Source organism: Rhinopithecus roxellana, chromosome 6 (genome assembly GCF_007565055.1).
Source record: "Rhinopithecus roxellana isolate Shanxi Qingling chromosome 6, ASM756505v1, whole genome shotgun sequence".
In the NCBI taxonomy this organism is placed as follows: domain Eukaryota; kingdom Metazoa; phylum Chordata; class Mammalia; order Primates; family Cercopithecidae; genus Rhinopithecus; species Rhinopithecus roxellana.
Window position 1 is genome coordinate 49941031 of NC_044554.1, and position 142391 is coordinate 50083421.

Below are 142391 nucleotides of genomic sequence, written 5' to 3' on the forward strand. Positions count from 1 at the left end.
ATACACCCCTAGCTAGACTAATAAGGAAGAAAAAAGAGAAGATTCAAATAAACACAAATAGAAATGACAAAGAGGATATTACACTGACCCCACGGAAATACAAACACCATCAGAGAATATTATGAACACTGCTATGCAAATAAACTAGAACATCTAGAAGAAATGGATAAATTCCTGGAGACATACAACCCCCCAAGACTGAACCAAGAAGAAATAGAATCCCTGAACAGACCAATGATGAACTCTGAAATTGAGTCAGTAATAAATAGCCTACTCAAACAAACAAACAAACAAACAAAAACAAGCCCAGGACCAGACAGATTTACAGTTGAATTCTACCAGATATACAAAAGAGAGCTGGTACCATTCTTGTTGGAACTATTTTTAAAAATTGAGGAGAAAGGACTCCTCCCTAACTCATCTACAAGGCTAGCATCATCCTGATACCAAAACCTGGAAGAGGTACAACAACAGAAAAGAAAACTTCAGGCCAATATTCTTGATGAACATCAGTGCAAAGATCCTCAACAAAATACTAGCAAACCAAATCCAGCAGCCCATTGAAAAGCTTATTCACCATGATCAAGTAGGCTTTATCCCTGGGATACAGGGTTGGTTAAACATATGCAAATCAATAAATGTGATTCATCACATAAACAGAACTAAAGACAAAAAACACATGATTATCTCAATAGAGGCAGAAAAGTCTTTTGATACAATTCAACATCCCTTCATGTTAGAAACTCTCAATAAAATAGACATTGAAGGAACATACTTCGAAATAATAAAAGCCATCTATGGGAAACCCACAGCCAACATCATAGTGAATGGGCAAAAACTGGAAGCAGTCTCTTTGAAAATCACCACAAGAAAAGGATGTCCTCTCTCACTACTCTTATTCAACGTAGTATTGGATGTCCTGACCAGGACAATCAGGCGAGAGAAAGAAGTGAAGGACATCCAAATAGGAAGACAGGAGGTCAAACTATCTCTATTTGTTGATGACATGATCCTATATCTAGAAAAGTCTATAGTCTCAGTCCAAAAACTTTTTAAGCTGATAAACAACTTCAGCAAAGGCTCAGGATACAAAATCAATGTGCAAAAATCACTAACATTCTTTTCCACCAATAACAGTCAATCTGAGAGCCAAATCAGGAACACAATCCCATTTACAACTATCACAAAGAGCATAAAATATGTAGGAATACAGCTAACCAGGGAAATGAAAGGTCTCTGCAAGGAGAGCTACAAAACACTGCTCAAAGAAGCCACAGATGACACTAGCAAATGAAAAATCATTGCATGCTCATGGATAGGAATAAGCAATATCATGAAAATGGCCACACTGCCCAAAACAATTTATAGATTCAGTGCTATTCCTATTAAACTACCATTGAGATTTTTCACAAAACTGGAAAAACTATTTTAAAATTCATATGGAACTGAAAAAGAGCTGAATAGCCAAGGCAATGCTAAGCAAAAAGAACAAAGCTGGAGGCATCATGCTACCTGACTTCAAACTATACTATAGGGCTACAGTAACCAGAACAGCATGGCACTGGCACAAAAACAGACACATAGACCAATGGAATAGGATAGAGAGGCCAGAAATAAGACTGCACACCTACAGCCATCTGATTGTCAATAAATCTGACCATAACAAGCAATAGGGAAAGGATTCCCTATTGAATAAATGGTGCTGAGGTAACTGGCTAGCAATATGCAGAAGATTGAAACTGAACTGGTTCCTTATGCCATATACAAAATTAACTCAAGATAGATTAAAGACATAAATGTAAAACCCAAAACTATAAAAACCCTGGAAGGCAACCTAGACAATACCATTCAGGAGATATAAATGCGCAATGATTTCATGTAAAAGACACAAAAGTAATTGCAACAGAAGTAAAAATTGACAAACCGGATCTAATTAAACTAAAAAGCTTCTACACAGCAAAGGAAACTATCAACAGAGTGAACAGAGAATCCACAGAATGGGAGAAAGTTTTTGCAAACTATGCATCTGACAAAGGTCTAATATCCAGCATCTATAGGAACTTGTAAACAAATTTACAAAAAAAAAGGTCCATTAAAAAAAAGTGGGCAAAGGACATGAACAGATATTTTTCAAAAGAAGACATACATGTGGCCAAGAATCAAATGACAAAAAGCTCAATATCACTGATAGTTAGAGAAATGCAAATTAAAACCACGATGAGATACCATCTCACATCAATCAGAATGGCTATTATTAAAAGACAAAAAATTACAGAGGCTGGCAAGGTTGCAGAGAAAAAGGAATGCTTATACATTGTTGGTGGGAGTGTAAATTAGTTCATCCACTGTGGAAGACAGTGTGGTAATTCCTTAAAGACCTAAGAACACAAATACCATTCAACTCAGCAATCCCATTCCTGAGTATATACCCAAGGGAATATAAATCATTCTATTTTAAAGACACATGCACACATATGTTCATTGCAACACTATGCACAATAGCAAAGTCATGGAATCAAACTAAATGCCAATCAACGATAGACTGGATAAAGAAAATATGGTACATATACACCATGGAATACTATGCAGCCATGAAAAAGAATGATACCATCCATGTCCTTTGCAGGAACATGTATGGAGCTGGTAGCTATTATCCTTAGTAAACTAATGCAGGAACAGAAAACCAAATAATGCACATTCTCACTTATAAGTGGGAGCTAAGTGATGAGAACACATGGACACATAGAAAGAACAACACACACTGGGGCCTATCAGAGGGTAGAGGGTGGGAGAAAGGAGAGGATTTGGAAAAATAATGAATGGGTACTAGGTTTAATACTTCAGTGATGAAATAATTTGTAGAATACACGTTCATGACACAAGTTTACCTATATAACAAACCTGCACATGTACTCCTGAACTTAAAAGTTTAAAAAAGTTTACTCCTTTTTACTGCTGAGTAATATTCCATGGTATAAATTACTACAGTTTGTTTAACCATTCACTCATTGAAGGACATCAGAATGTGACCAGATTGTTTATTATGAATAAAGTTACCATAAACATTTGCGTACAGATTTTATGTGAACGTAACATTTTATGTCTCTACAAAACTATATGATTTTACTTACAGTTTCACCACCAATGTCAGAGTGATCCAGTTTTCCCACATACTCTCTAGTATTTGGTTGTCATAATTTGTTTTAGCCATTCTGATAGATAAGCAGTGATATCTCACTGCCATTTAAAGTACATTTTCCTGATGGTTAATAATTTTAAACATTTTTCAATGTGCTTATTTGCCAATTTTTATATTATCTTTGATGAAATATCTCTTCATGTCTATTGCCCATTTCAAATGGAATTTTTTGTTTTTTAAATGTTGAGTTGTGGAATATTTTTATATATTCTAGATACGAGTCTTTTGTCAGATACATGATTGCAAGTATATTTTCTCCAATCTGTAGCCTATCTTTTAATCCTCTTATTATAGTTGATTACAGAGCAAAATTGATAATTTTGACAAAGTCCTACTTATTCTTCGTTTTGTGGATTGTGCTTTTGGTGTCAAGTCTTAAAAATCTTTGTCTAGCCCTGTGTTGCAAAGATTTTCTCCTATGCCTTTTCCTGTAAATTTTATATTTTTATGTTTTATACTTAAGTCCATCATCTATTTGGGGTTATTTTCTGTACAAGGTGGGAGATTGAGGTCAAGGCTCATTTATTTGCCTATGAATGTCCAGTTGTTTTAGCAACATTTGTTGAAAAGGATTTCTTCCAATGAATTGCTTTTGCACTTCATCAAAAATCAGCTTGATATGTTTATGTGGGCCTATTTATGGGTTCTCTCTTCTGTTCTGTTTCATTGATCTCTATGTCCCTCCAGCACCACCATTGTTAATTACTGTAACTATGTAATCACTCCTGATACCAGGTAAATGGATTTCTCTTACTTCATTCTTACTTTACAAAATTGCTTTATATATTCTTTTTCCTTTTCCTGTTCATATAAATTATAGGATAACTTTGTCTATACCGACAAAAAATCTTACATACATGTACAGTCACGCACCGTACAATGACGTTTTGGTCAATGACAGACCACATATACAACAGTGGTCTCCTAAGATTATAAGGGAGCTGAAAAAATCCTTTTCCATGGATGCGTTTAGATGCACATATACTTACCGTTGTGTTACAATTGCCTGCACCATTCAGTATAGTAACATGCTGTACAGGTTTATAGCCGAGGCGCAATACACTATACCACATAGCCTACGTGTACAGTAGGCTATAATATGTAGGTTTGTGTAAATGCATTCTATGATGTTCTCATGATGAGATTGCATAGTCACGTTTCTCAGCATATCCCCATTGTTAGGCAATGCATGACTAGATATACACATCCTGTTGGGTCTACTTCTTTGAAGAACCTTGACTATTACACGTTTTGTTTGCTAAGTATTTTTTGAGTGACTATAAACATCATTGTATTTTTAATTTGAGGGTCTATGTGTTCATGGCCAGCAAATAAAAACACAACTGTTTTTGGTATGTTTATCTTTCATGCTGTGACCTTAATGAACTCACATTTGCGTTTTAAAATTTTTTTGTATATTCTTTGGAATTTTCTGTGTAGGCAATCATGTTATCTTCAAATAGAAACCATTTTAATTCTTCTTTTTTCTTATCTGTATTGCCTCTATTTCTTTTTCTTTTTTTTTTTTTCCAGTTGGAATCATTTTAAATATTTAAATACAAAAAGTGAGCACTGACTTCTGTTTTTTTTAAACACACACACAGGTCTAACAACCAAACTGTGCAGGGGAAATGAACTCCTGATCTGTCTTCCACAGTCCCCATTCTGTGGCTGAAGCTGCAGCCAGCCTCCCTCCTCTCATACATAGGGATTCATAGTGGCTGCTTTACACTACAGGTGTAATGCATTTTGTCTTTCACATTGCGTGCATGTCCCTCCCCAACAGCTCCATTCTTTAAAAAAAATAAAAATAAAAAAGGCAGTCGTTAATGGTCAGGGGCACATCCCTCCCACTGGCATCGGTTCCTACACACAAGGGGAAAGTGACATCTTCTAGTTAGGAGCCATTTGGTGAAAGGAGTGGGGTGGCCAGAGCAGGAATAACCGCCTGCATGGCTGCACTCTGGTATCAGAGTGAAGACAGAAGTAAGGATAGTGTGGAGGGCACAGTGGCAAGTTGAGTCTTTCCATGAGACAATGTGAGGAGAATTCTCCCCACCAGGTTTAGATAGATGAATGTGCCAAAGTTAAAAAAAAAAAAAAAATCCAAATAATCAGCAGTTCAAACACTTGAATTTCAAACTTATCCCACCGAGACAGCTCAAACAGCAGTAACAATCTAGATCTTTCCAGGAAGTGAGGGTAGAGTCCCTGGCATTCCTCCTGAGAGCCCTGTGTTAGGCCCTAGAAGTATCTGCCGCTGCTGCAGTTGCTGCTGTTGCTCCATTTGCAACTTCTCGGTCTCAAAGACAACGGGAAGAACCAGGATCATAAAGGAAGTGGTCCCAATCCACAAGGCTGCCCTGGAAAAGCTGTACATTTTTTGAGCCACAAAGAGGGAAAGATCAAAAGTGGCTCCGGCCGCGGACCGGACCCTCTCCGGAAACATCTCCGTCAGGCCCATAGTCTCTCCGACAGGGTCTCATCTAGCTCCTCATCGTCGTCCTCCTCCAGCTCCTCCTCAGGCTTCTCCGCGTCGCCTTTCGGGAGCAATTCGTCCGGGGACTGGGGTTCCCCGGCACCGGCAGCAGCAACGGCGGCAGCCATGACTGTCGCCTCTATTTCTTTTTCTTTCTTTGTTGTAGTTATTACAGCTTCTAGCACTACATTGAATAATAGTGATTGGAGTGGATTAGGCATGCTTACCTTTACTTGATCTTATGGGGAAAACATTCAGTCTCTTATCACATATCGTGTTAGCTATAGGATTTTTTTTTTTTTTTGAGACGGAGGCCAGGCTGGAGTGCAGTGGTGCGATCTTGGCTGACTGCAATCTCCACCTCCTGGGTTCAATCAATTCTCCTGTCTCAGCCTCTTGAGTAGCTGGGACTACAGGCACATGCCACCACACCAGGCTAATTTTTGTATTTTTAGTACAGAGTTTCACCATATTGGTCAGGCTGGTCTCAAACTCCTGACCTCAGGTGATCCACCTGCCTCGGCCTCCCAAAGTGCTGGGATTACAGGCATCAGCCACTGCGCCTAGCCAGCTATAGGATTTTTGTAGATGCACTGTGTCAAATCTAGTCCTATTTTTCTGAGAGTTGTTATCATGAATAGGTGTTGAATTTTGTCTAATTTTTTTTCTGAATTAACTGATACAATTATATGATTTTTCTTCTTTACCCCATTAATATGGTGGATTACATTGATTAATTTTCAAATGTTAAACCTATGTTGCATCCCTAGAATAAATTCTACTTGGCCGTGGAGAATAATATTTACATATTACTGAATTCTATTTTATAATATTTTATTAAGAAATTTTAATCTATGTGAGGATTATTGGTCTGCAGGGATTTTGTGGGTGTGCATGTGTGTGTGTGTGTGTGTTTTTTTTTTTTTTTGGTCTGGTTTTGGCATTAGGGTGAAAGTGGCTTCATAAAATGAATTGGAAAGTATTTCTTCCTCTCATATTTTCTGGAAGAGATTGTATATAGTATTAGTGTTAATTCTTCTGTAAATGTTTATTAGTTTTCCCCATAAAATCACTAGAGGCTGGCAATATCTCATTTGAGAGTTCTCAATTACAAGTTAAATTTCCTTTTAAGGCTATTCAAATTCTCTACTTTATCTTAAATGCACTGTAAGAGTTTGTATTTTTTTAATAAATCAATTGATTTTTATTGAGGTTGTCAAATTATGCATGTAGAGTTGTTCATGAAATTTTGATATTTGCAGGGACTGTAGTGTTATCCCCTGCTTCATTTCTGATATTGATGATGTGGTGATTTGTGTCTTCTCTTTCTCACTCTCTCTTTTTGTCAGACTTGCCAGAGATTTGTCCGTTTTAATCATTATCTTTTTAAAGATCCAGCTCTTTTTCATTAGTTTTCTCTTCTGTTTTTTAATTGTATTGATTTCTATTCTCATATTTATTATTTTCTTCTTTCTGATTGCTTTGGGTTTATTTGATTCCTTTTTGGCTGGTCAGTTCTTTTTTTTTTTTTTTTTCTTTGAGACAGAGTCTTGCTCTGTGGCCCAGGCTGGAGCGCAGCTCATGGGAACCTCCACCTCCCGAGTTCAAGTGATTCTCCTGCCTCCGCCTCCCAAGTAGGCTGCCTGGACTACAGGCAGCCGTGCCATCTCACCCAACTAGTTTTTCTATATTTTGTAGAGACAAGGTTTTGGTGTGTTGGCCAGGCTAGTCTCAAACTCCTGACCTCAAGTGATCTGCCCACCTCAACCCCGCAAAGTACTGGGATTACAGGTGTGAGCACTGTGCCCAGCCTCTGACTCAGTTCTTAAAGTGGGAACTTACACTGTTGATCTGACACTATTCTTCTTTTCTAATGTGTGCATTTGGCACTATAAGTTTCCCTCTCAATCCTTCTGTGTGGCACAAATTTTGATGTATTGTGTTTTCATTTTCATTCAATTCACTGTACTAAAAAAATCCCTCGAGACTTCCTTTTTGACCTACAGATTAAGAGGTACGTTGCTTGATTTACAAGTGTTCAGAAACTTTCCTGTTATCTTTCTGGTCTTTGATTTCCACTGACTGGAGAACACAGTCTGTATGATTTCGATTCTCTTAAAATTTTTGAGTTTTACAAAAGGATATCGTCTACTTTGGTACATGTTTTGTGGGCTTGAAGAGAATGTCTATTCTGCTGTTAGGTGCAGCATGCTATACATGTTAATTAGAACATTGACTTCTTTTATATCCTTGAGGATTTTTTGTCTACATAGTTTATAATTTGTTGAGAAGGGGTGTTAAAATCTCCAACTGTAAGTGTGACTTTATCTATTTCTCTTCCCATTCTATCAGTTTTTGTTTCACATATCTTTCAGTTCTGTTATTTGGTGCACATAATTTTAGGACTGCTATGTCTTTTTGGTGGATTAATCTTGTATAATATCTCTGTCTCTGATGATTTTCTTTGCTGTGAAGTCTATTACATATGGTATTAATAAAACTACTCCTCCTTTTTTTTTTTGAGATGGAGTCTTGCACTGTCACCCAGGCTGGAGTGCAGTGGCACAATCTCAGCTCACTGCAAGCTCTGCCTCCTGGGTTCACACCATTCTCCTGCCTCAGCCTCCCAAGTAGCTGGGACTACAGGCGCCCGCCACTACACCCGGCTAATTTTATTTGTATTTTTAGTAGAGACAGGGTTTCACCGTGTTAGCCAGGATGGTCTCCATCTCCTGACCTCGTGATCCACCCGCCTCGGCCTCCCAAAGTGCTGGGATTACAGGAATGAGCCACCGTGCCCAGTCCCCTCCTTTCTTTTGATTAATGTTTGCATGATATACCATTTTCCAGTATTTTACTTTTAAGCTGTCTATATCATTGTATTTTAAGTGAATTCTTTGCAGCAAGCATATAATGGGGAGATGTTTGTAACCTACTCTGCCAGTCTCTGTCTTTAACTTGGTTTATCAGACTACTTACATGTAATGTAATTATTGGTGCATTAAAGTGTAACATTTATTTAATTTTTTGTTTTACCGCTTCTCAGCCTTTTAGCTAAGATCGAGTGTAATTTTTTGTTTTATGTTTAGTCTCTCTTTTATTTTTGTATTTTTGCATGGCTTTCTGTGGGTTACTTGAACATTTTTCAAACTATTTTGATTTATTTATAATCTTTTTGGGTGTATTTCTTGCATATATATATACATATACATATGTATGTATTTTTTTTGACACAGAGTCTTGCTGTGTCTCCCAGGCTGGAGTATAGTGGCATGATCTCAGCTCACTGCAACCTCTGCCTCCCGGGTTCAAGCGATTCTCCTGCCTCAGCCTTCCAAGCAGCTGGAATTACAGGCACACGCCACCACGCCTGGCTAATTTTGTATTTTTAGTAGAGATGGGGTTTCACCATGTTGGCCAGGATGGTGTTGAACCCCTGACCTCAAGTAATCCACCCACCTCAGCCTCTCAAAGTGCTGGGATTATATAGGTGTGAGCGCCATGCATGGCCCTTGCTCTGATAAATTTAGTGGTTGCTTTAGTATTATGTTACATGTACATAATTAATCATAGTCATCTTATTTTCTCCCATGGTTATAATGTAATGGTCTTTCTCTACATTTATATCAGGTACATTATAATTTTTACTTCAATCATCAAACACAATTTCCAAGTCTCCACAAAAATGAAGGTCTATTGTATTTACCTATATACTGGTTTACTATGTTTTTTTCTGATATTCCAAGTTTCCTTTTTTTTTTTTTTTTTAGGACAGAGTTTCGCTCTTTTTGCCCAGGCTGGGGTGCAACGACATGATCTTGGCTCACTGCAAGCTCTGCCTCCCGGGTTCAAGTGATCTCCTGCCTCAGCCTCCCAAGTAGCTGGGATTACAGGTATGCAACACCACACCTGGCTAATTTTTGTATTTTTAGTAGAGATGGAATTTCACCATGTTGGCCAGGGTGGTCTCGAACTCCTGACCTCAGGTGATCTGCCCATATCTGCCTCTCAGAGTGCTGGCATTAGAGGCATGAGCCACTGCACCCAGTCCCAAGTTTCCTTCTTTCTTTTGTAATTTCCTTCCTGTTTAGAGAACTTTCTTCAGTCATTCATTTAGGATGGTTCTGCTAATGGTAACCTCTCTTAGTTTTCCTTTGTCTGAGATGTCTTGACTTCCTCTTCGTTCCTGAAATATATTTTTTCTAAGTATAGGATTCTGGGCTGGCAGTCCTCTTTTCTCAGCACTCGGAAAACATTATGTCACTTCCTTTTGGCCTCCATGGTTTCTGATGAGAAATCGACTGTCCTTTGAATTGTTTTTCCAACATAGACTTTATTTTTTTCTTGATGCTTTTAATATCTTTCTGTGTGTCTAGTTTTCAGAAGTTTAACAAAGATGCGTCTCAGTGTGGATTTTTTTGGGTTGATCTTGTTTGGGATTTGCTCAGCTTCTTGAATCTGTAGGTGTTTGTCTCTTGCCAAATTTGGGAAGTTTTCAGTTATCGTTTATTTGAGTACATTTTTAGCCCTGCTTTTTCTGATGAAATGTACGTTAGATCTTTTTTTATTTTTTATTTTTTGAGACGGAGTCTCACTCTGTCACCAAGCTGGAGTGCAGTGGTGCAATCTTGGCTCACTGCAACCTCTTCTTCTCGGGTTCAAGTGATTCCCCTGCCTCAGCCTCCCGAGTAGCTGGTACTACAGGTGTGCGCCACCATGCCCGGCTAATTTTTTTGTATTTTAGTAGAGACGGGAGTTTCACCACGTTGGCCAGGATGGTCTCCATCTCCTGACCTCATGATTCACCCACTTCAGCCTCCCAAAGTGCTGGGATTACAGGTGTGAGCCACTATGCCTGGTCTAGATCTTTTATTATAGTCTCACAGATCTCTGAGGCTCTGATCAAATTTTTCCCAGTCCATTTTCTCTCTGTTGTTCAGAATGGGCAATTTATGTTGTTTTATCTTCTAGTACATTGCTTTTTTTCCCCATCTGTTCCCTGTTGAGTCCATTCCCTGTTGAGTCCATCCACTGAGTTTTAACTTTGGGTTATTTATTTATTTTGGGGTTCTAATTTTGCATTTTTGAGTTCCAAAATTTCTGTTTGGCTCTTCTTTACATCCTCTGTGTCTTAGCTGAAACTCCTTTTTTTTTTTTAAATTTGTTTCAGCTCACTTAACCAATTGTATTATGATTGCTTTAAAATCATTATCAGATAATTCTAATATTTCTATCAACTCTATGCCAGTATCTTTTTTTTTTTTTTTGAGATGGAGTTTCTCTCTTGTCGCTCAGGCTAGTGTGCAATGATGTGATTTCGGCTCACTGCAACGTCTACCTCCCAGGTTCAAGCGCCTCCACCTCCTGAGTAGCCAGGATTACAGGTGCACACCACCAAACCTGGCTAATTTTTGTATTTGTAGTAGAGACAGGGTTTCATCGTGTTGGCCAAGCTGGTCTCAAACTCCTAACCTCAGCTGATTCGCTGGCCTGGGCGTCCCAAAGTGCTGGGATTACATGTGTGAGCCACCGTGCCCGGCCTCTATGCTAATATCTATTGATTATCTTTTTCTTTTTCTTTCAGTTTCGGATCTCTAGGGTTGTTGGTATAATGAGTGATTTTCATGGAAACCTGGGCATCTTTGTACTATGTTATGAGGACCTAGATCTTATTTAAACCTTCTATTTTAGCTGGCTTTTTCAGGCACTTCTCCAGCAGAGTGGTGGCAGTAGGGAGCACCCTTTTGGTGAGAGTAGAAATTTGGGGTTCCTCAATTGACCTCTGTTGACAACCCAGTTTAGGACTCTTCATTATTGTTGGGCAAGGTTAGGATTTCAAGCCCTCATTTGGTGTCTATTGATACCTTTCTGTGTGAAGGGGTAGGACTTTCTGTCTGGAGGGATAGGAGTGACTCCCCACATGGCCTCCAATGACACTATGGCTGGGGAGTGTTTTGCTCTTCTTACTACTGACTGATGGTGAAAGTTGTGACTCTCCCTCCACCAGCATCTCTGACAGGAGGGGATGGGGGCCTCTTTATTGTCCAGTGAGGATGAAATTTCTGGCTCCTTACTTGGTCTTCTCTGATACCACGTGTGTGTGTGTGTGTGTGTGTGTGTGTGTGTGTGGTGGGAGGTTGTTTGCATGACTCACTATGCCTTTCAAAGGTGGAAATCTAGGCTTTCCCGTCAGCCTTTGCTGGCATGGATGGGAGAGCAGCCACCATTTTTTCTGTGGTAATAGGCTTGAATAGAATGACTATTACAAGTTTTCTGTCTTGATAGGCTGCCCTTTTCCTGCTTCTTTCACTGGAGAGAGCAGGCTTCCCTTGGGGCTCTTATTGTCTGCATCTATTTCATTTCTGGGTTTCTGAATTCTTCAGCTCCATGACTGGGATATACGAGGCTAAATGAAAACCCAGGGGAAGTCATCTCATTCTGCAAGTCACAAAGTCACCGCCTTCATAGCTCACTGCAGCCTTGAACTCTTGTGCTCAAGTCATCCTCCCACCTCAGCCTCAGCCTTCTGAGTAACTAGGACTAATTTTTTAAATTTTTCATAGAGATGTTGCCCAGGCTATAAAAATGACATTTTTAAAAAGAAAAACCATAGACCATGCTTGCTTATTAATACAGATTACACTCTGGAAGTAAATGTTCATAGAATTCAAATGATGCCTGATCCATTCATCTGGGGATATACGTGATGTCATATGAACATCAGCAACCCAAATATCCTGTTCTTGCCTCTCTCAAAAAGTTCACTTCAAGTGTTGTTGGAATTCCCTGAGGGTTAGATTTTCACAGGAATTAAATCATACAGTCAGCTTTCTGAACACACAATAGCTAAGATCCAAGCTGGGATTAGATACCCCACTATGCTTAGCCCTAAACCTTCAGCTGTGGTTACTATGCAGCATCCACTGTGTTTTTTTCTTTTTCTCTTATTTCTCTGAGTTAATGTTTGTTATCTGCAGAGGTATTTGAAGGAGGCTTACCTTTATTACTGCTGTTGCAGACTATCATAAGAATAGCAATGTCTATTTCAAGGATGCTGTTTCCAGATAATAAAAACATCTAATTTTCAAGATACTGAGGAGTTCTGCATAAAAGAAGCATTTTCTGCTCAGCTTTGAGCCACCCATGGTAACTTGGGCTATGAAGCAGTACTGCGTGTTCCCAGTGCCTTTATGCATGAATCAAATACTCCTACAAATACTCTGTGCCAGTCACTTGCCTGTTTGCAGGTCAGTTTCCTGGCTTCCTCTGTTCTGCTCTGTATCACGAGGAACTATGTTTCCCAAGGCTCTTTTCTTTCTGACTTCTGCAAAGATTCAGCCAAGGGGAAGAGGGAGGAAGTAGAGATGAAACCAGGATGTTTCTTCTTTTCTCTCTCTGCTTCAGGGGGCACCTCCACGGGCAGGCATATGTCCACAGTGGCTCCATCTCCCACCAAATAGTTCTTTCTTCTAAGATCCCAGCTTACTGAGAAGGTCCAGAATGGTCTATCTTCTGTAGGTGGTACAGCTCCTGGGCTCTGGTAACACCCCTTCTCCTCTTTGTTCCTCTAAACTAAAGAGTTGTAGTAGCTTTCTTCTGTTGATAATTTTAGGACTGCCTCATTTTCCCTCCCATTTAACTTCTCAATTTTTCTATTACCTACGTATCTAGTTAGATGTATTAAGTTTTCTCTGAAATACCTAGAGCTGTTTCTGTTTTCTTGGGAGGATTCCAACTGTTATAGACTTCTAAAAGTCACCAGGTGCAGGGGCTCATACCTGTAATCTCAGCACTTTGGGAAGCCGAGGTAGGTGGATCACTTGAGCCCGGGAGTTCAAGATCAGCCTGGGCAACATAGTGAGACCTCACCTCTACAAAGTAAAAAAAACTTTAGCCAGGTATGGTGTTGTGTACCTGTAGTCTCAACTGCTTGGTGGGGCTGAAGTTGAAGGATTGCTTGAGCCCGGGAGAGGATGCAGTGAGCTGTGATCATGCCATTGCACTGTAGCCTGAGTGACAGAGTGAGACCCCATCTCAAAAAAAGGTGTACAATTCAAACTTGTACAGCTGGGAGGTTGAGGCTGCAGTGAGTCAAGATTATAACACTGCACTCCAGCCTGGGTGACAGAACAAGACCCTGTGTATAAAGAAAAAAAAAAAGAGAGAAAGAAAAAAGATAAAACACAAGTCGAACAACTTGAGCAAGAATACTGAGGTCTCTGAGTGAACCAACAAGAAGTATAGGAACAACACATTAGTATGAGATGAACTTCCTCTTTCCATATCGTACTAGTTGTTAGGTACAAGGTTGTCGTGTGGCTCAACCCTGTAGAAAACCATTCACATTTTAGTTCATGTAATTGTCAGTCCTTAAAGTTGTGCAGTTCACAACATGGTCATCTGTGTCTAAAAACACTGAGTAGGTAGACATTGTCAAACCTCAATTATCTTAGGTATTAATATTTATCTATTAGTAGGATTAAAGTTAGTCTTCAGTAATAGAAAGAAACAACAGTAGCCTAAAGAAAACAGTAATTTTCTCACATGTAAAAGTTTGTAGAGATGCAGTCTAGAGCCGATATGGCCACTTTTCTCCACGACGTTCACAGCACCCAGATGCTGGGTTCCTTTCAGCTCAAGAGCTCAATACTTCCCTCAAGTGCGAACCTCATTCCTGTCATCCTTATCTTCCTAGAAGGAAACATCCTCCTTCCAGGCAGCAGAATAGAAGAAAGGACAAACAAAACAACAGCGACAACAAATCATGCCAAGGCAATGGAAATACACCAAGTATCTCCTAAGGAAGAGTCCCAGTAACTGCTATATGACATCTCCTTGGCCAGCACTTTCAGGACTAGGTTAGTGGGTTTAGATAGTTCCTTCTTTCATCTATGATAATCTTTAAGGGGGAGAGAATCAGTTACCATACATTGATCTAATGCTTTGACCTTAAACTTAAGAGACTTTAGAAGATTTGGGTCCTTAAAGCCCCCTCACAAGAAATAGAGACCAAACTTGAAACCTAGAAACATAGGTTTTCAGTGCTAGATTTTACTGAGGTGAAAAAAATTAGGTAAAAATTACCCAGCTACTTTAAAACTGATGTAGGGACTGAAAACCGGGTTTTCCAACTCCTGGTTCAGCGATCTCTTCATGATAGGTTGCTTCACAGGAAAACTGTCTTCCTCCTGTGGCATATTAAACATGACTGCAAATTATTTGCAAATCCTTCCCTCAAGTGGTGGAATTTATTTTAATCTCAGCTGGCCTTGGGACTTGCATTGACAAACAGAGTATGACGGAAGTGATATTGTATAACTTCCAAGCCTAGGTCTCCAGAGCCTTGCAGCATTTACTCTTGCTCTCTTAGAATCTAGTTGCCACGGGAACTAGCCCAAGCTAACCTGCTAGAGGGGCCTCGTGGGAAGAGCTCTGAGGCACCTTGGCCAACAGCCACAGCCAACCAAGAACCATGTGAGTGAGACCATCCTGGACTAGGTAGCCCTGAACTGGCCTGCTACGTGAAACCAAACACACAAATGAGCTCAGAGGATACTTCAGCTGTTCCTAATTTGCCAATCCATAGAATGGAGAGCCAATAATTTTTTTAAGGCACCGAATAAGGGGTTGTTTATTATGGAGTAATAAGTAACTGGTACGTTTGCTAAGAGGGAGACCACACATCTTGTCGCATTCTTTTGTTTCTCATTGTTCCAAGTGAGACATTTAAACATAAGAATAAATGCTTGTTCCTCTAACCATTGAGTTTTGGGTGGTTTGTAACAAAGCATTATTATGGTAGTAGTTGACTAAGACCTTGGTTTTAGCAAGAGCTTATGTAAATTTTCTTGAGGAAACATACATTGAATTGACACAACTTACTAGAGTCTCTGTGTTCAGAGTACTACCTTCAACACCTGTTAGATTGGGAATAAAATGTGGTGGCATGTAGAAAATACCAAAAAGAAAAGAAAAAAGGACCAAGATTCTCCTTTTGAGCTATTTCTACCTGTATATAATTAAAACTCCAGTCTTCTGAGCATTTTCTTCGTTTTTGACATATGCGAGTACCAATACAGCTATTACTTGTTTAATATATTTTAGTTGATTTAATAATTAAACAGAGGCTATGTATTTTAGTCTTCTTAGAGTCATATATCTATAAAAGAAAAAATGTATATAAAAATTAGAATATTGGGCCGGGTGCGGTGGCTCACGCCTGTAATCCCAGCACTTTGGGAGGCTGAGGTGGGTGTACCAGAAGGTCAAGAGATTGAGACCATCCTAGCTAACATGGTGAAACCCAGTCTCTACTAAAAATACAAAAATTAGCTGGATGTGGTGGCATGGGCCTGTAGTCCCAGCTACTCGGGAGGCTGAGGCAGGAGAATCGCTTGAACCCAGGAGGCGGAGGTTGCAGTGAGCCAAGATCATGGCACGGCACTCCAGCATGGTGACAGGGCAAGACTCAGTCTATATATATATATATATATACACATACACACACACACACACACATATTGAAAGAGGTCCATCTACTTATCACTTAAATTATTTCAAAAGCCAATTTGTGGTATACTGAACTTAGAAGTTACTCTTCCCCAAAGGAGCTCCCCAATTCTCAAGTGTTGCTTCCTTTGAAAGAACAATCAGAACACCCCAAAGCCTGCCCCCCATGGTATGTTTCTCCATCATCTTCTGGGCAAAGTCCATAACATTGCTTGTGACATCAAGGCTTACTTCGGTTCACTCAGAACTGGGTTTATTGTTCTTTAGGGGGTAACTTCTTAGTTGCTATCACTGCAATCAAGTGATCTTAGAAGCAAATTGCCATTCATGTGCACACTTGAGAGTGTCACAATAGATATATTAATGTCCTGTCCTTGATTTTGATACCATATCCACTGTGGATGGCAGCTGATTCTGGATAGAACATTGTGGCAAAGGCTGTGATCTTCAGATGATGAAACTGAATGTTGGAGAGTCTAAGAATACCAGCCCCCAAAACTATCACTTCACAAGGCCAAGCAATGAAAAATAAAGAAGATAAGAAAAATAAATAAACTCTTTTAAAAAGAAGAGTTTAGATGAAGGAAGATGTTTACTATGAAGACACTTTCAAAAAACAGAAACTTAGTGACTGAGAGGCTCAATGGTTAAGGTTTTGGTTCAATTCTCAGTTCTGATAATTATTAATTTTGTAACTTTGAGTAAGTTCACTGTACTTTCATATCGCTCTGACTGCTGATCTATAAAATGGGGAAAATAATAGCTGTTATCTCCCTCACAAAGTTGCTGTGAAGACTGAAGGAAAACATACAAGCAAAACATTTAGCACATTCCTAGCACAAAGGAGGTGCTCCGTAAAAAGTCGTTATTTTTATTATTACCAATATTTTATTTTGATACTATTATGACATCAAACAAAAGCTCCTGGAATTGGAATAAACAGATAGGACAATTAAGGCAAGCAGGAGGCAGCATCCACAAAGATAAATGTGGTCCATGTGCCTCAGCTGTTAACACACCTCTTCTCTGTGTTTAGATCTGAGTGAAGGCTGCTGCACGGCCATGACTGGGTATGGCCGTGCTGGTGACGACTCACCACGGAGTAGGATATGGGTGATAAGAGGAAGTCATGCTCCTGAGACAGCTCCCAGGACGGAGGTTGCTTGGGTTTCAGGAGGCAGCTGAGTAGGAACGGTGGACCTGGCAGCTGTGCTGTCCTATCTCTGTGGCTGGCTCAGCTTCTCTGACATGGAGAGAACCTAAGTCTACACTGTGGTGGCTGTCCATAGGGGAATGTCACAGAGCACACTCTTTCTTCAACTTTCTCTTATCTAATCTAAGTGGTGTCCGTTATCATTTTCCCAGGGAAACATCAGCTCAGGGGATTTGATTGATAGAAAAGGAGTGAGGAATAGCATATGTGTGAAGGAAGCTAAAAGCCCATGGGGAGAGTACTGGACTTTCTGTGGAAGGGAAGTTTGAAGACGAGGCACCATCAGGATGTACCCACACAGACCAAACACCTCTAGAATCCTGAGTCAGCATCTTCCCCTCATGCTGATTCCTACTCCCCGCCTTAACCAAAATTCCATTGCTCGCTGGCATCACTATTCCCCTAGTCATGCAGAAATGCAACTTGGAGCTCCTCTGTGGCTCTATTATAAACCCCTCCTCCATTCAATCCATTACCATGACTTTATTCCATACAGTTTTTCTTTCTACGCACTTCCCTCCCCTCTGCCATCCCGCTGCCTTCATCACTCCTGCAACGCCAACCACTCTGTTTCTTGTCTGTATCCAATCCATCCAGATCCCCAATACCACACCAGCGTTTCTTAGATATTATTGTGTCTTGCCACACCTTTCCTCAAAAGCCTTATTTTCCCCAATGCTTTCTTTTCTAATGTATGAGGTTCTGACTTTTCATTATTACTTTCATGATTCCCCACCAGCTGGCCCCAGGGGGCACAATGGCTTTACTCCACTTCTCCACACCCACCCTCATCCCAGCAAGTGCACCATGGCCCTGGCACAGTGCTGATGGAATCTGAAAATATCACCAGGGAATCATTTGCAAGACTATCCTAATAAATTGCATTTTTTTTTTTTCCTGGGATGGGGAAACAAGGGACAGAGGGTGAAACACTTTCTTCAAAAAATGTGCTTGCCTCACTGAGACCACAGGTAAGCTTAATATGATGTGAGAAAGAGGATTTCTAACTTGGAATGTAATTCATTTCTATGAATATTTAGAAAGCATCTTGGATGGGAAGGAATGAAAACCAGACACTGTACCTGCCGTGACATAGTTTTCAATCAATAAGGAGATGAAGAGACAAGCTACCAGTGTAACAGAAAGCAGAATGAAAGAAAGAGGGACTCAGTAAAGCCTTGTTCTTTTGTTGAAGACATGAGAGCCTATGAGGTAGGCATGGGCAAGTATTACCTTCATTTTCCAGATAACAAAACTTGCTTACCTGCCTCAGAGTTTAAGTGGCTTGCTTATTGTCACAGAGCTAATAATTAGCAGATTAGGGTCTCTTAGCTGGGTGATCTTTTGAAGGCATGACTCTGCCAGCAGCCAGCAGAGCTATGAAACACCAAAAGAAACAATTAAGCATGCTTGGGAACAGTGTGAACGGGCATGGAGCTGGGAGGTCTCCTGGGAAAGGTGGCATTTGACCTGGGGATTGATGAATCCCAGAAAAGCCAGTCAGAGAGGTGTGAAAACAAAACTAAAATGGAGACTGGGCCTGAAAAATTCCCAGGCAGACAAAGCCAAAGACCTTAAAAATAGCCATATTCTTGCTAAAACTACAAACATAAGTGAAACTTTACTTGGGTCAATTTCTGATAAATGCTTATGACAGAAATAAAAATTTAACCCCAGCCAATGATAAGTAGTCAACTAACATATGATCATGTGACTAGGGACTTTCCAAAAAGTTACTTAAAAAAGGCAATTATGTAACTGCAAACCAATCAAATAATGTTTTATTTTGCTTCTATAACTTCCCAGTAAATGCTTGCCTCTGACACTTTGTCATCGCAACACTAAACTTTTGTCGGTCTGGTGCTCCCCAATTCATGAATTGCTTCTTAAATAAACTCTTTAAAATTTTACTGTGCCTCATATTTTTTTATAGAGAAGAAAGGAGAGAAGGAAGAATATTTTAGAAATAAAGGAACTTCATGGGCAGAGTCACAGTGCAAGACAAGAGGAGCAGACCAAGGGCAAGATTGCTCGGGGAGTGAGGACTCCCTCCCTCTTCTCCCCTGAGAAGCTGAGATAAAGGGGGAGGAGAAACCTGGGTGCCCCCCAGTGATAAGCAGGCTCCACCCAGAGGCCAGTCCTGTGTGTCTGGGGACAAGGGGAAAGAGCAAGAGAAGTGTCCCTTCTCCAAGATCAAGGAACTGGGGTGAGGGCAAGAAGGGGGACCATTTCCTGGACCCCAGTCCTTCGAATCAGCACCTAGAGTGGAACCAGGAAGGATTCTGGAGCCATAGAGGATAGACAGATGGTAAGTCCCCTTTTGGAGTCAGAGGCCTTGGGTGGGGAGTGAGGATGGCTGTGTGCAAATGTCCTGCCCCCACTGGAGGGGAGGGAACCTGAGGCTTACAGAGTAGAAACGGGGAGAGAGAGGGAGGTAATGGGAGAGGAAGTGACAAATGGCACATTCAGGGGACAGGTTCATTCTGAAGCCCATCTGGGAAGACTGCCCTGAGATAAAAATATGTGTGTGGGGGCAGGGCAGGCAGCGAGGGTAACAAAATGGCCTGAGAAAACTCTCTTCAATGCATGGTTTCCTGCACCAGCTTCTCTCTCCTCCTTCTCCCTCCACTCACTTCAGGAAGGTGGGGACCAAAGTGAGGAAGAGCCGAGGGAACCCAGCCAGGCAGGTGGAATGGGGACTCTCTGGAGCCAAGAAGTATGTGGCCTTCTCTCCTAGGGCTGGAATACACTGATGTTGTCACTCTGGGCTCTAAAATCCCACAAACATTCATCCCCTAACTGTCTGCTTCATCCTCACCCAAAACAGTTGACATTCCTTGTTTTCTCATCTCCCAGGAGTTAAAGTAGGACTGGGTTTAGGAAGAATTGGGATAATTGTTTCTGTATAAAGTGACTATAGCACTAACAGATGCATTCTCTCTCCCCTCTCCTCCTCTTCTTCCCATCCCTGTCTCTCAACCCCCTCCACCTTGTATCTTTCACCTCTTGGTTCCTTCCACAGAGCACTCCAGAAGAGAGGCTGCCCGTGGAAGGGAGCAGGCCATGGGCAGTGGCCAGGCGGTTGCTGACAGCTATCCAGGTTTTGGGCCTGCTCCTTTGTTTTTCTGTGCTTTTGTTCTACATCTTCCAGAACTGTGGCCCTGGTAAGCAAGATCCCAGACACCCTAACCTAGTCAGCCCTCCCCCAGCCCTGGCATCTGGGCCCAGTCCCTGCTCCTGGGGCTTCTGCCCTCCCTGACCCTTGGGGTCCCCATGGTTCTTCTTCCTCCCTGCATCCTAACCATTTCTTTTTCATCAGCTCCCCTCTTAGTTACTCACCTGATGTTCTTTGCCTAGCCCCTTGGGAGAGCCCTGGTCTTTTTGCCTCTTCTTTCCCAGCTCTGAGCTTTTCCCCGCAGGCCCCTGTGAGACACCTGTGTGTTTGGATCTCCGGGATCATTACCTGGCCTCTGGGAACACAAGTGTGGCCCCCTGCACTGACTTCTTTGGCTTTGCCTGTGGAAGGATCAAAGGGACCAATAATTCTTTTCAGGAGCTTGCCACAAAGAACAAAAACCGACTTCGGAGAATACTGGGTGAGGAAAGCAGGGTGGAAGATGCTCTGTGCAAGTGGGTGCCTAGAATGACCATGACTACTCCAAACCCTACGTAGTTGTGGAACACCTGGTTTGTGCCATCCCAGGTGGGATTATATGGATGGATGATTGGAGATGATGTGGGAGTAAAAGAGGTAGGATGGCGGGAGCTGCCTGGATTTGCTCCTCTCTCACTGTTTCCTATTGCCTTACCTTGGGTATCCTTCTTCCATTTCTCTTGGTCCCTCTCTGCATTTTTTTCTTTATCTAATTTCCATCTTCTTTGCTTCTCCATGTATTCATAATTACTCCATTCTCTCCAACTTGTCCCTTTTAGCAAGCTCCATCTTTGTTGCTTCCTCCAAATGTTCAGTTTCTATCCTATGCATGGTGCCTTCCTCCACAAGCATCTCCTCAGCTCCTCCCGCATTCCAATTCTCTTGTCTGTCACTCTTATTCTCTAACCTCCGAAACCTCTAGTCTCCCAATGCCTCCTTTTCAACGTTATCCTCTCCCTCTCACCATGCCAGAGCTCCCCTCTCTCAAAATGATCTCTTGCTTCTTGCTTCTCCTTTGAAACTTTGGACCATGGCAAGCAAGTTGACCTGGAACAAGTGGGATGATAGAGATGGATGACTGGAGATGATGGATGATGGTGGAATGAAAGGGATAGGACGGTGGGGTGAGAAGTGAGAGAGGGCTTCATCACTGTGCATAAGAGAAAAGGTGGGTAAGTACTAAGGATATGTTGGAAGAATAGGAAAGCTGAGTTAATTGGCAGTGGAAGTAAAGTTCCTGCAGATGGGGGCTGGAGAGGAAAACTGCCAGGACTGAGAGGAAAACCAGAAGGATGAACTGTAACTGTGTAGGAGGTTGGAAGTGCTTCCCAGGAAGTTGGTGGATGGTGAGGATTTGGGAATAAGAACATGTAAGATAGGCATGCGTTTCCAGTGCAAGGGAGCCTAAAGAATGTGTTGACACTATCAGTTAGAATCTGGGAAAAATAATGCACCCCTCTGCCCTCCTTTTTTGATGGGGAAAGAGTGGGAGGTGGACTCTCTTTGGGTAGATGGATACTTTCAGGGAAGGCTCAGAGATAAAAAGAAAAAATATGCTCAGGATAAATTCTATTGCCTACAATGGGATGGATGAATAGATTTCAGGGGGACTGAGGGTGGAAAGAGTGTTAGATATTAGAGGGTGGATGATTCAGAGAGACTTGCATTTGATTATAGTGTGTTTGTTTGTTTCCTGGGATCAATGGATGAGAAGTCTGGACTAGGAGAGTCCTCTCCTGTTTCTTCTCTTTGCTAAACCTTTCCTTATGAGTTTTCTTCTCTCCAATTCCTTAAAGTTCTCTAGTTCCCTGAATTTGTCTAATTTCTTCAGTCATTTCTTTCTTTCCTGTCTTTCATTTCTCTCTTTTATCCTTTGCCCATATCCCACTTATTGCTACCTTTCTCTTTTCTTCCCTGTCTTTTCCTTCTTGATTTCTTTCCCACATTTCTTTTATTTTCCATATTGTCTTCTTCTCCTCATTCTCTTTCCCTGCTTTCATCATTTCATCAAGTTGATCCATCCCAAACTGGGCAGTGCTCTCATCCTTCTTATTTTCCTCATCTCTATTCCTCCCCCTCCTTCCATCTTCTGTGGGAGTCTTTCTTTCCTGTAAGCTCCCTGTCTCCAACCCTCCCTCTTTGCCTCTATACCAGTTGCCACTCCTTTAATTATCCTGCCAACACAAAGAGTCAAACTCTGTAAAATATTTGAAAATATTTATTTTGAGCCAAATATGAGTGACCATGGCCTGTGATATAGCCCTCAGGAGATCCTGAGAACATGTGCCCAAGGTGGCCGGGGCACAGCTTGGTTTTATACATTTTAGAGAGGCACGAGACATCAATCAAATACTTTTAAGAAATACGTTGGTTTGGCCGGGCGCGGTGGCTCAAGCCTGTAATCCCAGCACTTTGGGAGGCCGAGACGGGCGGATCACGAGGTCAGGAGATCGAGACCATCCTGGCTAACACAGTGAAACCCCGTCTCTACTAAAAATACAAAAACTAGCCGGGCGAGGTGGCGGGCGCCTGTAGTCCCAGCTACTCGGGAGGCTGAGGCGGGAGAATGGCGCAAACCCGGGAGGCGGAGCTTGCAGTGAGCTGAGATCGGGCCACTGCACTCCAGTCCGGGCGACAGAGCGAGACTCCGCCTCAAAAAAAAAAAAAAAAAAAAAAAAAAAAAAAAGAAATACGTTGGTTTGGTCCAGAAAGGTGGAACAACTCAAAGGGGTGGGGGTGGCTTACAGGTTATGGGTGAATTTAAACATTTCCGGGTTAACAGTTGGTTGAGTTTGTCTAAAGATCTGGGATAGATAGAAAGGAAATATTCAGGGTAAGATAAAGATTGTGGAGACCAAAGTTCTTTCGAAGTCTTATAGTGGCTGCCCTTAGAGACAATAGGTGATAAGTGTTTCCTGTTCGGATCTTAGTTAATCAAAAGATCTAGCTATGTTAACAGAGATATGTTAATAGCTAATAGAGAGTCTTTATAGATGCAAATTTTCCTCCACAAAGAACAGCTTTGTAGGGTCATTTCAAAATATGGCAAAGAAACATGTTTTGGGGTAAAATATTTTTATTTTCTTCCTTGTCTCGTAATGTTATGCCAGAATCAGGTTAGAAAGTAAATCATGTTACATGGGGTTAAATAAAACCCATCTGATGAGAACTTATGATATAGGGCATGACTGCTCAGACCCCTTTGATAGGAATTTGGGCAAGATAAAAATAAAATCAGAGTTTAGTCCTCACTCCCATGCTTCCTTTCTAGAGGCCCAGAATTCCTGGCACCCAGGCTCTGGGGAGGAAAAAGCTTTCCAGTTCTACAACTCCTGCATGGATACACGTGCCATTGAAGCTGCAGGGACTGGTCCCCTCAGACAAGTTATTGAGGAGGTGAGAAAAGCTGGGATACTAACTTTTCTGGACACATAATATATGGCACCAATGCATGCTTAGGGCTGCCATTTTTTTTCCTAGAGGGTGGGTCTTCTTCCTAGGGCCCCCCAAGTTCTGGGAGGGAGATGGAGATGGAAATGGTTATGCCCTGTGAAACTATCAGGACCTTGGGAGAAGGCAGATAAAAAAGGACAGATATGGCGCCCTAGAGGAATCAAGGCGCCCAGGGCAGAGGTCAGGCGGTAGCAGCTGTGTAAGAGACGACCAAGACAATGAGGGATGGACTCCACAGATCCTATGCTCAGCCTCTTCTCTCTCCTTTAAAGCTTGGAGGCTGGCGCATCTCTGGTAACTGGACTTCCTTAAACTTTAACCGAACGCTGAGACTTCTCATGAGTCAGTATGGCCATTTCCCTTTCTTCAGAGCCTACCTGGGACCTCATCCTGCCTCTCCACACACACCAGTCATCCAGGTGAGGGATGCACTGGCAAAGATACAGTTGGACCTGGCCTGGCTCCATCTCTAGTCAATCATCCCTTAGAGGAAGGTTGCAGGTTGGGAAGAGAGGACACCTGTGTGATATAGGAAACAACCCAACCTTAAGGGAAAATTATTGATATGAAAGTCAGGGACATTAGCTGGGGGTGGGAAATGGAGCAGCAGAGCCAGTGCTGGGAAGACAGAAGTAGGCCTGGTCTTTCTTACTGTTAATCTGGATTAATCTCAGAGCCCCTTAACTAGTCCTATCTCTAGGCTTGCTCTCATTTTATTTACTCTTTATTTTTACTAGAGGGAACTTTTCTAAACCAAGGGCTAACTACACTACTGTCTGTATTTAAATGCTTGTCAGTGACCCAGTGGCTTGCCAGGTCATCAGAATCTAGTCCCTAATCTTTAGTAAAGCTTTGCAAGCACCTTGTGATCTGACCCCTACACACTTCTCCAGCCTTATCTCCTGTACATTCCTTCTTTCCCTTACCCCCAAGCCATGCTGACTCACTGCTACTTCCAGGAATATTTCTCAGTTCTTTGCCTATGCTGCTCCCTGTGCCTGCAACCATCCCCCACACTGAACCTGGAAAACTTACATGTTTTTCAAATGTTGGCTTTATTATCTCTTCCAGGAAGTCTTCACCGACACCCTGGTTATGAGTTAGATGAAGCCTTTTTCTCGCTCTTCTCATTTCCTCATGCTCTCAGCATTTATCACTCTGTGTTGAACATTGTGAGCCTCCTTAGAAAAGGACCATGCTTTATTTGCCTTTGTTCCTTAGGACCTAGCACAGGGCCAGGCAGCTAGAGGCTTTTGCCAGGTATTTGTTGAGAGAGTAACTAAATAAAAACATGGAGCTGTCACTATTGTGGTTAATGTAATGCTATCTGTATATTTGGACCCTACTGTCAAAAGAGCCACAAAATTACTACAGGATAAGTACAAAAGAATTGATTATCATTATGAGGTGTTCTAAAATTTAGTTCTAAACAGTGTGCTCAGGAGTTTAACTGATGTAGCCTTTGGGGGCCAGTTAAGATCTGGTTAAGGAGAGGCTCAGAGAGGAGAGAATGAGAGAAGGTGAGCTAAGCCAACCTTGAAACATGGTTAATTCACACAAGTGGAGGTGAAGCTATGGGGTGTTGGAAATCCTGAGCCAGGGGGAGGACCTGGAATGATGTGATTCCTCTGTGGGGTCAGTGAGGAGGCTGGTCTATTAACTGAGGATTTGGGAGGCAGGGTGGGGTGCAGTGGGAGGTAAAAGTGAGACTGAAGACATAAGGTTGAGCCTGATTGTTTCTAAGAAGTCAGGCAGAGGTGAAACATTTGACATAATAGAAAAAAAAAAAAAAAAAAAAAAAGAGCTACTGAGGCCATCCAACTGTTAGGACAATTGTGCATAGAGCAAATATTTTGATGGCTATGCATAGTCAGCAGTTTTGAATGTCAGTCTGGGGTTGTCGAGGAAACTAAATGAGCATTTTTTGAGGCCCTGAGATAGAGGTAAAAATGGAAAGGAAGAGCCAGGCACAAGGATTTAGGCAACTTCACCAAAGTAATGATAGTCCATGCTGTTTCTAGAGGATTTGGTGACTGATTGGATATAAATAAAGAAAGTGGGGGATTACACAATGATCCCATTGTTTTGATTTAGTGTGAATGGGAGGAGGGTGGTTATCATCAGTGTGAGCCTAGATAGTCTTTTGGGTTAAAAGCAGGTAGGAAGGATGGACTACAGAAGAAGAACTCCAAAGACTGAGGGCAGAAGGGAGCCAGGGAAAAGTGAGTACAGTTGGAGAGATGGGAGCTAGACCAGTGTGGTGGGCCACAAAGGAAAGGAGCTTCAGGAAGGAGGGGTCAGCTCAGAGAACAAGGAATGAGAAGACACCCTTGGATACCTGAAGATACTTTCCAAACAGTTATGGCAGTGGACACAGACTGTACGGAGCTTAGGAGGAAGGTAAGAAAGTGGAAACTGTGGGCATAGATGCTTTTTTGTTCCTTGACCTGTGGACATACAATGTAGCAAAAGGGTCAAGTGAAAGTTTTTTTCCAGACAAAAGGAAAAGTATATGGCTCAAGATAAGAGTGGGATATTGAAATTGGAGAAGAAAAGGGAAAAGGTAGAAGCAAAGATCTTCAGAATAGAATCAAGGATTCATCAGGGCCAGACTAAGGTGAAATATACATGGTGCTTTCCTGGGGTGCTAATTTAAGAAGGTCCCCAAACCTCAGTATCACAATAAACAGTATTTTAATACACATTCCTAAAAAATCAAAATCAATGCAACAATACACGATGAACCAAAATATCAAACTTTTCTTCATTATGAATTTTTTGACAAAAGATTATGCTTTTTTACCCAAAATGGAACAAAATTCTATGTGAATCATTTTGAAAATACTAATGATTTTTCTTTTCAAAATGAATCAAAAATACACTGAGGACTTTTCTTGAACACAACATGATTCTTTTCAAAATTGACTAAAAGTATTTTTTTGGGGGAAAAAAATCCATGATAAGCAAAGTTTTGAGAATTTATTTATCATACATTTTTGGTAGTAATTTTGATTTTTTAAAATGATAATTAAGTATTCATCTTGATTACTGAGTTTTTTTAAAAAGAGTTTATTTGAGCAAAGATTGATTTGTGAATTGGAAAGCATCCTGAAGCAGTAGAGGTTCAGAGAGCTCCACCCAACAATGTAGGCAGGCAGTATTTACAGAAAGAGGAAGTGACACCCAGAAACAACTTGATTGGTTACAGCTTAGCAATTGTCTTTAATGGGCATGGTCTGATCACTTGACAGCCTATGGTTGCCTGAAGATCAGCTGCTATGGCTGGCTGAGATGGAGCTACCTATTGCAAGAATATACTCCTAAGTTAGGTTGCAGTTTGATTACTGAGTTTTTGGTGCGTCTTAGATTTTGTACCTGGGACAAGTTCCTCACCTCACTCACCCTGGTCTTGTTCCTGAGACAAAGAATAGCTCCTTTTAGGATGCTGATTATTATGCTTCTGCCTTGCTTGGCACACCCACATTGGTTGTAATACTCACCATCTCTTCCCATTCTCACATCTGGACTCTTCTTCTCATGCCCCTCAACCCCAATCTCTTCCTTTCTTTGTACTCTTGTTTCTCTTCTGTCCAATCTTTATGTCCGTCTCCCAAGGCTGTCTCCCATGGTATGTTCCCCAACTCCCCACGCCTGCCCTCTCCATCTGCCATGCTCCCCGCTTCTCTCCAGTCTCTCTTGTGTCCAGATAGACCAGCCAGAGTTTGATGTTCCCCTCAAGCAAGATCAGGAACAGAAGACCTATGCCCAGGTAAGATGGCACATGGACAAAGACCCTTCCCTCTGAGGCCAGGAGAAAGGTAGGCACGTCTGGCACCTGTGACTGACATTTCCTTCCTCCAGATCTTTCGGGAATACCTGACCTACTTAAATCAGCTGGGAACCTTGCTGGGAGGAGACCCAAACAAGGTGCAAGAACACGCTTCCTTGTCCATCTCCATCACTTCACGGCTGTTCCAGTTTCTGAGGCCCCTGGAGCAGCGGCGGGCACAGGGCAAGCTCTTTCAGATGGTCACTATCGACCAGCTCAAGGTGCCTGGAACTGGGGGCCAGAAGACTGTGGGCACGGGAACCTTCCTCCCAAACATTACTTCATTTCCTTCTTCCTCCTAGTGCCCTTAATTCCTTTTCATTCTGTCTCTGGCTCCATCTCCTCCTCCAATTAGCCTCTTTTCTTCTTTTTCTCACACCCAAGGGGAAGCCCTTTCCCCTTCCTTCTCTTTTCCTTCTCCCCCTCAGCTTTGTGTCCCTCCTCTAAGGAAATTGCCCCTGCCATCGACTGGTTGTCCTGCTTGCAAGCAACATTCACACCGATGTCCCTGAGCCCCTCTCAGTCCCTCGTGGTCCATGACGTGGAATATTTGAAAAACATGTCACAACTGGTGGAGGAGATGCTGCTAAAGCAGAGGTTCGCCCCAGGTGGGATTGGGGAGATCATGGAAATGGAGAAGAGCCTGTGCACCATAGATCTTGGGGGCAGAGGAAACCTTGGGGAAGGCAGGCTGGTAAGGGCCTCCCAGGAAGATAAGAGGAACTTGCTACCTGTGGTGGCAGAGAAGCATGGGGTGGGTGGCACAGAGAGGATGGGGGGATGTGTCTTGGGAGCACGAGTAAGGGAGGATACACACGACATGAAGAATGGAGGGTCAGCCAAGACACAGTGTCTGCTGAGAGTAGAACACCAGCCAGTCAAGAGCCTCTGAGCTGTAGAAGATGCTGGAAGACCCAGATACAGAGGACAGTTGAGTGCATGTATGTCTTTTTAGCAGCTGAGGACTGTGGGCTGGAGGAGGAGGCACATGAGATGAGGAGATGAAGATGGTGAAGGCTGGGGGTACTTAGGGGAAGAAAGTAAGAGGAGGGGCCATTCCTCAGGTGTGGTGTGAGGATTCTGGAGCTCTTATGGGAAACAATGTCTAAGAGCATTTCTGCTAGTATCAGGAAGTCAAGGGGGTGTTGGGGTTGGGGACATGAGAGAGTGGCTCTTTGTTAGGGTCTCTGCCTCCCCTGATCCCTGGGTGGCTACCACCTGAAAGCAGTAGATTTCTTCCAAGGGCTTGGGCCTAAGGGCCTTCTTCATGGTGGCAGCAGCATCTAGAAATTCTTTTTGAGGGAGGTAGCTGCCCGTTCACATGGGAGTGAGCCGGCTTACATAAGGGTGCAATGCAGTCCTGGCAGGAGCATTGCTGGTGGAGCAGAGAGGAGTCACAGAGACCAGCTTACTTCTGCTTGTGAGATACATCTGAGGACAACCTGAGATACTTTGACTGTGGAAGTAGAATCTGTTTCATGACATGAGTCCAGATGCCATCTAGCCCAGAACTTTCTTTCCCTGTGACTTTGAAGGTTGCTTCTTCATCTAGTTTTTTTTTTTTTACTAAGGAGCTAGATCCTACCCCAACCTATACCACGAAAAGCTCTTTTTGACTTGGGTGCATGTTAAAACAGTTATTAATACAGAGGAGAAGGGTCTGCCTTCTGGAGGATCAAGGTGACTTATACAAGGGGAGGCTCTTCTTGAGGCATCCCCAGATTCCTGGGGTATATGTGTGGGTCTCTTTTGTCTCCATAGGGACTTTCTGCAGAGCCACATGATCTTAGGGCTGGTGGGGACCCTTTCTCCAGCCCTAGACAGTCAATTCCAGAAGGCACGCAGAAAGCTCAGCCAGAAACTGCGGGAACTGACAGAGCAACCACCCACGGTGAGGAGAGGAGCGGGTGTATTTGCCCAGATACTCGAAAGGAGTATCTACTCTTTTGAGGGGTAAATGTTGGCATCTGTCTCTCAGGGAGGGGGCCATGATGGTAGATGCCCCTCCATGTCTTGGCTTTCCACAGAAGCAGGCAAGTTGTCCAGACAAAATTTAACTTGAAAACCAAGATACCATGTGCCAGACCTTCAGGCACACATCTCCCAGCCTGATTACCTCTCTGGCTTCTTATTGGGTGTTTGAGCTCAAATATAAAACTCTGAAATTATCAAGGACTGCCCTTTCTTTGTCATTACGCTTATACTGTTTGCTCAGGATAACTTGGACTTAGAGCTTACGATTTATTAGGATGAGAGAGATGTTAAGCAGTGGCCTTCCTTAATGTCTAGTTGATTTTATGTTCAAACATGCTTCACAAAGAGTTTATCTCTGATATCCAGTGGGATCCATTGGGCCACATGTAGGCTTTGTGGCACAGATGTGGATATAGCTGAGGAGGGGCCTGGGTAGAAAATGCACTTCACTCACCAGAGTCTACTTATTACATAAGATGCAGAGATGCTCCTTTGCTGAGAATCTTGAAATCCCAAGTTGGATATATCCAAAAGCTAGCAGAAGAGTCTAGTACATTGGATATGTCCCAACCTCAGTGAAGGCCTCAGTTTAGTCTTAAAAATCACTGGATTTTTTTTTTCTTAGTAATTTGTGGGCCATTTCCCTGCCTTGGAGAAACTCTCTGCTTTGGCAACCTAAAATTGCTGTGGAATTCAGAGAAGGAAAAGACATTCACTGGGACTGGAATGTAGTTATTGCTTATCAAGAGCTAATGATGCACTAGACACTCTTTGAAAGCCTTTAGATCTATTAGCTGATTTAATCTTTACAATTCCATGAGGTACCATGGGTGCCATTTTGTTCCTGTTTTAAAGATGAGGAAACAGAGGCAGGAAAGTTAAGGAAGTTGCTCAGTTATGACAGTAAGTCAGTGGAGTGAGGATTTGAACCCTGGCAGCCTGGCTCCAGGGTCTGTGTTGTTTGCTCATTGTGCTAAAAAAGCAGTCTTCCTGAGGAGTATCACTTGGGTTGGAGAGTCGTCAAGAAGCTTCTGCCCAGCTTTTCTCTTGATTCAGATGAAGCAGACCAGAGCCCCAAGTTATCTTAATTGGGGTTGCTACAAAATCCCAAAAACAGCTACCTATAAACGCCAGCACCATAGCCTCATGGCACTTCTTGGAGGTTGTAAGAGTGCTAATGTTGAGGCTCAGGCTTAAAGAATGCAGAAGGCTTAGATGTCCTGAAGCCATTATCTTTTCCATTAGGACACATAATTGTCCTTGGGCTTAAAAGCTGAATTAATCTCTGCCAACAAATAGTTGTGTGACCTTGGGGAAGCCACTTCCCCTTTCTGAGACAATAGTATAAAAGATGACACTTAATGATAATAGCTGATATACATAGAGTAGTCATTGTCTGTTAGCACTTAGGACAGGTTATTTCGTTTATATCTTCCAGAAACACTTGGAGGTTTTTAATCCCTGTTTCTCAGATGCAAAAATAGGCTTAGAAAGGTCAAGAAACTTTCCCAAGACCACACAGCTCACAAGTAAATGAACAGACTCCAAAACAGATGTTTTGGTTCATAAAGTCATGTTTTTAACCACACCCTGTATAAGATTGAGAAATAAGTAGATGCTACAAACAAAGGTTAGAAAACTTTTTTATAAAGGGCAAGACAGTAAATATTGACTTTGTGATCCATAAATGGTTGGTGTTACAACTGCTCAACTCTGTCCCTGCAGTGCAAAAACAGCTGTACACTAAGTAAATGGATAGGTATGGCTGTGTTCGCAGGGGATCCTGATTTAGACAGCAGATATGGGGATCCTGATTTAGACAGCAGATATTCTTGGAGTTCCCGAGAGGGAGAGATCAGGGAGCATTTGAAGGATCAATGGGATCTCTGTGCAGGAGGTGGAACTGACAAAAAGTTTAGAGAGAGGAAGAAGTTTTCTGGTGAAGAAAGGGGTATCATCTCATTGGGATAGGGCAGGAGGTAGTCTGGCTAAAACTTGGTGCAGAGTGAAGGATCCTCCTGGTGGCTCCGGCTGAGAGGAGAAGACTAGGCTTGCATGGCAGGCTGTGTCCACTGATGCCCCTGGAGCGTGCTCCGGGTGTTTGAGAATCAGCAAGGAAGCCAGGGCACCTGGATCAGAGTGACTAGGACAATAGTGGGGAGGGAATCAGAGCAGGAAGGAGAGAACCATACAAGGTCTGGTAGGTCACTGAAGGACTTTTGCTTCTCTCTGTATGAAATAGAGACATGCAGAGGGATTTATCTCATTTGTATTTTAAAAGAACATATTTTAAGGTTAGCAATGGGATGTCGTGATGATGAGTGATGTGAGAGGAAGAATGGAATCAAAGACATGACCTAGAGTTTGGCCTTGGTATGATCAAAATGTTTGGTTTGATTCAGTGGCCATTAATTACCGACTTCTGATCATATTCTTTTGAATGAATTATAGTCTATAGTGCCCTTATACAGAAGATTTCTAAATCTCATTATTGGACCATCTTTGGATGATTAGTTTTGAATAGAGTTATAGTCAATGAAAATGCCTGTTAAGTCAGGTTTTCTTTTATGAAACTTGGGAAGGTGGCTTTTGAGAAGTAAAAGCAGAGCTTCACATTTGTAATGATTAAATGTGAATGATTTATATTCAGCCCAACATCTCAATTTATTCAGGTCTTCCAGCTTTGGATCATTTGCAATTTTATTCAGTGCATCTTCATCCAGATTACTGCTAAGATCCTGAAGGGAGAAGGGCATCGGGTCAGGTTATTGAAGACCTAGCTATAGATTTATGCATTAGTTTTTGTAACAAACATTTGTTGAGAACCTAGTGTACTTCAGGTACTTCTCCAGGCACTTGGAATGCAGCAATGAACAAAACAGACAAATAAATAACCCTGCCTTCATCGCATATCCTGGTGAAGGAAGAAAGGCAATAAACAAACTAATAAAATAATAAAATATGTTAGGTTGTATTATGAAGGAAAGCAAAACAGGAAATGAGGAAAGGAAATGCTAAGTGAGTGGTAGTTAGGATTCTTAGTAGGAATGTCAGGGGAGGTCAAGTTAACTTGAAATCGTTCACCATTGATGTTTACTTATGATTTGGCCAGATGAGACTCCACTCAAATTGCACTATCATTCAACATCAGTTTCTCTATCTAATTCACTAGGACTCAATCTGTGTTTTCCAAGAATGGCTAAATCAAGATAATGCCAACAGAGTGGGGTAGTGCCTTAGAGTACTTGAAAGGTATTATTTCACCTGATCCCCAAACTTGTGAGGAAGGTAGACTAGATATTGTTTTCATTTTGACAACTGGTATTACTGAATCACAGGGGTTTAAGTTAATAACTCAAACTTAGTAAGTGCTAATACTCTATTCAGTGGTAGGATGGTCGTGGTGCTTGAGGATGTATTTCATCTATAGATGGGTTTTGTTAGCCTGTAGAATCTTTTGCAAACTTTGAATTAATCACCAACATTCAAAAATTAAGATATGGCATGCTAGCATTCAGGTTTCCACCCTGTGTGTGTGTGTGTGTGTGTGTGTGTGTGTGTGTGCGCGCGCGCGCGCGCCAGGTTTCCAGCCTGTGTGTATGCACGCGCGCGCCAGGTTTCCAGCGTGTGTGTGTGTGTGTGTGTGTGCGCGCGCGCGCGCCAGGTTTCCAGCCTGTGTGTGTGCACGCGCGCGCCAGGTTTCCAGCGTGTGTGTGTGTGTGCGCGCGCGCGTGCACGTCTGTGAAGCTTGGGAAACACTAGGCTAGCCTTCTCCTGTGGCGACAACTGACTGTCGCTACATGGCGCAGCTCGGGGCTGGGTGCGCTCTCTGTAGCCCCACCAGGCCCTGTGGCTCTGATGTTGCACTGCTGTTCTCTGTTATGCCTCTACATGGCCCCTATTGGAGTTTGCGGCTTCTGGTCTTTCATATGCCTCAGTTACACAAGACTTTTAGCCAGAGGAATTTTTATTATTTTGGCATTATTTTTCTTCAGTGATCCTATCATAGCCCTTAGTAGTTACACATTATTTTCCAAGTGTTCAAAAACTATCTAACGATTTGTTCTACAATTTTGCTTAGAAATGAACATTAAAGATTTCTGGTTGGCCTGTAATCCCTAAAATTTCCTTTCATTGTATAGAAGATTGGTCAAATTTTTGCTTCCCTCCGAACTCATAGAATTTGTCCTGATTTCTATCATTTCTCAAATAGTATTTGTGGTTCTGAGGTTATATGTGCAACTTTTTTTTTTTTGGTGCCCTAAAATTAGTCCACTGAGTTTCATTACCTTAGGTTTGAAATATTTCTTCTATGGTTTATATTTTGGAGACTTTTTTCTATAATTCTATTTCTCTCCTTCTCTCTCTCTGTAACTCTCCCTTTGCAGTCAATGTGGTATACACTACCATTCCACATCTTGAGAGACAGCTGTAGCAGTGGTCTGCAGTGGCGATTGTATTCTCCAGCAGTCAGGTCCCATGGCAAAGCCTGTTGGAGAAATGATCAGGCTCCAGCAAAGGGCATCAGGAAACAAATCAAGAACAGGAGGGGTGAGAAGGGTAGGCAGATCCACACTTCCAAGCTCAAGTGAGCTCTCTGCTGATGCTGGTTGCTGCTCCAGGTGTAGCAACTGTCTGATAAGAGGTATTCCTGGAGCCAAGCTTGTCCAGCAGAATGTGGCTGGCAGATTCTCAACTTGGCCCTATAATTGCTTTCAGACCCGGATTTCCTTTTAGTTCCTGTTGTTTCAGAGCTCCAACTCATGCAGCATGAGAAGAATCTGAGCCTCTTCTCTTTATCAGAGACAAGGTTGGCCAGGTGCGGCGGCTCATCCCTGTAATCCCAGCACTTTGGGAGGCCAAGGCAGGTGGATCACTTGAGCCCAGGAGTTTGAGACCAGCCTGGCCAACATGGCAAAACTCCATCTCTGGTGGTAGCCACCTGTAATCCCAGCTACTTGGGAGACTGAAGCAGAAGACTCCCTTGAACCCAGGAGGTGAAGATTGCAGTAAGCCGAGATCGCACCACTGTTCTCCAGCCTGGGTCACAGAGTGAGACTCTGTTACAAAATAAAAATAAAAATAGACAAGGTTAGCAGACCTCAAGGTGCAACAGAATACAGATGTGGGCAGCCAGGTCTGCAGCAACCTCCAAAATGATAACCTCTTTAACTGGTGGGTTCAGGAGTTTCTTCTTCAGTGACTACCAGACTGGCCTCTTTGGTCTGTTTCCTCTAGTGGGATGCACATAAACCCCCTCCATTCCCAGGACCAGCCTAGCTCCTGCAGAGAGAGTATTAGTGGCACCCTTCCTACCTTCCCTGTGGACAGGTCTTTGGGAAGTAAAAGAATCACAGGAATAAAGTTTTGAGGCTTCATCTTGCCTAACCCAAATTAGCATATTAGCTGGTATTTATCAGTTCCAGCTCAGCTTTCCCTCAGGCCAGTTACCTCCTCCTGCCCCTGGTTTCCCTGAGTGTGTGTCTCCATTTACCCTGTGTCATCTCTGGGTTTACACTTTGGTCAAGTTTTCAAAGCCATTCAAGCCCACCGCCAAGACCTTCTCAGCGTCTGTCTCTTATGTTTCTCATTCTCGAGGTCCTCAGCTGGCACTGCCTTCTTGGGTGTTTGTCCATGGCCTCCTGCCTCTGCAGTGAAAGCCCTCCACCTTCCTGTTCTATTCTCTCCTCTCTGACTTGGCTGGAAGTCTTCCAGCTCCATGAATTTATACAATGAGTCTTGTCTTGTGTCCTCTTTTCCTAGCAAACAATATGGCATCTAAAACCCAGTTCTACTCTGATAATTTTCTTCTTTATAAGATGCTACAGTATAATACACCATGCCCACCTGGAGAGAGGATAAGGGTGATGGTGGTAGAACAGAATTTCCATCTGCAATCTCCGTTTTGAGCAAAGAAGCATGGAGGATGGGAATCATTGCTGGGACCCCGGAGTAGAGTGGTTGGGAGGGGTGGGGGGGAACAGGGGGAACATCAGATCGCCGAGGTATGAGGTTTGGGTTCTCATCTTCTTCCCAGGAGCCTCTTGGTCCCCTAGAATGATGCCTCCTAGAGGCCTTGCTGTCAAATTCAATAGGTAATAACATGAAGGATTTGCTCAGCCAGGCTCATGAGACCAGCTCTGAGGAAGATGTGCTTATTTTGTACTGAGTGGTGATGTGCGTCACCCTAAGGGGTAGTAAACTGAGATGAATCCCAGAAAGTCCAGTCAAAAGAGCACCCTCTGGGAATGAAGATCTAGTGAAGACTGGGGAGACAGATGAGGAAAGAGCCCTGAACAGGAGCCACTCATTCCAGCTTTGTCTCCATAGCCCGCCCGCCCGCGATGGATGAAGTGCGTGGAGGAGACAGGCACGTTCTTCGAGCCCACGCTGGCGGCTTTGTTTGTTCGTGAGGCCTTTGACCTGAGCACCCGAAGTGCTGTATGTGAGAGCTCTTCCCAGCCCACATCCCTCCACCCCTTCCCACCCAACCCAGCCTTCCCTCATTCTATTAACTTTGACTTTCTCAGTGGTGTATGTGATTGGGGAATCAGGCAGTCAGAGAGAGAAGGGCCACTGAGAGATGGAACCCAAAGGCCTGCTCCATCCCTGGGGTGGAAACAGTTCAGCTTTAGGCCACGGAGTCTCCATGACATGCTCTCACTTGGACAAATCACCCAACTTTCCTGGTCTTGTGTTTCTTCAACCATCAAATGAGAAAACCGAGCCAGGCGCGGTGGCTCATGCCTGTAATCCGAGCACTTTGGGAGGCTGAAGTGGGTGGATTACCTGAGGTCAGGAGTTCGAGACCAGCATGACCAACATGGAGAACCCCATCTCTACTAAAAATACAAAATTAGCTGGGTGTGGTGGTGCATGCCTGTAATCCCAGCTACTCGGGAGGCTGAGGCAGGAGAATTGCTTGAACCCAGGAGGCGGATGTTGCGGTGAGCCGAGATCACGCCATTGCACTCCAGCCTGGGTGACAAGAGTGAAACTCCATCTCAAAAACAAAAACAAAGACAAAACAACAACAACAACTAAAAAAAAAGGAAAATTGAACACTATCATCTCTAAGGCTCCTCCCTGTTATATCTAAGATTTTTTTTAACAACACATGACATGACGTCAGAATGGATGACATAATCTTGAAGAGGGCAAATAAGTCAAATAAATCACCACTGAGTACTTTCTGAGTACCTACCACAGGCCTGGGACTCCTTCAAGCACTTTGCATGAACTATGTCATTTAGTTCCTGTTATTATCCTGATTTTATGCAAGAGGGAACTGAAGCAAAGAGAGGTTAAGTGACTTGCCCAAGGTCACACAGTTACCGAAAAGCAGAGACAGGGTTTGAACTCAGGCATTCTGATGCCAGAGCCCAGCCTCTTGATATTGCCTTTCATTTCCCTCCAAGAAAGGATTTACTTGAGGTGGCTGGTGGCTGGGGAAGCAATGAGTACACACTCAGGTTGTGAAGCTGGGGAGACTTGTGGGGGACTGAGCTGAAGAGCTCAGGAGGATGAGGAGAGGGAGTGGACACTAAAAAAGATGGTGTGAAGACAAGGGCCCTGAGCCAGAGGAGAAAACGACAGCCCTCTCCTCCCTCTGCTTGCTGGGAGGTGTTCCTGCCCCCAGGAGTAAGGACACTGTCTTTCTCCCGCATTAGGCTACTATATCCCGTGGAAAGGAACTATATCTCCCTGATGGCCCTCACGGATGGCCAGGCCCCACCTTCCCTTTGTGGGCTTGGCACTGCTTCCTTTCTCCACAGATCCTTTAGTTGCTTTAGTTGAGCTGCTGCTCAAGCAACAGCTCCAGCCCAGGCAGCTCCTTGGGGCCAAGGTCTTTTCCAAGGGTCTTTTCCAGGCTGAGGCCTCTTCTGATCCTGTCCCCCTGTCCCCGGACCTCACTCCCACAGGCCATGGAATTATACACTGCGATCCGGGATGCCCTCATCACTCACCTCAGAAAGCTTCCCTGGATGAATGAGGAGACCCAGAACATGGCCCAGGAGAAGGTCAGGTCAGGTGTCTTGGCTGGTATGGGAGCCTGTGCGGGGAATGGAGTATTGGACCAAGCGAGATGGGGACTGGAAGCAAGTGCCAAAGGGCCCCCCAGGCACAAGCTAAGTAGGGCAGCCACTGGGCTGCATACACACACTGGCAACAATGTGAGAGGCTTGGGAGGCAACAATGGGACAGAGCAACGAGTGGGAGAAATTCACTCTGGTAGACTCGAAGAGTGTTCCTACCCCCTTCTGTGTCTCTCTCCAGGTTGCTCAACTGCAGGTGGAGATGGGGGCTTCAGTATGGGCCCTGAAGCCAGAGCTGGCCCGACAAGAATACAGAGATGTGGGTCCCTGTGTTTTCTAGCTCCTTCTCAGTCCTTGACTTCTCCTCACTTCTCTGACCATCCTGAGTCTTTGCTGGACACTCAGTTTTCCCTGGGTGACTCAGCCCTGTCCTTGCCATGGTGCTGGCTGGGGTCGATGGGGGAATATCCACACTAGGTCTTGTTGGCAGAAGAATAGAATCTTTTCAGGTCCCAATGCATGTCCCCACACACATGCATGCATCCTGTGACTTGTCTGGGCGTGTTCATCTGTGTGCTGATCTGTGTAAAGCCTCTGTGTGCTGTGCGGTGATGCCACTGGGTTGCTGTCTCCTAATCCCTGGATGCCTGTGTGTCAGGGCTTGCCTGTTTTGGGTCAAATGGTCCCATTGGTGTATGTCAGCATGCATCTGTAGAAGTCTCTGTGTGCCCAAGTCACCTCCTGCCTCTTCCCCAGATACAACTTGGACCAAACTTCCTGCAGTCTGTCCTGAGCTGTGTCCGGTCCCTCCAAGCTAGAATTGTCCAGAGCTTCTTGCAGCCTTGCCCCCAACACAGGTATGAGTGCAGGGGAGACACAGGCACTCCATCCGGGAGAGATCCATCCACGATTCGTGGGAAAGGAAGCCAGGGCTCAGGGCAGGCAGCATGAATAGTAACGGTAGTTGGGAGGGACTGCGTATGTCTCAGGGTGGCAGGGCAATACGTGGTGGGGGCTGGAGTTCACTTGTGCTCTTCCCACAGGTGGAAGGTGTCCCCTTGGGAGGTCAATGCTTACTATTCAATATCTGACCATGTGGTAGTCTTTCCAGCTGGACTCCTCCAACCCCCGTTCTTCCACCCTGGCTACCCCAGGTATGGGTCACTCTGTGAGGGTAGGTAGGGAGTTTCCCAAGAGGGGCCGACAGGTGTTATAATGAATGGGACTTACAGTTGGAGAATTGGAGTCAAAAATGCCAAGAGATTCTGGGGGTCAAACAAGCCCTTGTCTCCCTAGAGCTGTGAACTTTGGCGCTGCTGGCAGCATCATGGCCCACGAGCTGTTGCACATCTTCTACCAGCTCTGTGGGTAACAGGGGCTACTGGGAGGAGGGATTATAGGGAACCTAAGGGAAGGCCACAGGGGGGCCTGGAGGGGAAAGGGAGGTTATTTAAGGTTTGAGGTGGGGCAGTCCTGGGAACTTTGCCACGCTCCTGGGAGCTGGGTCATTTTGTGGTATCACCCACATCTTCACCTCGGCAGCACCAACCCTATGTTCTCTTTCCCTGTTTTCAACAGTGCTGCCTGGGGGGTGCCCAGCCTGTGACACCCATGCCCTCCAGGAAGGTCTCGTGTGCCTGAAACGCCATTATGCTGCCTTTCCATTACCCAGCGGAACCTCCTTCAATGACTCCCTCACATTCTTGGAGAACGCTGCAGACGTGGGGGGGCTAGCCATTGCGCTACAGGTATGCAAGTGTCAAGGGCCACAATTTATGTGTACTGGCAGACTAGAAAACATGTGCTCAAGTTTTCCTGCCACCATTCCTGATGTAAGTACAGTTGCATGGCTCTCTGCCCTTCACATCCCCCCTGAACAGACGGCAACCTGGGGATCCCCCTCCTACCCCAGAGATCCTCTGTCTTTAGGACATCTATAGGTCTTCTGGGAATTACTCTTTCTTCTGGCTCAGATCAACTTGTCAGTGCAGAGCCAGTGAGCAAGGGCCATGGGTTTTGGGTACTGTGTGGAGGGACTTTCAAATGGCCACAGGTCTAGAGCCTGAAGGCCCTTCTCCTCCCACCCCTACCCAGGCATACAGCAAGAGGCTGTTACGGCACCATGGGGAGACCATCCTGCCCAGCCTGGACCTCAGCCCCCAGCAGATCTTCTTTCGAAGCTATGCCCAGGTAGGTACTGCCACCTCCTGCCACAGCTTGCTTTACGTCAGTTTGAACGCCTTATTACTGAAGCTCATGGAACTCCCCTCCTTGGACACTCCGCCAAATACCCCAAACCCTCTGCTGCAGATGCCTCACTATCATCTTTTCTCATCCCTCCCTACCCCTTGGAATCACCCCTCAGATGACTACAGTTTCTTCTACCTAATTCAGCACCTCCACAACTCTAAAGGTGGAAAAAACTCTATTCCCAGGTTCCTCCAGGAGAGGAGACCAACTTTTTTCTCCTCTCATACCCCCAAAATACAGATGCCTTAAAAATAAGCCTGTGGCTGGGTGCAGTGGCTCATGCCTGTAATCCTGGCACTTTGGGAGGCCGTGGCGGGTGGATCACTTGAGATCAGCATTTCAAGACCAGCCTGGCCAACATGGTGAAACCCTGTCTCTACAAAAAATACAAAACTTAGCTGGGCGTGGTGGCGGGAGCCTGTAATCCCAGCTACTCGGGAGACTGAAGCACGAGAATCACTTGAACCTGGGAGGCAGAGGTTGCAGTGAGCCAAGATCCTGCCACTGCACTCCAGGCTGAGCGATAGAGCAAGACTCAGTCTCAAAAAAAAAAAAAAAAAAAAAAAAAAGCCTGCGACAGGCTGACTGTATGCCACATTCCTCTTCAGACGCCTGATCTTAGGTGTGGTGGCCACTTGACATCACCTCCTTAAACACCTTGTGTTCCCTCAACAGACTCAGGTGCCAGGTCTTCAACACACTTAGATTAGACTTCACCCCAGAGCTCCTGTGCTAGACCCCGCCTCTCGGTCACTGATAAATGGTATCATTATACAGCCCAGGCCCTCCTCCTGGACTACTATCACCAGATTAAATGAACTATACATTTCAAATGCTCCATGTGGCCCTTGGAGCACTTGATCCCCTGTTCCCCTCTTTGTCTGCTGTCCCTGATCACCCCTTGTCACTAGGTTAGCCTTGTCTTGCGGACCCTCCTCCTTCAATGACCTCTCTTCCTGCTCAGGTGATGTGTAGGGAGCCCAGCCCCCAGGAATCTTATGACACTCACAGCCCTCCACACCTCCGAGTCCACGGGGCCCTCAGCAGCACCCCAGCCTTTGCCAGATATTTCCGCTGTGCACGTGGTACCCTCTTGAACCCCTCCAGCCGCTGCCAGCTCTGGTAACTTGGTTACCGAAGATTCCACAGCACAGAAATATCGACCAACACCTCCCTGGTCACATCCACGGAATCAGAGCAAGATTTCCTTTCCACTTCTGTTCCAAAATAAAAGCTGGCACTTGGCTTCTGCTTTTCTCTTAATGACTTGTTCCTGCTATGTTCTATGCCTAGAAGTCAGTAACTATATGGGAGAAAAATACCCTGAAGTCAGAAAAGATAAGAGGGAGAAATGCCAAAAATATTTCGTGGACACAAGAAAAGGAAAAAATCAACAATTAGTGAACTGGTGGGTTTGAAGACCACCCAGTGGACCAAAGATTGGAGAATAAAGCAGTCTAGCTAAAGACGAGAAGGGCTTGGATTAAGTATCAGAAAGCTGCTCCCAATTGTTCTCAGAATTTTACCGTTATTTTATTATCATTGCCTCCTGCCTCTAATCTGCTGTCCTGAACAAAACCAGGAGAGGTGTGGAGAGAAGGATGTGAGTCTGCTGTCTCTGGCCCTGGGAGGTGAAACTCTGAACCCAGAGAGGCAGTCAGTCAGCACTGATAGCAACCGGTAACTCTGATGCTGAACCCTGAGGTACAGTGATGGTAATCAGAGGCAGAGAGCCATGCCTGCATCTCCTTTGGGAGTTGTGACCTGGAGCCCATGAGGGAGGGAGGGTCAATGAGTGAGCATGAAGCAGAGATGGATATTTAGGAATGTCGGCCTCAATGGCCCTCCTAAGAAAACCATGACACTGGCCAGACTAATGCTCAAGCCGAGGTGGAAAGAGTGCTTGTGAATAGCTGACGTCTTGGACGACTTGTCTTCTTCTTGCTGGGCCATGTCCACCACCTGCCACATCTCACCCACTGAGGAGGCCACAAAGTGCTCTTCGAACTGTTCTTGATTCTGGTCTGGAACAGGGGAAAAGGATGAGGACTGAGCCTTGACTCTGACCTGAACCAGAAAGGAGAAGTTAGAATAGGAAAAACACGTTGAAGCCTAGGGCTGCAGTCCCAGTTGCCCATATCCTTGGCCTTGACCAGACAGGGGATGCTCTTTCTAGAGGTTTTTTCTGCTCTGTGTTCAACCACAGCCCCACTCAAACACACACACACACACACACACACACACCCCATTCCTAAGGCTAGCTGCCTCCTCTAGGGTTTCAGCACTGGGGGAGGCAGGGGCCACCTTGAAGCATGACAAAAGCCAGCCAGTGCATCATGCTTACACACACAGAAGTTGCATGCAAGCTCAGCTGGCCCGTGGTGTTCCTTGACACTATTATTTCACAAGATAACCATCAGCGGGTGGAGTTACCCCCAATAAACCAGACCTACGTCAGATCTCACCCTAGCCTCATTCAGTGACCTGGGGCCCGCCTTCACACAGACCTGACCCTGAGCCTCCAGACTCTCCTATCTTTTTTTCTACCTACCTGAAGAGGGTGTTTTCTCTGTCTGGCTCCTGTCTTCTTTTCTACCTACCTGCAGAGGGCGTTTTCTCTGTCCTGCTCCCATCTTTTTTTCCACCTACCTGCAGAGGGCATTTTCTCTGTCTGGCTCCCAACTTTGGGGCCTGGGCTCCCGTTCAGAGGCTTCACCTGCAGCAGCAGCAAGATGGGAACCAGGAACACTGCCCTGCAGAGCTGGGAGGCCAGGAGAGGCATGAACCTGCGCACTCACTGCCTTCAGCCACCCCCTGCTCCCAGTGACCAGCAGAATCCCTGCACCTCCTGCCCAATTCCTGTCCTGGCCCTTACCCCTTTCCAGAGGCATTTTCTCCCCTTCCCTTCCATAGGACCTCTGACTTCACATGTTCTGTGACATCACAGCCATGGGTCTGACCTTCATTCCGGCTCACTAGAGCATTCCATGGCGAGGCATGAGAATGGAGCACAGCCAACAGGCATGGCAGAGGCTTCCAAGATGAACACAGTGGGTCATCCTGTATTTAGTAACAGAAATGACTTAAAAGTTTGCAAGGTACATTCACATCCATTACACCATTAGATCCACGTGGCAGCCAGGACTGCAAAATCATTGTATTCTCATATCCATTATATGCATGAGGAAACTGAGGCTCAAAGAAAAAATGACTCTCTCACTCAAAATCATCCAAATATTAAGGGGCAGAAAAGGACTCTTGATTAACTTTTACTTTTAAATATGATATCTTCCCACTATTCCATGTGGCCTTTCTGTAACAAGAGTGGTTTGCATAGGATGAGGCCCAGAACAGACGTGCCAGCCAGGATTCTCAAGTCGTGGGCATGAACATGCTGCTCTACATGAAGCATGGGTCAACCAGAAAATAAAGATGGGAGGAGCATAGGGCAAGGGCACATGCTTTGTGTGTGTATAAAAGACAGAGAGAGGGAAATAGAGACAGGCAGAGACAGGCAGAGACAGACAGAGGCATAGAAAAAGAGAGAGAGATAGAGACAGGCAGAAACTGAGGGGTAGAGACAGAGAGAGATAGAGATGCAGAGACAGAGAGACAGATGAAGAGAGAGTGATCAGAGAGAGAGAGAGACAGAGCAGGGTGCCTTGCAGCCAGTAGAACCCATTCACACCCTCTCTTCACCCTCCCCAGGTTTTCCCCCTTTTCTAGCCTTTGCCCTCTCATACCACCAGGCTGAAACAGCCTCTTCTTTCATTTTACACCTGTCTGTACTCTTAGACAGAAAGAAAAGGTTGTTAGAGACTCATCTCCAACCTTATTGCTTGGCGGAAGGAGTTAAGAGTCTGCAGAGAAGCCGCAGTGTGGCAGGGAGTCTAGGATCCCAAATAACAGATCTGGAAGAATCCTGCCTCAGTACCTGGATCCACCTCCTGCTCATGAGCCTGGCGAGCACAGATCTGTTGGCAGCAACCGGCTGTGGGTAATCACCCCCAACTGCTTCTTGGGCAGAGATGGTTGGAGGGTTGTGAGTTAGGGAGACAGAATGAAGGCCTTTTTTCAAAAACCAGCAACAGAGACGTGGGCCATGAGATGCAGGATGGCTGCTAAGACAGGTAAGAGGAGACTTTAGTCACTCCTGAACTCTCATAACCAGTTCACACCGCTCCTGCTCATCCGTGCATACCAGACCTGAATGAAACACCACAGGCAGGTCCAAGGACACTGCGGAGACAGGCACCCTTTCTGCAAGAGCAAACTGCAGACAGAGAAACACACAAGGAGATGCTTTCCCACAGAGGTTACTTGTGTTAGCAGACATGCCCACATGGATGCTGTCTCGCATACGGCAGACACCATCTCTTACACTTCCTGATGGTCCAAGCCAGATGACAAGGGACTGGGGAGTGGTACAGGAGGTCACTTGAAGGTGAGTAAGGAAAGATTCAAGTAGGCAGATGACCATGCTCACCCCTACCTTGAACCCATTGACCTGAGATCTGAAGAATGATGCTTGAATGGAAAAAGCCATCACTAATCTCCTCCCTCCTGGCTATTTTTGGGGGAGGAGCCTCTTGGTTTCCTGGCAAAAAGAGAAGCCATCTCCCGCTCTGTGGGAATGAATGGGTAGGGTGGCTGGGGTGAGAATTGCCTCCCGGGCAGGCTTGAGTGGAAATAACTGAGTTGTTTCCATTACTTCCATTTCCTTACCACCACCACCCACCTGACACCACCCCCGCACCCAGTGTTGAAAGAGATAAAGTCTTGCAGAAAACAGGGAATCCCTTAAATACATTTTCTTATTACAAAAGTATAAAATACAGAAAAATACAAAATCCCAAAAAGGCTAATGATTCCACCATCCAGTGATAATCAGTTTGTTTTTTTTGAGATGGAGTCTCGCTCTTGTTGCCCAGGCTGGAGTGCAATGGCACGATCTCGGCTCACCCGCAACCTCCGCCTCCTGGGTTCAAGTGATTCTCCTGTCTCAGCCTCCCGAGTAGCTGGGATTACAGGCATGTGCCACCACACCCAGCTCATTTTGTATTTTTAGTAGAGACGGGGTTTCTTTCTGTTGGTCAGGCTGGTCTCGAACTCCCGACCTCAGGTGATCTGCCCGCCTCGACCTCCCAAAGTGCTGGGATTACAGGTATGAGCCACTGTACCTGGCCACAGTTAGTTTTAAGGTATATTATTTGAATCCTTTTCTTTTATTTATTTATTTCTTTTTTTTTTAGACGGAGTCTCTCATACTGTCGCCCGGGCTGGAGTGCAATGGTGCAATTTCGGCTCACTGCAACCTCCACCTCCTGGATTCAAGTGATTCTCCTGTCTCAGCCTTCTGAGTAGCTGGGATTACAGGTGGCTGCCACCTTGCCCAGCTAATTTTTTTTTTTTTAATTTAGTAGAGACGGGGTTTCCCCATGTTGGCCAGGCTGGTCTCAAACTCCTGACCTCGTGATGTGCCCACCTCGGCCTCCCAAAGTTCTGAGATGACAGGCATGAGCCACCGCACCTGGCCCTGAATCCTTTTCCTAGATGGCTGTGGCCACGTGGGGTGGGAGTGTAATTCTTAAAAATGGAAATCTAGGAATTATGTTTCCTCCTCCTCCTTACTATGTTAGAATAAGAGGTCAGACTGCTTTGGTGTGAAGGGTTCTGGGACCTGACAGTGTAGTTTGGTGCCCCCAACCCAGTTCTCCCGGGTGCTTGGAGGCATTACTGACCGTGCATCAGCAGCAGGGAAGCTGTTCTCTGAAGGGGAGAGTTTGCAGGCGTCCTCACTTGCAGAAAGCTGAGAGAGGCATGAAAAGAAAGGAGAGAAAAGGAAAAATAGAATGGTAATGTTGAATATCACAAGAGGAAGAAACAGTAGGGAGAGAAGGCCAGGAGAGAACAGGAGAGATTCCGAATCTCTGGTCTACCAGCTGGGACTGCGGGGGACACCATGGTCCTCACTCAGGCTACTTGTCCATGCCCTTCCCACTGGGGAGGACAAGGTAGGCAGAGAAGGGCAAGTGAGAGGGAGAAGGCTCAGGGATGGCGGTGGGAAGGGGAGGCCTGAGCACTGGGCCTCCCCTTTCTCTTCCCCAGACCCCTGGACAATGCCCTTGGCGGCAAGTCCCTGCACACCTGCTCTGTGCAGCTCAGACTGGGCCAGCCTCCTCCCCTGCCGGCCCCCCATGTCCCAACCCCCCTGCCCCAGGACCAGCTTTATGGGTTGTAGTTTCCTTGGCAGGTGCTCCTTTCCTGGCCTGCCTCGCTTATCAAGGCATCTACAACCCCCACCTCACCCTTATCGCTCCCTCCATCTCCTTAGACTGGAAGTCACTCCACAAGGGCGTCACCCCCAGTGAGGCAGAAAAATGTCCCACAAATGGAGCCCTCCCCACTCCCAGTGAGAACATAATTCCACTGTATATTTTTTTTTTTTTTAACTTTTCCTTCTGGCTTTTAATAAGAAAAAGATCCAAATGTTCCCCCTTTGGAAACATCAATGAATATTAGCTCCTCTTAGTTTCCCTATGTATTTTCCTTTCAATTCTTGTCCTTCTCTAAAGGTTATTTGGTCCGTCCGTCAATCTCAGGAGCAGATCTCTCTTTCTTACAACAAAAGAAGGGGGCAGTCCCCACTCCTCAAGACCCCCAGAGGGAGGGTCCCAGCGTATCCTCACGCTAGTCTCTCACATTTTTATGGCCAAAAGATTCCCAAGAAGTAACAAGTTCTGGAGAGTGGTTTGGAGCTGAGATCCCAAGTTCATGGCCAGTTCCAGTCTCGCCACTAGCCATGGGGCTTGGGGCGAGCACACCCAAGAATTCTCACACAGAGAATTCTTCCTTGTTCTCATTTACCTGATAGGTCTATTGAGTGAATGCAATTCAATAATACTGATGTACCTCTTTGAAAACAATGAGAACATAAATACAAGCTATCATATACAGAAGTCCCCTCTTAACCTCAGGGGATACATTCCAAGATGCCCCAGTGGATGCCAGGAACCTTAGATAGCACCAAACCCTGTGCATACTACCTTTTTTCCTATATATATACATATATACCTACATATGATGAAATTTAATTTATAAATTAGGCACAGTTAAGAGTTTAGGCCAGGCACAGTGGCTCACACCTGTAATCCCAGCACTTCAGGAGGCTGAGGCAAGCAGATCACCTGAGATCAGGAGTTTGAGACCAGCCTGGCCAACACAGTGAAACCCTGTCTCTACTAAAAATAAAAAGATTAGCCGGGCGTGGTGGTGGGCACCTGTAATCTCAGCTACTACAGAGACTGCAGAAGGAGAATAGCTTGAACCTGGAAGGTGGAGGTTTCAGTGAGCCGAGATCACACCATTGCTGTCCAGACTGGGCGACAAAAGTGAAACTCTGTCTCAAAAAAAAAAAAAAAAAAAAAAAAAAAAAAAAAAAAAAAGAGTTTAACAACAATGAAACAAAACAGAAAATTATAATAATATAAAGTTATGTGAGTGCTCTCTTTCTCTCTCTCAAAATATGTTATAGTGCTGTGCCCACCTATTTTCCAACTGTGGCTGACCTCAGGTAACTGAACCGTAAGAGAGTGAAACTGTGGATAAGGGAAACTACTTAATATAGAAAATATAATATAAAATATATAAAATTACACAACATTACTCATTCCTCCTGGTGTTTCATTCCTGGAAAGAGTCCCAAACATGGAATCACGATTTTTTTGTCGTCTACCTTTGCCCAGTTTCTGCTGTTCAACCTCCACAGTAACTCAGGGCCCCTGGGGGCTCCTCTGGCCTGCCTCCCCAGGTACCAGAGAGCCTGCTCGGTGATGCTCCAGGAAGCTGGCTGGTCACAGTCATGAGGAATTCTAACAGAGAGGGGTTGGCCTGGGAAGAGGGGGACAGAAACCCTCCTTTGAGATGCAGGGTTGAGGACAGAGATGAGAAGACACATAAATGGGAAGCTCTGAGAAGAAGCCCAGGGGGTCTCTTGAGCCCACTTGTGGAAGGAGGATTGGCAGTGATTGAGTACTTGTGACATATGCTTTACAGATGCTCCTGTGAGGCAGCATAGCTGTTACCCCAATTCCACAGGTTAGGAACTGAGACTGCGAGGTCTCACCTAACTGTAAGGGATAAGAGTCAGGATTTGTACCAGGCTCTGCCTGACTCTTGAGCTGGAGGTCTTTACTTCCTTCTCTCCTTCATCCAACTAACCATGCACCTTGTTTGTGGACCCACCTTCCATCCCTTTTCTTTTCTGAATTCCTCTGCCCCACCCCTCAGCTTCTCTGGGTCTCAACCATCCCAGCCCACAGTTAGGAACCTTCTTTCCCCTCCTCCTTTTTTTCTCCAGGGTGGTTCTGTGGCCCTGGGGCTCAGCTCTGCAAAGAGCTCCTCCCCCTCCAGGAAAAGCACTCCTCCCCAGGTAGGCCGGTCAGTCTGCTCAGCGCACCTGCATGCACACACACCACCTCACAACCACATACTGCATGCAGACACACCACCTCACAACCACACACTGCATGCACACACACACACCACAGCCACACGCTGTGCATACACGCACACCTCACAACCCACGTACTGCATGCACACACACACCCACAAGCTGCATGCTGCATACACAAGTCATACAGGAGATAAACTCAGAGTATCAGCCCCAAACAGACCCCATCTCTTTCTCAGTTGCTGTCATCCTAGACCTGTTTCTTTCACCACATTTCTATAATCTGCCAGTGCCTGCAAGGAGAAGCATGGGGGGTTTTCTATCTAAGGCAGAAGGGCCTAGGAGCCAACTCCAGAAACTTCTGCCCTCCTTTCTTGTCAGAGAACAAGACTGGGACCAGCACCTGGACAAGCTTCATATGCTGCAGCAGAAGAGGTAGGCTTCCCAGAAGGATTCGTGGCCCTACCGCTGTGATCATCAGACCTTCTGACCCACCTGGGCCTGCTTCCCGAACAGAGCACCCCAGAATTCAGTGCCAGCCACTCGGACACACCCTTTCCTCCAGCCCACCCAATTATGGAATCCCAGCTGGCCCCTTTTAGTGGTGGTGGAGGACGTGACTTTGGGCCACACAGGGAAATCTTGAGGGTAGGCCTAAGGACAGAGGCAGAATGACAGCCGAGGGGGAGTGAGAGGACCAAAAAGGACCAGAGGGAAGAAGCCAGGGTGTGTGGGATAGGTAAGGCAGGCAGAAGCAGGCTGCTGGAGAAGGGAGGCACTCCTGTGAGTGGTGGAATCATGATGAGGAAACACCATTCATTTGAATGAAAGTGGATTGTGTGGGAAAGGGGAGGAGAGCTTTGTTTGGGGTAACACTGGGTGCTGACCAGCTGAGGAGGGCAGCTCAGGCGACACTGGAGGGTTCTGAGTTCAGTCCATCTGCCTTTTATTGAGTCTACTGTGTGCAGAAGGGTGCTAGGTCCCAATGACACAAAGATTGAATGAGACTTGTGCCTGCTCCTGGAGAGCTCTCAGTTCGGGCAGGGCTAGCACACCTGCAGGTAAATCATTTCATGGCTTAGCCCTGAGGTCCAGTCCCAGGAAGAGCAGCTGGGGCAGAGACGAATCCTATGGGCAGCCTCTGCCTCCAAGTGTTTTGGGGCTTGCCTCTCGCCCAAGAGCTGCCTGAGGGGTGAGGTTGATGAGCAGACATTAGCAGTCACAAAGGTCTCCCCTGTACTCCAGAAGATTCCTGTGCTTGGTTCAATGCCCTGCTGTCCTCGTCTTCAAATTCTTAATAATTTTGAACAAGGGGTCCTGCATTTGCAGGTTTACATTGGGCCTGGTCCCAAGTCCCTCTGAGCCCTCATACTGGCAAGCCCTCTGCTTCCTCACCTCCCCATCCAATACCTGCAGTGGAATTTTCACCTTACTGCTTTAGAGTGGGACCCCTGGGTCTCTGAGAAAGTGAGCCTCCAGCCCAAATCTGGACCCTCTGCAGAGGGGCAGTGGGGCTAGAGGGCCAGGGAGGCAAGGACTTTCTTTGTGCAGTGGCCTCAGGAAGGGGATGAGTTTGCAATCTCAGCCCTGACCACTCTGGGCTGGTCAGGGACACTGGGCTCCCTGGGACTGATTCCCTGGGTGAGAAGGGGCAGGGAACTGACTCCTCACAATGGCCCTTCCTAGGAGCACTGCTCTAACAGGTAAACCCAGGCCCCAACTTTAGATTAAAAGCTTCTTCTTTAAATGAAAACACTTTGGCTGGGTGCAGTGGCTCACACCTGTAATCCCAGCACTTTGGGAGGCTGAGGTGGGTGGATCACCTGAGGTCAGGAGTTCGAGACCAGCCTGGCCAACATGGTGAAACCCCGTCTCTACCAAAAATAAAAAATTAGTCAGGCATGGTAGTGGGAATCTGTAGTTCCATCTACTTGGGAGGCTGAGGCAGGAGAATTGCTTGAACCTGGGAGGCGGAGGTTGCAGTGAGTTGAGATCACACCACTGCACTCCAGTCTGGGTGATAGAGTGAGACTCTGTCTCAAAAATAAATAAATAAATAAAATAGAAACATATTTTCTCTCTGGCTCCTGGGGCTATTGAAAGAGAAGGATTTGGAGGTGGGGACCTCAGAGGAGCCACTTATTGGCCTGTCCTTTCTGTTCTTCCCCCCACACCCTGTGCTTGTCTTTGGGCCCAATACACATATGTCTAGTCAGAGAGGTTCCAGTTTTATCTCTTGTTGGATTCAAATCTGGGTGTGGTAGAAACAAAGATTAATAGAGGTCCTGTAGAATGAATATCTCAACCTGTTTTGCCTTGAGACACCCAAATAAACAAGCTGTTTAGAACCTTGCATCTAAGGGTGTCACGCAGAAGAAACAGATACCCTGTAACTCACCCCACAACTCTCCACCCCCTGCAGGGACCTGTATCTAAATAACTGGAGGAGGCTGTGCGCAGTGTAATCTCAGCACTTTGGGAGGCTGAGACGGGCGGATTGCCTGAGCTCAGGAGTTTGAGATCAGCCTGGTCAACATGGCAAAACCCCGTCTCTACTAAAAATACAAAAAATTAGCTGGGCATGGTGGTGCGTGCCTGTAATCCCAGCTACTCGAGAGACTGAGGCACGAGAATTGCTTGAACCTGGGAGGCAGAGGCTGCAGTTAGCTGAGATCATACCACTGCACTCCAGCCTGGGCAACAGAGCAAGACTCTGCCTCAAAAAAAAAAAAAAAAAAAAAAAAAAAGCCCGAGGGAATAGTCAGAACTTTAGTGCCTCACAAATTTGAAAATGCCTAAGAAAGATCTAGCAGTCGGTCCATTCCTCCTCCCTCTCTGTTTTGGTCTCCCAAACTCCCCTTGGTTAAAGACAGTAGGTTCAGCAGGCCCAAAAGCAGGGGGACCGCAGATGGAAGTGCCCTCTGTCCCGCTCTCCAACTATCCAGGATCTGAGACGGTTACTCTGGTTAGATGAGTTCAGCCAAGCCTAGGGGCCTCTTCTCAGAGACTCTCACACCACTCTTTCCAGACCACAGGTTCTCTTCCTATTAACTCTTCCCCTCCAGCAGAGCTTCAGGGGCCACCCTCTCAGGAGAATCACCATGAAGTGAATTGCAAGGAAGGCTCTGGGGCTGACCCTTGCCCAAGACCACCCTCGGTCATTCGAGTCCAGTAGGCACTTCTTTCCAATTTGTCACTGCACACTGTGTGAGTCACATTGGTCTTAAAGAATGTCTCAGATCCCCTTTGCCCTTGGCCTCATTCTGCTCTGTCTCTTCCAAACTCACATTCACCTTTCCCCAGGATTCTAGAGTCTCCACTGCTTCGAGCAGCCAAGGAAAATGACCTGTCTGTTCTTAGGCAACTTCTACTGGACCGCACCTGTGACGTTCGACAAAGAGGTGGGATCTGGATTTAATGGGATGGAGGTGGGAGCAGAAGCACCTACCCCTCCTCCCCAAGACTTCAACTTTGTGAAATGGGGCCTTGGAGGGTGTCTCTGGAGCCTGAGGCCCCTTCCTCAAGGGAATCTGAAAAGTGTCTAACATTTCTGTCTTACTCTACTCCAGGAGCCCTGGGGGAGACGGCGCTGCACATAGCAGCCCTCTATGACAACTTGGAGGCAGCCTGGGTGCTGATGGAGGCTGCCCCAGAGTTGGTCTTCGAGCCCACCACATGTGAGGCTTTTGCAGGTAAGGAGGCTACACAGTAATTCAAGGTGGAAGCTTTGAGATGGAAGGTGTGCTGTTGTCTCTTAAAATTGGCTTCTGAAGGATGGGTTGGGGTGGGGTGATAGAGGGTCAGGAGAACAGGCTCAGTTGAGTTGGGAGAAATGCAAATGTCTTGGTCTTGGCTTTTACCAATCTGTGGCTTCCTTTAGCATTTCCTTTCAATCCTCCCACAGTCCCTGTAGGACCTATCTCAATTTCTTTCTCTCATAGCAACACGAGAACAATTGTATGCATAGCAATCCCCTACTGGCTAACAATAACTGAGGGGTGGGTCAATGAGCAGAGCAGCCTGAAGGACAAATTGCTCTCAGTCCCAGGCCACCCTGCCAAGTCCAGGGCACAAGTCTATGCAAAGATCTATCAGGAACATCCTGAGAGGGATGGTGGGGGATGCTGTGTCCCTGAGAGAACTGGGGACAGAGGCAGACCCCTGATGATGGCTGTCTCTGGGCCAGGTCAGACTGCACTGCACATCGCTGTTGTGAACCAGAACGTGAACCTGGTGCGAGCCCTGCTTTCCCACAGGGCCAGTGTCTCTGCCAGAGTCACAGGCACTGCCTTCTGCCATAGTCCCCGCAACCTCATCTATTTTGGTAAGAGCAGGGTTGGGCTTGGAGGATGGTTGGCTGGAGAGGCGGGCAAGGCAGAGGGAGGCCAGGGCAGGAGGTTCCTGCCTTCAGCTCCATCTGTTGGGCAGCTGGGATGGGCAGCCCTTCTAGGGCTTAATTAAGCCAGAGGCCAATTCCCCTAATGATCCTTCCTCTGGTTCTGCTGGAGGAGTATCCCTCAGCCTAGAACTGAGATGTGGGGGATGAGGAGGAGGCCATTACTTGGGGGAGACTGCCCACCCCATCCTGCCATCCTGCGTTCTCCTGCCATGGATCTCTCTGTGTCCACAGGGGAGCACCCTTTGTCCTTTGCTGCCTGTGTGAACAGCGAGGAGATTGTGCGGCTCCTCATTGAGCATGGAGCCGACATCCGGGCCCAGGACTCCCTGGGTAAGAGCTGGGATGGAGAGGGGAGCTGAGATGCTGCAGGGAGTGAGGGACAGGGTGAGGAGAGGGACTGGGACCTTCAGGAAGACCCCAGGGTGGGGATGGGGACATCAGGGACTTTAGGCCAGTGCCCACATGATACCCTGTGTCCTCCCCAGGAAACACAGTGTTACACATCCTCATCCTCCAGCCCAACAAAACCTTTGCCTGCCAGATGTACAACCTGCTGCTGTCCTACGATGGACATGGGGACCACATGCAGCCCCTGGACCTCGTGCCCAATCACCAGGGTCTCACCCCCTTCAAGCTGGCTGCAGTGGAGGGTAACACTGTGGTGAGAGACACTCCCCATCCCTGAGGTGTCTTTCTAATGACCCTCAACCTACCCCCTGGCCCTGGGAGAAATAGAGGTGAAGGATCCACCTTTCTCTAAAATCTCTTTTCCCCAAACTCCTCAAAGGGATGGTGGTCCCTTGCTTCCTATTCCACCACTGAAATCTTCAGCTTCATGTTCCTTGGCTCAAGAGGATTTGAGAACCTCACGTTAATGCATGTGCTATGGTAACCCAAAGCTCTAGCTTCCTTTGCCTATTTTCTTCTTTCTGAGCTTTCTGGGGTTGTGAAGCAGGAAAGATGACAAAAAAGGGGAAGCTTGTAGATGCAGAGGTTTGCTGATTCCCACTGTCTGTCTGTCTCAAGGGGTGGGCAACTGGCTCCATGCAATGGAGTTGCTCCCCTTGACCACCTTCTCACACGTTGGCCCCCTCACTCATCCTGGTGGTCTCACAGATGTTCCAGCACCTGATGCAGAAGCGGAGGCACATCCAGTGGACATATGGACCCCTGACCTCCATTCTCTACGACCTCACAGAGATCGACTCCTGGGGAGAGGAACTGTCCTTCCTAGAGCTTGTGGTCTCCTCTGATAAACGAGAGGTATGGATGCCAAGGAGGATCAGGGCTGTCATGTGAAGGAATTTAGTGTTTGTGCAGATTCTGTCCACTTACTAAGATCCTGGGCCCGAGGCACTTCCCAGCCTTATAGGTGGAGATGAGAATAGTCTCCTGGGACCTGGGGAAAAGTCCAATGCACACTCCTCTCCTGAATCCCCTGTCTCTCTGCTTAGCTCCAGTCCCTTCTACCTACCTTTCTCATTCTAACATTTCAGATGAGAAACTCCAAATAAGAGGTGTTTCCTCATATTCATTCATTGGTTCAGCATTGATATGGTTTGCATTTGTGTCCAAATGCAAAAATTTCACGTCGAATTGTAATCCTCAGTGTTGGAGAAGGACCCTGGTGGGAGGTGATTGGTTCTTGGGGGCAGACTTCCCTCTTGATGCTCTCGTGATAGTGAGTTTTCACAAGATCTGGTTGTTTAAAAGTGCGTGGCACTCCGCCTGCTCTCTCTTCCTCCTGCCCCGGCCATGTAGGATGTGCCTGCTTTCTCCTTGGCCTTTTTCCCTGATTGTACATTTCCTCAGGCCTCTCCAGAACCTGTACAGCCTGCAGAACCATGAGCCAATTAAACCTTTTTTATTTATAAATTACTCAGTGCCAGGTAGTTCTTTATAGTAATGTGAGAATGGACTGATGCAAGCATATTGAACATCTGCTGTGTGTCAGGCACTATACAAGAAACAAACAATACAGAAATAAATACAACACAGTTCTTGTTCATCAACTTCCTCAATTCTCAGTCCCTGCCCTGAATAATTGCAACAGAGTATGACATATGCCATAATAGTTGTGTGTACCATGCATGCAGACAGCCACATTGAGGTAGAGTTAATTTGGCTTGGACAGACCAGGGAAGATGTCACAGAGGAAATGCTGGGGCTGGATCTTCAAGGAAGAATTGGGAGTCACCAAGAAGATGAGAAAAGAAAGAGCTTTTTAGAGAGGGAGCAACATATAGACCATTCAACAATGCTGGGTTGAGTGATGTGAGGGAAAGGAAAATTTGCTGAAGACTGCAGTAGAGAGGAGAAAAGACTTCCAGGTTTCAGGACACTCCATGAGAGTGCCAAGATATGGTTTTTGCTTTTTATCTGCCATGTGAGAATTTCCCAGGAACCTTTATAGAGCCAGAAAATATGAATGATTATTAATACTAACGAATAGAAGAAAAGTTGAGTGGCCAGTTTGTGAGATCTTCCTCAGAGAATATCCCTGGAAACAGATACACCTTGAGCAGGATTTCTTAGGTATTGAAAGTACAATCCCACTGTGTGGATATCGCCACCACACATCCTTGGTCTTTGATTTAAGCTATTCTCAATATTCTCTAGCAGGTTTCATACATGTCTTGGGCCACTTGCTTTTTTCCTCCGTAAATCTTCCTTTCTAGCTCCCTTTCACATCCTTCACTACCTTCAGCTGTAGTTCAGAAGACCTAGACTCCTGCCTTAGGACAAACTAGAGGCTTTCTGACTGGGGATCCTTCAGCTTCCTGCCCTACACTGCCAGGCATGTCTGGAAACTGCCCACTGTCTCTCTTCTCCCCTCCAGCTTCAATAGAAAAGGTATTCATGCTGTTAACGGCTAACCACTCTACTGCGCTTTGAATCTGCCTCTTTCTAATTTCTCAGATGCCTCCTCCCATCCATCATCCCCTCTCCTGTGTATCTTTAACGTCTCACTGGCTGCTTATATCAGAGCACCATCCCACCCTGCCACATCCTACTGCCTGTAACCTCCATTGCTTCTTTCCAGCCCAACAATACTTCTAGAGCAAATCTGACCACTTCCCTGCTTGAACTCCCCAGTTGCTTTCTGTTATATTTAGAAAAAAACAAAAATACAAACTTCTTACCTTGGCGTTTACGATGCATGATGATCTGGCCCTTTTCTTCCTCAGTCATTATCATTTCTGACTACCACTCCCAATAGATTCTCCCCTCTCCCCAACCGCATCTCAACTGCAAATGGGCAATGGTTTCTCAGACCTTCCCGACCTGGCAACTGCTGCTACCTTATGGTATGATCTTTCCTAACTCTCCCTTTACTCAACTAACTACTACTCATCCTTTAAATCCTCGTTGGTGCTATGGCGCCTTGTGGTTACTGCTATAATCGTTTACCTGTATCACTAGCACAAGGCCCAGCCATATGCGAGAAATATACTAGTTGTCTGTCAAAGAAATGACTGACGAGCTGAATGAGTGATGGTTGCCGCCCTGCCTCTTCTGGTACCCAGTAGGATAAACAACATCCTTCTGTGTTGGTCATCCCAAGTTTCACTCTACTTCCATGCCAGGCTCGCCAAATTCTGGAACAGACCCCAGTGAAGGAGCTGGTGAGCTTCAAGTGGAACAAATATGGCCGGCCGTACTTCTGCATCCTGGCTGCCTTGTATCTGCTGTACATGATCTGCTTTACCACATGCTGCGTCTACCGCCCCCTTAAGTTTCGTGGTGGCAACCACACTGATTCTCGAGACATCACCATCCTCCAGCAAAAACTACTACAGGTGATTCTCCTTGGAAGGGGATGAAAGGAAATTGCATCATGGGGTGATGGTGCTGGAAATGAAGCCATGTTGCTCAGGGACAATGCCACTTTCTGGGTTCCAGAAGGTTTAGGCTCCTAAACACCCAGGAGACATTAGACATGAGACCAAGAGGTCTCATGTAGAAATTAGACATGAGACCAAGAGGCCAGAGATGGAGTTTAATGAGCACAAGAGCATTTGTCCAGGGAGCTGTGGATTTTCTCACACAAACTTTGAAAGTGTGCTTGGCATGAGTAAGCCTGTGCTTTTGTGAAATTTTTTGGTAATTTACAAAAAGGATCAGGGTTTTGTAGTGGGATGTTCAAGGTAAACTCTATTGCTCCAAGGAGGAAAATTGTGCTCCAAGTCCATTTCTGAGTCCATTTTTGTTGTGTTGGGGCAACACAAACAGCCTGTTGGCCTGCATCCTCTTCTGTGTGTTGTCTGTATGGGCCCATGGGAATAATGTGTCAGCTGTCTGACTGCCTTTCAGACACTATGCAGAAGGATGTCTGGATTGGGTATCAGGTTGAAGTAAATACTCTCTGAGGCTGCATTTATTGTTGTGGGCCTGCCATTCTGTGTTGTGGTGGCCAAGGGAAAACTAGGGTGAGGTAGAAGACTTATTAGAGGTACAGAGTAAATACAGAAATCTGCTGTTGAAGAAAGTAAACCCTCCTTTTAGTGCAACACAAAGGGTAGACTCTAATGAGCACTTCTGCATATATATATTGAACAAATATAGCTACATTTGGGGGGTTGAGTCTTTGTGGATTACTAAAATTTTTGTCCTGGTGAGCTGAAAATACCCAGAAGGTGATGTAGGTATGTAGCAGAAAGCAAAAGACCAGGAGAAAGAATTTTGCAAAGCAAGTGAGAACTAAGTGATTGGAGATTTATCTCAATGCAGGAGAGAGCAGTCATAGGTATAGCTCAGCCTGGACTAGGAAGCAGGGTAGTTTGGGTCAGAAAGAGAATATAAACTTTCTATAGCCAAGAAGCAAAAACCCTGAGTTGGTTTAGACCAAAGACAGTGGTATGCACAGAGAACAGGGCAAAGAGCCCCAATGAACCCCATGACAGGTAGAGACACTCCATCTCTCCTGTTTCTAGAATTGCCTATATATATATATTCAGTGTGTCGTGTGTCCAGATCCACTGCCTCTCACCAAGTAGGGCTTGCTGCCTGGGGAAGACAAGCCTGAATGTGTTAGAGATGCTGGAAGCAGTTGTGCTCCATACATCTCAGTCTAGGCACAAAAGTTGTCCCTGGCATGGAGACATGAGGGAAATAAGGACAGTTAGGAGATGGCAAGTGGAGGGAGGAATAATTAGAGATTGAGAAAACAAAATAAGGTGGGGATTGCTGGACTTTTCCAATGCTCCTGGCTCTATGTCCTCAGATGTGTCTTCTCCAACCTTCCTTTGTCTTAAACTTACTTGGAGATTTTCTGCATTTCAAATGTAGACAGGACTCTGGATTAAAAGGTGGGCAATGCTGAGCCACTGATGACCAAAAATCTCCTTCCTGTGTGTCTCTATCTCTTTGGGACCGGGCTAGTCATGTACAAACATATTCATTTGATCCAGATATTCTATATTTAAAAGATCACCTCCTTTGCTTCAGGACTCAGAAGCATAATTATAGCTGAACACCTGACCCATCCTTCTTTCTTTCTCTCTTCTACCTTTCTTCTTGTACCTTGGCATTTATACCCTTTTGCTTTCTGCTTCAGTGAAAGCCACTTCAGCTCAAAGAGAAGACTTTGGACTTTCAGATATTCTTTTCTTGTTGGAGAAGTGGGTGGGTAAGAGGATTGAGAATGCTGCTGGAAAGGGTTAGATAACAAAGAACGCTAGTGAAAAGTCCCTATGCTTTGAGCCCTGGACCTGATTCATGGGATGACTATGTTCTTCTTATTCAGTAGTAAGCCCATTTGGATTAGATCCGAGGCTTTTTTTTTTTTTTTTTTTTTTTTTACAGATTCAGGCTCTTTATTTACGTAGAGATTGCTATACCTTATATGACCAAGGATTATGTGGATAAGAGACATGGCTAAAAATATCAGAGCAAAGGCATTCATGTTCATTATTCTGGAAGCTTAAGCCGGTCACACAAAATCAAGAGACCAGAAGCGTTGAAAGCAGGAAGTCAAAGTGGCAAAGGTCATATGACCCTTAGGGGTTAAGTCAAGCAGTCCAGAGGTCAATGAATGAGTTTCATCCCAGAGGGGCAATGGAGCACTCAATCCAGGAACTAAAGTCTGAATGTACAAATCTAGCTAAAAGAAGAGACATGAGGTAGGATACATATGCCAAAGCTGTTGCTGATCGTAAGTTCAAAAGTGCTTAGGAATTTGGCTGAACTGAGCCTGCAGGTGAAGGTTATTATTGACTACAGCTGGGAGATGCCAGAGTCATGTCACCTTTTCAAGATTTATAGTCTTGTTAGTAGAAAGGCAAATAATTCATCTGAATCAGTAAATGGCACATCTTACCTCTATGGGACAGCTAAGGCTGGGCTTGGCATAAAGCCTAGAATTATCAAAGTTCAAATTTTAAGACATCGTGTCAAGCTCGTAAGCCCATATGTTGTTTTTTTCTTGGTTAAACCAAAGAGGAAAAGGAAGAGATTATTCAGCTCATTTGGTCAAGCAGCCTGTCTGAGAAGACTTGAGAAAAGCATAAAGATTCTCATTGGTTTTTATTACAAGACTATTAACACAATTGAAATTCTACTATTCAAAGAGAGCTAAGACAAGTGAAGTTTATTCTATTAAATTCTTCTTCTTTTTTCTTTTTTTTTTTTTTTTGTATTTTGAAAATCATAGCCTGATCCATTACACTCCTGCTTTCATTTACCAGTTCTCTCTCTAAACTGACAACCCATAACACAGGAATAATTTCCAGATATATTTACAGCATAGTAGAAAATAATTCCCACAAGTAATACAATGCCACAGATATTACTGAAACTGTGAAGCATCTTACCGAGTCATGGGATCACAGCAGTTTATTCGCTAGCCTATTGTACACATTTGTACCTTAAATATTTTAGTTTCAGGTGGGATCTTATTAACAATAGATCTAATGATTTAACACTATTCTGGAGGGAAAATGAATGCTGAGTAGGATTGCTTTTCAGTAATGGAAAAACAATGTCATAACAAAAGGAGGAGGGGTTTGAAAATATGACAGTATTTTCTGGAAGCTAAATGGAGCCGAAAATGTTTCATTTATCTTTTCCGAAAAGACAAGTGAAGGAACTTCTAGGAAACATGTTCTTCAAAACAGGTTTTTTTTGAAATTGTGTTTATTTTTATCAGGTGGTAAAGATCATAGACACTGGAACTGGAATGTTAGGGTTCCAGTCCTGACTCTGACAATTACCACTTCTGTCCATTTCTCATCCATAACAACAAAAAGAACAAAAAGTAATAGCTGTAGGTGCCTCAAAGAGTTGTTTAGAAGATTAAAGGATTGATGTCATACAGTTCTGAGAGCAGGGCTCAGATCATGCAAACAACATTTAATAAATGTGAGCCATTTTTATTCTTGGAAGTTGATTCTGACACATCAGTTCTCTCACTTCCTTTCTGAGGACTGATAATTAGCGTTTGATTTTTCGTTGTTTACTCATGTGCTGACATCAGCACAGAAGCTAATACTGTATTATAAATCTTCTCAATTGTTGCCATATTAATGTATTTTTCTTTTTTTTCTTTTTATTTCTCTTTTTTTTTTATTATACTTTAACTTCTAGGGTACATGTGCATAACGTGCAGGTTTGTTACATATGTATACTTGTGCCATGTTGGTGTGCTGCACCCATCAACTCGTCAGCACCCATCAATTCATCATTTATATCATGTATAACTCCCCAATGCAATCCCTTCCCCCTCCCCCCTCCCCATGATAGGCCCCAGTGTGTGATGTTCCCCTTCCCGAGTCCAAGTGATCTCATTGTTCAGTTCCCACCTATGAGTGAGAACATGTGGTGTTTGGTTTTCTCTTCTTGTGATAGTTTGCTAATAATGATGGTTTCTAGCTGCATCCATGTCCCTACAAAGGACGCAAACTCATCCTTTTTTATGGCTGCATAGTATTCCATGGTGTATATGTGCCACATTTTCTTAATCCAGTCTGTCACTGATGGACATTTGGGTTGATTCCAAGTCTTTGCTATTGTGAATAGTGCTGCAATAAACATACGTGTGCATGTGTCTTTGTAGTAGAATAATTTATAATCCTTTGGGTATATACCCAGTAGTGGGATGGCTGGGTCATATGGTACATCTAGTTCTAGATCCTTGAGGAATTGCCATACTGTTTTCCATAATGGTTGAACTAGTTTACAATCCCACCAACAGTGTAAAAGTGTTCCTATTTCTCCACATCCTCCCCAACAACTGTTGTTTCCTGATTTTTTAATGATTGCCATTCTAACTGGTGTGAGATGGTATCTCATTGTGGTTTTGATTTGCATTTCTCTGATGGCGAGTGATGATGAGCATTTTTTCATGTGTCTGTTGGCTGTATGAATGTCTTCTTTTGAGAAATGTCTGTTCATATCCTTTGCCCACATTTTGATGGGGTTGTTTGTTTTTTTCTTGTATATTTGTTTGAGTTCTTTGTAGATTCTGGATATTAGCCCTTTGTCAGATGAGTAGATTGCAAAAATTTTCTCCCATTCTGTAGGTTGCCTGTTCACTCTGATGGTAGTTTCTTTTGCTGTGCAGAAGCTCTTTAGTTTAATTAGATCCCATTTGTCAATTTTGGTTTTTGCTGCCATTGCTTTTGGTGTTTTAGACATGAAGTCCTTGCCCATGCCTATGTCCTGAATGGTACTACCTAGGTTTTCTTCTAGGGTTTTCATGGTATTAGGTCTAACATTTAAGTCTCTAATCCATCTTGAATTAATCTTCGTATAAGGAGTAAGGAAAGGATCCAGTTTCAGCTTTCTACTTATGACTAGCCAATTTTCCCAGCACCATTTATTAAATAGGGAGTCCTTTCCCCATTTCTTGTTTCTCTCAGGTTTGTCAAAGATCAGATGGCTGTAGATGTGTGGTATTATTTCTGAGGACTCTGTTCTGTTCCATTGGTCTATATCTCTGTTTTGGTACCAGTACCATGCTGTTTTGGTGACTGTAGCCTTGTAGTATAGTTTGAAGTCAGGTAGCGTGACGCCTCCAGCTTTGTCCTTTTGACTTAGGATTGTCTTGGCAATGCGGGCTCTTTTTTGGTTCCATATGAACTTTAAAGCAGTTTTTTCCAATTCTGTGAAGAAACTCATTGGTAGCTTGATGGGGATGGCATTGAATCTATAAATAACCTTGGGCAGTATGGCCATTTTCACGATATTGATTCTTCCTATCCATGAGCATGGTATGTTCTTCCATTTGTTTGTGTCCTCTTTGATTTCACTGAGCAGTGGTTTGTAGTTCTCCTTGGAAGAGGTCCTTGACATCCCTTGTAAGTTGGATTCCTAGGTATTTTATTCTCTTTGAAGCAATTGTGAATGGAAGTTCATTCCTGATTTGGCTCTCTGCTTGTCTGTTACTGGTGTATAAGAATGCTTGTGATTTTTGCACATTAATTTTGTATCCTGAGACTTTGCTGAAGTTGCTTATCAGCTTAAGGAGATTTTGGGCTGAGACGATGGAGTTTTCTAAATATACAATCATGTCATCTGCAAACAGGGACAATTTGACTTCTTCTTTTCCTAACTGAATACCCTTGATTTCTTTCTCTTGCCTGATGGCCCTAGCCAGAACTTCCAACACTATGTTGAATAGGAGTGGTGAGAGAGGGCATCCCTGTCTTGCACCAGTTTTCAAAGGGAATTTTTCCAGTTTTTGCCCATTCAGTATGATATTAGCTGTGGGTTTGTCATAAATAGCTCTTATTATTTTAAGGTACGTTCCATCAATACCGAATTTATTGAGCGTTTTTAGCATGAAGGGCTGTTGAATTTTGTCAAAAGCCTTTTCTGCATCTATTGAGATAATCGTGTGGTTCTTGACTTTGGTTCTGTTTATATGCTGGATTATGTTTATTGATTTGCGAATGTTGAACCAGCCTTGCATCCCAGGGATGAAGCCCACTTGATCATGGTGGATAAGCTTTTTGATGTGCTGCTGAATCCGGTTTGCCAGTATTTTATTGAGGATTTTTGCATCGATGTTCATCAGGGATATTGGTCTAAAATTCTCTTTTTTTATTGTGTCTCTGCCAGGCTTTGGTATCAGGATGATGTTGGCTTCATAAAATGAGTTAGGGAGGATACCCTCTTTTTCTATTGATTGGAATAGTTTCAGAAGGAATAGTACCAGCTCCTCCTTGTACCTCTGGTAGAATTCAGCTGTGAATCCATCTGGTCCTGAACTTTTTTTCGTGGGTAGGCTATTAATGGTTGCCTCAATTTCAGAGCCTGCTATTGGTCTATTCAGGAATTCAACTTCTTCCTGGTTTAGTCTTGGGAGAGTGTAAGTGTCCAGGAAATTATCCATTTCTTCTAGATTTTCTAGTTGATTTGAGTAGAGGTGTTTATAGTATTCTCTGATGGTAGTTTGTATTTCTGTGGGGTCGGTGGTGATATCCCCTTTATCATTTTTTATTACATCCATTTGATTCCTCTCTCTTTTCTTCTTTATTAGTCTTGCTAGCGGTCTGTCAATTTTGTTGATCTTTTCAAAAAACCAACTCCTGGATTCATTGATTTTTTGGAGGGTTTTTTGTGTCTCTATCTCCTTCAGTTCTGCTCTGATCTTAGTTATTTCTTGCCTTCTGCTAGCTTTTGAATGTGTTTGCTCTTGCCTCTCTAGTTCTTTTAATTGTGATGTTAGGGTGTCAATTTTAGATCTTTCCTGCTTTCTCTTGTGGGCATTTAGTGCTATAAATTTCCCTCTACACACTGCTTTAAATGTGTCCCAGAGATTCTGGTATGTTGTATCTTTGTTCTCATCGGTTTCAAAGAACATCTTTATTTCTGCTTTCATTTCGTTATGTACCCAGTAGTCATTCAGGAGCAGGTTGTTCAGTTTCCATGTAGTTGAGCAGTTTTGATTGAGTTTCTTAGTCCTGAGTTCTAGTTTGATTGCACTGTGGTCTGAGAGACAGTTTGTTATAATTTCTGTTCTTGTACATTTGCTGAGGAGTGCTTTACTTCCAATTATGTGGTCAATTTTGGAATAAGTGTGATGTGGTGCTGAGAAGAATGTATATTCTGTTGATTTGGGGTGGAGAGTTCTATAGATGTCTATTAGGTCCGCTTGGTGCAGAGATGAGTTCAATTCCTGGATATCCTTGTTAACTTTCTGTCTCGTTGGTCTGTCTAATGTTGACAGTGGAGTGTTGAAGTCTCCCATTATTATTGTATGGGAGTCTAAGTCTCTTTGTAAGTCTCTAAGGACTTGCTTTATGAATCTGGGTGCTCCTGTATTGGGTGCATATATATTTAGGATAGTTAGCTCTTCCTGTTGAATTGATCCCTTTACCATTATGTAATGGCCTTCTTTGTCTCTTTTGATCTTTGATGGTTTAAAGTCTGTTTTATCAGAGACTAGGATTACAACCCCTGCTTTTTTTTGTTCTCCATTTGCTTGGTAGATCTTCCTCCATCCCTTTATTTTGAGCCTATGGATGTCTCTGCATGTGAGATGGGTCTCCTGAATACAGCAGACTGATGGGTCTTGACTCTTTATTCAGTTTGCCAGTCTGTGTCTTTTAATTGGAGCATTTAGTCCATTTACATTTAAGGTTAATATTGTTATGTGTGAACTTGATCCTGCCATTATGATATTAACTGGTTATTTTGCTCGTTAGTTGATGCAGTTTCTTTCTCTCCTCGATGGTCTTTACATTTTGGCATGTTTTTGCAATGGCTGGTACCGGTTGTTCCTTTCCATGTTTAGGGCTTCGTTCAGTGTCTCTTGTAAGGCAGGTCTGGTGGTGACAAAATCTCTAAGCATTTGCTTATCTGTAAAGGATTTCATTTCTCCTTCACTGATGAAACTTAGTTTGGCTGGATATGAAATTCTGGGTTGAAAATTCTTTTCTTTAAGAACGTTGAATATTGGCCTCCACTCTCTTCTGGCTTGTAGAGTTTCTGCTGAGAGATCTGCTGTTAGTCTGATGGGCTTCCCTTTGTGAGTAACCCGACCTTTCTCTCTGGCTGCCCTTAAGATTTTTTCCTTCATTTCAACTTTGGTGAATCTGGCAATTATGTGTCTTGGAGTTGCTCTTCTGGAGGAGTATCTTTGTGGCATTCTCTGTATTTCCTGAATTTGAATGTTGGCCTGCCTTACTAGGTTGGGGAAGTTCTCCTGGATGATATCCTGAAGAGTGTTTTCCAACTTGGTTCCATTTTCCCCCTCACTTTCAGGCACCCTAATCAGATGTAGATTTGGTCTTTTTACATAATCCCATACTTCTTGCAGGCTTTGTTCATTTCTTTTTCTTCTTTTTTCTTTTGGTTTCTCTTCTCGCTTCATTTCATTCATTTGCTCCTCAATCGCTGATACTCTTTCTTCCAGTTGATCGAGTCGGTTACTGAAGCTTGTGCATTTGTCACGTATTTCTCATGTCGTGGTTTTCATCTCTGTCATTTCGTTTATGACCTTCTCTGCATTAATTAGTCTAGCTGTCAATTCTTCCACTCTTTTTTCAAGATTTTTAGTTTCTTTGCGCTGGGTACGTAATTCCTCCTTTAGCTCTGAGAAGTTTGATGGACTGAAGCCTTCTTCTCTCATCTCGTCAAAGTCATTCTCTGACCAGCTTCGATCCGTTGCTGGTGATGGGCTGCGCTCCTTTGCAGGGGGAGATGCGCTCTTAGTTTTTGAATTTCCAGCTTTTCTGCCCTGCTTCTTCCCCATCTTTGTGGTTTTATCTGTCTCTGGTCTTTGATGATGGTGACGTACTGATGGGGTTTTGGTATAGGTGTCCTTCCTGTTTGATAGTTTTCCTTCTGACAGTCAGGACCCTCAGCTATAGGTCTGTTGGAGATTGCTTGAGGTCCACTCCAGACCCTGTTTGCCTAGGTATCAGCAGCAGAGGTTGCAGAAGATAGAATATTGCTGAACAGCGAGTGTACCTGTCTGATTCTTACTTTGGAAGCTTCCTCTCAGGGGTGTACTCCACCCTGTGAGGTGTGGGGTGTCAGACTGCCCCTAGTGGGGGATGTCTCCCAGTTAGGCTACTCAGTGGTCAGTGACCCACTTGAGCAGGCAGTCTGTCCATTCTCAAATCTCAACCTCCGTGTTGGGAGATCCACTGCTCTCTTCAAAGCTGTCAGAGTCGTTCGCGTCTGCTCAGGCCTCTGCTGCTTCCCCTGTTGATTTTTTAGCTGAGCCCTGCCCCCAGAGGTGGAGTCTATAGAGACAGGCAGGTTTCCTTGAACTGCTGTGAGCTCCACCCAGTTCGAGCTTCCCAGCGGCTTTGTTTACCTACTTAAGCCTCAGCAATGGCGGGCGCCCCTCCCCCAGCCTCGCTGCTGCCTTGCGGTTAGATCCCTGCAGACTGCTGTGTTAACAATGAGGGAGGCTCCGTGGGCGTGGGACCCTCCTGGCCAGGTGAGGGATGTATTCTTCTGGTGTGCCCATTGCTTAAAGCGCGGTATTGGGGTGGGAGTTACCTGATTTTCCAGGTGTTGTGTGTCTCAGTTCCCCTGGCTAGGAAAAGGGATTCCCTTCCCCCTTGCACTTCCCAGGTGAGGCAATGTCTCGCCCTGCTTCAGCTCTCGCTGGTCAGGCTGCAGCAGCTGACCAGCACCGATTGTCCGGCACTCCCTAGTGAGATGACCCCAGTACCTCAGTTGAAAATGCAGAAATCACCGGTCTTCTGTGTCACTCACGCTGGGAGTTGGAGACTGGAGCTGTTCCTATTCGGCCGTCTTGCTCCGCTGTTAGATCCGAGGCTTCTAAACTTATCATCGTGATTTGAAAGATTCTGTTTTCACAGTGCACCAGATTTGTTAAATAATAGGAAATTCCTTTTTTTCCCCCTGCTGTTTTCTTACTTGAAAGTCTTAGAAAAAATGAAAATGCACAAATACAGTGTCTTGATTTGACGCATGCAATTGTTGACATATTCGTTAGCTGGTGGAGCTTTTTCTTAGATGAATGAATACTTTACTGTCCAATTATATTAATAACTCTGGGATCACAGGGATCTCAGTCACTTCAGGACTTCCTCTGCAGATCTCTTGGGATCTGTGGAAATCACTGGGCTCCAGGACCCCTAAGGTCCTTTCTAGTTTAATATCTTGGATTTTATGAGAGTAGTGCAACACCACCATGTCAGAACAGATGAGAGAAAACAAATTCCTCTGTATAAGTTAACAAAAACTACACAAAAGCTGATGTTTGTAAAGCTGGAGTTAGTTTATTTCTGTCCAATTTGGGGGACATCTTAATGACTCTAAGGTGCCTCGTTGCTCAGTTGTTAAAGTTCTGCTTTACTAGAGATCTCCCAGAACTCTATTAATTTGAGTTAACTTCTATCTCCATATATTTCTACTTGGTTTAGGCAGAGCAGCATGCACTATAGTACTCGTTCTCTTAGATTTCTAGGTGAGTAAAATGTTCAAAGTCCAGGAGTCCAGCAGCTCAGGTTTTAGCCCTAACTCTGAAATTTAATAGTTGTTTGACCTTAGGAAAATCTTACTTCATGCTAGATCTGTGATTTTTAACCCAGGCTGCATACTAGAAACCTAGGAAGCTAGTAAAATAACTAGGCTACACCCTAGACCTAATAAGTTAGAATGTCTGAAGCTGAGGCTCTGGCCTCAGTATTTTTAAGAAACTCTTTGAGTGAGCCAAATGTTCTACCAGGGTTGAGAACCCCTGGCTTCCATCTTTGAGGTCAGTGTAGCTCTGCCTTTCCAGTCCTAGGCCCACCGCTCTGGTCATTTAGATTCCTGGAGTACTGTTCAGCAGGGGGTTCAAATTTCTTGTCACATCTCCTTTTTGACTTTTGAAAAAGATTCTCTTGAGCCCTCCTTTGCTTTTCTCTTTCCCAGAAATATTTTGCTAATCCATTAATTAAATAAACTATTATTGAGAGCCTCATACAGGCCAAACAACTGTTTCAGGTGATGGAAATTCAACAACCATAGTCTGAGCAAAACACACATAATCTCTGCTTTCTTGGAGTCTGCAGACTGGTTTATATTAATCAAATGATCATACAAATAGATACTTCGTTATAATCTGTGACTGTTGGCATCAATGTTATTTTTTTCTTATAATGAGAAAAGCACAGAGTGGGAAAAAAAAAAACTTATAGCAGGGGCCTGGTCCCTCTGGGAGGCCAAAGACTGCTTCTGAGAAAGATGACTGAGCTGAGATCTAAGTATGAATTCAATGTGAAAAGAGAGTTCTAGACAGAAAGAATGCATATTCAAAGGCCTCAAGGCAGGAATAACCTCACCAAAGTCTAGGAACTGAAAGAAGATTCACCAGAGCACAGGGAGCTGGGATGGGTACCTCCAGGTGAAGTTGTCCAGACAGATCCTTCCCAATTTATGTAGAGTCTTAAAGGCCATGCTGAGGATTTTATGCTTTATCCCCAGGGTAATGGGAAGTCAGAAGGATTTTAAACAGGGGAACTTACAGAGTAATTTTTGTTTTAGAAAAATTACTGTGCTTGCATGGTGAATAACAGATGTGGGGGGTGGTAGGAAGGACATGGGGAGACCAGTCAGGAGGCTACTACAGTTTAGCAAGCAAAAAATAATGGTGGCTCACGCCTGTAATCCCAGCACTTACTAAAGTGGCCTTATTAAAATGTGGATTCTGACAGTAAGGCTGGGTGGGATCTGAGACTTGGCATTTCCAGTAAGTTGCCAGGGGAGGCCAATGTTGTGATTCTGTGGACCATATTTTGAGTGACAAAGCATTATTCTATCATTTAATCTTCGTAGAAATCCTAACAAGTAAATACAATCATCACCACTTTAAAGATGGTGAATCTGAGGTCAAGAGAGGTTGAATACTTTGGCAAAGACACTGAGCTAGCAAGGGCAGCACTGGGATTGGGCTGCAGGTCTGCTTCCTTTCAGAATCCTCACCTTTACACACCAGACAAGGCCATTTCTCCCTCTAGAGTGATGTGCTAGGTCCCAGTCTTCTCTCTTGGCTAGCCAGGGCTTGCCACAATCACTTGTATTTACACATCTCATCTTTCCCTGTCAGGATTAGAGGCACTTGAGAAGTGCTGTGGGAGGGGATCAGATAAAGAAGGATTCCCTCCCCCAGGTAGTGAGCTACTGGCTCTTCTCCAGTTCTGATAATTGGCACTATTTTTTCATGGGGTTAACCTACTGGCATATAAGGCAAGTCATACTTCTGTGGGAATGGGTGAAGACTCTTCAGAAGAAAGGGGTAATCTCCCAAGCCAATCCCCCTGAGAAAATGCAGAGACTGGGACATGAAATTAACCCTTGGAAGGCAGTTTGACTTACATGGGAACCAGATCTCTCTCTTTCTTTATGGCCCAGCGGTTCTCAACTTGGGGTACACGTCCAAAACACCTACAGAACTTTTCAAGAAAATGCCAGGTTCTTGCTCCAAATTAACCCAGGGTTGGCCTGGACATGTGTGTTGTGACAAAGACTTACCACTTGATTCTGATGGGCAGTCCTGGTTATGAACTCATGTCCAGTTAGGAAATTGGAGAAGCTCTTCATAAGAGCTAGCAGAGCTTTCTCTGAGAACTTCATTCCTTCGCAAGTCTGGGATCATGGGAAGGAAAAAGGTCTAGAGCTGGGCTTGACAACTTGTTCTGGGGCCTTCCCACTTCCCACTGGGGTGGCCTGTGTTCCCCATCCTTTCCTCATGGTACATCCCTGGCCCTTACGACCCAGTAGTGCCCCAGGCATTGCTGTGCCCACTCCTTCTGGGCATTCCCTTCAAGGCAATGAACTCAGCTGGCTGGGAAGTGAGAGCAAATCTCATTAGGACAATTCTCAGTGATGTATAAATGCCAGCCTGCATAGGGGATTTGGTTGTTGATAGCTCCTTAAATTGCAAGCCATGTTGTGGAGTAAAAAATTCCAGTCATTGTTAGATGATATTTATTTTTAAAGGGGTGGATTGGAGTATTTTCTCTGTGCATTGTTAGCCAGGTCTGCTTAGGTGTCCTTGATCTAGGAATCTGAAAATTTCAGAAAAGCACAATTAGTTATCATTCTTTTCCTCTTAGGCCTCCAGATAGGTCTCTCCATCCCCGCTTCCTGTCCTCCTTACCACACTTCTGCACTCTTAGGTAGTGCTCAGCTTGCACCTGCTGTCTCCTCTCTCCTTTTTCTCCTTCCTTCTTTCCTTTCTTACCAATTGAGTGCCTACCACATTGTGTGCATTTGTGGATAAAAAGTAGGAGGGAGGCATCCCTGCCCTCAGGAAGCTCTAAGACTACTGGTGAGACATGGGGTACCCAGACACTTTCAGTGTGATGGGAGAGGGCTGTCAATACGCAGCAGCCCCACATGTCCCAGGAGAGACACATGACCTGGGCATGGAGGGGCAGGAAAGGAGGCCCAGGAGGAGTGTTGGCCTGACCTGAGTCTTGAGGCATTGGTGAGGATGAGCCAGGTCAACATGGTGGAGGAAGGCATTCTGACAAAGTGGCACAGCCTACGCAGAGTCCCGACTTAGCAACCCAGAACCCCAATAGCTCAATGTGGCCGGAGCTCACACAGGGTATGAGGACACAGGGCAGGGGCCATAGTAGCGAGGATTTTCTACATCCCGTTTGGTACTCTGGTTTTATTTTTTACATTCTTATCTCACATTGAGCTTTCCTAATTAAAAGAAAATGATGTACATCGTGCTCATGACTTACAAATCAAGTGGCAGATCTGATAGAGAGCAACTGCATCCAGGACAACCCCTCCTTCTCACCCATGTCTTACTCACGGAGGACAACCAGTTTTTCTTTCTTTTAGCTCTTCCTTCCTGTCATCACCTCCGCATCCCTGGAATCAAATGCTTCTATCTCTAATTGCTAATCAAATCTAGACATTATCTAGTGAATTTCTATGATGATAAAGATTAAAGAGCACCCTCCACTGCCACCTCTCCTGCATTTCTATTCTGAAGGCATTGGGGAGCTAGCAATGATGTTAAACAGAGAAGTCTCAGGATGATATCTCTGTTTCAGAAAGATCAATTCAGAAGCATTGTGGGGGGTGGGTTGAAAAAGCGGAAATAGGTGTAGGGTAAACTGGATGGTAGATGGCATAGGTTTGCCCTGAGGCAGTAGTTCTGTTAACCAAGGAAAAGGAGAACATGTCAGAGAGAATTGGGAACTGAACGAGTAGGACTGGAGAATGGGTGCCCTGATAATTTACTTTGCCAAACATAACCAGGAAACAGTGTTTTCATAAGGACCCTAAATCTAGAGAGTTGTGAATCAGCATCTCAATCTAGAAAAAAAAAAAGTCTTGAAGGCAATTCCCAAAGAATAGAATTTTAAAAATTAAAAGAAACATCCATCACCAGTTTGGGCTTAGGATTTAATTCTAGGGGTGCAAGGTGGTTAATTAAAAGGGAAGACTATTTTCACTTCAATTTAATGCCCCTTTCCATCTCTGAAATACTGAAATCTTCCTTACCTTTGCAAAGAGTATCTATTCTAAAGCAAGAGCTAACATTATATGTCAGTGTGAAACACTGGAGCTGCCCAGAAAATCTAAAGAAAATCAAAGTGCTTTAAAAGCCCACTATTATCATTATTTATATTGCAACTTTTACACACATATATTATTTTTGTTTTCCAGAGACAGTAGTTTATAAAACAAAGCAAACAAAACCCTACAGAAGGGTTTGTATTCTGGTCTTGGAGAACAGCAAGGAAGGGGGCTCTCTGGAGTCTGTGGCACTTTGCAGCCTGGTTTAAGGATAAGGACCCCAGGGACAGAGTGCTGGAGGCAGCTTCTCTAGGTCAGTCAGATCCCAGGTAATGCAGAGGCAAAAAATTGGGGTTTCTGAACACCTCCGTTACGCCCTAGTGAATTTGTGCAGGGGAACGCGTACTTGTAAAGAAACCTGTTGAACTGGTGAGAGGAAGCCCTAGCAGGAGAATTTGGTGACCAAAATTGTCCCCAGCATTAGAGGGTTTCACATTTTCATTTCCTGAAGAAATGGCTGCTGTGACTCCCTGGCTGGCTTCTAGGGGCGCCCTGATCTTCCCAGCCCTCCTCTCCAGCTTATGTGTGTAGTTCTTTTCTTCCTGAGGCAAGAAAAGATTGGTAGCATTTTTTCAGACATATTGAATCAAGACACAACATTTTAAAAATAAAAATAATTTTTTACAGACACATATATGGCATAGATGTAGTTATTTCTATATTTAATGTTATTTTGTTTCTAAAGTAATGTATTTGTTGTTTATCCTCCTACTCACTACCTGACTCTGTGAAGGAGTAGGCATGTTTTACACTAAAAGACAGATGCTATAGAAACATTAAGATAAAGAAAAAGAACACAGTCCATGAACTGAATTTCAGGAGAGAAGAGAAGGAATTCAAAGATAGTTGCTAGAGCGGAGGACAAAACCAAAACAAACAAAACAAAACAAAAACTCTGAAATTCTTTGGAAGCAAGTAAAAAAAGAAATTTTCTATTATATGATAAAATAAAATTTACTAGTTTCTCAAGAGAGAGACATGTCAGAAAAGCTTACAGAGCATACAATTTTTTAAGCCCAAAAAAAAAAAAAAAGTGTTGACTGATGTCTGGTCACAGGTTGTTAGACCACAGAGATCTGCACACACACAGACAGAAGCTTCTGTCCTAGTGTCTCTTGGTTCCCTATGTCAAAAGCGCTGCCTCTCACTGGACAGGTGCGTGTGCTGCTGCAGTAGCGTCTGGAGAGATGCTTACAGGTTCCAGCTGATTAGCAGAGCAGGGATAATTGCTGTTTCTTATGCTAACAAGGGATCACATTCTCCCCAGCTTAAATCATCAGCTTTCCTGCTGGCCCCAGGGGACTCTCAACTCCTTTCTTGGGTGCACTATTAGGAGATGTGACCTTGGACAACAGAGCTCCCAAAAGTCAAAAGGCTGCTTGCATGTGTTGAAATTATTTGTGCAATATCATGTGGGAATTTTCTATATGTGAACACAGTTTTCTAGAAAGAAGGTATACAGTTTTTATTATGTTTTCAAGTGAGCGCATAACTTCAAAAAGATAAGGATAATTAATGTAGGATCCTAGCACTACATCTGTGATATTGCATAAGTTTCACCATGAAGTAACATGCATTGAAGTAGGGTGGTCTTCATTCCACCTTGACCCTTGGACTGTACCTTCTACAACTACTGCTCAGGATAGGCAGAGACCCTTCCTCATAGTGTCTCTAGCCCCTTTTCTGCTCTTTTCCATAATGTCAAATCATAATAAAACCACAGTGAATATGTCTGTAGTGCTTTATGATTTATAAAGTTCATGCAAATATATCATTAATGTAAGCTTCACAATGACTCTGGGAGGTAAGCACTGTAGCCTCCATTTTACAGATGAGAAACCTCAAGTTCAGAGATTTTTCCATGAATGGTTCAAGGTCTCACTAGAGGTAGTAGATTTTGGGCCCGTGAGGGAACCTGAATTCTGTGATATGTTTACAGTGTATTCTTCCCCCTGGGAGCCATGATGAGTTTGGAAAAGGTGGACTTTCCACATAGCTGAAACCATCCCAAGCCACTAATACCTCTTCCTGTTGGCTCACTTGATGCTCTGAAATGTGTTCTCAGCTGCTCAGTATACGCATCATAAATTTCTGCTTACAAGCATCTATAGAAAAGGCGATTTTGCTGGATGGTAGCTCAAGACATTAGCATATGTGACGTCTATTAAACCTTGGATACATAGACTCCTGTCTTGGTCACAGAGTTACCCACAATGGCAAGTACAATGGGGGTGGGGTGATGCTGGTGGGAAGGGGAGCTTTCCTTTATTTTGGATGGACTTTAGCAGCTTTCAATCATTTGCGTAAAAGGATTTGACTCTTTGCCCATCAGAAAGCACTTCTTCTGAATTTCCCCACATAGGAGGCCTATGAGACACATGAAGATATCGTCAGGCTGGTGGGGGAGCTGGTGAGCGTCATTGGGGCTGTGATCATCCTGCTGCTAGAGGTGAGGTGCAGGTGGGGTCCAAGCTAAGCCCATCCCATCTAAGGCCCAGACTGAACCGCAGTCCACATTGTCTTTTTGTTTTGCTGTCCTTTCCCCAGATCCCAGACATCTTCAGGGTCGGTGCCTCTCGCTATTTTGGACAGACAATTCTTGGGGGGCCATTCCATGTCATCATGTGAGTATCCCCTCATTCCAGCCCCCTGCCTTTCCTTGCCAGAATCTTTTCCTGTCTCCAGTTCACTTTCTGATATCTAGGCCTCGGGTCACTCTCACTCCAAGCACTTCTCTCCAGTGGACTTGTAGGTGTAACTGTATGTGTGTTTTAGGTGTAAAGACGAAGCCTGAGTGTGTGGGTCCCACCCCAGTCACCACTGTGCTGTAGGGACCTAGAATAGTTCCAGTTTGTCTCTCACTCCCTGCTCTCTGCTCCCCCCAGCATCACCTATGCCTCCCTGGTGCTGGTGACCATGGCGATGCGGCTCACCAACACCAATGGGGAGGTGGTGCCCATGTCCTTTGCCCTGGTGCTGGGCTGGTGCAGTGTCATGTATTTTGCTCGAGGATTCCAGATGCTGGGTCCTTTCACCATCATGATCCAGAAGGTCAGTGCTTTCCCAAAGTTTCCTCTGCCTCAGGCACAAGACCTTCCCAGACAGACAGAGGGATGGAGGTAGAGTGGGGCTGGTGGAACCATGGGAGCCTCCTGATCTGTTAGCGTTAGCTCCTCAGAGGCAGTGGAAAAGGAATCATCCCACTCTTTCTCCCTTCTCTGTTTCCTGCAGATGATTTTTGGAGACCTAATGCGTTTCTGCTGGCTGATGGCTGTGGTTATCTTGGGATTTGCCTCTGGTAAGGCACCATTCCCTCGTCTACTAGATCAGCAGATCCAGTTCTCCAGACTCTCATTCTTGCTCTCAGTTCTCATTCGCACTTCATTTTGCTTTTTTTTTTTTTCCTGTTGGAAGGTGAGTCTAAAAGCACACCCATATTTATAGACCAGGGGCCACTCAGGTTGGCCTAGGAAGGTAAAGTCATGTGTTCAGGGCCAATAACATTCATGTTCACTAACTGCCTTGCACGATCTTTAAAGGAGAGACAGAAAAAGACTTTTGGTGAGAACAGGGCATTAAACAGGAAAGACTGGCCAGTCATGGATCTCAGAAAACCATATGAACAAACAGAGATCGTGCTATGCTTAACACTCCCATGTTTACAATTCAGAAGAGAACATAAAGCGCTCAACAACATATAACTTGCTTTTTTTCTATATGTGGTCATTTAAACTTGAGAAAAAATATGAAAGAATTAGAAACAGGAGACGCAGAAAAACAGCTTGGACAGTTTGAAGAATGACAGAGAAAACAAAAAAGAAGAGTTGTGAAGAGAGACTGGGAGAACAGGGACACACAGGCACCCAGTCAAGGAACAGCCAGTGAAAGTGCCAGGGAGCAAAAGAAAGGAACAGCACAGCAGGAAAACACAGGCAGGTGGAGAGAGCCAGAGGGAAGGAGAGGGTAGGTGGAGGAACAGAAGAGAGTCCTTAGGGAGGGGCAGACAGAGGAAGGCCCAGGTCTGAAAGCAAAAGGCCAGTAGCTCAAATTCAGTCCTCAGTGTCTGCAACGGATCATCTATTAGACAAGAAGAGTCACTAGATGAGCTTTAAGAGTCCCTCCCATCTCTAAAAAGCAATGACTAAGTGCAGAGGACTCCATTACTATCCTCAGGAATTTCCCGTTCAATGGGGATTCCCACAAAACAACAGACCAACAACAACAACAACAACAACAACAACAACAACAAAACCCCCACCAAAATCTGAAATGTGAAAGAGTAAAACGATGGCTTTCTGCCTGTTTGGAGTTTTCCACCCCAAGCCCTTATGTACCCTTTCCTCCCACTCCCTGGCCATCTACATCTATACATAACACAGATTACAAAATGAGGTGATGGTCGCAGAATGGCTTTCTGTAGATGTCCTCTATTCAGAGCTCTCTAAATGATCACTTATTGGTCATTGCACTTGCTTTTCTCTTAAATAAATAAGGAGGCAATGCTTTGTCATAGACCCTGTTTCTGCTCTCAGAATCACCTTGTGCTTCAGCTCCTTATGCAGAGAGGAGGCTTTCAAGCAGTCTAGTGCTGTCCTGAAGTTCCATTACACTCACTGCTATCCAGTAGGCTCCACCCTGAGCAGGAATCCATTTCCTATGTTGGTTCAGGTTCACTCAGGGAATGTCAGAGTGATGGAGGGTTATCTAGAGGCCATCAAAATAAAAAGGGGCTCTTCTTTTCGTCTGTTCATGTGTTCTGTTCTTTAAAAATTGTTGAAGATTCCATGCATTCTTATAATAACTTGCCTTTTAAGTATTTGGTTTTCTAAAATGTAAAAACCAGTTAGGTGACCTATTATCCATTATCCATACAAACACACACACTGCACACACATACAATTTTGTTGTTGTTAAATGACTGTTACCATGACCATTACCCAGAGTGGTGAACTTAATCATAGGACATCTTAGGGTTAGACAGTTCCACAGGAAACTACGTTTATTAGTATGTAATTATCTGTGCAAATGTATTTAGATATACATATATATCAGAGATAGAATAAGTGCTAACCATGTCCATGCTTATTGTGATAACTCCATTATCCAATCTCCATGTCTCTTCCTGGGTGGAGCAGCGTTCTATATCATTTTCCAGACAGAGGACCCAACCAGTTTGGGGCAGTTCTACGACTACCCCATAGCACTGTTCAGCACCTTCGAGCTTTTTCTCACTGTTATTGATGCACCTGCCAACTATGCTGTGGACTTGCCCTTCATGTTCAGCGTTGTCAACTTCGCCTTCGCCATCATTGCCACACTGCTCATGCTCAACTTGTTCATCGCCATGATGGGTGACACCCACTGGAGGGTGGCCCAGGAGCGGGATGAGCTCTGGAGGGCCCAGGTGAGTGTATTTGTGTTAGTCTTGCTAAGAGGCAGGGGATGGAGAGAAAAATCAAAGTGGAAAATGTTATGGTGAATCATTCTTAAAAGAGTCACAGAAAAACTCAATGAGGCTGTCACCTCAACAGAGGTTTGCATAAAACTGAGGTACATGTGGATAAATGGAAGGGATAGAAGGAGGATTAAATGGAGGATAGTGGCAAGAAGTGGGGTTGTTGCTCACAGGTGAAAAGTAGACCTAGGAGTGATCCTGGAGTCCAGTGGGAACTAGAAGTGACCTTGTTCTGGCATATTCCAGTTTTCAGTTTGGACCTTATCTTCTATTTGCTTCTATAAATCCCTGTTTCTCTATGATCTTTTCTTTATATCATCATAGACTGACAAATATTAGAATTAGAAGTGACCCTCAATGGCCCTCAAGTTGACCTCCTACTTAACATAATAATCATTTATTGGTCAGAAGGTCATTCAATATCTTCTTTAATGCTGATTAGGACCTTATTATCTTTTAAATTCAGGTAGAGGTTGGGAAGAAGGGAGTTTTCCCATATTTTTAAAGATTTTGTTGTTAGACATTCATGTTGCATTGAGCTAAAATCTATCTTCTTAAAATTTCATTCTTTGGTCCCAGTCTTTCCCTCTCATATAACACAGAACACATTCTTCCATATAAGCACCATTCAAATATTTGAATATAGCCATCATTTTTCCCTTAGACTTTTCACTCATTTAGTGATGATCATTTAGACCCTGCTATGTGTTGGCAAACACCTAGGAGCTAGGAACATGAGCATTAACACAACAGACACCATCTGTGCCCTCATGGAGCTGACGGTTTAGTTGGAAAGACAGGCATGAAGTTAATGACTTCACAAAAAGCTGTAACATTACAGCAGCAAAAGTGCCATAGAAAATGTAAGGTACTAGGAAGAGGATGCAACAGAGGAATTGAACTGGGAGGTGAAGACGTGCTTTCCTGAGGGAGCAACATTTAAGATGAGAACCCAAAGGTGAGCAAGAACTAGCTAGTTAAAAGGAAGGAGGGAAAAGGATGCAGGTCAAGGTTAGTAGCAATTAGGACTCTTGGCTACAGGGACAGAAAACCAAACTCAAACAGACTTTTAGATTTTTAAACAGGGGGAGGAGGATGTGTTAGTCCTCGTAAATGAGAAGTTTAGAGAATTAAACTAACTTTAGAGGTATCTGGCCAGAATGCAGATCCACATCTTATACATTACATCCATTCCTCTGTCCGGCTCTCTTTTGACCTCTCTTCTAAGGCAAGCTTTCCCATCGTGTTTGTGAGATCACTTCTAGAAGCTCCAAGCTCCAAAAAGAATGAGGACCTGCATTGCAATACGCAGCTCCAAGGGCCCCACTCATGTTGTGTTCTGTGAGGCTCCTGGTGCCAGGCAAAACTGTAGGCTTTAAAAGAACATCTTTCTCTCTGCCAATTCCTTCCATGTTCCATCTCATGGGAACACATTTGGGTCATAGGCACATCATTGAATCTAAGGGAAGACCAAGGACTAGATAGTGGAGGTGTTGGTGATGGTGGTGGAGGGGAGGTTTGAGGGAAAATAAATTAATGAAGCAGAACTGTGTGAAGCCCAGTCAACTCAAACCAATGCACTGAAAGTGATGAGGCAGCAATTCCCTAAATGAAAACTGGGTGCTGTTACCTGAGGAAGGACGAGGCTGCATGATGGCTCAGGAAGAACAATAAACATTCCTTTCAAGGCAAAGAAGAACAGCTATCCAGGGTAAGAGCACAGAATGACTGGAAGTCCTGAGCTAGGAGGGAACTTGGTGCAATTAAGAAACTGAAAGAAGTGTGGAGTAATGAGGAAGATAGGGAGTAGAAAAACATGAGGTGAAGAATTTGCTATTTTGAAGACTGCCACTCCTTCAATTAAGAAGCCTTCCTGGTTCTGATCTATTCTGATTGGACCCTTTTGTTCATGCTCTAATAGATCATGGTTCCTTTGAAACTAGAATAGTCTCCAATATGGTTGGAGCAATGCGGTACAAAGCGGGACCTTGACTTTCCTTACTTGGACATAATGCTAAGAGCATGTAAAGCAGAGTCAGGTCGTTCAGTAAATATACAAATGGCCCTTATTAAGCTTGTGATCAGCTGGCACACCCACTTCTTTGTTCTATGACTCACTTATCTAAGCTTCCTAAATGTAAATGTAGGACCTTAGATTTGGTTTACTTAAATTTCTTGTTAATGATTTCACACCAGCCTTCCAACCTAGTGATATCATTTTATATTGCTTCTGTTGCCCCACTTATTACATATCCCTCCCAGTTTTGTGTCACAGGCATATTTGATAAGCTTCTTTTCCACGTTTCATCTAGGTAATTAATGAGGGCTGAGCAAAGGACAGAACGTGTGGTGGACTTGCTACCAGAAATTTCCCTGCCAACTTTGCAGTCATTAATCAACCCTTTTCCTTCTTAAGATATGGATATTTAATTTGCTGAAAATTCCCTGAACAGTAACAGTATCAATTCATCCCCAAGATCACAGAGATTCTATTTAATCATTTTATTTAAATCAAGATAATTGGTCCATGGCTTTTATATGACAAACAAATTGAGATTAGTTTGGAGTGACTCATTTTCCATGAGTCTGAATAGTAACGTAAGGGTCACTATTTTATTCAAAACACTCACAAAAAATCCTCTCTCATTTCTTGATGAGTGAAACTGGTTTCACGGTGCCTGGCACAGGCTATGGGGTGAATAGGTGGCTGTTCTCACCACTGACCTCTAGTGTCCTATCTCACTGGTTGCCTTTGGTTCCCTTTGTCAGTGGCCTCAGTGCCTCTTTGAACCTCATGGCTCTTTCAGAGTTTTTCCTGTACCTCTTGCCTCCTTCCAGGTCGTGGCCACCACAGTGATGCTGGAACGGAAGCTGCCTCGCTGCCTGTGGCCTCGCTCCGGGATCTGTGGGTGCGAGTACGGGCTGGGGGATCGCTGGTTCCTGCGGTGAGTGACGGTGTGCACATGCAAAACTGCAGATGTGTATAAGGCCACGGAAGCAAGGGTGACCGACAGGTGTCCTGGAGCCTGCATTAGCTTGTCTAGGGGAGGGGGCTGGAGCTGAAGTGGAGGGGTAGGAAGAATGCTGTGTGTACCTCAGGGCAGCCACGTGTAAAAGGTTGTGTGCATGTGTCCATGCTCAGACGTCAGCATGGGTTACCAGACTTGCTGTCACCTTGTTCTGAGCTGACCTTCATTTTCAGTGTACTTTTGGCTTGGATCTAACTTCCTCCTTCATATTCTGCCCTCATCTCCTGGCGTGACCCTCCTCTCTCCTCAAATTTACTTCCTGAATTGCATCTCGTCATTCTTGTGACACACTTATCTATTAGTTGGCTCTGTTTTCTTTCACATTCCCATGTATTAGTAACACACACACACACACACACACACACACACACACACACACACACACACTGTGTGCGTCCTACCACCCTGCAAGCCCTGATTGCTCAGCCTTATCTCTATCCCAGGTTAGCCTGCCCTCCAATCACCTCCCTTCACCTGATCCGCGATACTCTTCCTGTTTCAACTCTGCTCCCTTCTTTCTCCTTCCCTCTTGACCCTGCTTTCTAAATATTCACCTCTACTTCTCCCCTGCTCATCTCTCCCTACCTGGACTGAGTCCTTTCCCCTTTCCCCTCATCAGGGTTGAGAACCACAATGATCAGAATCCTCTGCGAGTGCTTCGCTATTTGGAAGTGTTCAAGAACTCAGACAAGGAGGATGACCAGGAGCATCCATCTGAGAAACAGCCCTCTGGGGCTGGGAGTGGGACTCTAGCCAGAGCCTCCCTGGCTCTTCCAAATTCCTCCCTATCCCGGACCACATCCCAGAGCAGCAGTCACCGAGGCTGGGAGATCCTTCGTCAAAACACCCTGGGGCACTTGGATCTTGGACTGAACCTTAATGAGGGGGATGGGGAGGAGGTCTACCATTTCTGATTAGCATCGCTGTCACTCTTGACCTTACTCCAGATTGGCCTGGGGACGGCGACAGAGATGGAGACCTCTGCCTATGCAAGTGTCTAACTTCTGTGCCTGTTAATCATGGGAGGGTGGGACAGAACAATCCCGAAAGGGCCATACCTCACATTTCACATCAGAATTTTGGCAATGGGTAATGGTCATCTATTGTCTCACGTATTTTCTGGGTTCTTGGAAGTCCCACATCTCAGGAAAAAGGAGGTTGGCAATTAAAGATATGAGGTAGGGATGCTAGATTAATGTCAGGACCATTTCTCTTCTGCCCCACGCAGACCCTAGAAAGTAGTAAGCTGTGAGGCTTTTCTGGCTCCCCAGGGCTTATGTGGGAAGAGCCAGGCATGGCATAGAAGTTGTTGCCCTTCTTGTTTTCCCAACCTCCTGTAGGTCTCTCTCCCCACTTAGCAACCAAACCCCAACTGCAATAAAATAGTCTCTTTATTCTTGCCTTCTTTAATTTTTTATTGGGGCACAATACATGTCACATAAAATTTACTATATTATCCATTTTTAGATGTGCCACTCAGTGGCATTAAGTACATTCACATTGTTGTGTAACCATCACCATTATTCATTTACGGAACATTTTCATCATTCCGAACTGCAACTCTAATCCCCATTGAACAAAAACTCTCCAGTTATCTCTCTGCCCCGGCCCCTGATAACCAATATTCTGCTTTCTGTCTATGAATTAACTATTCTAGGCATCTTATATAAGTGGGATTCTGCAATCTTAGTCCAAAATCTGTGACAGTTTATTTATTCATCTACCAATGGACATTTGAGTTTTTCTACCTTTTGGCTGTTGTGAATAATGCTGCTATGACTATGGTATACAAATATCTGTTCAAGTTTCTACTTTCAAATACTATGGGCATACACCTAAAAACGGAATTGCTAGACAATTCTTATGTTTAATTTTATAAGGAACTGCCATACTGGTTTTCATAATAGCTTTCACCATTTTACATTCCCTTCTAATGGGTGTGAAGTGGTTTCACATTGTAGTTTTGATTTGCCTTTCCCTAATGACTAATACTGAACATGTTTTTATGCACCTATTTATTGGACATTTATATATCTTCCTTGGACAAATGTCTTTTCGGTTTATTTGTCCATTTTCGAATTAGGTTTTTGTTGTTGTTGAATTGTCTTATCTTTGCTCTTTGAGGCTCACAGTCTAAAGTGTTTGCATCCTGGTGTATGTATGGTAAATTAGGCCTATATTTGAATGGCCTAATCATTTCTTTTCCAGGACCCTCCTGCTCTTTCCCTAGCAGTTAATCATCCTTGTGCCAGGAGGCAACAAGCTCCTGCTTGGTCTCCTGACACAGCCGTCCTCCATTCCCATCCGCTTTTCCCCACACTGAGTTGTGAAAGGAACAGCAACAATAGAGGAAGGGTCATCCCTCTCCAGGAGGGAAATTAGGAATCATGTGTCCAGGGCACCCATTATAGGTGCTCATGGGCAGCCTCTCTTGTGTCTCCAGCACTATACTTCTAGTCCCAGCCCCTATCATACCCCTTAGCAAAAAGCCATGTCAGCTTTCAGAGGACTGTGGTCTGGGATAACAAAGAAGTAAGTGGTATTTGTGAAACCACAGACAGTTAATTCAGATACACTAGCTCAGGACTGAGTGCCCAACAGTGAGGGATCACACAATGTGTATACACATGCCTGCACACACTGGGACACAGTGGTGGCAGGGTGTGTAAAACTGCTCAGTCAACATCATTCTTCTTTATTCTTTTCATAGTGGAAGCGCTTTAAAACTCTGCTTCATAGTCCTTTTTTTTGAGACGGAGTCTTGCTCTGTTGCCCATGCTGAAGTACAGTGGTGTGATCACTGCTCACTGCAGCCTTGACCTTCTGGGCTCAAGTAATCTTCCCCCCCCCCCCAGCCAAGTAGGTGGCACTACAGGTGTGCACCACCACAACCAACTAATTTTTGTATTTTTTTAGAGATGGGGTTTTGCCATGTTGCCCGTGGCTAGTCTTGAACTCCTGGTCTCAAGCAATCCATCTGCCTTGACCTCCCAAAGTGCTGGGATTACAGGCATGAGCCACTGCACTAGCCCTGTAATCTTTTTAATACTTGCCTAACTTGTCTATAAACTCACATGACTTTTGATTTGAGCCCTTGGCCTACCCCCAGATATTGTCCTTTGTCCTGGCCTGTGTACCTGGTATGTAATTAAAATTGCTTACTGCCTAGGTTTTTCACTAAAATAAGAATTACTAAGAGTTAACATTATGAATTAATGAATGTAATTAAAACTACTAGGTACATACAATGTGTATTAAAGAGGTAGGATGTGTGTTTTTTTTTTTTTTTTTTTTTGGAGAACAAATGTTAAAATAAGTCACGGGAGTGTGGTTCTTTTTTAAGATAAAGTGTTTTTTTCTAGTTTAGAGGATTTTTAAGGATTGTTTCAAGTTAACAGAAAGGACAACAACTGAAAGTTTAAGCAAGTTGTAGAAGGTTTCTGGAAGGTTGATCTTGTAAAAGGAATTTTGTGTGTGATCAAGTTTGGCTAAAATTTTAAGGGGATTATTTAGATTTTATACAAGTTGAACATTAATATAAATAGCACATTGATGCAGGGTCAGAATCTGAGCACTGTGTGAGGATAACGGGATTTTCTTGGAATATTGATCTGTTCTTTAACACAAATTTGTAAAGTTTATAAAAGCCTCATGGAAATATTACCTTACAATCAAACTAATTAAAATTTGATTGATTTGCTTATAATATTAAAGTTTTAGAATAATACAGTAACACAAAAATAAAATTTGGTTTTCTCTTTTAAATAAGATTTTTGTATAATATTAAGAGATAGTAAAAGATTTTCATTTGCCCTTTGAATAAACTGCCAAAAAAAATAAAGAAGGAGAGAGACAGATTCAGTGGGCTTCATGCTATCTCTATTAGGTCCTGTTTTTCAGAAAACTGAGCTCTTCTTTATCAAGGAGTAAAGATTTCTGCTTTCTTTTTTAATTGGTGAGTTATCACTTTAGCTAAATGACCTACTTTATAATGACCTGTAATCTCATTTTGTGATATCAAGTGCTTTAAACTTTTAATGTTTGACTAACTTTCAAGATTAAATTCTAAATGCAGTCTTTCAACCTCAAACTGACTTTTAAAGGTCCAAGAGAGACATATTTGGCTTATTTGATATGTCAAAATCATACAGGAGGCATTTCCAAATACAAAATGGTGTGTAACTTTCTCTGAGATATATTTATATAAATGTGCTATTGTTATGTGTTCCAAAATTGTGTAATATTCTTATAATTTTAATACATCTTGGTATATGTTATCAGTAATAATTATAATTATGTTAAATTATTATGTGCCACAGAAATAACCAGATTTCCTTATCAATTATATCTTTGACCATGGATATCTTTTGTCATTCACAATTATTATTTTACTTTGTTCCTTTTCAAAAAGTTGTTTATAATCAGCTATAGGACTCTGATGATATATTAGTTCATTCCCATGCTGCTATGAAGAGATACTTGAGACTGGGTAAATTATAAAGAAAAGTTTAATTGATTCACAGTTCCACATGACTGGGGAGGCCTCAGGAAACTTAGAATCACTGCAGAATCGCCTCTTCACAGGGTGCCAGGAGAGAGAATAAGTGCCAAGCAATGTGGGTAGCCCCTTATAAAACCATCTGTTGCCCATGCTGGAGTACAGTGGGCAACTCACTGAATGAGTGAGTTCCCATGAGAACTCACTAGCATGAGAACAACATGGGGGGAACTGCCCCCAAGATTCAATTACCTTTCACTGGGTCCCTCCCACCACATGTGGGGATTATGGGATTACAATTCAAAATGAGATTTGGGTGGGGACACAAAGCCAGACCATATCAGATGGATACTTTTAAATGCAGTTTTCTGACAGCTTTGGAGATTGTGCCATTAAAATAGAGAAAAAAAATCTTCCAGGACACTCATGGAGATCTGATATATTCATGAGGATTGTTGACCCAGTATCAAATAGAACAGAGGTTACTTGCATGAACTGGTTTAATAGAAGACTAAAATAATTTTTGTGTGAACTTTTTGTCTGAAACATTGCTAATTCTTTTCATTTTGGGGGTTGTTTACAGCTTTTAACAATTGAGTAAAATATGCTCTTGTGAGCAAAATTTAAAGCATATTTCTTTCTCTCTACCTGATTTCTCCAGAATTTGAAAACTATCTTTGAGTATTCCTAATTTATAACAATATAGCTATTTGTATGAGTTCAATAAGAATCTGCTTTCTTTTGTAACAGGACACAATTGGAGACTATTGTTTTACTAAAGCTTTGACTAGAATGAAATATTTTAACATATAAACAAAACAAACTGCTTTAAGGAATTGCCATTGACTTATAGAACCAGTAAAAGATCCTTAAAAAAACTGGCCTTGTACCTTGCCTACACAATTCTTTTACAGGGTTCCCAACCTGTGATAAGTAAAGAATGTTACTTTCTGGCAGGCTCGGGAACCCCAGGTTATCTTGGGACTACGAAGAGAGGCATTCACCCAATTCATACAGATATCTGCAGGCACAAACAAATTCTTGACTGGGTTTGGGGCCTTTAAAAAGTCTAAACTGAGCTTCCTTAAATAAAAAAGTTTCCAGCAAAGTCAATTAAAAAAGGAAATAATTATTCTTGCTGCACTTTATACAAAGAATTGGGCCAAGTACAATACAACTAAAGCTTTTTTACAAATAAATTAGTCCTACTATGATATGTCTTTGATAAAAATGGAGGACTAAGGAGATAAAAATTAGGTTTTTTAAAAAAAACATATAAAACACCTATTCTTAGACCCCATCTTATCATTGTTTCTCAGTTTTATTCTTTGTTAAAATGTATTTGGACTGAATCCTAAGTTCTTTCCTAGCTACAAGTCTCCAAATTACTGTTCATTTTTTTCCCTTTTTCTTTCATTTGTTTCCATTTTTTTCTCATGTGGAATCTAGAAATTAAAACTATAAATTTAAATTAAAACTGTGCTTTTCTTAAAGTTCTGCCAAGTGAAACTAGAAACTTAAACTTTGGGAAAAGTAACAGCAAATTATTTATATATATAAACCACTTTTGTGCCTGCCTACTCATGCATGGACTTCAGAGTAATATAGCCTAAATCATTTTTCCAGGATTACTTTCCCCTTTTGTTGTCATTATCTTTCCTCCTTTTTTACTGGTTTTCTTTCTCTCTTCTTTCCCCTATTTTTCTCTGTGGAACACGAGACTTCACAACCTGCTAAGAATGATCCTTTCTAAAATGAGGGACCTAACCATCTAGAAATAAACTGTCCTAGTGACAAGGGATCAGACCAAACCTGAGATCAGAGACTCACTTTCTTCTATAATGCTTTCCCTGAAAGATTTGGAAGAACAGGGTGGGGGGGATGTGAAAGGAAAATAACATCTTGGGACCTCAAACTCACTATGTGAAAGGGAAAAGTTAAGTTTAGAAATTGAGTCAAACTTTTGGAAGTTACCTTTCTTCTAAAAAGTTTGGAAACTGCCGGTCTTTTTGTTCCTAAACAGATAGCCTCAAGACAGAAGGCCACATTATCTCCCCAGATGGCCTCCCTCACCCTGACATTACAAATTAACAGTTTATCTTCACAGGTAGAGGAGAAGAGAGGAATAGAAATCATCCCTCCACCTACCCTGGGATGAAGGCATATTTGACTTCTTCCTCTAATTTACTTTGTCTTATGTAAAGTGCAGATTTATTGAGCATGACACAAATACATAAATGACTGTTCCTCTGCCCCCTGCTTCTCACATGCAACATGTGGATTCAGTGATCACTAATCAAAGCCTCAAAAGAATGTAACCACTTGTGTGATTTGTCTACTCTCCCCTACTTTTCTTTAACTTTCCTCCTTCTCCTCCTGCCCACTCTTACTCCTTTAAATACTGAAGCCTTCAAAATGCACTTTAGAAAAAGTACCGGCCTCAGATCTTACTGTGACCCATGTCTCTTTTCCCAAGTGTGTCCTCAACCTTACAAAATAAACCTCTAAATTGATCGAGACTTATCTCAGACATCTTTTTTTCAGTTTATAACTTCCGCTCCTGTGCAAAGCTAAACTCCCATCTGTGCTCTAGATCCATTCCTCACTCTGTCTTTTCACACCCCGTGTCCATCACTGTCTCCTCTGACCCCTCTCACATGTGTATCTTCAACTTCTCCTTCCCTGGTAGCTCTGTCAGCAAATAAGCATGCTCTATTCTTTTGCATTTTCAAGGAAACTGCAAACTCCCTCCCTCAACCCCACCTCTCCTTTCAGCTACTGCTTTATCTTTTTTACTCCCTGTTCAGGGTCAAACTTCTTAAGAGTAAACCCCATTGTCTACTGGCCTCCTACTGATACCTCAGTCCACTGTGATTTGACCCTGTCTTCTCCATGATACTGATATCTGTAGTTAAATCCACTGAACAGTCTTAGTTTTACTTGAACACTCTGTGGCATTCAGATTACAGTTAACTATGCGCCACTTCTCAACACATCTTGTGCCACATATCGCAGCTGCTCTGGCTGCTTCTCCTCCACTGATCCCTTAAAGATTTTCAGTTCATAGGCTGTTTTCCTCACCACCTGGGTAGTCCTGCCTAATTTAATAGATTACCATGCACAAGCTCAGAATCCCTAGCTCCTTATCTTTATCTTAGATCTGTCTCCAGAGCTCCAGGCATGAACAGCTTGGATGCCTATTGATTGGAGCGCTCTACCTGGATGTTTTACAAACACCTCAAACTCAACATGTCCCAAACTGAACAGCTTTTCTTCCTCACCAAACCTGCTCCTCCACCAGTGTTCCCAACCAACTATGTGGCAGCACAACAAAGTTGCCTAAGCCAGGATTCTAGGCATCCCATCCTCCACACCTCTATCTCAACTCTCATATCCAGTCAATCTCACATCTTGTGGATAGCCTAGTCCCTAAATTTCTCCTTTGAAAAATAACTAATTTTGATTAGATAACACATCACACGGTACAAAACCCAAAGAGCACACAAGATATCTAGGAAAGTAAGCTCTCTCATCTATGTCTCAGCCTCTTGCTTGTTATTCTCAGGGACATTCACTGATGAAAGTTTGTTATTTATCCTTCGAAAAATACTCTAGGCATTTCCAAGTATATGTATGCATATGTTTCTCTTAAAATATAAAAACATATAATAGCATAGTAGATTAGAAAAGGAGTTGTTGCTTTTGTCACTTAGGATATTTTAAAGTGTCTCATTCTGCACATGATTTCACCATGATGTATTATTTTTATTCCTGGGTAGTGCTATATTCTCCTTCCTCCTGGCCTTCATCATTTCTGGACCTTTCTACCCCTCTGCCTCCATTTCCTCTTTCATTGCTGTAAATTTTATTCATCCTATTGGTCTCAGCTTAAAGATTGTACATTTAGGGTGTATGTATGTGCACATGTGTGGTAAGAGAGGGATCTCCCTGACTCCTAGGCTAGGTTAGAGACTACCTGCTTTATGTTGCTAGACCACCTTTATTTTCCTTTTATTACACACACTGGACTTCATTGCACTTCTTTGTTTAAATGACTATTAGCTCCACAACAAAGGTAAAGATGATGTCCATCTTATTTACCCTTGTATTCCCAGTACTTGGCACAATTCCTACTGCAATATATTGTGAAATAAATATTTATTAACTGAATCTATGAATGATTGACCTATTTTTATTCTGACTTTTCTTGCTGGCCAAACATATTTCCATTTTTTTCCTACCTCTCAAAGGTGGTAAAAAAAAAAAATAGCTGCCTTTTCAGTGAGGTTTTGTAATTAAAGATGAGCACATAATATGAGTGGAACACTTTGGAAAGAATAAAAACCAATGCAAATGTGATTACTGGAACTGTTTTTTAGTCTAAATATACGTGTGTGTGTGTGTGTGAGAGAGAGAGAGAGAGAGAGAGAGTGAGAAGAAGGAGGAGGGAGAGGAAAAAGGGGGTGGAGGAGAAGGGGCAGGAGCGGGACTGACAGAGAAGAGAAGAAGAAGGAAGGGGAAAAAGATGAAGAATAAGAGGAGGAAGAGGAAAAGGGGGCAAGAAGTCCTTCAGCAAAGCTCTGGAATAGTGCTTACTGTCTGGTATGTGGTACCCTCTGAAAGAGGCATTAAGATGATCTATGAGATTCCACATCTGCCCTCAGGAGCCCGAGTGAGAAGGGATGAGAACACACACACAGACATCAGCTCACTATAGGGCAGATCCGGGAAGTGATCCATGTGCTAAACAAGATGGCAAATGTCTCTTCCTGCCAGGCAGCTGCAAGGCTTCTTTACAGGGCTTCAGAGACAGGGACAGGGAGTAGAAGAAATAGCTACTGCTCTTTCTGCCTCAGGAATTCTTCAGGTACCCACAAATGGTTACTATTTTTCCCTCCTGTCTCCCCCTGTCCCTGATTATTTCAGAATATAGATTAAAAAAAAAATTCATGCTTCTGTATGTCTCATAGGCCAGAGGCTGGAAAGCAATGAGAAAATGTTCTTAGCCGGGCGCGGTGGCTCATGCCTGTAATCCCAGCACTTTGGAAGGCCAAGGTGGGCAGATCACCTGAGGTCGGGAGTTCAAGCCCAGCCTGACCAACATGGAGAAACCCCATCTCTACTAAAAATACAAAAACTAGCCAGATGCGGTGGTGCATGCCTGCAATCCCAGCTACTCTGGAGGCCGAGGCAGGAGAATTGCTTGAACCCTGGAAGTAGAGGTTGCAGTGAGCCGAGATCGTGCCATTTCACTCCAGCCTGCACAACAAGAGCAAAACTCTGTTTCAAAAAAGAAAAGAAAAAGAAAATATTGTTCTCACAGGCATCACTGGACTTTTAAAATGCCTCCCTGTCTCAGACATTTGCAAAGTATGTTATCGACAAGGTGCTGGGTTCTGGTGAGAACAGCTGAGTTGCGCCTGAGGAATGGCTCTGCTGACAACCTCAGGAAGGGGGACCAGAGGTCAGCATTCCTCCCCCTGTGTTGCACTTGAAGAAATGCAAGATAAGGTCTGGGCAGAGCTGAGGGAGGGGAAGAAAAGGAGGAGGGAGAGAGTAAGCCAAGGTAGGGCTGTCTTAGCAGGTCCTTAAAAGCAGGATGGCATTGCATGGCAGGGCAGAGAAGAAACATTGGAGAGAGGGAGGGGCCAAGAATGGCATCCAGAAGGCTGCTCGGCACAGCTGAGATCACTCCAGGAAAAGCTGAGAGAATGCCTTGACGTGGGGTCAAGGATCATTTACCTCCCTGAGCCAAGCTTACTTGTTTCTTAAAGGTTAATGAGGAAAAGATGAGAAATGGGCATGGTGAGAAATACTTTAACCGGGTAATGCTGAGTGATGTCATGCAGACAGGGAGAGGTTGGTGAAGTGTGGCCCCCCTCTCTCTGCCCTGCGATGGCAGCCAGGTTGGAGCCACCTGGGGAAGGACTGGACACACCTTCTTCATTTTGCTTGCGCCTCTTTGTTATCCCTGGGTTTGAGGAGGCGGCAATTATGATCAATTGAGCCTGAGGGGGTAGGGTCTTGTGCAAGCCAGCTGCAGCCTGGCAAGCCTGAGTGTGTGCCTCCATACTTACCTGTGCAGCGCTTCCTGCACTTACCTGTGCGGAAGAGCTTCTCCTTCATGATTCCTTTCTGTTTTTTTTTTTTTTTTTTTTTTTTTTTTTTTTTTTTTTTGAGACAGAGTCTCGCTGTGTTGCCAGGCTGGAGTACAGTGGCACGATCTCGGCTTACTGCAGCCTCTGCTTCCCGGGTTCAAGCGATTCACCTGCCTCAGCCTCCTGAGTAGCTAGGACTACAGGCACGTGCCACCACGCCCACCTAATTTTTGTAATTTTTTAGTAGAGACTGGGTTTCACCATGTTGGCCAGGATGGTCTCGATCTCTTGACCTTGTGATCGCCTGCCTCAGCCTCCCAAAGTGCTGGGATTACAGGTGTGAGCCACCACCGCGCCTGGCCTCCTTCATGATTCTTAAAGGCCATTCTCTTATCAATAAATCTTTCTCTCTTTGGCCCTTTTACTTGAGCTGCTTTTTTTCTTCTTCCTGATCAAACTATGGTGCCCACTGAGGGTTACACCTGTGCCTCCAAGACACATCATCACTACCTCCGTGCCCCAGCCACCACCACGGCCTTCTTTGGTCGGTACTGTCTCAGGTGCTGGGTTAACCCAAGGCCACCTCAGCTGCTGCCTCTTTTCTCGTCCCCATGAGCAGAGCTCCCTCGAGAACCGGGGCCCTTGACGGATGACGTGTGCATGTGAAAACCCAGTTTTACTCCCCAGCTCTGCCATGGTATTAGCTGAGGAAACCTGTACTTCAGTCAGTGATGACGATAATTTCTGACTTGTGTACCTGACATGATTATGACAAGAAAATGGCACCAAGCATGTGAAAGCACATACGTTCCTAAACTTTTACTGCTGTAGGGAGTGATTGCAATACCTTGAACTGCCCTGGATCCCTTCTCTTGTGCTCTTACTCCCTCTGCTTTTTCTCAGCCCTCTCTGGATACTGTCTTCCAATTCAGAAATAAGGAGATAAGGGACAGAGGTGTAGAAATAAAAGGCCATACCTCCATGAAGGTGACACTGGCCAGGTCCTTAGAGCCTCTCTCATGCCCATGGGTCAGAGATGGTAACCCCCCAGTGATGACTCTTTCCTTCTTCAGGAACTCTCAGACTCCAGCCCCTCATCCCGTAGTCTCTCTCTTCTCCCTAAATAAGCCACATCCAGAGAAGGCAGCTGCAAAGGGAGGGTTGGAACAACTTGTTCTTTCTTTTTTGTGGGGGACGGGGTCTCACTCCGTCGCTCAGGCTGGAGTGCAGTGGTGTGATCATGGCTCACTGCAATCTCAACTCAGCCCTCAGCCTCCCAAACAACTGAGACTACAGGTACACCACCCTGCCTGGCTAGTTTTTCGCTTGTTTGTTGTTTGTTTTTTGGCAGAGATGGGGTTTAGCCATGTTGTCCAAGCAACTCGTTCTTTCTTTACCCAGGCAGAAATCTCTGTCTCTTCCCCTTCTCTCTCCCTCCCTCCATGGGTGAACTTGGTGAACCTGAGGGGCAAGAAGGAGGCAATCCCAGTTTCCATGGCCTCTGTGCCAACCCCCCAGGTCTCAGGTCAGTGATCACTCCTTTCCTCTGGATCCCAGGCCAGCCCTGATGGGGAAGCTTAGGGCGGGAGGGTGAGAATGGCTGGGGACACAGGTGTCTTTGCTACACACATCGTGTCCTTTCTTCCATCCTAGCTGCTGCTCCCTTCCCACCTTCTCCAGGCCAACTAATCTTTCAAGAGAAGATAGCCATTTCTCTGTGTGTAGGCTGAGGATTGAAAACCCCCCTCCCCACCCCCACCAGGCACACAAACATACCTCCTTTTCACCTTTCCTTGTTCTTCACCACCTTCTGGGCCTCTCTCTTGTATATTGGGCCACCTTTACCCTTGGGGCCTAAGAAAGAAAATATGCCTATTAAATAGCTTGCAATTTCCCAAGCACAGCTCATTCCTCATAAAACGTAGTTCATCATAAACTCTATGCCAGGCACTCCAATGCGGAAAAAGAAGAATGTGATGTGATTTAGCCTCTTCCTTTGAGACTCTCCAAGTGGGAAAAATAGGCAAGCAAAGGCACAATGTTAATGCGGTAAGATCCTTTCCATGCAGGGCAGGAGGGAAGAGAGGTGGGGGCACAGAGGAGGCAGGGACTGGTCCTGACTGGGTAGAGTTGGGTGCCTAGGGAAGAAAAGAGAGAGTTTGACATTCCAGTTGGGCTTCAGAAGATGAGCTGGAGTTGATGAACAGATCATCTGGGGCATCTTCCTGAACTGGGGCAGGATTGGCCCTGGTTAGAGAGCCTGGTGTAGGGGAAATGCCATAACCCCTGTTTCCTCACTACTCAAGTCAACAGTGAAGAAGGGACTTAGATGTAAACAGTCTCTTTGGGGGAGCAGGGGGTGAGGTCTATGGAAGGGATGATACAGAAACCCACCCTGTGTGGGTGGTAACAGCCTGAGGCTGGATCTACTCTAGTCTTCTGGAGGGAGAGAGTGGATTTGTTCACCAGAGGGTAATGTGGTCTATCACTGAAAGGGCTCTGAGGCAGAATAACAGCCATAGAAGAGAAGAATGAGCGAATAAGAACAGTATATTTGGCACGGGCCAGCTGCCTCCCACACCCTTCTTTCTCATCTAATTCTCAGGAGCCTGCAAGTTAGCTGTTGTCATCCTTATTTTACAGACAAGCAACTAAGGCCCAGAGAGGGTGAGTTACTTGCCTAAGGTCAAGTGACTATTACTGTGGCTCATTTTGTAGACAAGGAAACCAAGACTGAGAGGGGTGTGCTAATTTGCCTAATATCACTCAACCAGTAATTAGCAAAGTCTGAGTCTGAACCCAAATTCTGGCTCCTAGACCTTGTACTTCTACCTCACGATTCAGAGCCCCTGAAATAAGACAGTTCTAAAGTCTCTACCAGAAAGCTGTTTCCTAGATGGGTTGGATTTCAAATACTCCTCCCAAAGCAAAACGATAAAACAAGTGACTTGCATTCATATGACACTTTATGGTGTATAAAGTCTTTTCATGGTCTTTATCTTCTTTAATCCTAAAAACAACCCCATAAAGTAAACAGAGCAGTATTAAGCGTCCCTGTTTTACAGACAAGGAAGCTGATTCTCAGAGAGATTGTCTGATTGAAGTCACAGGTCTCACCAGAATGGAGCAGGACAATGACCCAGGATTTCTGGGCTCCTGGAGAGATCTATCTCCACAAGGGCTCCCTCGTTGTATGGACAGATGGACAAATCCAGATCCAGGTGGGTGGAGCATGACCCTCTTCACAAAGTCTGTAGCAAGGGTGAACACAGATAATGGAACTCAGAGACACCTCTGAGTCACTCAGCTCACAGGCACCTTCATAACTTTGACAGGTGTTTAGTACATCGCAGCAGCCACCCTCCATGCTGGGCACACAACTGCAGTCACAGATTCACCCACCAGCACCGAGTGTTGACTCGGATAGGCAGCTCTGTGCCGATAGTTTCCTTCTGCACTCTGGTCTGCGTGCAAGAATTTTAGGCCCAGTACTGTCTGCAAAACAGTTCCTGGACTTCCCAGCAGCTTGAAGACTCAGGGGTCCCAAGAGACACTCCAAAGTCAGCTCTTGTAGTTAGGAACCTCGGCAAAGCAATGAGAAGGAGGAGGAGAAGATAAAGGAGGGCAAGTGGGAGCCCCGGGCAGAAGAACTGCTCCCGGGGTACAGCACATAGCTCTGTGACGACAGGGGTGATGAGTGAACAGATTCCTATCGGGAGATCATTGTATACTCCAGCAAAGGCCCATTCCCGCCTTGCCCCAAGCTTGTACCAGCACACACATGCTTAAACGAAGCCAAGTTGCACACTCCAGCATCCACACTCCCATGTGCACAGGGCACTACACACAGGAGGGAACCATGCCACATGCTCCAAGAACCATGTGTGATGGGGGCCAGGGAGGTGGGGAGTTGCAGAATAGCTAAAGTCTTTTTTTTTTTTTTTTTTTTTTTTTTTAACTTTTCTAGTTCCTGTTACTGTAGTGACTGACTAGAGACCTTACGCTTCCGGTGCCCAGCTAGATCCAGCTAGGTCTCCATCTGGAGAATGCTCTGTTTGGCTTCCATCTCTCCCTGTACCCAGCTGGGACACCACCTCCTGGCCCCCTTGGCTCCTGCCACTCCATCTTCCTCTCAGGCTCCCAGCTCAGGTATCTGCCACAGTCCCTGGTGCCTCAGTTTAGCACTACCTTGTGGTCCAGGGGGAAGCTGGGCCACCACCTTCTCCCTGCTGCAGTTCTATCCAGGGCCAAAACTCCAGTTGTGGGAAAAGTTGGGGAAAGGTTTGGACCCTGACTTGCTGGTGCCTCCTAGCCCCTTGGTTCTTGGGTATGTCCCTACTCCACCTCCAGGGTACTTCCTCTCCCTCAGTTCTGTTCCTTTCCTGCTCCTGGGTCTCTCTGTCCTGGACCCCTCAGACCCAGACCTTCCAGAAGAAGCAGCTTGCTTCCAGTGTGGTTCCCCTTCCATGGTTTGGGCATGTCTGTACATGTTAAACAATCTCCTACTCTTAAAGAAAGTCTGGCATTTTGCTGTTTTTTTTTTGTTTTTTTTTTTTTGTTTTTTTTTTTGTTTTTTTTTTTTTAAGGAGGTGGTGGGGTGTTTAGGTGAATGCTTACCTTAAACAGAATTCAAAAGAGTTCTTATCACTGGCTGCCCTTTCACTGATTTGTTGGTTGAAGAGAGAAGAATAAGAAGTGCAGGTGGGGACAAACCAGGGGAAGATTGGCAACCAAATGCCACCCCTGCAGGGTTGCTGCCCAAAAGGCTATGATGAGCAGACTGCATGCTTCTGGAAAAGAATTTTGCTTTGGATTTGAACTTTTAGCAGCCATGATGGGCTTTGGGATAAAGGCTTGTTCCTGTCTTCTGAGCCCCAAATAATGCTGTTTACTCTGGGTTTAGTGGCCCCACATACCCTTCCTTCCCCGCTCTCTGGCTAAGAAGGAACAGCCGGGTTCTCATGGAGTAAAAACAATTGGTGACCTAGAGTCCAGAGTCTGGGGACACTGCCCTGGAGTGGGGAGCCAGCCCACTCCCGCCTTGTCAGAGGGACCACGGAGCTCTGAAATCAACCATGGTTCAGAAGCTTCATCCTGTCTTCAGCCAGAACTTCTTGGACCACAGAATCCTGTCATTCGGAGGGTCAGAGGAGGGTCAAAGGCTTTGTGTCTTCATGTTCTGCCTGCGGCCTGCTCTCTCCTTCCTGTGTAACTCAGAGACAAAGATAGCCAGGCTTAACCTGAGAGATGAGCTCTTTCTGACACAGTGAAGCTTTGAGCTCCATCCTGCCTATAGCTGGAAGCTGAGAGGGGGCTGCCTGGGAGAGTAGAGAATGGAAAAGGGAACGGGGCACTCAACATCTGGAGCCCTTATTTTTGCAGATCAGGAAATGGAAATGTAAGTGACTTGGCCAAGGACACCGAGTGATTTCTGGTCAGTTTGGGTTAGAATGCAGCTGTCCTGATTACAGATTGATTACTCTCTCCATTTTACCTCTCCCAGAAAGCCTATATGCTGCAAGGCACACTTAGCATACTTGTAAAGCTTCCCAAGGGTCTGCAGCCTCTCTTCTTGGTTGTCTTTTGTGCCTGCAAGAGAACAGATGGGGCCAGGTATGGTAGAGTGAAGAGGATTGGGGTCCAGTTTTCACAGGGGGGACCTTGGGGTCTGGTGAGGAAGAGAGACAAAGATGAGGGGCAGAAAAAAGAGGCTTGGGGGAAACATGACCAGAAGGACCAGAGGCTGGGCCCAGGGTAAGACTGAGGAGCTTGGCATCCTCCTGTAGGTACCAGATGTCAAGGGACCCATGCAGGGGGCAGGGAAACTCTAGCTGCGGCTGGATGGGACAGGTGGGGCATATGGGCTTCCTCCAAAGCTTCAGGCCTCCTCTCACAAACCCAAGAGGGTCAGTGCCCATTCTCCCCAGATCCGCACTCAGCCCCTCCCCTGACATCTTCTGGCTGGGGGACTCAAACTCATTGAGAGGGTGATGGAGGGGCTATAAACTACATGAGCCCTCCCAAGGTTGGACCCACCTTCTACTGAGGAGGTGAGTGGGAGAAGAGGGGGATGAGAACTGGCAGACAGCGGGGAGAAATGGACAAGAGAGGAGGGTGGCCATACAGATGTCCATGTATGCCCTTTGGGTGCATTCTACACAGGGGTAGGGGTCCAGGAGGACTGAATGCCTGTGGATCTTGAAATCTATAGACTGCTGGGAGGATGCTGGAAAACAGACACCTGCGTGCACACACACAATTGCTCTTGAACATCACTGTCATGTATTGATTCATTTTGACACAAAATATGCCACGCATAAATTTATGTCAAATAACGTGCACATACATATGTAGATGGTGAAACTGGCTGCCTGGTGTGGCTGCTCATCGCCTCTGCCTCCCTGTGCCCTATTTTCATCTCCAACTCTGCCCTTCAACCACCCTCCTCTTGGATCTTGCCCCCAGATCTTGCCAAGGAAGCGTGTGGAGTGTGAAGCTCCTTGGGTGTGGAGGCTCCATGGGGCCAAGGACTGGGAGGTAGGAAATGAAGGCTTGAAACCCCAGGGATGGAGCTAAAATGAGTGACTGGGATGAGAAAAGGGATCTGGGACTAAAGTCACTTTCTAGGGAAAGGTGCATGGCAGTTCTGCAATAAATTAGGCCTCTTGACCTATAAAAGTTGAAGTGACTTCGTGTGCACTTGGAAGTGTGGGTGAAGCATATTTCTTCGGACGCACTGGATGTTTGAGTACAAAAGGACATTGGAGGGTTTCAGAACAAAGTGCTTCCCAGGGAACCACAGAGCCAGCGTGAGAGTCAGACACCTCCAGTCAGGCACTGCAGTAGCGTACCACATCCCCATCCCTGAGGTGGGAGGTGTAGGGGTGTGTGTGTGTGTGTGTGCAGTGTGTGTACTGTGTATGTGTGCATGATGTGTGTGGTATGTGGTGTGTGTGCGATGTGTGTGGTGTGTATGTGTGCATGATGTGTGTGGTATGCGGTGTGTATGCGACGTGTGTGTGGTGTGTGACGCATGTGTGTGGTGTGTATGTGGTGTGTAGTATATGTGGTATGTGGTGTGTATGTGGTGTGTAGTATGTGTGGTATGTGGTGTGTATGTGGTGTGTAGTATGTGTGGTATGTGGTGTGTATGTGGTAGGTGTGTGCTGCATGTTTGTGGTTTCTGTGGGGGTTGTGTGGTGTCTGCTGTGCATGTGTGTGTGGTGGTGGTGGTGTGTGTGTGTGTGGTAAGTATGTGGTGTATATGTGTGGTATGGGTGGTTTGTGCTGTCTGTGTGTGTGCTGCATGTGAGTGGGTGTGGTGTGTGTGGGCTGTGTGACATGTGGTGTGAGGTGTGTGTGTGTGGAATGGGGTGTATGTGTGTATGTTGATGTGTGTATATGTGGTGTGTACATCTGCATGTGTGTGTGTCTGCAGGTGTGTGTGTGTGTGTATGCACTCACTGTCATGGGCTCCTTTGCAGGCTTTATGAGTTGGCACACAGCTGGTGAACCTAGTGACTGGAACAAGCTCCAATCTGAGTAAGTAAGCAATGCTTTTGACCTCACTGCCTCTTGCTGATTCCATCCCTCATGAGCAGAGAGCAAGGACACGCCCTCCAAGAAGCCAGGGGCAGTGGGCAGCCGGCGGACCTCATGAGACAGAGGACAGAACAAATCTAGCATTCTGCAGAGAGACCACTCAGTCATAGATACACACACACACACACACCACACCCCACACATGCCCACACTATACATAAACCACATACGTAAGTGCACACTACATACCATACACACAACACATCCCCACACTACACATAAACCACACAGACATTGATGCCACACAACACATGCACACACTACATATAAAGTACACACACATGCACACCACACAACACACACTTACACACTACCTACACAAATGCGACACACATACCACACACCACACACAAACACATAAACCACATATATAACACACATCACAAACAACACGCCTACACAGATGTCACACACACAGACACCACACAACACATACATACCTTGCAATGAACACATGCACACACACCTCACACCCCACACAACACATACATACCTTGCAATGAACACATGCACACACACCTCACACCCCACACATACCAACCTCCCCCACCACACACTGACACTTGACATACCACAACCCATATACCACACACACTATGCAAATACACCAATACACCCCCAAAATACCACACACTATACAAATACACCAGTACACCCCCAAAATACCACACACATGGGATGCATGTGCACACACACTACACACACACACACATACACACCCCTCACCACAGAGACTAAGACCAAGGGAGCAGAGATACTATTGCACAGTGACAGTAAGGCAGTAAGAGGAAAAACTGAGCAAAACATAGAAAGACATAGGACAAATAAAAAGAGACAAAGCCAGGAAAAGACTATATATATACCCTTCTGGCTCTAAATCAGTGGTTCTCAATGGAGAATGATTTTGCCAATGTCAGGAGACACTCGGCAGCGTGTAAAGACATTCCTTGGTGGTCACAATGGAGGGGAGGGACATGTTACTGTCATCCAGTGAGTGGAGGCTTGGATGCTGCTAAACTTCCTACAATGGCTAGGACAGCCCCTGCAGAAAAGAATTATTTGTTCCGAAATATCAATAGTGCCAGGGTCGAGAAATTGTGCCCCAAATGCAGAAACGTTGGGGGCACAGGAGCTTCAAACAGCTCCTATGCCCCCAGCTCAGGGCTGTGTACCTGTAATCTCTCTGCCCCTCTCAGTCGCCCTCAGAGGAGGCTCTGACACTCTGCCCTGGGGCCCCCAGGGAAGCCTGAGGACCTCACTTTCACTTAGCATTTGAGGCTCAGTCCCAGGCAGGACTGGTTTAACCACCTGGTCCACAGGTTGCCTGTTCCAGTTGTGTCCTCCCTCCCTCTTGGCTCCTGACCCCTTCAGTTCTCTCCAGGGCTTGGTCAGAAGCCATCATGAGGGCAGACAAGAGTTCAGTCCATGCACTCATCATTATGGATGAAACCATTGAGAGGGAGAACGACTCACTCAGAGTCACAAAAGTCTTATTATTTTTGGAGTCTGGGCAAGGGAACCGGGAGAGGCTAGCCCTGTGAGTGCTCTCCCAGGAGCTCCAGTCTCCCCCTCACCTCCTTCATCCCAAAATCCACAGCCTCCTGGGCATACCTACTCCTTGACTGTGGGTTACAGAACCGATTCCTCCTGTGTCAGGAGGTGCTGCCCTGGGGTGGAGTGGCACAGGGAGGGCTGTGCTAGTCTTAAGGGAGAAGGAGGTCCAGGGTGTCCTTCCTGCCCCTGGAAACCAGCAATGTGGGATGCAGGTTTAAGATGCGAGACTGAGGCTGGGCGCGGTGGCTCATGTCTGTAATCCCAGCACTTTGGGAGGCCAAGGCAGGCGGATCACGATGTCAGGAGATCGAGATCATCCTGGCTAACACGGTGAAACCCTGTCTCTACTAAAAAGACAAAAAACTAGCTGGGCGTGGTGACGGGCGCCTGTAGTCCCAGCTACGCGGGAGGACTGAGGCAGGAGAATGGCGTGAACCCAGGAGGCGTAGCTTGCAGTGAGCTGAGATGGCGCCACTGAATTCCAGCCTGGGCGACAGAGCAAGATTCTGTCTCAAAAAAAAAAAAAAAAAAGATGTGAGACTGAAAGTGATTGGTGGGGGTGCTTTCAGGAGCTTCTAGCGGTAGTGCCACCTACCCTAGGGCCACTTTCCCTTACTGATACGATGTTAGGTCCAAAGACCAAGAGAACATTGCAGCCAGAAGCTTATATCCTGCAAATTCGTCCTCCCCTCCCATCCAGACACCCCTATTTTGAGTCTGTTGGCTGATTCATGCACAGCACCAGGTGGAGGAGGCTGAGGAAGAGAAGAGCATTGGAAAATGACTTTGTCCTCCTCCTATCCTCCTCCCTTCCCAAGCCTCCCTCTCCCAACCTCCCTCCCCAGCATAACGAAGGCCTCATTGCTTTATCCCCTTCCCCACCAGACACTAAACTGGGGTCTTTGAAGCTAAATGGATCAACAAGCAACAAACCACTGGCTTAATGGGCACAAAGGTCTTGGGTTCAAGGTTTGGGTTTTAGCACCTTCCACCAACCCAGCCCGAACCCACTGATCCGCGTGGGTGGGGATGAAGATAATCCAAATGAACTGTTTGCTCAGGACTGTGTGGCCTGTCCTCTGACCAGTGGCAGGAAAACAAATAGTTTTCCACTTGAAAGGGTCCTTCTCTCCCCTGCCCTACTTCAGCATCCACCTCCCTCCACACACAGACTCCCCCAACACACAGCACATATGACACATGCCCGATGACATACATACACACAAAACACACCACACACACCATACATACACACATACCAAACCCACCATACACTACACAAACCATGCATACTATACACCACACACACACACATATAGCACGTACATGCACACACACCTTAAATGTACCATATACATCACCCACTACACACTATACACACAACACACATGCAACAATATTTCCACAATACACATATACACAACACACACGTCACACATACCATCACAGATACCACATCCACACACTCTACAGGCCATACCTACACATACCACATATGTCATACACACATAGACACATACCAAACACACCACAGGCACATCATATACATACAGCATACCACACACAAAACACACCACCAATGCACCTCATGAACACACACACACACACACCACACACAAATGCACATGGGCACACACGCCATACACACGCCACACACACACTCCCCTTGCTGGGTCTTCCAACTCTGAGTCAGAGAAAGTTAGGACAAAACAGACTCTGAAGCTGGGAAGTGATCCACACACCTGTGACTCTGAACACCCAGGCACCTGCCCCTAGGCTATTGGCACCTGGCTGGCACCAGGAGGTTGGATAAGCTGGGGTTTCTACCTCTTTCCAGTGGAAAAGTTGAACTAAATGACCTTTCCGACAGCTTCCAGCAAGCTCATGATGGAGCTCTTTGTTGTGGGAAGACGATGGGCCATGCTTAATGCCATCATTCTTCTGTATGACTGTGCGAGTCACTTGACATCTCTGAAGCTGTGTCGGCCAGTTAGAATGAGGGGGTGTGCTAGGGAGAAAGAAGTGGGCTTGGAATGAGGGATGGGTGTGAATCTTGCCTCTGCCACCTCTATGGCCTTGGGAGACTTCCTTCACCACGGTGAGCTTTGGTTTCTCCCATCAGTACAATGTGGATAATAATACCTGCCTTGCAGGTTTGTTACGCGTTTACCTGGGAATGCTCAGTTAAAAGGCCTAGCACACAGTAGCAGCTGAATAAATGTCACCTCCGTGGGAAGGCTGTCAGATAGAATACTTGCAAAACGTGGGGTATATTTATACTAAAAAATTCTTTGTTGTTTATCTAAAATTCAAATTTGACCACGTATTCCTGTATTTTATCGGGAACCCACCCCATGCATGGGGCATTGTGGACAGTCTGTGGAGCTCCCGAGCAGGGGGTCTACCCAGAGCTAGATTTTGTTCCCTGGCTGGTGAGTGAAGAATGCATTTAAATCTTTGGGGGTTGTTAGGAAACAACCTCCACAGCAAAACCAAAGAATAACGTACATTAAAGAGTGTACATAGCTTGCAAAACCTAATATCTTTACATTTCCTATCAGCCCTTCCGGAAAAAGTTTGCTGACCCAAAGGTGATGGACACTGAGAGGAAAGTCTGGGAGAACTGAGAATCTTCACAATTTATATACCTATTTTGGGCCTGGCAAGAATGAAACTGGAAGAGTCCAGAAAATGGAATTCTCCAGGACATAAGTAGGGGGAGGCAGAGAGTGAGGCAGGTGGCTGGCAGAAGAGGCACTGTGGGAAAGTGGGTGCTCCCTCTTGGGAGCCCTCAACCCTGGGAATGGGCCTGCCCTGACTCCTCCCCTCCTTTCTCACTGCCTAGAGTCTCTCAGGGTAGGCCACTGGGTATTCTGACGTCCAAACGAGGCCTCACCAGTCTCTCTGAAGGCCTCCCCGGTTGTGACTGGCCTGGGGGCAGGGAGAGAGCCCTGGGTGGAGAAAGAATTGGAGTTGGCACAAGGCCCCCTTGGTAGGCAGGTCTGTGGCTGGCCTGTCTCTTTAAATCTCAGGTAATTTGGGAGAAGGGAGGGAGTGTCCATGCAGCTTTGGCTCCTCCTGCTCACTCCCAGCAGGAGCTCCCGACAGGCCAGCCCTGCAGAGTCCTGGCTGGCTTTGCCAAGTGTAACAAACTCATAGCCCTCTCCAAACTGGCTGGGGCAGCTGGGAGACTCCCAAGGAACTCATCAGGAAGGCGGGAGACAGGAGACGGGACCTCTACAGGGAGAGGGCGGGCTGGCCCTTGGGGGGCCTGATGTGGCCCCAAGGCTGAGTCCCGTCAGGGTCTGGCCTGGGCCTCAGGCCCCCAAGGAGCCGGCCCTACACCCCATGGGGTTGTCACTGCCCAAGGAGAAAGGGCTAATTCTCTGCCTGTGGAGCAAGTTCTGCAGATGGTTCCAGAGACGGGAGTCCTGGGCCCAGAGCCGAGATGAGCAGAACCTGCTGCAGCAGAAGAGGTAAAGCCCCCTTGGTCTGCTTCCCTTCCCACCTCCCCGGGCCTGCACCTCTACCCCTCACCCCTCCCTCACCTCCCATCTTTGTTTGGCACCTCTGGCTGGACAGATGGTGCTCCCAGGCCCGGACTGGCTCCTTGGGAGCATTCTGTCTCAAGAGCCTCAGCCTGTAGGGCTGGTGAAAGAGGATGGGGCTAAGATGGGCACAGGTGTTTACTATCTTAAGATCTAATTCAATTCTGCACGCCTCTTGTGAGTACTTCCCTAAGGGCCAGGCACCTTGCTGGGGCTTGTAAAGATAGAACATCATAGCCCCTATACCCAAGAGGGGACAAGAGGGGATGGCAGATGAGGACAATGCCTTCTGTATCTCGACTGCTTGCCTCTAGAACAGTCTCTCTGGCAGGAGCACATAGTATACGTATGTTCGCATGGAGGAATGAGTGAACGATTGAATGAATAAAGCAGAGAGAACCGCAGACACCAGGAACCAGAAAATAAGACAAAATGTGAAAAAAAGTTACCATTCCTATGCATTTGTCTCATCAGACATTGACCAGGGCCTTACTATTTGCCCAGCGCTGGGGAGATATGAAGACCCACAAAGCTCAAACCCAACCTTGAGGTTTATTTCTCTCTCTTAATGTGCTTGGGGATGTGGGGGAAGTGGGTCAAAATAACAGATGTTCTGAGGACCTGTGCTCTCCTGCATTCAGGTGGTGGAAATCGAGACTCTAGAGTTTAAGCCCTAAGGAAATTCACTGGCTGCTTCCAGCTTCTGAAAACTTCCTAAACCCATATGCTGCTTTCTTCACCATGACAGCTTAGAGTACAGAGCTGGAGAGGAGCAGGGAATCGGAACTCGGGGCTATCCCTGCATGTGGTCTCTTCTTCAAGGTCTCTAACAGAGTTTCCTACCCAGCTGGTGGCATGCTAGAAAGAAGTCCTGCCTGTTGGGGCTTTCCCTGGGTCACAAAGGAGGCAGATACTATGTCTGTTCATAGAGGAAAGCCTGAAGTCTTTGTGTCTTTGGGTTTTTTCCTGTCCCCAGGAGTAGGAGCCTGCTTTAGCCTGATCAGGGAGGCTTCCTGGAGGCCCCTGTGTTTTCTTTTGCTGAAGGATTCTGGGCTGGGGATGGTCTCCTTCTGTGAATTGTGGCTTCCCGTCTCTCACTCTAGCCGCCCACCTCTACCCCAAAGGCCTGGGAGAGTGGGGACTACAGCACATGTTTGGCTGATGACATCTTGGGGCAACAGAATGGCATTGTTGTTAGAGAGTAGGTCATCCTCACTGGCTTCACTCATCCTCTTCCCACTCTTAGGACCCCAGGGTCAGGGGATCCAGGCACAGAGTACAGAAAGGCCTAGGGGATTAGAAGGGGTGGTGGAGATTCCCTGTGTGGGATATCAGGGGAGAGCAGAGTGGAGGCCCTGAGCTGAGTCTGGCTGAGAATAGGCTGCTTCCACATGTCCTGTCTGCCCCTACTTTTCCTCAGATCATATGGGGGCTGCCTCTGCAGCCTTTGGCTAGAAAGGCTTGATGTCACCCTTGGGAGGGATTTCCCCCTCCCTGCCCTGATCTCCCCACTGGCCTCTGCACTTTCTTGGTCTTCTTCTTCCTGGATATCAGGTGTCCAGCGCAATGACTCTCCTTTGGGTGGGCACTTCCCAGAAGGATGCTGAAATTGCCTGCAAGGGGAGTTTCCTAATCTGTGCCGTCAACTAAAGAGAAGGCATGGGGGCACTGAGATAAACATGGGATGACTAAGTAAATAGGAACAATATGGACAAGTGAGGGGTGAGCTAATGGAAGAAAGGAGCACACAATGATTGAGAACCCAGTGCTGTACTAGATACTACCACCTGCCTTATCTCTGTCATCCCTGTAACAATAATGGAAGGTGGGTCCTGTTATCCCCCTTTGAATGGGGCAGGCTCAGAACCCCAGAGCAAGTAAATGAAGTTGAATTTGTTCCAAAGGGGACTCAGAGGGAGAACTGTGGGGTGGGATTGGGTGGGATTCCATGGGGTACAGGATGGTCTAGTGGGAAAGGAAGGCTTTGAGTCTCTCCAGGATGACTGGTAACCCAAAACTCCTCTCTCTACAGTGGACGTTTCTTGGGGCTTAGCATGCAGCCCCCTCTGCTTAAATCTACATTGTTGAGATCCAAGTCAAGCTCTCAACTTTCTCCCATGTCTTCCAGGTCATCTCTCCCTTGGGCTTGGATTTTCTCACTTCCTGATATTTAACACATTACACATTTATTGGACAAAAGGCACTCCACCTTTCTGCAGAGAATGAACGTGGCACAGTCTCTGCTCTCAGGGAGTTCTCATGCCTAGGAGCAAAGTTTACTGATAGGCTCATACTTGGGCTAAAGGTGAGCTTGGTGGACATCACTGGAAGGGTATAAATGAGTGTTCTGGAAGCATAGAGGAGGAAGTGTGAGATCTGATTTCGGCTGCTGTGGGGTGTCCTGGGCAGCTTCATAGTGGCTGCTTAACCTGAACATACTCCTGCCCATATGCTGACACTTCGTCATCTAAGGAGCAATTTGGAGGGAATGCCATGCTTGTTGGAGCTTTTCTTAGGGTTAAATGCCTGCATGAAATATGTGAATCAAGGGTCTGAAAAGTCAGCCCGGACTTCTCTGGTATATTGTGCTCGCCTGCTACGGTAAATACTTACATACATGCCTACTTGCAAATGTGCAGATAGACATGTGCACAAAAGGAGCTATGGCACTTAGGATGGCAGCCGATTCCAAATCTCTAAACAACCACTTTGGCTTCCTCATCCCCACTGCCAGGAACATGAGCTGGAGGGAGGTGGCTCACAAGTGCCCAATTTTTGCCTCCTCCACCCCACACATTACCGCTCTTTCCTTCATCTGTGGTCACTGCTCAGGCCTGCCCCCCCCAACCTCCAAGAAAAATCAGGAGGAGCCATAAAACTAGAAGAACCACATAATTTAGTGGTCAGAGCCTGGGGCTGGATTCTTGGCCAGGCATCCTGCCTTTAACTCCATGTGATCTTCTGGCAATGATTTGATTATGCCGCTTCAGTTTCCTTTTCTGAAGCATGGGAGAACTATTCAGCCGGTGTTAGAGGGTTGTAAAGAGCAAAAGTGATAATGAGTGACATGCTGCAGGAATGAGAGGGGCCATGAACTTCCCCCACATAGCATTGTATCCACCCAGGAATGCAAGGAGCCATGCACTCCGAGCAGCCCTGTTGTGTACCAGCACCAGCCCTGCCCAGAGGGCACACTCGCTGGTGGGAAAGGTATTTGTGGTGAGACCAGTGGGACCTATGCCTGTCTTCTCTAACTCCTCTTCCAGCCCCGATTAACACTGAGAATCGTGACCAAGAAATGACCAGTGGGGCACGCATCATGGCTGTCTCTGACTTGCTTCCTCCAGCTGTTACATGAGCAGATTTGACTCAATTTCTGGGGGCCTTTCTAGCTCTAAAAATCTTATTTGAACTTTTCTCAAGAGTCTTGTGATCCTGCCTTTTTTCCCAGCAACTAAGACCCAATCTGGACCCATGCACAGAGTGCACATATCTACAAGGATGGAGGAGCAGATGAGGGCATGGGGTGGAGGAGATGGAGACAGGAAGTCAGGAATCTTTCCCTGGTGGCCCAGAGGCAACCCTGAGAGGGAAGTCATTGATCTGTTTGCTCAATAACGTGCTAGATTTTGTGCCAGGAACCCCTTAGTTGGGTTTTCACCACTCTAATGTTCAACTAGACCATTCAATTTTATTATAATTAATTGCCTAGTAAAAGAAAACATTCTAGAACCTGAAAATACCTTTCATATTGTTACAATTTCAGATTTGCTCTATAATCTCTTTTGACTACTTCATCAGTGGGAGCTTAAAAGGCTTCATCTTTCTTTCTTTCTTTCTTTCTTTCTTTCTTTCTTTCTTTCTTTCTTTCTTTCTTTCTTTCTTTCTCTCTCTCTCTCTCTCTCTCTCTTTCTTTTTTTTTTTTCGTTTCTCCCTTAGTTGAGTATTTAATGATCCATAAGAAAACATTTTTATGTGTAGGATATTTCTGATTCCTTTTACAGTGAAGACTCCTCATTCTAAAACGGATTATGAATAATTGTACCTCTGAATCAGGGTTTCTCCACCTTGGCACTATTGACATTTTGGACACGATAATTCTTTGCAGTGAGGGCTGTCCTGTGCAGGGTGCTTAGCTGTGTCCCTGCCCTTGACCCCCGTGTTGTGATCTAAACTCCCGTGATGAGTTGCTACTGAAAAATCTATTTATCCCCCAAGTGCAGGAATCTCTGGATAGATCAGCTCTGTGCACCTCCTTCAGGGACCCAAGGAGAGTCAGGTGTTTTGAGGTCAGCCTTACTCCCAAGCAGGTGAGCTAGGGCTTTCTGTGCTGTCCCCTTGTGGGCATATGAGGTTATTGCAAGAAATGGCTGGACACCTTCAAAACCCATCCACATGCAGGGCCCCCCTTTTTGCTGGATTCTGGAGTTTGCAGTCAGAGGAGGCTAGTTCTCTACAAACCTTGCTGGGTTGGGTCATAAGCTGATTCTTCACACAGGGTGTGGTCTGGCTAGGTTGCCAGATAAAATACAGGACACTCAGTTCAATTTAAATTTGAGATAACAAATAAGCTGCTAGTATAAGTGTATCCCAATATTGCATGTGACATACTTATACTAAAAAAAAAATTGTGCATCTAACATTCAAATCTAACTGAGCATCTTGTATTTTTATTTGGTAACACTAGCAACTCTCGGTCTGACAGTAGCTTTTTGTTTTCCCCAGGCCACTAGAGTGTCAGCAGAGGCTGAAAAATGAATTCATAGGAAATGGAGGTTTATGGGGGACACTTTTAGCTTCAGAGATGCGTAGGGACCAAAGGGGAATCTTTGAGCCTGCCACCGACTATACCACCACTAACATCTAGGATACAGCAGGTAGAACTCTGGACTTGGAAAAGGTGCTCTCTCGGACCCATTTCTAGATTTGCCATCAATCATTCACACATTTGGTCAAAATGGGACACAAACGTGGAAGCATATTGGAGGAGGGCAGGGAAGGAATATAAAGATGAGTTAGTGACTGGTCTCTGCCCTCGAGTACTCTTAGCATAGAGGAAGAGACACAGATACATAGCAATTACAGCACCCAGTGAAAGATGCTGAAATAAAAGTAAGGCCACAGGAGAGAGTGAAGACCTTCCATGCATCTGTATATGTGTGTGTGTGTGTGGTGCTAGCGATTGTTTTCCCCCCAATGTAGGGTATCTAGAGAGGAGAGCTTTGTGCAAATGGTTGATGTGGTGGTGATGAAGGGAATGTAGAAAACTTGTTTTGAAGCTGTGTTTGCATACCAAGTGTTCTATTTTTCACTTATACATGCTTGCTGAAGGTTGGCTTAGGGGGCAGCTGATGAAAATAATAAGGAACAGTTAAGTCAAACCACCTTTTGGCATTGCTGCTGATTCATTCACTCTACAGATGGTGTCAGTGAGCATCTACACCATTCTAGGCGTATTTCTAAGCATAGGCGGTGCAGAAGACACAATGAACTGGGGGCTGGGGGAGTTGGATTCTAGAAGGAAAGAGCCCCATGGGCACAGACATAGGGAGAATGGTGTGCTCTGCAGTGCTGAGACAGGATGAGACCAAAATGCCAGGTCTAAGGAGTGGGTGGGACATGCAGAGGGTGGAAAAGTAGTTGCACAAAGACCTTAAAGAGCTTCTGTGTTCCTCATCCTTAGCATTTAAGGACCCATAGGACTTTTGCATTTGCCATTTGGAAAGATTATCTCAACAGCATCAAGGATAGATGGGGATAGAGTGCAGGGAAACTGGTTAAAAGAATATTTTGCTAATCTTGGGCTAGAGAATGAGGACTTGAATTAATGAAGATTAGCAGGAGCAAGAAGGTAGGGACTGAATGAAGAGAGAGCTTTCCATATTGAACTGACAGGACCTGGTGGCTGCTGCTGTGCATCGGGTCAGGGCAGAGGAGATGAGTGAGCTGATGTCTCCTCTCTGATTGCCCTCCCACCTCCAGCTCTGGATTCAATTTCTTGCCACTGCCAGCATTTTAGAATGTGAGCTCCTGTCTATGTCTTTTTGTATGTCACATAATTGTCAAATTATAGATAAATAGAGTTATTTCATTTACTCCCATAGAAAGACCAAATGGCTCCAGGCCATGAGAGAAAATTGAATCAAAGGGACCCATGTGTCTTAGTTGGGGTAAGTTCTAATTTTAAAAGAGATTTTTTAGCACACAGTAGGAATAAGAATAAAGAGATGATCTGGGGAGTCAGAGAAGACAATTTTGCCTAAAACAAGTGAAAAGTGGAGACTAATCTGACTCAGGGAAAGAAACTGATCCATGAATCCCAAATTGGGTAAATCCAAGAAGGGTCAGAAGAGGGCAGGATGGGACATTCAGATTCACATGAAATTCAATTAATGAATCCTCTAGATTGGATTCTCTTTTTTTCTCTGCATCTATCATTGTTGGCCATAGTTTATGTCTTAGGGGCCAATAGCCAAAACAAAGTAGCACCTAAAGTCCTCTAGACAGCTGGTCTGAAAATGATGGAGAACACTGCTTTGCAAACTTTAATGTGAGCTGTTTAGAAACTGAGACCCCTGAGCTTGTCTCTGATTTATTGCCACTGGCTTTTGCATGCAAGGACCACTTGAGCAATGCTTCTCAAACTTTCATATGCCCAGGAATCAGCTGGAAATCTTAAACTGCAGATTTGGATTTGCTAGGTGGAAGGGTCAGTCTGAGCATTTCCATTTCTTGTAAGGGCTCATGTGCTGCTGCTGATCCAGGGGTCCACTTTAAGAAGGAAGATTGTTGAGATGATGTGAGAAGAAAGACGAGAGACAGAAAGGAAGAGATAGAAAATGAATGAATGAATGAATGAACACCTAGGAGGAAAGGAAGCCAGAAGCCAGGCTTGTTCTTATGGTCCACTGTTTTTTGTGTTAAGCCCTGAAGATGCTATTGTTGGGAGGGAAGTACCAGTATTGAAGGGTTCTGCTGAGAAGGTTGAGTAGGCAGAGGATGGTGCAACAGGAGAAATCTTGCTAGCCTCTGCATATGACTTCCTCCACAAATATGAGACAGGAATTCCTTGCACTCCTCGGTCCATGCAAAACAAGGCTTATCCTGGAGGGCAATCTCAGGGTACCTGGTGAGGGTAAAACAGGACCACTCCAGGGGTAAACTGGTTAGCAGGTAAGCCACATGTCTAAATAGAACTCCTCCCCTCTGTACCTGAAATGCACTGATAATACATTCATACATGATACGTTCTGGTCCCAGGACCCCAGGAGGGAGGGGGAAGGAAACCAGTCACGGACAATCTCAAACGCAGGCAAAATGGGCAACAAGTTGATGTGTATTTACTGACTGTAAAGAGAAAAGACATTGATGGCCCCACCTGCCTTGACTGAAGACCCTGAGGTTCCTGCTGCTGAGGCACACACCTCTGTGTATAATGGAGTCAAGCCAGGGTCTCTCCCTCCACAGCTAGGTATGCTTACTGTTTCCAGCTTTCCTATCCATTCCTTTGTAGGATCTGGGAGTCTCCTCTCCTTCTAGCTGCCAAAGAGAATGATGTCCAGGCCCTGAACAAGCTGCTCAAGTATGAGGACTGCGAGGTGCACCAGAGAGGTAAGAAGCAGACACGCAGCATGATCTCCTAGGTGAGCCCCACGCATGGGGCCTCCCAGGATTGCCCAGGACCTTCTGCTATTGGCCTCTGAATCTATTGTCCCCAATCCCCTGTCCCATGGAAGCCACATAACCCACTTCTCTGTAAATGCCAGGAGCCATGGGGGAAACGGCGCTACACATAGCAGCCCTCTATGACAACCTGGAGGCCGCCATGGTGCTGATGGAGGCTGCCCCGGAGCTGGTCTTTGAGCCCATGACATCTGAGCTCTATGAGGGTGAGGGGCCCACGGGCCTGGGGTGAAGAGCAGGAGTGACTGATGGGGTATTTCAAGTCAGTCTCTGGTGGATAATTTGGGAAAGACAAAGGGGATCTGAGCCTCCTACTCTTTTTTCTCTTCTCTGCCTCCCTTCTGTGTCAGTCCTGACTGCCCATCACTAGAATGCCTGCCCCCTGAAATGCCAGGGGGCCTAGAGAATAGGAAGAGATGGGCAGCAGCTGGATCCCCTGGGAATCCTGAACACCCAAGGGCTCCTTGTTCTCCGTCTCAGGCTGCCCCCAAGGGAAAGAGACCAGGGGTGCTTATAGGAGGGACCCCCTGCAGGATCCTGGGGACAGACCCGTGACTGACAGCTGTCTCTGGGCCAGGTCAGACTGCACTGCACATCGCTGTTGTGAACCAGAACATGAACCTGGTGCGAGCCCTGCTTGCCCGCAGGGCCAGTGTCTCTGCCAGAGCCACAGGCACTACCTTCCGCCGTAGTCCCCACAACCTCATCTACTTTGGTGAGAGCAGGGCTGGGCTTGGAGGACGGGCAGGTTGGAAAGGTGGGCAAGGCAGAGCAGGGCCAGGCAGAGGAGGATCCTGCCTTCAGCTGTATCTGTTGGGCAGCTGGGAGGAACAATCCTTTGAGGGCTTAATTAGGTTAGAGGCCAATTTACCCCACGACCCTCCCTCTGGTTCTGCAGGAAAAGTGTCCCCAAGCCCTCAGCTGAGATGTGGGAGAAGAGAAGGTTGTCACTTGGGGGAGACTGCCCACCTCATCCTGCCATCCTGTGCTCTCCTGCCATGGATCTCTCTGTGTCCACAGGGGAGCACCCTTTGTCCTTTGCTGCCTGTGTGAACAGTGAGGAGATCGTGCGGCTGCTCATTGAGCATGGAGCTGACATCCGGGCCCAGGACTCCCTAGGTAAGAGCTGGGATGGGGAGGGGAGCTGAGATGCTGCAGGGAGCGAGGGGCAGGGTGAGGACAGGGGCTGGGACCTTCAGGAAGACCCCAGGGTGGGGATGGGGACTTTAGACCAGTGGCCACATGATACCCTGTGTCCTCCCCAGGAAACACAGTGTTACACATCCTCATCCTCCAGCCCAACAAAACCTTTGCCTGCCAGATGTACAACCTGCTGCTGTCCTACGATAGACATGGGGACCACCTGCAGCCCCTGGACCTTGTACCCAATCACCAGGGTCTCACCCCCTTCAAGCTGGCTGGAGTGGAGGGTAACACTGTGGTGAGAGACACTCCCCATCCCTGAGGTGTCTTTCTAATGACCCTCAACCTACCCCCTGGCCCTGGGAGAAACAGAGGTGAACACGATCCCTGATGCTTAGGTCCCACTCTCAACTTATATAAAATTTTCAACCCCTCTTACTCTTGTTACCTGTTCTCTTTCTTGCCCACTCTTTTTCCCCTGAGGCATTGGGGGTTACAGAGTCTAGATCCCAAGCTGGGATTGTCTGTAATGCCCCAGCCCACCTTCCCTTTCAGCCCCCAGAGCAGGGCCCTCCAGCCTCTCATCTCCCCTTTCCAAGCTCTGGAGGGAGTCATGGGAGAGGACGAGGAACCTAGGGCATCACTGTGAATGTGGGTTCTTCTGCCCTCTAAAGGCTGTCATCAAAATGAAAGGGCAGCCACCCTCTCCAGGGGTGCTATCCTCCTGCACATGCATCCTGTCCACATTCTGTGACTGTCCCCTTTGCTTACTGCTCCTGAGTCATCTTCACTTTCCCTTAGATGTTCCAGCACCTGATGCAGAAGCGGAAGCACACCCAGTGGACATATGGACCACTGACCTCGACTCTATATGACCTCACGGAGATTGACTCCTCAGGGGATGAGCAGTCCCTGCTGGAACTTATCATCACCACCAAGAAGCGGGAGGTACGGTTCATCACAGCAGGCTGTGTCTGGGGAGGGGTGTCAGGGTCTCTGAGCTGCCTGTTTTTTTTTTTTTTTTTTTTTTTTTTTTGAGATGGAGTCTTGCTGTCACCCAGGCTGGAATGCAATGGCACGATCTTGCTCACTGCAAGCTCTGCTCCTAGGTTCAGGCCATTATCTCCTGCCTCAGCCTCCCGAGTAGCTAGTACTACAGGCGCCCACCACCAGGCCTGGCTAATTTTTTGTATTTTTAGTAGAGACACGGTTTCACTGTGTTAGCCAGGATGGTCTCGATCTCCTGACCTTGTGATCTTCCTGCTTCGGCTTCCCAAAGTGCTGAGATTACAGGCATGAGCCACCTTGCCCAGCCCTGCCTGTTCTCTTTCTGTTGCAGGCTCGCCAGATCTTGGACCAGACACCAGTGAAGGAGCTGGTGAGCCTCAAGTGGAAGCGGTATGGGCGGCCGTATTTCTGCATGCTGGGTGCCATATACTTGCTGTACATCATCTGCTTCACCATATGCTGCATCTACCGCCCCCTCAAGCCCAGGACCAATAACCGCACAAGCCCCCGGGACAACACACTCTTACAGCAGAAGCTACTTCAGGTGACATCCTTGTAGGAGCAGATCAGCAGGGCAGGACTTGACTCTGTGTTCTCAGACTGGTGTCCCTTCCCTTCCTCACACCATTTCTCCCCTTGCTCTAATCTCAAATATATTGGTACAAACTCCAAATGCACGCCCACAGAAACACACATATGCTCTTACTCTGAGAGCAGAGTTTGAGAAGAGCCAAACCTAACAGATTAAAAAGAATCTGCTGAGACTGGTGACCCTGGGGACCATGGAAATGCAGGGCAGATGCCTGAAAGTCCTGAGCGTTTTGACCATTCTTCTCCCCTATCAGGAAGCCTATGTGACCCCTAAGGATGACATCCGGCTGGTGGGGGAGCTGGTGACTGTCATTGGGGCTATCATCATCCTGCTGGTAGAGGTGAGGTGTGGATGGAATCTGGGTGAGGCTGTCTGCCCCAGGAATCCAGCCTGAGTTCCGGTATCTGAGTGCCTTTGTGTCTCCCTGACTTCTCTTCAGATTCCAGACATCTTCAGAATGGGGGTCACTCGCTTCTTTGGACAGACCATCCTTGGGGGCCCATTCCATGTCCTCATGTGAGTTTCCTTCCTCTTACTCTCATCCCTTCCCTCAACAGGGCTCCAGTTCCACTCCCTGGATTCCTGACCTCTCAAGAACCTTAGCTCCAGAGTCCCCTCTCTAGTGCTGTGTGTATGACCCTGTGCACTGAGTGTGGAGAGGCTGAATCTGCATGTGTGGGTACTTTCCCAGCTACATGCTTGCTGTCAGGTCCCCAGGATCATCCCAGCCCTCCCCTCATCACCCTCCTCCCTGCTCCCCCAGCATCACCTATGCCTTCATGGTGCTGGTGACCATGGTGATGCGGCTCATCAGTGCCAGCGGGGAGGTGGTACCCATGTCCTTTGCACTCGTGCTGGGCTGGTGCAACGTCATGTACTTCGCCCGAGGATTCCAGATGCTAGGCCCCTTCACCATCATGATCCAGAAGGTCAGTCCTCCCCACAAGCTCCCTACAGAAAGGCCCCAGAGCTGCAGTCAGCAGACAGTCCCATAAAGAGCCGAACAGTAGACATTCCAGGCTCTGCAAGCCACACATAGCCTCACTGCATGTTTTTCTTCTTTTTTAACAATCCTTTAAAAATGTAGAAACCCTTTTCAGTTCAAAGGCCACACCAAAACAGGCCAGGTAGATCTGGTCTGCAGGCCAGATAGGCAATCCCTGTCCTGGAGGGTGAAGCTGTGAGATTTGTCGGGGTTAGACCTGTTAGAGGTTGGATGGGGCAATTGCTTGGGGAATGTGTGCAGATGTTCTCTGCCTCCTGCTCCCTCTAGATGATTTTTGGCGATCTGATGCGATTCTGCTGGCTGATGGCTGTGGTCATCCTGGGCTTTGCTTCAGGTAATCATCTGTCCAGGACCAGGGGCCAAGGCAGGGAGGAGATGAGAAAGTCTAGGGGGCACTGGCTCTGGCTAAACTTGGGGAGGAGGAGTAATGCAGAGATCAGAGAGGAGACCATATGATGTCAGAGGATGGGACATCCTCCAGAGGTCAGAAAAATCGGGAGTGTTAGGGAGAGGTGGCTCTTAGGGTCAAGAAGATGAGGCTCATAGAAAACTAGGGACCATAAAAACCCAAAGTCTGGAGCACTGCAGAGCTGATGATATTGAGATGAAAGGACCAGGATGGACATGGACGCAGAGCCCGGGGTGGGCTGGTTGTCTGCATGGTTGCCATGGTAACCCTCACCCCCTTGGGTGGAGCAGCCTTCTATATCATCTTCCAGACAGAGGACCCCGAAGAGCTGGGCCACTTTTATGACTACCCCATGGCCCTGTTCAGCACCTTCGAGCTATTCCTTACCATCATTGATGGCCCAGCCAACTACAACGTGGACCTGCCCTTCATGTACAGCATCACCTATGCTGCCTTCGCCATCATCGCCACGCTGCTCATGCTCAACCTCCTCATTGCCATGATGGGCGACACTCACTGGCGAGTGGCCCATGAGCGGGATGAGCTGTGGAGGGCCCAGGTGAGCCCCCTGGTGGCTGGGAGGGTTAGGGCAAGTCATCACCTTCCTACCAAGGAACCTGCCAAGCTGAGAGTGAGGCAGGATATCTTGACCCCACTTATGTTTGGACAGTTGTGGCAAAGCAAGCAAAATCATGCAAAATGTACAGAAGCACTGATTAGCAATTCAACCAGGCAAGACTGGAATTGCTGAGAAGAATGCCTCACAGTTTTCTCAACAGTTAAAAGCTCAGTGTTTTCTAGAGGAATCAACAAGAAATAAAAGAAAATTAGCAGTGGCTAAAACTGCACTCTGTACACTTTGTTCCCAAATAAAAACTGGAGTATCAAGTCTTCTTGATGATATTTAAGTCTGCAACATTTGATATGGAAAGCTGGATGTGTTAAAAAAATAATGCCACCCAAACTTCCTATAGTAGCAGAAACTATCTTCAGCCAGATCTTCAAGATAGGGAGAGAAGACCATGAGATGAATCAAATCCTCATTTTAAAAACACCTAGTAAATAATTTATCTAAAACAAATTATTTCAGCGAAATAATGGAAATTTCCCAAACTGGAAGGCATTTAACTATGCTGTGCAGAAAAAGGAGTGGAAAAACTAAGCTGGGAAATAAGGTTCGCTGAGAAAAATATTTTCTCCAGGAATATATATTGATATTCTAAGTGGGATGTTTATAAGTGGCCTTTATGTCTGTAGGGTCAGAATATCTGGGAGCCCTTAAGAACCCTTTCTATTTTTGTCTGGTGCCTGTGCTCCTGGGAATGGGGCTTCTGCCTCCCGTCTTTCTCCTGCCTCTGGCCTGGCTGCATCATGGCTGTCAGGTCATTGGGTAAAGAACTGTTGGTCTCAAGCTCTATCAACTCTCTCCCACTGAAGATGGTCAACAAAGGCTGCCCCCCCCTTCCAGATCCAGGAGTGTAGTTCATCACCCCTGGGGAAACCACGAGCTCCCAAGTTTCCTTGGCATTGCTAGACTGTTTTCCTTTGCCCTGCATCCTCTCCTCCTCCCACCTTCTTCTCCATCTGCAGCGCTCTTTCCTCTGTCTGCACCCAGCCTCATCTCTGACTTTCCCTTTTGTCCCCTTCCACAGATCGTGGCCACCACGGTGATGCTGGAGCGGAAGCTGCCTCGCTGCCTGTGGCCTCGCTCTGGGATCTGCGGACGGGAGTATGGCCTGGGGGACCGCTGGTTCCTGCGGTGAGTGACATGCGGGGGTAGGTGTCCCCCGAGAAGCCTCATCAGCAGGGTGTCCCTCTGCTCAGACAGCTTTCTGCTCCTGGGGTCCCTGTGGAGGCCTGTATGCTCCCTAGGCTCTATGCTTGTTGACTGAGCTGGTGAGGAAGGGGTCCCGTCTGGAGCCTGGATTTCTCAAAGCATCCAGGGAGCCTGTGGCAGAGTCTGCTGCTTCCTGAGGCCTAGCTGCCAAGGGGCCAGTGACCCAGGCATCCACCATGGCTGCACAGAAGGGAAAAGGCCAGCAATGGCAGGGATGGGGGGACCAGGGGATAAGAGATAAGCATCCTTCTTGGATCTGCTCTTCAAGTCCTGGCTGTGTCTCAAGTCCTCCTGCATTCCACAGGGTGGAAGATAGGCAGGATCTCAATAGGCAGCGGATCCAACGCTACGCACAGGCCTTCCACACCCAGGGCTCTGAGGATTTGGACAAAGACTCGGTGGAAAAACTAGAGCTGGGCTGTCCCTTCAGCCCCCACCTATCCCTTCCTACCCCCTCAGTGTCTCGAAGTACCTCCCGCAGCAGTGCCAATTGGGAAAGGCTTCGGCAGGGGACCCTGAGGAGAGACCTGCGCGGGATAATCAACAGGGGTCTGGAGGATGGGGAGGGCTGGGAATACCAGATTTGACTGCGTGCTCTCACTTGACTCCCCAGAACTTTCTCTCATTTTCCTGGGAGCATCAAACAAAACAAAAACCAAACACCCAGAGGTCTCATCTCCCAGGCCCCAGGGAAGAAAGAGGAGTAGCATGAACGCCAAGGAAAGTACGTAGAGAATCACTGCTCCAGGCCTGCGTTACTCCTTCAGCTCTGGGGCAGACGGAGCCCAGCCCAAGCACGGGGCTGGGAGGGCGTGAGGAGCTCTCCTGCGGCCTGCTCCTCACCCCTTCCGACAGGAGCACTGCACGTCAGAACACTTTAAAAACAGGCCAGCCTGCTCAGGCACTTGGTCTCCACCTCAGGGTCATAAGTGGGGAGAGAGAGTGCCTTTCCCAGGGCATCCAGGCAGGTGCAGGGAGGTGCAGAGCTTGTGGAAAGCATGTGAGTGAGGGAGACAGGAAAGGCTCCAGGGGTGGGGTGAAGTGGAGCTAGGTCTTGCCAACTCCATCTTCAATAAAGTCATTTTCGGATCCCTGCCCAGCTCCCCTTCTGCATCTCTGGGGTGCCACCTGCCTGCCCCACCCCTCTGTTCCTTGTTCGAGGCCTCCCTCACCCTTCCTTGCAGACTGAGGCCTCACCACACCGAACTTGCAAATTCCCTTCTTTCCCTTTAATGAGGAGGGGGCTGGTGGAGAGGCGGAGGACCAGGGAATGCAGCCATCGGGAGTGTTGGGTTTGCTGTGGGGCATCTCTCACAGAGGCCGTTGGACCCCGGCTCACATCCCACATGTCCCTTCTCGGACCAGTGTCCAGGGCTGAGTCATGGGCATCGTCATTTCCTGGCACGCTGCCGTGGCCTCAGACCTCCACTGAGCCCTGCTGCCTCAGATGTTGCTGAAGGAGCTGGAGGTGGTGCAGTAGCTTCTTCTGGTGGCCAGCCAGGGTGATGCCCAGGGCAGGCAGGTCTCTGGTTGGGAGGGAGGAGATCAATTCTAGGCCAGCTTCTCCGAGATCCCCAGCACAACCCCTCATCAGCGACCCAGAGCATTCACCCCCCACCCCACCACTCCCTGCTTACTCCAGGCTGAGCTGAGCCACATCACTGAAGGTACAGAGGCCAAACTTGGAGAAGTTGTCCTGGTAGCACTCCAGTCCAATGGCTGAAAGCCAGGCCTGGGGTGAGTCCAGACAAGGAAAGTCCAGGGCCACAGGGGTCAGAAGGGCCTGGGAAGGCCTAAGAGGGGAGGGGCAAGTAGGGTCAAGGTCTCTTCATCTTAGCCCCTCTCCTCAGTTTTCTTTAGGTTTGCATCTACCCTCCCTGGCTTTCCCAGACTCTAGCCCCAAGCTCCAGACCTTTCCCCTGGGTCTCCGCCAGCCTGCAGAGTATCCGGCTTGCGGATCATCTTATCAAATGCAGCCACCAGCTGGTCAAAATGAGGCCGCCGGGCACGATCCTTCTGCCAAGTGTCCAACATAAGTAGATGTAATCCAGGAGGACAGCCTGGAGGTGGGGGCAGCCGGAACTCCTGCTCTATTGCATTTAGTACCTGGGGGTCAGAGGAAGACTATGATGATAGGAAGTTTTGTTAGTAAAGGGGAGTACTTTGTTGGGTAAGAGAGTGGGCTGGAATCTGGTGGAACATGAGGAGAAGGAACTCAAATATATGGAATCCAAGAGCCATGAGATCTTAGAATACAAATGGAGTAGAGAATGGAGGTCCTAGAATGTTCCAACCAGGGAGGGATCGGGGTGGGAAATCAGCAGTGTCTAGGTCGGTGCTTACCTCCTGTTCACTCATGTCCCAGTAAGGCCGTTCTCCATAACTCATCACTTCCCACATGAGTATCCCAAAGCTCCAGACATCACTGGATGCTGTATGCTTTCCATGTGCAATGACCTCTGGGGCTGCCCAGCGAAGCAAACAACTTGGGCCCTGAGGGGTAAAGTCAAAAGCAAATAGTAATAATCATAGCAACAGTCACGTTTATTGAGCAACTACTATGTGCTCAGATATGTCAAGGGTTTTACATCAAGCATCTCATTTAATCATCATAACAACCCTCTAAGGTGGATGATATCATCTCCATTTCACAGAAGCAGAAGCAATAGTCACGTTTATTGAGCAACTACTATGTGCTCAGATATGTTAAGGATTTTACATCAAGCATTTCATTTAATCCTCATAACAACCCTCCAAGGTGGATGATATTATCTCCATTTCACAGAAGCAGAAGGTGAGGCTTAGAGAAAGTGAACTTGTCCAAGGTCACAGAGCCAGAGAGGAGAGTGTTCAGAATTTGTATCCAGCTGTGCTGACTCTGGAGTCTCTGTAATCTCCACAGTGGGGGAAGGACAAGGGGTAGTTCTAGACTGTTGCAGGTCTCTTCCCCTCCCTCATCCCCTTTCTTTGTCTGGGTCCCTGAGGTCACCTAGGCTTTCATCTCCCCCATCACACAGGAGAGCCTCTCTCCTTTCAGGGACTATGACATCCCAGCTGAGGTGCCCACCCCGGATTCCGGCTCACCACCCCCCCACCCAGCACCTGCTGGGGCATGCCACAGGCCCCAGGCTGTGCCCCCAAGGCTGTGCTCTCACCTGAGGACTGTGGCCAAGACGGGCCACCTTGCACACCAAGTGGCTATTTACCAGCACGCTGTGGGCAGAGAGCGAGCGATGGACGAAAGCAAAGCTGGACAGGTACTGCATCGCAGCAGCCACTCCCCGCTGCATGGCCACCAGCTGCAGGCTGCTGAACTGGCCCTCCCGCTGCTGAGGGGCAGGGGCAGGGGGCAGAGGTCAGTGACTGGAGACGGGGAGACCTCGTCATACTGCACAGCAGACAACAGCATGAGAGGGGGAGGGTGTGGAATCAGAAAATGGCCTGGGAAGGAAGGACAGAGACCATGGAAGGTGGGGTGGTAAGAAGCAAAGATACAGGACCCTGTCTCCTGGAAGCTTTCCTGGACCCCAGGACCCTCCTCCTTCACCCAGGCTGGACTGACCCTGAGGAAGCTGTCCAGGGGGCCAAGCTCCATGAACTCCGTCAACACCATGAGGGGTCGGCTCTTGGTGACCACACCCTCCAGCCGCAGGATGTTGGGGTGCTGGAACTGACCCAGCACCGCAGCCCGGCCCAGGAAGGTCATCTGCAGGCTTTCGGCGCCCCCAGCCCACAGGGCCTGGATGGCCACAGTCTGCTCCCTCCGTCCCCGTGGCTGCAGGCGGCCCCGGCGCACTTCACCAAAAGAGCCTGGGAGAATAGGTGTAGGTTGGGGGGGATCGAGGCTCACAGCGTCCTGCTATGTTTGGATGGGACTCTGGCCAGGGGAGGCCACAAGGGAGCCCTGTCGCTCTGATCCCTGCCTTGCCCCTGCTGTACCTGTCCCAATGACCTCCTCAATCTTGATATAGGCAGGATCGATCTCCCGGGCAAGTTCTCGGATGGCCTGGCAGGGGTCCTCGTAGGTGGAGGGGTCAATGTAATACTTCACCCCAAGTCCTGGAGGAGTGTGGAGTATGTTATGAGTGTGTTGTGCAAGGCAGGGCTGGCCACACACCCCAGACATGCCCACTTACCTCCAGAAGATTGTGCCAATCTTGCGGGGATCCAGCCTTCCCTGCCATGTGCCCCACCCGTGTGTTCCCCAGCCCCACCCATTTCTTCTCCTCATCCCCACCTGGGCTGCTGTATTGCTGCAGCTGCTCTGTATAGCCAGTTCCACGCCGCTTCCTGAGGGACAAAACGGTGACCGGGGATGACACTCCCATTTCCACCCCCTTGCTGCCCCCTTGTCACCCTCACAGACTGCTCTTTAGTCGGTCTGTGGAGGGGGACACCAGTCTGGCCCTCCTGCCCACCTCCACGTGGGGCCCAATGCAGGGGCTGGCTGATGGGAGGAGCACCCGTGTGGGTTTCTGCTGGGGGCTCCAGACTTGGCAGGACTTGAGGTTTGGCTGTGGAGTTAATGGTGCTGGGCAGAGTTGGGCAGGGGTGGGGACTCACCGTTGGAAGATGACCGCCAGCACGGTGATGGCTGCTAGCAGGAGGAAGGCCAAGGCCCCCAGGATGGAGCCAATCACCAAGGAGAGTCTCTCCGGAAGCTGGGAGGACAGCTCCCCTGGGGAACCAGCCGACAGGGTCACAGGTGGGCCAGGTCCCTCATAGGTGCTTGTTCATGTGCCCAGGCATGCACACACACCACAGGCACACACAACACGCATGCACATGCCGCAAACCTCCCACATCCACACACAGGCACACACAACACACACACACACACGCCCACAGCCCTCCCACATCCACACACAGGCACACACAACACACACACACACGCCCACAGCCCTCCCACATCCACACACAGGCACACAAACACCACACACACGCCCACAGCCCTCCCACATCCACACACAGGCACACACAACACACACACAGCCCTCCCACATCCACACACAGGCACACACAACACACACACACACCCACCCCCCACACACACACACACACACACACACACACACCCCCACACACACCACACACACACACACACAACACACACACGCCCACAGCCCTCCCACATCCACACACAGGCACACAACACACACACACACAGCCCTCCCACATCCACACACAGCCCTCCCACATCCACACACAGGCACACACAACACACACACACGCCCACAGCCCTCCCACATCCACACACAGGCACACACAACACACACCCACAGCCCTCCCACATCCACACACAGGCACACACAACACACACACACACAGCCCTCCCACATCCACACACAGGCACACACAACACACACACACGCCCACAGCCCTCCCACATCCACACACAGGCACACACAACACACCCCCACACCCCCACAGCCCTCCCACATCCACACACAGGCACACACAACACACACACACACACACACACACACACGCCCACAGCCCTCCCACATCCACACACAGGCACACACAACACACATACACACCCCCACAGCCCACCCACATCCACACACAGGCACACACAACACACACACACCCACCCACAGCCCTCCCACATCCACACACAGGCACACACAACACACACTCCCACAGTCCTCCCACATCCACACACAGGCACACACAACACACACACACCCCCACAGCCCTCCCACATCCACACATAGCATGCATACATACCCCTACAACTTCCCACCTCCCCGAGTAGCCCCTAGGTCAGCTGCTGAGCAAAAGGCACTCTCCTTTCCCACAGAACTTTTGGTTGGAAAGCACTGGGCCAGGGTTCAAGGCCGGACAGTCCCTGGGCCTCTCCTCACTACCCACTTGGGCCTTCACCTGCCCATCTGGCCCCCCACGCCCACTCACCTTGAGGAAGCGTCTGGAAATAGACTTTGCCCCCATAGGGGCCGTGGCCGGCAGCAGTCCGGGCCCGCACCTGGAAACCATAGATGTGGCCAGGGCTCAGCTGTGTCACGGTGGCAGTGTTGGTCTCGCTGGTCAGGGTGAAGGAGTGGGATTCGTCTTCTGCCTGGGGGTAACAGCCACTCACTCCCTGCCTGGCCCCCTCTTGCCCCTGCTTCTGCCCCTAAGGCCCCCAGACACCCTCCCTGGTTGACAGGGCTCTCAGACACATGCCCAGTGCTGAAGGCTTCTGGGCACCTCTCCTTGCCCATTCAGCCTCTGGCCCCCACCATGGGGACTGTGAGCTCCTGCCGGCCCTGCTGTGGACCCCCCACTCCTCCTGCGCACCTGGTCATAGTAGCGGAGCTGATAGTCCAGGATGTTCCCATTGGTCTGGTCGGGCTGCGGCCAGGACACTGTGATGCTGTTGGATGCCCGGCTCACCTGGTGTACCACAGGGACTGCAGAGGGCACTAGAGTGCAAAAGGAAAATTATTAGGGGAATAGGAGTCACCCGGAGCAGGGTCAGCTTTGAGGGGAGGGCGGCAGGGATGGACCAGGCTGGAGATCAGGAGTAGGGAAGGGGGCTCAAAGGAGCAGAGGCAGGGGATCCCAAAGGCCAAGGAAAAGGGCTCACCTTCATGGCTGGTGCTGACATTGATAGCTGCAGCCTGAGGAGGGTCAGGGCTGAGCTCAGACACCCCATTGACAGCCTGCACCTCTAAGATATAGGGTACATGTGCTCGGAGGCCCCCCACTAACACTCGACTCTCAGTCAGGCCTCTCTGGCGAGGGTCAAAGTGGACCTCATCCCTGCAGCGGCGACAAGTGCCCCCACCACCGCTGGCAGGCTCCTGGCGGCCTTCACACTCCTTGCACACGACGTTGAAGAGCAGGTCCCCTCGACCCCCCAGCTCCCGAGGCAGGCGCCAGTGTAGCATGAGTGCTGAGCCTTGCACCTCAAACCAAAGCTCCTGGGGAGCCGATGGAGGACCTGGGGGGCCGGAAGATGTGGCAGTCCAAGGGCCAAGAGGGCAGGAGTCATGGGGGTGATTGAGGAAGGAAGGAGCCAGGGCAGGGTGGGTGGCCCAGAGGGGAGGAGACAGAAGAGCATGGGTGGTGGTAGCCCAGAAAGGCAGGATGTGGGCCCAGGGGAGGATGGGTCAGGGAGAGAAAAGGGTGGGGACAGGGAGGGGAGGAAGCCAAGAAAACGGGAAAAACAAGTCACTCCAAATGCAAAGATCCCCCAGTGTTGCCTGCTCCCCCAACTTCTGGCCCCTCTCCCAGTCTCTTTCCCATTGCAGGGCTGGGTGAGGAACTCACCAGTGCAGGGGGCCTCTGGTGGGTCGGAACTGGCCCGGTAGAAGCCCTCTAGGCAGGGGCAAATGGGAGCTGCTGGATTGGGAGCGTGGCTGCGGGCAGGGCATGGTGAGCAGGGAACGTTCCCAGCAGAAGCCTTATAGAGCCCCCGTGGGCAGGCTGAGGAGGCAGAGAGGAGAGTGGGGGCGTCACACTCGCTCTGTCCACCCACCCTGAGCTCCCAACACACAGCAGGCAGTTATCCTCGCAGCCTTCTCTTCCCCAGAGCTGGTTCTCCTTTTCTTCCAAGACTGAACCCTACCCTGTCTTCCTCAGGCAGAGATTTCCTCTGCCATTTGCTGGGACAGAATTGCATTTCCATGGATGGAGAAAGTGAGGTGCCGTGGGGGCTACAGACAGGCCCAGTGCCAGATGTGGGTGTTCCCGGCTTATTGCATAAGCTCCCTCTGCGGAGGCCTGCTGCTGCAGTCATTCTCCCTAGCTGCCATCCACTGCCTTCCTCTACCTGAGTCCCTGTCACCTGGCCCTGCGAGGCAGGGACCCTCCCAATAGAAGGGCGAATGGGAACCAAAGGACTCCATTCCATAGTAACCCTGGAGCTGGAGCTAAACTCCTTTTGGTCTCCATCACTTCTCAGGCCTGGAGACTTAGGAGAAGGCAATTGCCGTGAAAGGCTCCAGAAGATTCCAGAAATTTCAGATGAGTGGGTGATAGCAAGGCTGAGTGCTTTAAGAAATAAAATTAGGGAAAATAGGGGTCCTTTCCTAAGATGGCTTATTCCTGACCTTTTGCAGATGAAATGAATTTTGGGGTGTTCAGAAGAGGAGCCCAAAGGCTGCGGGTGGGTGGGAGGTGTCAGGCAAGTGCAAGAGGAGTAGGGTCTCACCTTGGCAGGCCTTGTCTCCTCGTGCTGGTTGGTATCCAGGCTGGCACAGGCAGCCCCCGACAGCTACCATCCACTTGCCCTCCCCGTTGCAGTGCAGCCTCGGGGGGCTGCCTCCTGCCTGGCCCCTACTCCATCCTCCTCTGGCTCTGCATGAGCCACACAGGTGCCCACAGCTGCCACCAGGGAGGCCCCCCCAGCCCCACTGGCCTGCGTCTCTGGAAAGGAGGCAAAGGATCGGAGCACGGCAGGGCAGGTGTAGGAGAAGAGCCTGACAGCTACCAGGGCCAGGCAGGCCCCCGTGTCCTGGAAGGCCACGTAGAAGCCACGTTGGGTGAGAGGCCCAAAGCTCCGCTCTTTGACGTTCAGCTGCAGTCCAGCCCGCTGCCCAGCCCTGTGGGGTCCCACAGCCCACGCTGCAGAGGAAGAAGAGGAGGAAGAGGAGGGAAAGCTCTCGTCTGCTGCAATGGTGTCCACCTTGGTCCAGCGTTTGAGGTGCCAGGAGGAAACGCTGTCAGGGCTGTCGGGCTCCTCAGCCTGGCGGTAGTAAAGGGTGAAGGTCTCCCGGCAGGTGCCGCCGCTCACGCCCAGGCTGGAGCACGCCCGCACAGAGAAGTGGAGTCGAATGTGTGCCCTCTGGGCCCCGCGCCGCTCCACAAAGTGTGTCTGCAACCAATTGTCCTGCCCGGTGCCTGGAGGGGCCCCTGCCACATGACATGCCTCAAAGGTCCGAGTCAGTCGTCGCTGGTCGTCCAGAACACTCACCTCATCCCACTGCAGGAAGGGGCAGGAGAAGCTTTAGGGGCTCCTGACTTAAGCAAGGGTAGGTAGAGGGTATAGGGAAGGGGACATATCTATTCCACTGGGACTTAAAATTAATGACAAGCAAAGCAGATAGGGGATATCTTGAAATCTTGGTGCTCTAGAGAGAGGGATCCTTTTCCCATAATCCTCACCCAGGGTTTCCTTCATGAATTCCACTCTTCAGGGAACAGGGAGGGGCAGGGACAAGGGATTCAGGTTCAGAATGAGAGTGGCACTCACCCCCCCTGGTGGGTAGGTGAGCCAGCCAATCTCAGATGTCTCTCCGGTGGTGTCCAGCAATACCTCTGCCCAGAAATAAGAGGGGCACACAGTGGCCAAGCCTCCAGCCAGCACTGCCAGCCCGTACTCTATTCCCACCGGTAACAAAAGAATGCCCCGCCCGGGCCCATGTCTTTGCCAGCAGGAGCACAGCTGTCCGTCAGGGTCCTTTCTCTGACAAATCTGATGTGGGTATTCATTATCCTCACCATGCCTTTCCATTGATTGATGTATTCACTCTTATCTACCTTTTCTGAATCTTTCCCACTTCCCCTTTGCACTGGGTCTCTATGGCAGGTCGGGTTTCTCCTGTCTCCCCTCCCTCTTACCTTCCAGAGCCAGAACTGAAGACACCAGGAGCAGCACCCATAGGCTACAAACCATGCCCGCCACTCTGTTCACTAACTGAGCAGCCCCTTCAGTAGCCATGGGGCATCTTCAGGGCGTCCACCATCGCCCCAGCCACCACCCTGCTCCTGGGTGGGGCTGCAGCTTTGGCAAGACTCTCAGCGTGTACAGCTAAGCGTGTTCCTGAGGAGACACACAAGACCAGAAGAGGCAGACAGGAAGAAAGTGTTTCTTCATATACAGCCCAGGCTCCAAAAGTTGTGTCTCCTCCTACAGCTCTCAAATCGCCCCAGCACCCACCATGGGCCAGAAGCCAGGTTGCGTACTGCCTCTCCTGAGCCTGTGCAAATTTGGCCATCTTGGAGTGTTCATACCTACTCCCTGTGTGACCCTGTCTCTGTGTTCATTTCTCACAGCTCTCCCTCCTAGAAGTGGAGCAGAGGGTGTTTCTGGGTCAATCTTACCTTTTTTTTTTTTTTTTCTTCCTGTAAGGGGTTATTCCAGTTCTTTCTCTTCATTTACTCTCCTCCCTTCCTCCAACAGCCACCCTGTATTGGAAGTTAGAAGATTTTCATTAAAGGCAGCTGGTTAAGAAGCTGCTCCATCCTATGGACACATGAATTGAATCCTCACAACACTGCCCCACCCCTGATGGACCTGGATGCTCTAGAAATTTCAGAGGGGCAGTGAAGCAGTGAAGCGGCAGGGACACAGGAAGATGGCTGTGGGGTATGATGGGAGGGAAGGGACCAGAATAAATGCAGAAAGAACACAGGCATGAAGATTCACTCTGATAAATGAGACAGTGCAGGGAGGGGCAGAGCGAAGGAGGTCTGGCATACACTCTGTGAACAAAGATCCTCGCGCCCCAAGGGGTGCATGTTTTCCTAGAGCTTACAGAAGAATAACCCTATGGCTTTAACATACGAAAAGATGCTTCGTTTGCTCACATTTAAAGGAAATCATGTTAACACCACAGCAACAGGCCATTTGTTACAGAAGGAATATTTGTGCCCTCACCCCCATTCATATGTTGAAATCCTAACTCCCAAGGTGATGGTATTAGGAGGTAATTAGGTCATGAGGGTGGAGCCCTCACTAATCATGAGACTAGTGCCCGGATGAAAGAGACCCCAAAGGGCTTTCTCACCCTTTCTCTGCCATTCGAGGACACAACAAAGAAGAGCGCAGTCTGAAACCTAGAAGAGAGGCTTCTCCAGGAACTGACCATGCTGGCACCCAGATCTTGGACTTCCCAGCATCCAGACTGTGAGAAAGATGTTTCTATTGTGTATAAGCTACTTGGTCTATTGCACTTTGTTATGGCAGCCACAGTTGCCTAAGACACCATTTTTACCATGTTGGAGAAGGTGCGGGAAATAGGTTCTCTTGTACATACTCTGCTTGAGTCCAAATTGGAATATTCTCTTGGGAGGACAATTGGGTAATATCTTCCTAGCAGCTACACTGTAAGAATGTGTCCTTCAGGTACTGTACACGTGTGTGGGTTTGCGCAGATGTTTGAACAAAGACATGAATTGTAAATTGTTTATAAGAGAAAAGGCTGTAAACTAACTGTCCATCAATTGGAAGATGGTTAAAAATTATGGTACATCCTTAGAAAGAAATGTGGGCAACTGTTTATGCAGGGATATGAAAATTGTTTCCAAGTGAAAGCGGGACGGTGGAGAACAGTGCAAAGTAAGCTCTCCTTTGTTAAGAAGGATATATACACATACATATGTGTGGAAGGATATCTATGGAAGAGCATCCAAAACCTGTGAAAAAGGCAAAGGAAGTGGACTGAGACCCAGTGCGAGAGAGGCTTACTTTCATTGTATTCTCTTTAATTGCATCCGTTTAAATTTTTGCATTCTTAAACTCTTGCATGTGTATTATTATTTCAACTAAATCATTAAAATTTTATTTAAAACTATAGGATAATAACTGTTTAGTAAAGTTAATCAAAATAGTGCTCATACCCTCATAATGCCTTCTCAGAACTGTGTTGTAAGCTACCTCTTATATAAAACCCTCCTGTGCCTTCAGAAGGCACACCACTAAGCTCACGAGCAAATGAACGGAAGGAATAGCTACCTCCAGTGTCACAGTGAAGACAAACAGGCTTGGCACCTCCTTTGCTTGTTGATCTAGAGATTGGGGGTTCTCTATCTCTCCTCGTGTCTGAGTCTCAGAAGTCTGTGAATTGGGTGGACTAGAGCACTATAATCCCTTTATTTCTGTGAAGAAAAAAAAGAGACATGTTGCCCAGATTGCTCAAAAGACATAGAACTGAGAGGAAAAAACAAAAAAAGTCAATTAGAAGAGAAGTTGTGATTTGTTTTTCCTGGATATATATGGCCTTGGGATTGTTGAAAACTATCATAAAACTAAAATCAAACTATGAAACTTTAATTGTGACAAATATGAAAATCGTAATTTGATTCCTACTAATTTTTTCCTGGTACTGTGGGCTGTGCTCCCCATGAAGTTATCATGGAGAGACACCATTTCTACATACGTGTGGGCTGATGTAGAGTAGGCACCTGCCAACTAGCCCCTGAAACTCACCTTTTATACATCTTTAACCCTATTTGTGAAATAGAGAGTTCAATTTACAGCCTATGGAGACAAGGAGCATTTCCATATGGCAAACTGCTCTTAAGTAATGTTCTTTGCAAAAATGTCTGAAATGCTACTAGGGTCCTTCACAGATGAAATAAATGCTTTGGAGAGGAACGGGGAGATCATGAAGTAAAAAGTATGCATAGCTATTAAATTCTGTAGCCTTGGCACCATCACCAATGGCTGTTTAATAAACATCCTAAAGTAATTTATGTTGTAAGTGCATCCCCCTAAATGCTCAATGGCTTAATTTGGAGATGTGCTTGACACACTGAAGCAAACCAGAGTCACGGAGTCCTAAGAAATACTGTTAACAGGGAAAGAAAACGCCAGCAGCAGGTTTTTAAACAATGAAGGCTATTTTACCATTTGCCCAGAAGTTATTCTTTAAAATAGTCTCTTTCTTTCACTCAGAACATGGATGGATACTGTAATCTGTACAAAGAAGAAACAGTAAGCCCTGTGTCTTCTCAAGCTTACAACTAGACAAATGATCACGAAGAAAGAACAATAAATATTTTGGAAATATTTCAATGAATTATTCTGAAAGACAGCCAAGCATGATAGAAAAGATGCGCTGCAGATAATATCAGCTGTCCAATATGGAACACTCTGGAAGATGAAGAGCAAGATATTTGCTTTGATGACCCGAACTACAAGGAACACAGTCACTTGTGGTTGCAATAGGGCGTGCTTGCATAGCCTTAGCATCTGCCTCGTAATGACAACACGAAGCTGGCCTCCCTCCCGAAGATCCAGAAAAGAGCAAAAGCAATTATGAAACATGCATGTTAAGGCCGCTCAGCCTCTGCCATCAGGAAACAGCATAAAGCAAAGAAGAAAATGGAGACACTGCCTGTGGATGGCCACTTCAGCAATTTTTTGAAATTTTACTAAGAACAAAGATAGTCATCAAAAAGAAATGGTTGAGAATCTTAAAGTACCCAGTAGGATACTTCTAATGTTTGATGAGGACCTCTTTTAGATTCAGATCCAGAAGACTGAAGGTTATAAATACATTTTTTCAGAAAAAAAAATTGTTGCTGAGTCAGATTAGGAAGTTAGGTGAGTTCTTGCTTATCGAACAAACCAGATAAATTCAAGACTTTTCATTTTAATATATAAAAAGAATATGGGTGTGTCCCTGTCGCAGGAATCCAAATAAAGAAAAAGGAAGCTTTATTAAGATATGGAATAAATTGCTGTCAGCAAATTTATACCACTGCAGATTCTTTTGAAGCCAATTTCAAAGGCAGAAACATAAGTGACAAGAACACGGCTGCTCCACATGCCTGGAATGCTAAGTAAGCAGGACTCAGAACTTGATTTTTCAAAGTGTCTTCAATGGTTGTGGGCATGGAGCATCTTCTGCATTTGGTCCAGAAGAGCATCCCAGGAACAGGCCAGTACATCTCTCCTGCCACAGAGATGGGAAGCAGCCTCTGCAAGTAGAGGACCCTTGCTCCTCTCTCACAGCCTGCTTGAGAGTCCTCTCTCCTCCAACTTACAAAAGGAACTGGTCAGTATTTAGAAACTCTCTAACACAAGAATGTGCAAAAGGACCTATCTCCTTTAGAAAAACATTCACATTTCAGATGTGTATAAGGTTTTAAAAATATAAAACCAGAAGCAGCAGAAATGTGAATATAAAATAACGGTGGAGAAAATGAGACTGATTAGACAAAGTTTCAGGTAACAAAAATTTCAGTCTATGACTTAATAATATTTTCTCAGCTTCTTTTATAGATATATCACTTAATATCTTTTTGATACAGTGGAGACAATAGATCCACAAACCTGCTACATCTCTTTGGTTTACAAAAATAAGACCGTTTCTTAGGTATCAAGGTTGTGTTTTGTTTTCAGAAACTGGCAAAAATTAAAGATTTGTGGAATCATAGCTTACAAGGCATAGCTTACGAGTTATGTTGCTATAAAAATGAAAGATTTCACTTTGGGAGGCCGAGGCGAGTGGATCACAAGGTCAGGAGATTGAGACCATCAGGCTAACATGGTGAAACTCCGTCTCTACTAAAAATACAAAAAAAGAAAAAAAAATTAGCCGGGCGTGGCGGCGTGCGCCTGTAGTCCCAGTTGCTGGGGAGGCTGAGGCAGGAGAATGGTGTGAACCCAGGAGGCGGAGGTTGCAGTGAGCTGAGATCGCGCCACTGCACTCCCGCCTGGGTGACAGAGTGAGACTCTGTCTCAAAGAAAAGAAGAGAAAGATTTAAAAGTAAATTACATTAGTAAATAGGTAAGAATTTTAAAAATTAACCGTGCTCCAATTAAATGCTAAATATGATACTTTCATGAGCAAATCAAGCTTACTTAATATAGTTTATGTACCTCAAGCCACAAAGTGAATTTTTAAAGATTAAATAATATAAGCCAAATAAGCTTGGAGGAAGGTAGGCAGAAGACATATTAGGCCATTAAAATGGGTTACTGTGGGAGGTAGAAATGAAGGATTGTAGGTGTGGGCAATAATTTTGTCTTATACACAATTCAATTATTTTTCTTGTTACAGTAAGCATAACCTTATTTTTATAATTAATGTAAAATCTCATAATTAAAATCTAAACAAAAAAAAATTTGTAAAACCTAGACAAATAAGCATATGTTTACATTTTATGCATTCCCCATACCCTTTTCCTTCTATGTTTCAAAATATTCAGAAATGTTCATCTATAAGAAGGTAGAGGTGGAGACACAGTAGGAGCTGAGAATGAATGAGTGAAATAATGCCAACAAGAAAAGCAAAATAATTGTTATCTCAGGCTAGTCTTTAAGCTTCTCTCCTAAGAAAAGCAAACTGTCCCGCTGCTGACATCATGCATGCTTCTCTTCGACGATGTCAAGCAAAGGGATGAGGCTATGAAGGGACAGAGGGAAACCCAGGGGACTTTCCACTGGGAACACGTAGTAAAGGGCATGGCCCCAAAGCGAGCCCAGACAGGAAGAATTTAGTGAGACAAAGCAGGCTGCAGAGTCCAGTAGGGGCAGAACAGTCTTGAGGGCAAAGGGGCTCGAGGTTTTATGTCTGGTATGGTTGCTGGGCTGGTCCTTACACCTGTGAGCCACCAAGCCTGTGTGGGAGGGGTCAGTACCACAGGCCCTATCCCCCATCCTGTTTCACAGCTGTTAAACGCCCAGGAAATGCCAGTATAATCCTTGCTCAGTTTAATGCTGAAGGCTCTATCCTTTAATCTCCACCTTGGAGATCTCTTCGTGCTCTGGCCTCCTGCCTTGAGAAGGATCCCATCATCAGGCTTTATGGAGGCATCCAGGACAGACAGTGAGGAGGTGGCTGTCCTCCGGCTCTTCTATCCCCTGCTTCCCTGGCTGGAGAAGCCAATTTGGAGATTACCTAGCAGAGGACAGTCCTGTGTCCCTGGAGGCCTCCAGCCCCTTAGAATGTACCCCAGAGCACTGTGACTCAGACAAATGTGCCTCCCACTCCCAGGCTGTGGAGCTGGGGGAGGCTTTTAAGATGCAGGCAGTGTCTAGGTCTAGCCAGACAGCCACTTAGAATGAGCCACTCTGTGCACTGACGGGGACATGCGTGGCTCTGGAAAAGAGCATAAGGGAGGGTGTTGGGGCAGGAGGCAAATGTGCCTGAGAGATGAGTAAGTGGAAGGTTGTGGAAGAAAGCCCCTGAGTGCCAGGAGTAGCACCTGCGTCAGCAGTGCCTGAAGATGTGTCTACCTGGCGGAGTGTGTAAGGAAATGTGTATGAGGTGAGGTGGGCGGGAGCAGATGCCGTCTGTGTAGAGGGGGTTGTTGCTTTCCTGTGGCAGAAGATGCACATCAGTGCTGGTTCCGGAGTGGCTCCATGGGCTCTTCTTCCTCACCTTGGGCCCCTGCTCTACCCCCAGTCTGCCTGTGAGTTGCTCTTGGCCCCAGGTGGTGCTTCTGCAGAAACACCTGGGGATGGGGGGGATGGGGCGGGGGATGGGTAAAGAAAGGGAAACCTGAGGCTTCTCAAACCCTCCAGAACCTGCCACCCTCCTTCACCTAGAGTGAGGAGTGGGGTGGGAACTCAGGGTCTAAGGCCCAGGCTCAGGACTGGGTGATAGCAGAACAGCCGTCCCAGAAGGAGGATCCTGCCTTTCCCATGCTCAGCCCATCCCAGCCTGTTGCTCCCCAGCATCCTGGTAACTCAGCGTCATTGCCAGCCATCTTCTTGCACCCTGAATGGAGTAACAGACTCCGAACAAGACCACCTTCTGAGGCCACCAGGTAAGTACGTAGGCACCCCCACCCTAATCTTCCTTTGAGAAAAAAGGCCCATTGCCCTGAAAAAGCCAAGTGGCCCCACTGAGCAGCACTCAGAAGCCTCAATGCTCCAATGTTCCATTACTTGGACAGCTTCTGTGGTCTACTAACAGCCCCACACAGCTCCCTCCCACTAGTCTCTCAGCTCAGGACCAGCATCTTCCCTCCTAGAGCCTCAGTCAAGTTCCCCCTGCGGGTGGAGGACCTGGGTTAACTGATTGGGAACAGGCCCAGCCGCTCCGATCCATGGGCACTGCCAGGGACATTACAACATTGCTATGCTGGGTCCATGCCAACTTCCCCAGGGATGGGAGGAGAGAGAGTGCCAGACGGCCAAGATCGGTGGGTGGGGGTGTGGGGCAAGCAGGGCCAAGCACCCAGATGGAGGGAGCAGAGTGAGGGTGGAGCTGGGGCAGGAGCACGCAATAGACTTTGATTGCATGTTGGGGGTGATGGCTGGGCAGCAGGAACCAAGCATTCCTTCCACCTCCAAGGCTTAACTGTGGTCATGGGGCTGGGGGTGGGGAGCAGGAGACAGGTGTGTGGTCAGCCTCCTGACTCCTCCCAGCTCCAAGGGGATTGGAGTGATGCCACTGGAGTCAGAGGGGTGGCAATCCTGTTCCAAGCTTGGAGCTTAGTCTCTGCGAGGACCCTCCCAGATGAGGACTCCCAAGCCAGAGCCAGAGGACAATGTCTGGGAACGCAACTGGGGGTCCTAACAGCAAGGGTAACGGGGTGTCAATGATGCCTGGTCAGAGTGGAGTGGGGGGGGGGGTAGCAGCCAGGTTGACCCTTTCCTCACCCTTCATGAACCCCACACTGGCCTTGAGGAAGGATCCTCAGTACTCCCCCAGGAAGCCACCTAGGTGCTGGGGAGCCCCTCTACTCTTGCAAATCTTAATTCATCTGTCCCCAGGCATACTGTCCCCGAATCCCACAACCCCGTCTGCTAACCCCCGCGGGCTCACCTTCCCGTTGGCCGCAATCTCTGGAGGTCTGCGCCCCCGGAGGCCTCGCAGGGCAGCTGGGCTCCTCGAGTTCGCACGGTGCCACCCGCGTCTTCTCCAGTCCGGGGACCCCGTTGCACCCGGCCCAAGTCTGTTCGGCTCCGCGAGTCCCTGGGATTCCGGGGTGGACCTGAGGTCGGCGGCAGGGGCTGCTCCAGAGGTGGGGCACCGGGAGACCCTGGGGGTCCGCGTCGCGATCGCCGTCGCCCAGCTGGGTCCCGGGTCTCGCCGCCCGCTGCTCTAGAGCCGCGGCTGAAGCGAGCGCAGCCCGGCCCGCCCCCTCCTCGTCGCCTCCCAGGCCGGCCCGGCCCGCCCCTTCAGCTTCTTTGGCCGCCTTCCCACTCCCCTCTTCCGGGGAGCCAAGCCCGCCCTCCCGGCCTAGGCGACGAGTGCGCGGCGCCCGCTCCTGCGCCCAGGCGCGCGGGGGAGACGCGGGGCGCGCCCGGGGCCCCGCCTGTGCGCCGGGAAGGGGGCGGCCTCCTCCCGCGGGTCTCGGCCAGGAGGATCGCACGCGTGGGGCGCCTGCAGGAAGTGGGAAGGGAAGAGGCTGTCTGTAAAGCCCCCAGGCTCAGGCTCGGGCTCGGGTCGGACACCCGCGGAGCGAAGCGCAACTGGCGGACCGTAGCAGTTCAGGGCAGGGCAGAGCCCCGCACACACCCCCTCGCGCCTCCCTCCTCTTCGGCTTTAACTCTAGGAACTAAAACAGTGGGGCTCCTACTCAGCTTTGAACTAAGGTGGGCGTGAGCTGAGCAAGAGAGAAGGAAGGAAAAGCAGGGGGTGGAGGGAAAGACAAACTGAGAAATCTGGGAGAGTACTGGCGGTGGTGGGGGGAGCCCAGGCAGCGGGAGAGGGGGGCGTCTGGGTATGAACGCGTCGCTGTGCTAGCCTGGAACTCTTCTCTCTTTTCGTGTCTGAATCTTGGTCAACGTTGGGGCTTCTGAGTCGAACCTCCCTTCATCCACCCTCCCCAAAGGGCAGGGCAGTCGGGTTGAAAAGGGGAAGTGCTGCTGTGCGCCTGGCTCTGACATGGCTTGGGCAAGTCGCTGCACCTCTGGGTGCCTCCTCCCTCGCCCGCGCTCCGGAGAGAACCTCCCTGCGGTGAGGAGGGGCGGTGCAGGGTGCTCTCAGCTGGCGCCTGGAGGCAGGGTTGAGGAACCGAGGGGGCGCCACGAGGAAAAATGTTTCCGCCCACCTCTAACCCCTTCTCTAGCCGAGGACGGGGATTTGGGGTCTATTGTTTGGGTCCTACAGAGCTGGGCTGGGGCTTTCCCACGAAGTGTTGCTACCACCTGCTGGTTTTTCCAGGGAACACAAGCACCCGGTGCAATTCCCTTTGCCCCCTTTTCTCCCCGTATCGCCCTGTCCCATCTTGCTCTCCAGCTTCTTTGATTTATTCAAAGACATGTTTATTAAAGCACTGACTGCAAATGGGCTGATCGAAAGTGGTACTTAAAGAGCATTCAGAAGCCGAAGAAAATTGTGAAAGAGATCTATGAGCCAACAAACACAATAAACAAAACAATGAAACTCACTAAGTCACCTGGGAGAGACAAACAGGCTTTAATGAATTGACTGAATGAGTGATAGAAAGATAAAGGCTACCGAACAAGTTCCCACTTGGCCAGGGGGTTGTTCACTCTTAATATCAGGAGTCAATAAATAAGCCTGATAGCATTTAATGCTTCTGCATTTGGACGTCATTAATAATTCCACTTGTACTGACGTTCTGCTTTATCTTGTTTCTTCCCTTTGCCCTGAAACTCAGTGGTGGAGGGCTTCCTTCATTTTCTGATTAGTTATCTCCAAGGCTTTCAAAGACTTCTGCAAAGAAACGGAATTTGCATTGTATGTGGAATTATGTAACTCATACATTAACGTGCCTGATGGCTAGACATCTATGGTTATATTGAAAACTTAAAAAAAAGACACATAACTAGATTATGTTAAAATAAAAATATGAACAAAACCAAACCGTAGTTGTTACTTTATAAAACCCAAGAAATTCCTGTAGTAATTTGCAACCTGTCTTGTATTGACATACAGTAAAAATACCTGCATTCTTTTCTATTGCATGATATACCTCATATTAGGTGACTATAATATGAAATGAAGTTTTTGCTGCTCAAGGCTTATGTAATTAGTTATATTTGTCTTGTTAATAAAATTTGAGAGGCATCTAGTTTTCAAAGGAAGTGTCGTTGTACTCAGGAAACAAAGAGATTTAAATTTGTGGTTAGTCAGCTTTGCATCCTAAATACCTATATCTTATCAAAGCAAGTTTTAATGGTAGGTGGACAGCATAGAATGCATTGTTAAAGTATGCTGCAACCTGCAGCTATTAAAAAGCAAAGTAATGAATTCCTTTTTAAAGTTTAATGTAATTTTTTTGCTATAATTTGTTTGGTGCCTGGGACACTCCAGGTGCTTGGAAGTGTTATAGAATGAATCAATAAAAAATAGTATTTAAACTTTTTCTATGTGGCTGGGCACGATGGCTTATGCCTGTAATCCCAGCACTTTGGGAGGCTGAGGCGAGAGGATCACTTGAGGTCAGGAGTTTGAGACCAGCCTGGCCAGCATGGTGAAACCTCATCTCTACCAAACAATACAAAAATTAGCCAGGCGTGGTGATGCGCACTTATAGTCCCAGATACTCAGGAGGCCAACATGGGAGAATCGCTTGAACCCGGGAGGCGGAGGTTGCAGGGAGCCAAGATTGTCCTACTGCACTCCAGCCTGGGCAACACAGTGAGACCCTGTTTCTTTCTGTGTGTGTGTGTGTGTGTGTGTGTGTGTGTGTGTGTGTGTGTGTATAGACGTTCAGTGCTAATGGGCAGGACCTAAAAAGTTTGTGGCTCATAGAATTCATCATTTCTGGCACACGCAATCTATTATATAAATTTGGAGCCAAAAGGAACTGCTGAGTAGAAAACTCCAGGTGAGATAGGAAGGCTCCTAGATTGGTTCTGCTTCATTTTTTCCTGAGTTTTTGCCTCCTTCTTAGGCTTTTCTCGCTCCCCTAGGATATGCAATTTTCTTCTTCCTTATTTCCCCTTAGAACAGCTAATGTAAGCTGATGTTGTCATAAACAAAGAGCTTTACAAGTAATTTCACTGATAAGAATTCTAGTAAAAAGCCATAAAGGAGTCTCCTGAGTCCCTGATCTCTTATTCCAAAACATTAGTTATCGCTCCCGATGCATGACCTCCCAGGGCTCAGGCCCTTCACTGAACTGTCTTGAGGCTTTGTGGCCTCCAGGTGCAGTTGTACTTCCTAAAAGCTGGAGTCTAGTCTCCAAACACTTTACCAATGGAAGTATTAAATGCCCATTTGTACAACTAAAGCTTTTATTGTTTTCTGTTCAGAAACTTCTAGAGTGTTCAAAAATTCTCCTATGTTACGGGTTTGTTTGAAAGTGAAACCTAGATTGCAACTGATTTGTAGACCAAGGGTAATGGATACCCTTCATGGTGGTATTAAAGTTTACCCATCATAGTCTTATACTTTGATATTACTTTAACCATGCAATAATAAAAAGGTATTCAGAGATATTAGTGCCTCCAAGATAAAGAGGATGGCTCTTCTCTCAGTTAGGGGTTGACTTCAGCTATATGTAACAGAAAAGTTGTACAACAGTGGTTTAAACAAATTAGATAACACAGAAATACTACGAAGGCCCCAAGTCAACAAGACTCCAACTCTAGGATGAGGGCTTGTTCTCAGATTGTCAACATTTTAGCCAGAGCTCCAATTACAACGTCTCCAAATTTCAGGCAAGAAAAAGAAGGGAACAGGATTAAAGCGCTACATCCAGCTGAGTTAGCACTGTTCACAGAACCTTTCTGGAAGATCCATTCAGTGACTTCATATGTCTTACTGGCCAAGACAGTGTCACATGCTTGAAACCTGCAAAATGAAACCTGCAAAATACATGCTGCACAAAATAAAATTAAAGCTGTTAAACATAAGAGAGGAAGAAAGAAAGAGTATTAGCCAGGGAACCAGCAGCCTCTGCCACAAATGAGATAAAATGATCACAGTAGTCTACATTTTTCCCTACAATCAACAAAGATTTCCATTTCCTTTTTATAGGATATACTTGCTGGTATTTTCCTCCAGACCATTGTCTTTACATAGGTTTAATGCTCAAAGATGGTTCCCAGGAAGTTAGTTGAGTGAAGGGAAATGCCAGGAGTGTCTTCTTTCTAAAATAACCGTGACACAATCTCAAAAGAAAAATAAATCCTTTGCAGTTACCCACACAAACAATAGGACTTGAAAACATTCTAGATTTTAATAAGATTTTGGGCAGTCCTCAGATGCAGAGCAGAAGTGATAAACACTCCACACCTTTCTCTGCTGCTTTCCTGGTTTGTGTCTTTTCCATTCAGGTGCATATAGGAGATGGGATGATCTATGATGTGGAGCAGATGGCCCCCTGGTCGGCTCTTCCAGTAGAATGCAGTCTATTTCCGGAGCTCCGCCTCCAGATAGTGCTCTCTGAAAACTTTGGCATTTCCTAAACTGCAAGGGTGGCCTGCATTTCTACGAGATCTGCCTTCTACTTGTAGATGTGGCTGACACATTTCCTGGTTCCCATATTCTCTTGTCTTTAGTATACGTCTCTCTACATTCAAATGGATTCTGAGAATCTATCCCATCAGAACTTAAAGCGCCACCAACAAAGTGGAACTAGTCAACAACAAGAATCAGTAAACAGGAACGACAACACTTGAGATCTTTTAAAAATCTGAAACAAAGTAGAAAAGGAATGAAGATGTAAGAGTTCAAAGAAAAAGTCTTCACTTTATATTCTTAATGAGTTAAAAGCAGATGTGGAAGCTATATTAAAAGGTTGAGATAAAAAGGGATGGGGGCGGGGGAAGAAAAACGTAACAGTCAGGCGGGGCGTGGTGGCTCACGCCTGTAATCCCAGCACTTTGGGAGGCTGAGGTGGGTGGATCACCTGAATTCAGGAGTTCGAGACCAGCCTGGCCAACATGGTGAAACCCTGTCTCTACTAAAAATATGAAAATTAGCCAGGGAATTCTAAACTTAAATTTAGAATTCCCGGCAATAACCAAATTCCCTGGCATGGCCCTTTCTCCTTTGTCTTGCTTTGAAATAAACATGAACATTGTATTGTTTGTCTATCAATACCAGAAAAAATCTTAGTGGCTGAAAACAACACTTACTTATTATTTTACAGTTCCAAAGGCCAGAAGTCAGAAGTGGACCTCCGTGGGCTAAAATCCATGTACTGGTAGGGCTGTGTTCCTTTTGGAGTCACTAAGGAGGGTCTGTTTCCTAGCTTTTCCCAGTGTGGTTCTTGGAAGCCACCGTATTCCTTAGTTTGAGGTCTTCTCCTTTATCTTCAAATCCAGCAACATCGGCTAAGTCCTTCTGCTGCTGTTCCTCTCACTCTCTTCTTCCGCGTTTTTTTGTTTTTTTTTTTGAGACGGAGTCTCACTCTGTCGCCCAGGCTTGAGTGTAGTGGCGCGATCTCCGCTCACTGCAAGCTCCGCCTCCTGGGTTCACTCCATTCTCCTGCCTCAGCCTCTTGAGTAGCTGGGACTACAGGCGCCCGCCACCACACCCGGCTAATTTTTGGTATTTTTAGTGGAGACGGAGTTTCACCGTGTTAGCCAGGATGGTCTCGATCTCCTGACCTCGTGATCCGCCCGCCTTGGCCTCCCAAAGTGCTGGGATTACAGGCGTGAGCCATTGCGCCCGGCCTCTTCTTCCGCTTTTAAGGACTTCTGTGATTATGTCGGGCTAGCCGGGATAATCCAGGGTAATCTCCCCATCTCAAGGTTAACTGATTAGCAACGTTCATTTTCCTTTGCTATGTAAATGAGCGTATTAACAGGTCCCAGTGATTAGGAGGTGGGCATCTTTGGGACCGATATTCTGCCTACCACAGACATGAGGGCTGGAGCTCCAGCACCGTTTTGGCATCTGAGCCAAGGCTAGCGACTGTAATACCTCTAGACTTCTTGTTGTATGAGGAAAATAAACACCTGTGATTGCAATTTATGTTACTTGCAACTTCACACATCTCTAATAGATACAGACTCAAACATTAGATCTTTAGCCAAGGGCTAATTATTTTCAAAAGGCAAGATGAGGCCGTTTTCAAATCTGCAATTCTTAGAAAATTTGCCACTCAAGTCTGTTTTCCAGCAAGATGCATTACAAAATGTGCTCTGAACAATTAAGAGATGAATAAGCAATTGCATTCTTCATTAGGGAAGTTGTGATTGAGAAAAAGTGGTTATAATCACTTAAACTATCTGAAATTGTAGGATAAATAAAACACAAAACAAAATACAAACTTGCAAATCATGAATCAATAGTAAGAGGAAAATTAAGTAATTGAGGGTAATTATGACGACGAAAGTAAAATATCATATGTAAGTATAATAAGAAAGTCTGTTTTTAAAAGAATATTTTAAATATCCAGGTTGACATAATGGAAATATAAAAGAGAAATAGCAAAGACAGGGATGTCATCAGTGAAAAATTCCTTGACATCCGTCAGAGGAAGTCAACAGTTATTGCAGACATAATTAGTTAAAAGAATTTTAATGTTCTAAGATAATCATGAAATATTATCTTTAAAATAGGGTGTTGACCTCACAAGTCATGGATAAAAGATAAAAGCAAATGGACATGGTTCCTTCATCCAAAAGCAAAATAGATAAAAGATAACAAGAAAGCTTTAAAATATAGAAAACATAATTAAAGTGACAGATGTCAAACCAAGTACAAGGTCTTAATAAGCATAATATTCCAGAATAATTTTTATGGTAAGTCATTGGAATAAATACGTCATGGAATTTCTTCATGTGGCAAAACATCTCTCTCCCATTTCATAATATACATAAATAAACTGTTGTCTATTGCATTTCTAGAAACATTTATGTAAAAGAAAACACAATTTTTTTGTGTCTTATATAAAAAAGACACAATATTTTGGGGACACTGGACCATTTCACTTATCAAATAGCAATGCAACCATCAGTGACAGTACAAATGAATGCTGTTAAAATTAAATGTATAATTTTGAAATATTTAAATCATGGAGTTTAAATAAACATATGTACACATGTAATTGGAGGGAGGGAATTGCCATCCCTACACTGTTTCCCACCTTTTCTCTTCTCCTCCTCTTACCTGCACCTTCACAACCCAAGGAGAGACAGGAAGATGATGTTGACTTGTCTATAAAATTGATTAGCCTCTTACAAGCAATAATTTCAATCTTCTTCTGAGTCTTTGTGTAGCTAAAGCAGCAATCATGAAAAGGTATATAACCTGGAAATGAGCCCACTTTTTATTTATTATAAATCTAAGAAGATGCAGTTTGAAAGTGGGACATGATTTTTAAAATCATAGTATACTCATATTCAAATTCAACAAAAAATAGGCGTAAAATTTTAATCACTTTAAGTGAAGACATAAAATTATTTATTTTCATGTTAGAAAATACAGTAAGTTCCTTAACTGGATATATTCCTTCCTTCAAAGTAAATTAATGAAGAAGAGACATTCAATAGATAATAAAAATCTAAAATATAATTAGTGTAAATTACAGAAATTTCCCCCATTAATTGTCATTAAATCCCCACTGACAACTCCAACTCCCCTTCCCTTCTCCTGCCACAAATCTTTTACTTGCCTGGAAGAAGTTATACTGCTCTTGATTATAGCCTGAGTTACTAATCTTATTGTGGGTGAGGTGGGCTTCACTAATGGTTAGATAAGTAGGTTCTTCTTCTTTGCAACTCTGTTCTGTACTACGTATGAGAATTAACGGGTTGGCCTTGGGACTTGTGCTTTTCTGAATCATCATGACCTGTTGGATACCAGAAAAAATAAAAACTGGCATATTTATGACTCACACTGGTTGCAGGATAAGGAAGAAGAATGGATTTAGTGTCACCCTATATTATTCTGCTGGAAAACCAGAGTAAATTG

General features: G+C 46.1%; 5 protein-coding genes and 1 pseudogene across 8 annotated transcripts; 3 read left to right on the top strand and 3 right to left on the bottom strand.

Moving 5' to 3' along the window:
* Window positions 1–4976: 4976 nt before the first annotated feature.
* Window positions 4977–5806, bottom strand: LOC104674912 (annotated as a pseudogene).
* A 13790-nt stretch (window positions 5807–19596) lies between these two features.
* On the top strand, window positions 19597–41359 carry KEL (Kell metallo-endopeptidase (Kell blood group)). The gene is made up of 18 exons (XM_030932744.1): window positions 19597–19708; window positions 20423–20564; window positions 20820–20996; window positions 23826–23950; window positions 24280–24426; window positions 27714–27776; window positions 27869–28057; window positions 28285–28433; window positions 29598–29727; window positions 36141–36251; window positions 37733–37831; window positions 38088–38165; window positions 38603–38703; window positions 38890–39000; window positions 39143–39210; window positions 39425–39594; window positions 39941–40036; window positions 41061–41359. Exons 1-18 carry the CDS (start codon window positions 19706–19708, stop codon window positions 41220–41222), a joined length of 2121 nt encoding a protein of 706 aa, XP_030788604.1. The 5' UTR covers window positions 19597–19705; the 3' UTR covers window positions 41223–41359.
* Window positions 41360–41607: 248 nt separating this feature from the next.
* LLCFC1 (LLLL and CFNLAS motif containing 1) lies at window positions 41608–42994 on the bottom strand. The gene is made up of 2 exons (XM_010379386.1): window positions 42746–42994; window positions 41608–42120 (listed from the first exon to the last, which is right to left on the bottom strand). The coding sequence occupies exons 1-2, from the start codon at window positions 42876–42878 to the stop codon at window positions 41885–41887; spliced, it is 369 nt and encodes a 122-aa protein (XP_010377688.1). The 5' UTR covers window positions 42879–42994; the 3' UTR covers window positions 41608–41884.
* Window positions 42995–48476: 5482 nt separating this feature from the next.
* TRPV5 (transient receptor potential cation channel subfamily V member 5) lies at window positions 48477–81262 on the top strand. Its single transcript, XM_030932922.1, has 16 exons — window positions 48477–48584; window positions 48618–48983; window positions 51852–51949; window positions 52118–52240; window positions 52735–52872; window positions 53179–53277; window positions 53433–53608; window positions 54064–54210; window positions 56535–56747; window positions 73820–73906; window positions 74005–74081; window positions 74343–74508; window positions 74689–74755; window positions 76593–76861; window positions 79751–79857; window positions 80561–81262. Exons 1-16 carry the CDS (start codon window positions 48559–48561, stop codon window positions 80853–80855), a joined length of 2454 nt encoding a protein of 817 aa, XP_030788782.1. The 5' UTR covers window positions 48477–48558; the 3' UTR covers window positions 80856–81262.
* Window positions 81263–102812: 21550 nt separating this feature from the next.
* On the top strand, window positions 102813–118018 carry TRPV6 (transient receptor potential cation channel subfamily V member 6). Of its 4 annotated transcripts, none has more exons than XM_010379382.1 (15): window positions 102813–103169; window positions 110755–110852; window positions 111008–111130; window positions 111502–111639; window positions 111945–112043; window positions 112190–112365; window positions 112869–113015; window positions 113407–113619; window positions 113921–114007; window positions 114107–114183; window positions 114431–114596; window positions 114941–115007; window positions 115373–115641; window positions 116735–116841; window positions 117224–118018. In XM_010379382.1, the coding sequence occupies exons 1-15, from the start codon at window positions 103042–103044 to the stop codon at window positions 117504–117506; spliced, it is 2178 nt and encodes a 725-aa protein (XP_010377684.1). In that variant the 5' UTR covers window positions 102813–103041; the 3' UTR covers window positions 117507–118018. The 4 variants fall into 4 exon arrangements, with proteins under 4 accessions (XP_010377684.1, XP_030788784.1, XP_030788783.1 ...); XM_030932924.1 differs by having other exon boundaries at window positions 117533–118018; XM_030932923.1 differs by lacking the exon at window positions 111502–111639.
* A 108-nt stretch (window positions 118019–118126) lies between these two features.
* Window positions 118127–135496, bottom strand: EPHB6 (EPH receptor B6). The gene is given in 20 exon segments (XM_010379381.2): window positions 118127–118445; window positions 118557–118712; window positions 118832–119025; window positions 119263–119412; window positions 120075–120248; window positions 120482–120729; window positions 120859–120978; window positions 121157–121209; window positions 121483–121597; window positions 122836–122998; window positions 123220–123344; window positions 123509–123865; window positions 124195–124350; window positions 125078–125203; window positions 125206–125848; window positions 126119–126183; window positions 126487–126688; window positions 126970–127053; window positions 128603–128745; window positions 134373–135496. Coding segments are annotated over 17 exon segments (3054 nt in total). The 5' UTR covers window positions 126587–126688; window positions 126970–127053; window positions 128603–128745; window positions 134373–135496; the 3' UTR covers window positions 118127–118336.
* Between the last annotated feature and the right edge of the window lie 6895 nt (window positions 135497–142391).

Bases quoted from the DNA above. Each gene is read 5' to 3' on its own strand.
- TRPV5 (XM_030932922.1), top strand. From the start codon at position 48,559: ATGCACACACACCACCTCACAACCAC. The intron at 48,984-51,851 runs GTAGGCTTCCCA...ACCTTTCCCCAG, and splicing joins CATATGCTGCAGCAGAAGAG to GATTCTAGAGTCTCCACTGC. The intron at 52,873-53,178 runs GTAAGAGCAGGG...CTGTGTCCACAG, and splicing joins CCGCAACCTCATCTATTTTG to GGGAGCACCCTTTGTCCTTT.
- KEL (XM_030932744.1), top strand. The intron at 20,565-20,819 runs GTAAGCAAGATC...TTTTCCCCGCAG, and splicing joins CTTCCAGAACTGTGGCCCTG to GCCCCTGTGAGACACCTGTG. The intron at 28,058-28,284 runs GTGCCTGGAACT...CCCTCCTCTAAG, and splicing joins TCACTATCGACCAGCTCAAG to GAAATTGCCCCTGCCATCGA.
- TRPV6 (XM_010379382.1), top strand. From the start codon at position 103,042: ATGGGGTTGTCACTGCCCAAGGAGAAAGGGCTAATTCTCTGCCTGTGG. The intron at 111,640-111,944 runs GTGAGAGCAGGG...CTGTGTCCACAG, and splicing joins CCACAACCTCATCTACTTTG to GGGAGCACCCTTTGTCCTTT. The intron at 113,016-113,406 runs GTACGGTTCATC...TTTCTGTTGCAG, and splicing joins TCACCACCAAGAAGCGGGAG to GCTCGCCAGATCTTGGACCA.
- LLCFC1 (XM_010379386.1), bottom strand. From the start codon at position 42,878: ATGCCTCTCCTGGCCTCCCAGCTCTGCAGGGCAGTGTTCCTGGTTCCC. The intron at 42,121-42,745 runs GTAGGTGGAAAA...CCCCTGTTCCAG, and splicing joins AGAGAAAATGCCCTCTGCAG to ACCAGAATCAAGAACAGTTC.